At 35.8% G+C, this 121,896-nt stretch overlaps 6 protein-coding genes and 2 pseudogenes across 24 annotated transcripts in view; 3 read left to right on the top strand and 5 right to left on the bottom strand.

Annotated features, from left to right (window-relative positions):
* Window positions 1–4,456: 4,456 nt before the first annotated feature.
* LOC148869986 (uncharacterized) lies at window positions 4,457–28,988 on the bottom strand. Of its 13 annotated transcripts, none has more exons than XR_016107145.1 (9): window positions 28,225–28,866; window positions 28,024–28,106; window positions 27,531–27,683; window positions 27,059–27,400; window positions 26,904–26,980; window positions 25,721–26,399; window positions 25,022–25,254; window positions 20,110–20,209; window positions 4,457–4,932 (listed from the first exon to the last, which is right to left on the bottom strand). XR_016107145.1 is itself a non-coding variant. In XM_088969348.1 (8 exons), the coding sequence occupies exons 3-8, from the start codon at window positions 27,595–27,597 to the stop codon at window positions 4,921–4,923; spliced, it is 1,410 nt and encodes a 469-aa protein (XP_088825474.1). In that variant the 5' UTR covers window positions 27,598–27,683; window positions 28,024–28,106; window positions 28,225–28,364; the 3' UTR covers window positions 4,457–4,920. The 13 variants fall into 13 exon arrangements, 3 of the variants coding, with proteins under 3 accessions (XP_088825474.1, XP_088825473.1, XP_088825472.1); XR_016107146.1 differs by having other exon boundaries at window positions 28,024–28,103; window positions 28,225–28,863; XR_016107142.1 differs by lacking the exon at window positions 20,110–20,209 and adding an exon at window positions 6,875–7,088 and having other exon boundaries at window positions 28,225–28,856.
* Window positions 28,989–40,155: 11,167 nt separating this feature from the next.
* On the top strand, window positions 40,156–45,304 carry LOC148869985 (uncharacterized). Of its 3 annotated transcripts, none has more exons than XM_088971302.1 (6): window positions 40,156–40,441; window positions 40,618–40,665; window positions 41,142–41,212; window positions 43,134–43,183; window positions 44,749–44,894; window positions 45,054–45,304. In XM_088971302.1, exons 2-6 carry the CDS (start codon window positions 40,646–40,648, stop codon window positions 45,121–45,123), a joined length of 357 nt encoding a protein of 118 aa, XP_088827428.1. In that variant the 5' UTR covers window positions 40,156–40,441; window positions 40,618–40,645; the 3' UTR covers window positions 45,124–45,304. The 3 variants fall into 3 exon arrangements, with proteins under 3 accessions (XP_088827428.1, XP_088827427.1, XP_088827426.1); XM_088971301.1 differs by having other exon boundaries at window positions 40,186–40,441; window positions 45,002–45,304; XM_088971300.1 differs by having other exon boundaries at window positions 40,193–40,441; window positions 44,972–45,304.
* Window positions 45,305–51,910: 6,606 nt separating this feature from the next.
* LOC148869984 (uncharacterized) lies at window positions 51,911–65,787 on the bottom strand. 4 transcript variants are annotated; one of them, XM_088971107.1, is made up of 9 exons: window positions 65,647–65,787; window positions 65,326–65,405; window positions 58,277–58,326; window positions 58,086–58,188; window positions 56,378–56,496; window positions 54,322–54,458; window positions 52,896–53,043; window positions 52,635–52,794; window positions 51,911–52,200 (listed from the first exon to the last, which is right to left on the bottom strand). In XM_088971107.1, exons 4-9 carry the CDS (start codon window positions 58,096–58,098, stop codon window positions 52,109–52,111), a joined length of 669 nt encoding a protein of 222 aa, XP_088827233.1. In that variant the 5' UTR covers window positions 58,099–58,188; window positions 58,277–58,326; window positions 65,326–65,405; window positions 65,647–65,787; the 3' UTR covers window positions 51,911–52,108. The 4 variants fall into 4 exon arrangements, with proteins under 4 accessions (XP_088827233.1, XP_088827232.1, XP_088827234.1 ...); XM_088971106.1 differs by having other exon boundaries at window positions 58,086–58,171; XM_088971108.1 differs by lacking the exon at window positions 58,277–58,326.
* Window positions 65,788–75,415: 9,628 nt separating this feature from the next.
* LOC148869983 (UPF0481 protein At3g47200-like) lies at window positions 75,416–86,694 on the top strand. The gene is made up of 2 exons (XM_088973052.1): window positions 75,416–75,573; window positions 85,027–86,694. Exon 2 carries the CDS (start codon window positions 85,048–85,050, stop codon window positions 86,416–86,418), a length of 1,371 nt encoding a protein of 456 aa, XP_088829178.1. The 5' UTR covers window positions 75,416–75,573; window positions 85,027–85,047; the 3' UTR covers window positions 86,419–86,694.
* A 972-nt stretch (window positions 86,695–87,666) lies between these two features.
* Window positions 87,667–90,121, bottom strand: LOC148869982 (UPF0481 protein At3g47200-like). The gene is made up of 2 exons (XM_088970766.1): window positions 89,932–90,121; window positions 87,667–89,227 (listed from the first exon to the last, which is right to left on the bottom strand). Exon 2 carries the CDS (start codon window positions 89,197–89,199, stop codon window positions 87,853–87,855), a length of 1,347 nt encoding a protein of 448 aa, XP_088826892.1. The 5' UTR covers window positions 89,200–89,227; window positions 89,932–90,121; the 3' UTR covers window positions 87,667–87,852.
* Window positions 90,122–100,424: 10,303 nt separating this feature from the next.
* On the bottom strand, window positions 100,425–101,905 carry LOC148869981 (xyloglucan endotransglucosylase protein 7 pseudogene; annotated as a pseudogene).
* A 5,784-nt stretch (window positions 101,906–107,689) lies between these two features.
* LOC148869980 (putative xyloglucan endotransglucosylase/hydrolase protein 23 pseudogene) lies at window positions 107,690–108,915 on the top strand (annotated as a pseudogene). Its single transcript, XR_016107428.1, has one exon. The product of XR_016107428.1 is annotated as a putative xyloglucan endotransglucosylase/hydrolase protein 23 pseudogene (transcript).
* Window positions 108,916–112,121: 3,206 nt separating this feature from the next.
* The window catches only part of LOC148869979 (small ribosomal subunit protein uS8my-like), a 16,988-nt gene continuing 7,213 nt past the window's right edge, over window positions 112,122–121,896 (bottom strand). The window contains exons 2-3 of the mRNA XM_088970765.1: window positions 113,299–113,459; window positions 112,122–112,379 (exon numbers count right to left, since the gene is read on the bottom strand). Coding sequence (XP_088826891.1) covers window positions 112,281–112,379; window positions 113,299–113,459 — 260 coding nt within the window. The 3' untranslated portion in view covers window positions 112,122–112,280. The remainder of the gene's footprint in view (window positions 112,380–113,298; window positions 113,460–121,896) is intronic.

The following is a 121,896-nucleotide window of genomic DNA, read 5'->3' as shown; positions in this document are numbered from 1 at the left end:
AGGAACTAAATAGGAATAAAGCCCTTGGTTCAAATGAATTCCCATTAGAATTCTCTAGTAAATGTTGGTATTTCTTTAAAGAAGATTTCATGGATATTATGAAGGACTCTTAATATGCTTTTGTTGATTCTGAAGGGATGAGAGATCCATCATATGGATGGCCGAAACCTGCAAGAAGGTTGGGCGAAATTTAAAAAATTTCTTTCTCTCCCATGTGGGAATCACATTCCCTATTTTAAAAAACTACATTTTCAATGATTAATCTTGAACCTAAACCAGACCAGATATGAAACCAAAAGAGAGTGGAGAGATATACCTGATACGAATTAGTAATAATCTCCAATGAAGGTGTTCACGCCCAAGGAAAGATCCAAAGACTGCTTCCACCGAAGATGACATGGTGCAGGATGAAGTAGAATCAGTAGGATGGTTCTTTAGCAAGAATCGAATTCTTCAGCAAGAATCTGATGGAGGGCTAGTGAGCACGATTTCATATTACATTTTCTGCCAAAAGGTAATATCAAGAACTCTTTTTGATCGTTCCCACAAGTGGAGATCGAACTGATAGGGGCGGCAAGAGTAGGAAAGAAAGAGACAGTGCAGTCAAACTGTGTTGTCTCTCTCTGGAAATCAGCAGTCACTCAGATGATTTCTGTTATGTACTGAGGGTTCGCCCTGCTCTCCTATTTATAGCCTTAAAAAGAGGTTCTCCTAATCTCATTAGGAGTTTCCTAATCCAAATCTTGTATTTGGATCTAGACTCTTTTTAAGAGATAAGGATAATCCATTATCTTATCTGCAGATAAAGATCAGCCCTCCTAATCTAATTAAAAGTTTCTTAATCCAAATCTTTATTTGGATATGGACTCTCTGAGTGGATAGGGATAATCTCTTATCCTATCTGCTGATCTAAATCCCAGAACCACCCCCTTTTAATTAATCTCATTAAGCTAGTTCAAATTGGGCTTTAGGCCCATTAAGTCCATCTGCTCACTTAGCCTCCTAACTACTACCCAGTTGGTTATCCTTATATGGCGTGGAACCCAAATATTGATCTACACATCAGCCACATGGGTTCAGCCCAGCTTCTGTTACAAGGCCTGACCAAATTCACTATAGGGGACAGTGAACCCTTGAGTCCATCACCATGGGCTCTTAATGGGCCCAACATTTACACTAAATGGTCTCTGGGTCAAGCCACCTTATAAAAACCCAAGGACTGTGGGCAGATGCAAGATTAGCCCATCAGGTATTATCCTCAATGGTCTTACACTTAACCTCTCAGCCCATAATGATCAAACATTGCCCAACAAGAGAGGACCTCTCATCGACTGCAAGGTACAGTGTTGCACTCTCTACTCACATGGATCCCGGGAATTAAAACCTTTTGCAAACATTTTAAAACCATAATATATATATATATATATATATATTTTGCAAAAAACAAATTTCAACGCTTGAAATCAACTACCGGCAGTTTAGGTTTCAATCAGAGAGAGTGCATCCCCGATCATTCACTTTGTTCGACAAATGGGCTAATCCTGTCACTATGATCACCCACTTAGATGAATTCTCGGACTGTCCCAACATACCCAGATTTTGACCCCCTCTAAGAATCTCACTAATTGGCATATCAAAGACCGCCAAATCCGACACCTAAAGCAATATCATAATCAAGTCTAGGGGTCAGGTGTAACATTCTAGTTTTGCCCATCTATCTCCAAGGTCCAGGGCAATACTGGAATTCTGGTCCGGTTCAGGGTTTCAAGAAAACCCACACTACATGTACTTCAAGTCTCACCCTGATGGCTGAGACAGGCCACCCCAACCAACTTGACATCAGTGTCAGCCTTGGCAGGATAAATCTCCCTAGATCTATCCAATGGTGGTGAAGATTCTAAACTAACACGAGTCTCATATGTGTCAAGTTTAAGGATATTACACAGAAACGCACCATAATAACATGAATCAAATATGTATTTTATTCATTTACATTAAATGTCATAATGTACATCATTCTGATTAGAGCTAAGGGCATACACTATCTAACAGATGCCAACACATTCTGAATAGTCATTTCATTGCAAATGAGTGCATTGACTCAAGGCTAAGGCAAGACATTGCGAGAGTGATTTGTGAGATTGATTTTTGACAAAGCTTATGACCATGTTATTCGGGACTTTGTAGACTACATTTTATGGCACATGGGGTTTGGAGTTGCTTGGAGGAAGTGGGTAGCAGAATGCGTTACCTATCCTTCGTACCCTATCATCATTAATGGCTTTCCAAGGGATTTCTTTCCTAGAAAGAGAGGGTTGAGGCAAGGAGACCCCATTTCAACTTTTCTTTCCGTGTTGGTGGTGGAACCGTTTGTAAGACTTATCTATGAAGCAGTTCAAGGAGATCATTTGGAGAGTTTCAAGGCAGTTCCACAGGCTTCGGTGGTAACTCTACTTCAGTTTGTGGATGATCCTGTTATTTTTTCTAGAGCCAATCATAGATATATTTTCTTCCTTAGGTGCTTGCTAATAATCTGTTTTGAAGAATCCTTGGGATTGAAGATGAACCTCTAGAAGAACGAACTTATCCCTGTGGGGGAGGTTCCCCAAATATTAGAGTTGGCATGACACTGGACTGCCGAGTAGGGTCTCTTCCTACAAAGTAATTAGGTATGACTTTGGGTGCCCCTTATAGATCACAAGCCATTAGGGATCCCATGATAGAGAGGTTTAGAAGGAAGTTGGCAAGGTGGAAGAGATCTGTTTTATCAAAAGGGGGAAAACTTACACTTATTCAAAGCACTCTATCCAACTTACTGTTCTATTTTATGTCATTGTTCACCATGCCGGTTTCAATAGCCAAGACCCTTGATAAATTGCAAAGGGACTTTCTTTGGGATGGGTTTGATGATAAGATGAAAGTTCACTAGGTATCCAAGTGGTAGGTTTGTGAACCTTAGCATTTGGATGGGGAAAGTGTAAGGCATCTTAATTAGGTGAACAAAGCTCTTCTTTGCAAATGGTTATGATAGTTTAGGGAAGAAGATAGTACATGTGTTGGCAAGTGATTGCTGGTAAGTTTGGCTTAGCAAACAATGATTGGGAGACTAGTTAACCCCTCGACTTTTATGGGACAGAGGTCTAGAAGGGCATAATGAAACATAAGGATCTTTTTGCTGGCAAGGTGAAGTTAAATCTAGAAGAGGTGACAGAACTTTCTTTTGGAAGGAAAACCGGTGCTTTAATTAGCCTTTACTTGAGGTATACCCTTCTTTCTTCTCCATTGTAGCTAACAAGAAGGCTTGGGTTTCAGATTTCTATGAATCTTGGGTCTCAAGGGGTGAATGCATCTAGAAACTTGAATGATTGTGAGGTGGAGGGAATTGGTTCTTTGTTTTAAGGTTGAATGAGTTTCGTCTGGCCCTTGCGGATAGTGACAGAAGAGTTTAGGTGATTTAATAGCTCCGGTTGTTTTTCTTCCAAATCAGGCTATGTGATACTTTCATAGTGAATTGAGGGTATTCATTAGGTTTGGATTTGGAAGACCTAGGTACCAGGACACCACCTAAAGTAACTTTCCTTTTATGGATTACTGATAGAGATAAGGCCTTCACCATGGACCATCTTCTGAAGAGAGGATTACTTTTTGAGGATGCATGTAGGCTGTGGAACTCAAGCACCAAATTTGGTCCCAACCTTTTCATCCAATGCACTTTCACTCACTCAATTTGGGTTCATTTCCTCAAACTTTTCAACACAAACTAGGAAACACCACCTGATCCGGTATCATTGCCCGCCCAGGTTTTCTACCAAGGGAATAGTTCTTTGGAAGTTGCTCCCTTTGGCCCTTTGTTGGGGGGGGGGGGGTGTGGAAGGAGAGAAATAGTATAATTTTTTAAAACAAGGCTGCAACTATTGAAGCAGTAATCAACAAAACTGAATGGTTATTCGGTGAGTGAGGATTTTAAAAGCTTTTGAGGATATACCTATTACAACCTTTTACAATAGCTGGAGTTCTTAGTTTTTAATTCTGATTCACAAAATGTAGTGGGCTTTACTTGTAAAGTTTTTTGTACATGCTTTGGGGAGGGGGGGGGGGCAAGCTTGCCCTCCTTTTTTGAATGAATGTAGCATTTCATTTGCTTATCAAACCAAAAAAAAAAAATAAAAAAAACTAAGTGCATAGATACATTGAGCCATTGCTGAGTGTAAATTCCAGTTTACTTCTGCATAAGGTTTTACTTTATCATATTTGTTTGTGAGAAATAAAACGATGTGATCCCCACCTTATATGCAAGAGAATGCAGGTAAGAGGAGGTTTATTTGTTAATGAGATAGGAAGCTAGATGTGGTTGTGGTCCCCACTTTATATGAGATAGAATTGAGGTACAAGGAAGGTGGTGCAAATTTTGCATCAGTTTTCTATATGCAAAATTTGCACTGTCAATAAATGCAAATGAGACAAAAAGTACAAACTTTTTATCAGAAAAGAGTGCAAATCATAATTACAAACAAATGGATACAAAACTGAATCGGATACAAAATTTATACCCATTTCAGATTTGCATCGCAAAGATGCAAACAAACAGAACCTTGTTCATTTAAATTTGATCAAAACAACAGTTGAGTGGAATATATCCTAAAATTACAGACTATGGAACATTTGAAATGTTAGACGTGGATTTGAGTTTCCCCAATCAATCACTGTTGAATCACAAGATTTGTTTTCTAACCCAGGTCACAAATGTTAATATCCAAAAAAATGTAGGCAGCTTCAATAATGTTGTTTACGAGGGTTAATTGTGTACTTGCATCAGGAGTGGCAGATCTGATTGTATAAGCTCTGTATTGAGAAAGGTCATACGAAATTGTCCTCAGGATGCATTATTTCTGGAACTGCAAATTAGACTCGTGGGATGCTCTATTTCTGGAACTGCAAATTAGAAGTGATTATCTCAAAAAATCTGACAGAGTTAAGTCCAAGATAAAAACAGAACAGAGCACATCCCATCCAGTAGACCTTTATTAAGATATCTTCAAGTGGAACCATCAAACATAGATCCTCATTCCTGTGTCTTTGTAATTTAAAATTTGTGAGCAAGGAAGTGTTTGTGTGAGCAAAAGTAGTTGTCTTAAGTTTCTTCAAATCTCAGAGAAACTAAGAAGTTTAGTCTAGTTCCCCAACACTTCTAGTTTACTTTGATGAAAACCTACCTGATTTTCCCAGGTTGAGTTCGACTATGATGATGGAAAGACATGATACCAGAAAAACATATCACCAATCAACCAACATCAGAACTGTGGTAACCAATCAGGTGGGCTTGCATCAGAATTCAAGGGGCTTTTGATTGGTCAAAAGCCTTTCTGTTATCATGTCTTTCTGGCATGGTAGATTTTCCCAGGTTATAAACAATTTTTTGAAAAGTAATAGATATATACTGCCTTACCAGAAACCCAACCTTCTAGAAGTAGAATTCTCAAGATGACAAGTAACAAACTAACAAACTGTTAATGATCATACTAAAAATTTTCTACAAATTTCAGCAAAGAAGATAATCTGCAAAATAAACCAACTTGATAACAATTTTTACTTTGTCAAATATGTTGTTTCCATTTTCCTCACAAGTTAAAGGAATACTTTGAGCAGATACCTAAATAAAAATTCAGCTTTACCAATGACTACAATCCACAGTTTGGTCATATATCACAAGATTTTGGTTTCATTTGGGTGGAAGAAATTGAAACCTTATAATTTTACATAAAAAACTTGTGAAATTTTTAAAAATCCTAGAGATTTTTTTTCTAAAATCAATAAAATAATAGAAAAGAAGTATATATAAACAGGATTGTTTTTTCATATTTTCTAGAATATTTTGAAGTTTGTTTGAAGAACAGGTCAAACATGAATTTGAGTTGCAATAAGATGCAATACAGTAGAAATACAATTAAATAATATGTTAGTATTTTACAGACCAATACTAAACTAATGTCCGAACATTTCATTGGTTCATCCAAATTTTAGATAATTTTATTTCATTGAGGTGGAATGAAATGCCAAATTTCAGGCAATTTGATTTGGGTTGAAGTGCTCTGTTCCATAGGTTACGTAGATGCTGAAGAATTATCTTGAAGTATATAACATGTATTCTCCTAAATAATTGAAAACTGGAGTAGGTACTACTGATAAAGGAGAGAGAATAACATTTTACCAATTTAAAATAATGTAAACTAATTATAGTAAATTTCCTGGTTTAATTGATCATCTTGTTCCTAAGAACAAGTAAATATGTAGCAAGGATGTTACATGAAATAAAAGTACATTACCAAAAGAGGCTCTAAAAGAGAAAGCATAAGACCAAGAGAATATGATGTGAATTAGAAAGAAATAATTTAAGGACTTGAAATTTCACAGAAAACGTCTCATGATAGAACACAATGGTTGAACGGAATTTTTGTAGCTGACCCCCAAAAGTTCAGATCAACACTAAGTCAAGTTAAGGCTCTATTTACAAGTTATGCAAGAGGATAAATTGTAAACCCATACTTTCTAGTTTTTTTTTTCTTTTTTTATTTCTCCTTTACATACAAGAAATCCCCACCTATCCTTCCTAGTAGCTCCCTTTTACTCTGATACTTGCACTTGTCGCTTCCACAGCAAAGCAATGTCTTTCACCAATGTCCACAAAAAAGACTTAGTAGTTCAGAAAAGGGATGTGTATTTAGATATTGTTGTTACGGCCAATAGATAATGTGATGCTTCGGCACAATAATTGATAAGGATTCCTCCCAACATGGTCCCTTCTTCAAATCATGAAATAATTTAACAAAGCTCTTATCCCAAAGGTGGTCAATCCAAACAGAATTATTGAATGTACCTCACAGATAAGCGTTTGAAACATGGCATATTAAGTCATCCAATGCCTTTTGTGTTCATCTTATTTCATACACCAAGTTTCTTTTCTTCCATTTTGGATGCCTCCTCCATGACAATGTCCCTTTACTTGATATGTTCATCATTTCCATAGGGAGACCATGATTCAGTTTCTTAGGAGAGAGAAATGCAACTAAAGTGCAAGGGGTTCCTAGAGCCTGAGACGCAAGCCACAAAGAGAGACAGACAATTGAGAAAAAAGAGGTGCAACTTTTGAAAAAAAAAACAAAAGAAAAACTTGATTAACGAAAATTATGAATTTAATCTAATCCTCCTCAAGTTTCATCAATCAATGCCATGTTCTCACTGAAAAACATACAACATGAACCTGTTGAATATCCTTAGTCAATTCACCCAATGATTAGCATAAAAGAAAATAGGTGCCAAGTGTTGCATCTTGGTGAAGTCCCATTGTGACTAGAAATTTATATATATTTCCCCCCTATTGTGGAGGTGAGGTAATTATATAACCATGTATATGATTTTTTTTAACTTTTGTGTATATGTTGTTGTTAATGGCATTATTTTTCTATTTTTATTGTTAGACTATGAGGTAGGGGTATTGATGTAATTTCAATCTTCTTTTTATTGCCAAGCTGTCATGTATCTATAAATAAGAAAAGGGGCACCACCAGCCCAAATTCCTTTGGCTCCCCAAGCATTCTCCTCTCTCTCCCTCTTTCTTGACTTCTCATTTTCCCCTTCTCTTTTACAGATTTTACGTGAAAACATGGTATCAGAGCAGTGATCTGGGCAGCAGAAGACTGTACGTCGAGTTTTCCTCTTGGAACCTTTTCCTTTTGGACTTTGAGAGAAAACCTTAATCGGACTGATTACATTCCTGTGCCCTCGTTTTTTCTTTTTTTCCTTGGTCGTAGTACCAAGTTCAGTGGATCTCTGTGACAGCCGATGCTGTGAGGAAGGTTTTCCTTGAGGTGTGTGCCTGGTTATGTGCAGTTGTGGATCATAGCGTACTATTTCAGCAAGTATTTTCTGTACCTCTTTACCACATGAGCTCTGTTGCTTGGTAGTGATTAAAGACTGTTGTGTTGGGGCTGTGTAGTTAGTGTATTCAAAGTTACAACAGTTCTCTGGGATTGACTGGGTTTCAAACTTCAATTCTTGATCGGGTGTTGGTAGAACAATCAGGTCTGTGTTTTTTCCTCTGTGTTTGTTAGTACAGGTGATCACTGTAATGAGAACTGATGATTCAGCTTCATCCAGAGTTAGTTCTTCTCAAGGAACTTCTAGTATGGAGATTGACAGCATGGGTTTCCTATGCCTATCACTCATTTGAATGAACTGAACTATCTGGAATGGTCTAAGGGTGTAAAACTCTATGTTACAACCAGGGGGAAAGCTGGTTACATCAATGGTAAAGTGAAAGAATCCAAGTTAGGGGCTGCTAAACATGATAGATGGGACCATGAGAATAGTATGGTTGTGTCCTGTCTCCTTGTTGCTATGGAACCAGAGGTGAGGAAGTCATGTGGGCTGATACAACAAGTGAGACTTGGGAGAGGCAAAATCAACCTATTTAGGGCAAAGACATTATGCTAAGATTTATGACTTACAAGCTGAATCCTCCACCTATAAGCAGGGTGGTTGTAGCTTGTCTGCTTACTATTCAGCCCTCACCTTGGTGTGGAAGGAGTTGGACCACTACCAAACTATTGAATGGAAGAATGATGATGATGCAAAGGCATACATAAAGTTAGTTTCCCAATAACGAATTTTTACTTTCTTGCTAGGCTTAAATCCTGTGTATGAGCCTTTTCATATTCAAATTTTGTGTAGTAGTGGCCTTCCTTTAGTCCAAGAAGTATATGCGTTTATGCAATTTGAGGAAAGTAGACGAAGTGTGATGGTTACAATTGAGGGGGAGCAATAGATTGTTTTAGTAGCAAGGGGTAATAACAATGGTATAAAGAAAGGTGGTTATAAGAAGAGTGAGGATAGGGACAAACTGTGGTGTACCCATTGCCGTTGCCCCAAACACACGCGGGAAACTTGTTGGGTTCTTGTTGGAAAGCCCAAGTGGGCAAGCAAGAACCAGGAACTGAATAAGTGGCAAGGATAGAAGAAGTACAATGCAACAAATTTGGATGCTAATGATTGTTAGTCTGGGAGTGTAGCTACTAGTACCACTCTAGAATTTTATAGTAGGTAATGCAACCACTACTTTCCATCTATCCACTCATGCTCCTGACTCTCCCTGGATTATTGACTTAGGGGCCTCCAATCACATGATTGGTAAGTCAAATTTATTTCAGTCTTATAGCCTCTTGTTTGGGAGAGATAAAGTGAGACTTACAGATGGTTCATTTTGTTCCATTGCAAGTCAGGGATCAATATCCCTTCCCCATGGCCTAGACCTTTCTGATGTGTTACATGTTCCTAAAATTCCTCTTAACTTGCTTTCCATTAGCAATATAACTCACTCTTTAAATTGTAGTGTAACTTTCTTCCCTCATTCTTGTGTCATTTAGGCCCTAACCTCTAGGAAGACGATTGGTAGAGGAAGCATGGTGGATGGTCATTATATTCTTGAAAATAAAGCCGCTATCTCGACATTTGCATCGAGTTTAAGTAGTTAGTTGAGTCAAGTGTTTTGTGGCATAATTGCTTAGGTCATGTCTCTTTTGAGTTGCTAAAGCATTTTTTCCTAGTTTGTTTAAGTCTTGTTCAGTGTCCAACTTTCAATGTCAAACAAGTCGATTTAGTAAACATTGTAAAAATACATTTTCTTCAAATAATAAAAGATTAGATTTTCCCTTCCATAATGTATATTCAAATGTTTGGGGACCTACTACTATACCCTTTGAGGGTGGCTACAAATACTTTATTGGTTTGATTGGTGATTTTTCTTGCTTCACATTATCTAATGAAAAAAAAAATTCCTCTTCACATGGATATTTCCTATGCAAACTAGAGATGAGGTTCCAAAAATTGAAAAGAATTTCAATATATGGTGCTTACACAGTTTCACGTGGAGGATTAGATATTCTAGTCAAGTAATGCAAAAGAATATTTCCATGGTGACCTAAATTAATTTTTTGCATCCCATGGATCCCTTCATTGTTAGCACTTGTGCAAAGACACCACAACAAAAGGGTGTTGCAGAAAGAAAGAACCAACATTTCCTTGAAGTAGCTCATGGCATGATGTTACACATTAATGTACCAAAACATTTTTGGATGGATGTTATGCTTGTTGTTGCTTATGTAATCATCCTTAATCCCTCTAGAGTGCCGAACTACAATGCTCCTCATTAACTCCTATTCCCTTAGTCTCCCTTTCTCTGCATTCCTATGAGAGTCTTTGGGTGTCAGTCATTTGTTTCAATGGATGTTTCCTTCTTTGAGTCTGAGCTTTTTTACTTTGATTCTCCTTAGGGGGAGAGTTGTGCGGAGGAGAAACAAGTTTGGTAGGTTCATCTTCCTTCCATTGTAGATCTTGCATCTTTTTGTGTCTTACTGCGTAAGCGTTGTAGAGATCAATAGAGTTCTAAGGATGTAGAGCTCCTAGATTTAGACTCCTAGAAGGTAATCCCTCAACCAGGTACTCTCATTACCGTTCACTCTTATGCTCTTATTTCTATTGATAATGTAGAGAGACTGGATCGAATGGACCCTAACATTTCTTTTATGTTTAAGTAATGTTATATCTGTTTTATGTGTTAATGGGCCTGATAACCTCTTTTTTAAGTTCTTCTAAGTTTCTGCTTTGCTGGTCGCCCACTTAAAGGGCAGACATGTAATTAGCATGAGTTATTAAATTTAACAAAAGATTAGTGAAGGGAGAGAGAGAACCATCGAACTCTCTTCTTCTTCTCCATCTTCTATTTTGCTGTAATATTTCTTTCTTTCTCACTTTTCCTTATTTCTTTTATCAGTTTTATATCAGATTTTAAGGACAGACTCACATCTTGGTATCAGAGCAGTTCTTCCTCCACTTTTCTTTTTCTTTTTTTCCCCCCTTCAATTAGAAGAGTGTATGGAGAGATAAGTTGCTGATCAGTCAGAGGACTATTTGCCTAGTTGGTAGAGGGCTTGGAGAGTTAGAATCTGGTTGAAAATTGCCAAGAATTGAAGCTATATTTTTTTTGCCCAATACCCTAGCCGACTAGAGAGATTTCAAGTTAAAGGTTAAGTAGAAGGATTGGGTGTAGCACTCAGGGCTTAGGAGGTGTATTTTGATCCCTTGCCTATTATTCTTTTCTTGCCTTTGTTTCTACCCATGTGATTCCAAGGTCTGTACCAGAAGCCTTGTCCAAACCTGAATGGAGGGATGCTATGATGACTGAGTTAGATGCTTTGCATAAGAACCATACCTGAGATATTGTGGACTTGCCTGAAGGGAAGGAACTGGTGGATTGTAAATGGGTATTCACTATCAAATATCATTTTGATGGCACTATTTAGAAGTTTAAGGCTCAATTGATTGCTAAGGGTTACACTCGGATGTATGGTATTGATTACCTTGAGACTTTTGCTCCAGTGACTAAAATGACTTCAGTTCGAGTTTTGTTGTCTCTAGCTTCTACTTTTGATTGGCCCCTTCAGCAATTTGATGTTAAAAATGCCTTCTTGAATGGAGACCCATGTCTTTACATCTAGGGGTGTATGGAAAGGAAATGCAAGGGAAGGTGTGTAAATTGAAGAAATCTCTTTATAGTCTCAAATAGTCCCCTAGAGCTTGGTTTGAGAGATTCAGAGCTGCCCTTGTTTCTTTTGGTTATACGCAGACTCAACTTGACTATATTTTGTTTGTGAAGAGAAGCAACTCTTTGGTGACTTTTCTAATTGTTTATGTTGATGACATTGTGGTTACGGGTAATGACACTCAAGAAGTGATTAAGCTCAAAAGATTTCTTAACACTGAATTTGAGATAAAAGATTTGGGGGATCTCAGATACTTCTTGGGAATTGAAGTTACTAGATCTAAGGATAGTATCTTCATTTCTCAATGCAAGTATGTTCTTGATCTCTTTTCAGAGATTGGTAAACTTGGTGCTAAACCAACTTCTACCCCTATAGACCTAAACAATAACCTTTCTGCTACTGATGGTGAACTGTTGACTGATAGGGGAATGTTCTAGAGACTGCTCAGGAAGTTGTTATTATCTCTACACGATTCGTCTACATTTCCTATGAAGTGTTACTGGTCGGTTTATGCATTCTCCCAGATATACACATTTAGCAGCTGCAGAAAGAGTTTTGTGCTACTTAAAAGGCACTCCAGGGAAAGGTAATCTGTTTGCCAAGCATGGACACATGAAACTAGAGGCATACACTGGTGCTGAATAGGCCAGATGTATTGATGATAGGAGATCCACCTCAGGATATTGTGCTTTGGTGGCAAGGAACATTGTCTCATGGAGAAGTAAGAAACAGTTTGTAGTTTCCAGATCCTCAGCTGAAGCAGAGCATAGGGCAATGGCACATGGAGTGTCAGTATTATTGTGGTTGAGATCACTTTTGGGAGAGTTGGGTACTGACTATGGAAAGCCAATGATGCTCTATTGTGACAACCAGGCAACTATCAACATTGCACATAATCCTATTCAGCATGACAAAACTAAGAATATAGAGGTTGATAGACATTTCATAAGGGAGAAAGTTGCTTTAGGGGAAGTCTGCTTGCCATTTATTGCTTCAAAAGAGCACTTGGGTGATGTTTTGACCAAAAGTATTCCAAAAGGAAAGTTGAAACACTATATAAGCAAGTTGTGCATGATTGACATCTATGCTCAGCTTGAGGGGGAGTGTAGAGAGACTAGGCCTAATGGGCTCTAATATTTATTTTATGTTTAAGTAATGTTTATATTTGTTTTATGTGTTAATGGGCCTTTTCTTAATGGGCCTGTTAACCTCTTTTTAAGTTCTTTTAAGTTATTGCTTTGCTGGCCGCCCACTTAAAGGGCAGACTTGTAATTAACATGATTAATTAAGTTTAATAAACGATTAGTGAAGGGAGATGGAGAACCATCGAACTCTCTTTTTCTTTCTCTTCTTCTCCTCCATCTTCTATTCTGCTGTAACCTTTCTCTCTCTCTCACTTTTCCTTATTTCTTTTATTAGTTTTATATCAGATTTGAAGGACAAACTCACATCTAATAATCATGTGAATGATCTTGACATCCCTATTTCATAGAAACGATGTTAGGTCATGCACTACTAAACACCCCATCACCTACTATGTGTCTTATGATCATGTTTTCTCCACTTGCCATGCCTTCTTGTTTGCCATTAACAATATTTCCATCCCCAAAAGTGTTACAAAGGCCTTGGGAGTTGGTGGATCTTTCAAAGGGGAAAGAACCAATGGGGTGTAAATGGTGTTCTTAGTGAAGCATAAGGCGGATGGAACAGTGGAAAGGTATAAAACAAGGTTGGTGGCAGAAGGCTATACTCAGGTATATGGCATTGATTATGTGGATACTTTTGCTTCAGTAGCAAAGATAAATTCTATTTGTGTTCTTCTATCTTTATAAATCTAGCTTTTAATTTTGACTGGGAATTACATTAGCTTAATATTAAAAATGACTTCCTAAATGGTGACCTAGAGGAAGAAGTGTATATGGTTCAGCCACCTAGGTTCCATGCCAAAGGCAACTAGGACAAAGCATGTAAATTGAAGAAATCTTTGTATGGATTGAAAAAATCCCATAGAGAAGTCAAGGAAAGGTGGCAGTGTTGTTAGTTTATGTAGATAACATTATCATCACTAGTGACTAGAGCTCTGAGATAAAAAAATTTGAAGGAATTTTTTGCCACACCAATTTTAAGTGAAGGATTTAGGACCCCTACAATATTTCCTTAGAATCGAGGTTGCCTGTTTTCAAAAGGGTATATTCATTTCTTAAAAGAAATACATCCTAAATCTCTTTTAGGCCACAAGTAAGCTAGTTGCAAATCCAATTGATACCCCCATTGATGTGAACCATAGATTGGGTGATTGTGATGGTGAACCTTTAAAGGATGTGAAACAATTTCAGAGGTTGGTGGGAAGACTATTGAACTTGTCAATGAAACGTCCTGATATTGCCTATGCTATGAGGGTCCTCAGGTACTTAAAGAAATTTCCAAGGGCTGGATTGTTGTTTAAAAAACATGGTCACCTGAAAGTGGAAGCTTATACAGATGTAGACTAGGTAGGTGTTCTAGATGATAGAAAATCTACCAATGGGTATTACACCTTTATAGGTGGAAACCTTGTGACTTGGAGGAGCAAGATGCAGAGGTCGATTGCTGAAGAAAAATATAGGTTATGGCACATGGGAGTGTAGAAGTACTTTGGATTAAGAACTTGTTGGGGGAATTGAGGTTTGACGTTAACAACCCAATGTCTCTTTATTGCAACAACAAGGCAACCATAAATATTGCATCTAATCCTGTACTTCATGACAAGATGAAACATATTGAGGTGGATAAACATTTTATAAGGGAAAAGGTTGAAAAGGATGAGATGTGTGCTCCTTATGTTAGTTTAGAGGAACAACTAGCTGAGGTACTTACTAAGGGACTTCAATGTTTGTGGCATAATGAACTATGTGACAAGTTGGGCATGATTGATATATACAGCCCAACTTGAGGGGGACTATTGTTAGTGCATTATTTTTCTATTCTTAATTTGTTAAACTATGCCATAAGGGTGTTGATGTAATTTCTCTCTTCTTTTTATTGTCAAGCTGTCACATACCTATAAATAAGAAAGGGGGTGCCACCAGCCCAACGTCCTTTGTCTCCCCAAACATTCCCCTCTCTCCCTCTTTCTTCTCTTCTCATTTTTCCTTTTCTTTTAGAGATTCTAAATGAAAACAAACTTATTACCATTGACATCTAAGCCTCGTCCCAATTATATGGGGTTGGCTGCATGAATTGACAATTAGGATCTATGCCAACTTAACACAACCTTCCTCCTTTATCTAGGCTATATACTTATTATAATTTTGTATGCATTTTTTTTATTAGCAAGGAATTTCATTTTTCATTAGTTAAAATTAAGGAGAGTACAACAGGGTGGAGTATTCCAACAAGATCCAAGAGGCATAATTGATTTCATTAACTTTTTTTATCAGCAACGTAGAATTGATTTCATTAATAAAAAGCAGGCATGAACAAGAGGTTGTGAAAAAAGAAAAAACACAGCTATAGAAAGCTGACTCAACCAAGATATTACAATTGAGCCCAATCTAATTGAGTTCTTTGTACCCCTTACTTAGCTAGACCATCTGCCAATCTATTGGTAGTGCTTCTCACCCACTGAACTTTGATTGCTATGTCCTTTGATAACAATTTAAATCGCCTGAAATCATTCCTCAGGTGCCATGTCACCCCCTCCCCTTTATTCATCCATTTCACAATACTTCTCGAATCAACCTCAATGACTAGCCTATCAATGTCCAACTCCTTTGCCTTCTTGACCCCGTATGCTGCAGCTAACTGTTTTGCTATTGCCACATCGCCCTGTTCAACAGGCCCGAAGTATAAGGCTATAATGTTTCCTTCCTCATCCCTAATTAACCCCCTATGCCTGAGGGACCCTGAGTATAAGGCTATAATTTTTTATGTATGTTAGTACACCACATTTCTTTTTAAATCAAACTAAATGTTTTGTTTGTTATTACATATATTCTTTTTAATATGAATCCTAAATTTTTGAAATTTTACTTTTTTATTTTTCATGCTTGTAACCTTCTTTACCTAAATAAAATAACCCATAAACTTAATTCAAATCCTTCCTAGTATATTCATTTATGTACATCGTTGATTTATATATTTACTTTTTTATTACTTTTATATTTACAGATGACATTTTTTAAACTTTATGTTGTATTTTGTTTTATATTTATAAACTTTTGTACCTAGTTAAAATAATATTTTTCTTGATTTACATATATCCTAGTCTTTTCTTTTAATTATAAACTAATTTATAATTTTTAAATGAATATTTTTCATCATATTCAAACTTCTTTATTGGAACTAAATGGCTTGTATGTAAGACTGTAAGAGTGGATAAGGAGTTTGAACTTTTATTTTTACTGTTTTAATAAATTTCTATTATATTTACTTTTATTTTTTTATTTAAAGAAATCATAACTATCATGGCGGGTCCAATTGTCACATGCCATTGAACATAAGAATGAAGATGCTATTCTCACATGAGGTGCATTGAAACAGAGTAGCAAATTAATATTTTTATATTTAGTTAGTAAGAGAAAAATCATAGAATTTTTTTTAAGGCTAGGAGAGATACTATGAGAGATTTTTGAGTGTAACCAACTAAAAAATCAAGTCTTATTGACTGTTGGATAATATTAAAGATTATGATGTTTTCAATATTTTAGTTTATTTTTTATTTTTATTTTATTTTTCCATTCATAAAAGGTGAGGTAAGGCCTTTTAACTCTACTATGTCTCAATGAATACACCTCACTGCCTTTTAAAACCATGTACTAACAGTCTGACATTGGTTGTTTAACCATCATAATTGTCCTTAATTAGATACACATACCTATTTGCTACTCAATTCTTTTCCAAAACTAACCACATTATCTTTCAAGGGATTCTATTATATGCTTTCTCTAGATTAATGGATACTTTATGAAGATCCATCTTCTCCCTTAACCTTTCAATTAGATGTCTCAGTAGTTTCCATAACAAAAGAAAAATTCAGGAATTAGAACAATGCATCAATACCCAAAATTTTCTCAGATTCAACATAGAGAACTCCCTCCAAGCTCTAGTATAGAAATCAATGTCATTGGTTGTGATATTGATTATGGCATGGGTGTGACACCTTATGTTAGTTGACACCCTAAGAGATATTTTTATTAAAAGGTAAAATGACAAATCTGCCCTTAATGTACAAAATAAAGAGAGTACAAACAATAGTTATACAACAATGAAGAGTAAAAGTACAAAAATATCCATGGAGCTAGATTTCACAGTCTCTACACTCCCTCTAAAATTGATGCCTAGGAATAAGCATCGGTTTGTCCATAAGAAGTAGATGCTGATCCCGAGTCATTGCTTTAGTCAACAGGTCTGCTAATTGGAGCCCGGAGGAGACATGAGGAAGGGATATGATACCCTTAAGAAGGCGGATGAAGTGGAAATCAACTTCTATGTGTTTGGTGTGCTCCTAGAAGACGGGGTTGGAAGCAATTTTAATTGCACTGATATTGTTTGCATAGAGAAGGACAGACGATGATGGCTCATAAAGTATTTCAAATAGATGAGCCTGAAGCCATATGATCTCACTACACATGGAAGACATAGCCCTGTATTCAGCTTCAGTGGAAGATTTGGACACAATAGCTTGTTTCTTGCACTTCCATGAGATGAGAGAGTTGCCTAAGAAAACACACCAGCCAGTAGTGGACCGTCGGGTATCAAGGCATCTAGCCCAATTAGCATTCGCATAGGCCATAAGATTAATGGAGGATGAGGAAGAGAAGAATATCCCGCGTGACAGGGTGCCTTGCACATATCTAATTGATCTGACAAACTACAGATAAATGTGGTTGTCTTGGAGAAGACATGAACTGGCTTACTATCTAAACTGCATAAGATATATCTGGCCGAGTCATGGTGAGATAGATTAAATTGCCCACTAGCTAACGATAAAGGGTAGGATCTTCAAGAAGAGAACCATCATCTTTGTTGAGTTTCAGGTTCAGTTCTAGTGGGGTGTCCACAATCTTAGAGTCACTAAGATTTGCCAATTTAACAAGATCAATCGCATACTTTTGTTGATTAACAAAGTAGCCCCGAAAGTTTCTGCTCAATTCAAGTCCTAAGAAATATGTCAAAGGCCCCAAGTCCTTCATCTTAAAGGACTCATTGAGTTATTGTTGTAGCCTAACAATTCCTTTTATGTCATCCCCTGTAATGAGTATATCATCAACATAAAGGAGTAATATCGTTACTCCCTGCTTCTACCTTAAGATGAGTAAGGAATAATTCGAAGAACTCTAGATAAAGCCAACATCAATGATGATGGATCTGAACTTCACAAACCAGGCTCTAGGTGCTTGCTTCGGGCCATAAAGTGACTTCTTCAGACGACAAACAAGTTGTGGGTCTATACAATATCCTGGAGGGGGCTTCATATAGACTGTCTCTTTCAACTCCCCATGGAGAAAAGCATTCTTGACATCTATCTGATTGATTTTCATTGTTTGACTATAGATACAACCATTAGAAGTCGTACAAAAGTCATTTTAGCTACAGGAGCAAAGGTCTCCTCATAGTCTATCCCATATTCTTGTTTGTAGCCTTGTGCAACAAGCCTAGCTTTGTATTTGTCTAGGCTTCCACCAAATTTTAGCTTCACAGAATAGACCCATCGACTTCCTATGAGAGATGTCTCAGGTGGAGCTTTGACCAAGTTCCAAGTGTCATTCTCAAAAAGGGCTCGAATCTCAGAATCCATGGCATCTTTCTAGTGTGGTTTTGCTACAGCTTGTTGGTAAGATTTAAAAATGTCTATGGTAGATAAAATAGCGAAAAAGGAGCTATTGTTTGGTAAAAAACCATGACGGTTAGGTGGACGAGAAATTCTACAAGAATGGCGTAAAGAAGGAGCAATGGGTTCAGGAGGAAGGTCAGGTACTCTTACTGAGGCAGTTGGAGTGACCAGATCAGCAACTGGAGGTGGAGCAGAGGGGGGATGGAGACTGAAGAAGGTCGTTGCTTCCTGAAATAGATCTAAAGTTGTTGTAGAGGTGACAGTGGAATTTCTGAGGTACTTGTAGAATCAAAACTGTGCAATAAGGAAATATAAGGAGTTGGGAATTTCACAATATGTTCAAAAAAAGACACATTTTCAAGAAAAGCTACATTATGAGAGATTCTAAGACGACGAACCAAAGGATCATAACAAAGGAACCCTTTATGTTCAGAACTGTACCCCATAAAAGCACACAAAGATGCTTGTGTAGTTAACTTTGTGCGTTCATGAGGTGGAAGGTGGACAAAACAAGCACAACAAAAAACCCTGAGCATGGATAGGTCTGGGGTTTGTGAATGAGAGATTGAAAAGGAGAAGAGTTATTCAAAATAGATGACGAAAGACGATTTATGAGATACATAGCAATGTTGGTCGCCTCCACCCAAAACTAAGAGGGTACATAGGAATCTTGTAGAAGTGTTCTAACTACACTCAAGATATGCCCATTCTTCCATTCTACTACCCTGTTTTGTTGTGGGGTGCTTGGACAAGACTTTTGGGGTTGAATTTCATATTATTTTAAGTAATTTTGGAAATCCCCATCAATATACTCCCCCTAAATCCGATTGTAGCACACAAATTCGAGCATCAAATTGGGTAGTAACATAGGTGTGAAAGTGTTTAAATACAGTGTACACTTCGGATTTCTTTCGAAGAAAATAAGCCCAAGTGAAACGAGTGCAATCATCAATAAAGGTTACAAAGTACTTGTATCCCAGCTAGGGGTGATCATTTCAGCCCAGCTTGGGCTTAATACTTCAAGCCTGGCTCAGCCCGCATATATTTAAATTTACACATTTTGTGTAAAATGTATACATATGTATACATGTTATTTTACATTATATTATATATTTTATATATAAATATTATAACATATGTATAATTTATATTATATGTAATATTTTATATTATATAATATATAAAATAAAAGTTTATATGCATGTTATGTCATTTAATATAAAATATTATAAATATGTAATGTTTTATATATGCAAGACATTGGCCCAGAATCAGGCCCGGCCTGGCCTAGGCCCGTGTAGACCTGGGCTAGGGCTTAATTTACAGGCCCGGAACCTCGGGCCAGACCGGGCCCGGGCCTAAGCTATAGCCCTTATCATAAGTGCAAAGCCCGGCCTGGCCCATGATCACCCCTAATCCCAGCCGTGAGACAACTGGAAACGACCAGACATCACTATGTATTAAATAAAAAGGAATTGTTGCATGCTCAGAATGAGAAGGGTAAAATATGACTCTTACACAAATCACAAGTGATGCAATCTTCATTCACATTCTTAAAAGAAACAGTAGAAATAGGTAAACTACTAGAAGCAAATTACTGATCAAGTTTCTTAGAAAATGGATGGCCAAGATGTTTATGCCACAAATGCCAATCATTATTATAATTAAGAGATCCAAAGCTAGAAGTAGTAGAAAGCAAACATGAAGTAGAAGCAGGAGTAGTTTTATTCTTCTCAAATTCCAAAGCAAATAGTCTTCCCAGTCTACGCCTCTTCCCCTTTACCTCCCCAGTTTGTCAGTCCTGTATCAAACAACCATTAGAAGTGAATGAGACATTGTTACTTTCTTCTACAAGTTAGCCAACAGAAATCAAATTGGTGATTAGCTTAGGTACAAATAAAGTTTTGGATAAATGAAAAAGAGATGATTTAGAAGTAGATAAGTACAAATCATCACAGCCAAGTATGTCAAGTTTTTCACCGTTTGCAGTGATAATATGTCTATTGGGAAGATGGGGTTTGGGATACTGACCGAGAGTTGCCCCTGTCATATGGGTAGAGGCTCCTGAGTCAATATACCAGAGATGGTTCGGTGAAGAGCAATAGGTCGGAAACTAACAAGGCAGAGCAATAGTAGAGAATGATGAAGAGATGACCGAGGACATGAGCTGTCAAATTCGTTCTTCAAACATGCTGTCGAAGGTGTCATTTTGACCAACTACAGAAGTAATAGAGGAGGCATCTGAACTGTCTACAATAGTCTAATAGGCCTTGTAGTTTCCTTTCTTCTGATTTGATCCACACTACCTTTTTTATGCCAGGTTGGACATTCAATGATAATGTGGCCAACCTGCTTACAATAGGTGCATGTGTTCTTCTTCTTACAATGGGAAACAATGTGCCCATACTCCTTACATTCATAACATCGTATCTTAGAGAAATCTTTCTTCCCTTTTGGTTTGGTTACCAAGAAGACAACATCAATGTTGGAATCTTTCCTTCCATCCAATGCAGTTTGTGTAGTCAATCTGGTTTCCACTCTCAAGATCTCTCCCAGGATAGTATCTAAGTTAGGAAGTGTTCCTCGGCTTAGGATATTAGATCGAACAACTTCAAACTCAAGCCTTAGATACACTAGGAAATGCATAATTTTCCTCTTGTCAAAGTGTTTCTTCATGTACTTCACGCAATAGTTTGAAGGATCCTTTCCCAAGTGAACTAACTCATATTTTGTCCAAAGGCTGATGAATCCGACATAATATTCATGGACTTTTCTGTCTCCCTGATAGTACGAAAAGATGTCAACCTCTATCTGATACTATCTATAGGTGTTCGATTGCTGATAAACTTTCTCAAGATATTGATACATCTCATAGGTTGTCCTGTACCCTCTCATAGGGATAACAATATTAGTTTCGACTGAGCCTAGAATCCATGACGCAACTTTTGCATTGTCGATCTTCCACTGATTAAGTCCGTTAATGCCAGAGTCATCAGGTTTAGATACGGATCCATCTAGATATCCCCAAAGACCCTTAGCTTCGACATGGAACTAAAAGTTGAACTTCCATAATGCGTAGTCCGTACCATTGAACTTAATAGGAAGAACCTCCATCCTTTCTGATGCCATTGGAAGACAAAAGGCAATAACACACTTCCAGAAACCAAAAAGATTCAAACCAGAGAAAGAAAAGGAGAATACCTTTCAGTTGATGTCCAAAAAAGGCAACTGTATAGTTCTTCTGAACTGAAGAGTGGATCAAAACCCCTCAAAAACAAAACCGATCCAAACCAAACCAAAGGAATTCAGTAGATCTGCTTTGGGCGACACCAGATCTAAAATTTCAGGCTGATCCAATGTTTCTTCAAGGAGATCTAAGAAGAAGGTGAATCCGATGGCACAACAGTCCAGGAAACAAATCGGTAAAGTTCAGATCTGTAGCCGATCTAGGAAGAAGATTAAAAGGCACTCAAGAACTTCTCAAATACTGATAGAGAGTTCTTGAAGCAGTAGTAGTCGAGATGTTCAATTCAACGAGATATTATGTGAAGATCAGGTCATAACCTGCTCTGATACCATGTCAGAGTCAAGTTGAGAGTTCAGGAAGAGAGAAAGAAAGAGACAACAGATTTGGTGGGTGTGACACCTTATGTTGGTCGACACCCTAAAAGATACATTTATATTAAAAGGTAAAAGGACAAATCTGCCCTTAATGTACAAAAATAAAGAGAGTACAAAGAATAGTTATACAACAAAGAAGAGTAAAAGTACAAAAATAGCCCCACAGCTAGATTTCAGTCTCTACAAGGTTGACTTTCAAGTTGAGATATCTCATAGTTGGTGTGCTTCATATTCGGTCCCAACCCTGTAACCCCTGCAATTGTTCCATACCCTGATATTTAGCTAATAGGAATAACCAAAAAATAAAGATGAACTAATAGTGCCACAATCAGCACTTGTTTTGTAATCTATTGCTCTTATACTCTAGATCTAGGAAAGTTTGGATTTTCAAGAATGGCTCCTTTGGGTGCTTAATCTGGATTCATACATAACCACATATTTATTATGTAGTACTTCACCTATTTTATCTACATAGTTGGCCCCACCAAGGCGAAAAGTTTTATTTAAAAAAGAGAAGGATAAACCAAAGAATGGGTTTGGTGGCCCAAAAGAAAAAAAAAAAGAAAAAAAAAACGGAAAGAAACTCATCAATCTTGTTTCACCATTCTGTTGACAAATTTTCAAAATATGTTTTCATGCTCTGAAACAGAATATCCATCATTTTCTTCTGTTCAAAATGTCTACATTCAGCCAATGTGTTCACCCTTCTGGATTTTAAATGATAACTATATTCTCCTGTTCCATCTGCTACGCAACTAGCTCAGTCAAGAGTGAGCTCTATCATATAATCATTTTGGTCAATGTATTTCAATAGCTGATAGGCTAATGTGTTAAACACATTATGCTAGTATATTTACGGTTTGTAAACAAAGTGCATGATTGGGAAGTTCTGCTTGAATTGGATTTTGGATCCAAAGAACTTGGATAAATTGTTGAGAGCATAAGCATCATACATTGAAGTTGGGACATCATATCTAGGGCCTACTTTGATTTCTGAAATATGCCAGTATCTATAACTTGGTTTAAAGAAATGGGTCATGCTTGGTACTTAGGCTTAGCCAAAGTTTTGGTGGATCCCAAATTTATTGCCTAGCAGAGTAGCAAATACCAGATTGCTTTTATATCAATATAAGAGAGCTCTGACAAGATCCAATTACGATCATTGCCATTGGTTCCTTTCCCCCGTGTTCTTTTACATCTCTACTGTAGACATAAGGTTCAACATTGGAAGTGAAAAGTTAAATAAATAAAATCAATCCTATATCGAGAAATAGTAATTAAAGAGGGAACTTCTGCTTTCCACATTCAACAGCCCGGGCTGTTAACCTAGCAACGCATCCAGCATGGACACTATTACAAGAAGATTGTATGAACTAACATGTCATGTAGGGAAAGCCTTGTTGACAGTCCAGGCTGTTGAATTTAGACAGACAAATTTTCTCCATAATTAAAATGATGAGTCAGTGTCTCAGTGTAACATGAAAAGGGCCATGTTGGGTACAATTGCTTCGGTAAGAAGCTTTTTCTCTGAACTTGTTTGTTTCATATTTGCATGGGTGTCCCCTCAAAAATATAACCAGTTTAAGCTTCACAAGAGTGAAGAAAATAAGTTTATTTAAGGAACTGAGAACCTAGCTAATTGGGTTCTTCATAAAGAGTTCACTGATAATTATGCTGAGCAAAGTGGACAACTCTAAGAAATACTCAAACTTGAACCCATACATTAAAGATACTTAATATAAGCCTGTAAGGTTATACTTTTTCTATATAGGAACCAGAAAGACATGAGTTTAACACCCACAGCATTATATAAAATGGTAATGTTTTTTATTCAGCTAACACTCATATTTTACAACTAAAACGTCAGGGCTCACACGTTGGCTATTAATTTCCAACAACTAGATCAGATAAAACAATATTAAATAAGTCAATGGTCAATATTATACAAGGACTGTCAATGGTACCCAATTTATCCAAGTTTGGGATTGAAATCTGATCCAGTTAAACCAGATTTGGATCTCAAATACAAGAACTGTTTATTATTGGATCGAATCTGGGTCTACCCATATTAAGATCAGAGTCAATGATATTGGTAGTATGTGCATATAGGCTATTAATAAGTTTCATAGAATTTATTTCTCATTCAATGTGTAAATAATATAATATCTAAGTCATTCCTAATTCACTTTATTAATAACATATAGTATTTTTCCATTTTTAGTTTAATTTATTAATGACATAAAAATCTGACAGGGAATATTCAATTCAGGCTCAAATATAGTAAGATTGGATTCAGATTTAGGTAGATCTAATTCAAACCTGACCTGTTTATTTTCCTATTTATAAGGAAGCAAAGGAAAACTTTTGATACATTAAGATGATTTGCAACATTGTAAAATCTTCTGTAACCCATAATAAGATGAAATGATCTTAAAGTCAAAAAATGCAACCGTCCAACTTCAAACATTTTATAAGAGAATGGATGGTTAACTAATATAAACATGGGAAATTTTTTTATTGTTGTACAGACAAAACACACAAAACATCACATACTAAATTGCATGGTTCCAAAACAAAATATCTTAGATTAATGTAGATTAATGTAGGTTGTGTTTGGTACCATTGTTCTTTCTACCCGAAACGCTTTGGGTTGATCAATAGAAGTGTGTGAGTGAGAAATATGTGTTGTCACATCACATATGAGAGAACCACTTTAACTAGAAAAATGTATGTGTAGGACTGACCATTGATCATTGACATTTCGGTATTGATCAACCAAAAACATTTCAGGTAGAAACAGCAATGGTACCAAACACAACTGTAGTATAAGCATTCTCACTTCACCAGGACTTGTGTACTCCAATTGAAAATATAAAGATAAAATATTCAAAAGAAAATAAAGTTGCATGTTTTTCAAAATGGAAAAAAAAAAGCAACAAGCTTTTAGTACTCTATAGTCTGTATAACTGACTAAATAAAGCTAAGGCTATACCTGTTTGATTGCTGCACTAAGGTCCTCGTCTTTGGAGCTACAACTACTGGGGTGGAAAATACTGTCTGTTTCAAGGCAATCTGGACAAAGGTGCATAGATGTTGCATGATCACCTAGAAGAAAGTTATCCATGTTGGGACATTGCATCTCCATTGGAGCTCCTGTCATTTTTCTTACAAATTCAATATCCTCAGCTGCATTACAAGCAGTGAAATTTCCAGCCTTACTTTGCCCTACAAAGTCAACAACATGCTTGAGATCAAGGGAATTGAAGTTAAATCCAACATGTTGACTTACTTCAGTTTTAAAAGAATATTAACTTAAATCTAATCTTACATCTTCTTGAAAAACTGAGAAAATATATGAAGAAACTATAGTCTGTGCTCCTTAATTAGAACAATGCATTATGGATTATGATGCCCACAATATGATCCGCATCATTATTTTGAATAACAGCTACTAATTATAGTAATACATATAACAAATGGTCCAAAAAAGACAGTATATCAAGCTAAGTGGATATTAACCTAGAAAATTTTTTACATGTTGGGAATTGGGGATGCACAGGAAAACCCATCCCAAAAATGCTGCATGAAAGTCAATTTCTGAAGAAAAGCAAGGTAGATGGCAGCTTATGTCTTAACTGTTCCAACATAACTACTCAAAAATAGAAACAATTTTTTTCATATAAATAAATACCTGGAAGCAGAGTTTGAGCTTGTCCAATTGATGAATTGTGTTGAAAAATCACACTCTGCTCAGTAGAAGCACCTGCCAGTATTGGGCATGGGGAACCAGAAACTCCAAAGAAGACACTATTAGGATGTGAATTGGAAGTGCATCCAGGTAAAGAAAGACCAATTTGATTAAGTTCATTGCAAGAACCAAAACTGGGGATCTGGGATGAAATGTCCATGTGATCATTCAACATTTTTGGCTTTGGAGAAAATGGTTTGTAGTTCAAACTACCAAAAGCAGTCAGATGATGCATGTCCATCTTCATTGAATTTGATTGGACACCTTGAAGTCCACTCATATGAATTCTTTTCTGCATTTGATTCCTGGATACAGGATCGTCTGGGTACTGATGAAGAAAAGTGCCTTGCTGTTTCAGAGGGAGGGATAGGGGCTTTGGATTTACAAGGGAAGTGCTGAAGGTATCAGTATTTTGAGATCCATGACCAAACTGAATCATCCCAGAATTTATATTGCTATTGAAACCAGAATTCTCAAAGCAACTGACATTATTCTGATCTTGGCCATTGAAAGATAAAATTGTAGTATTTGATGAGTTCCCGCCAATTCCATCTGAATCCATGCCGTCGTTGCTTGTCTGGCTCACTCTAGAACTATTCTTCTTCAGAGCATTTCTGAATTTCTACCTCAAAGGCAAGAAAACGCAAGTGGGGATATCAAATTAGTTCCAGAACATAAACATGCAACTACAATATTGTTTTTGTCTGAAATAATATGAACAATCAACCAATCACATGAATTGCTATTCTATAAGCATTTACTTGAGGAAAATCGCATCCTCCCTGCTTAAAATTCGTTCAGTGAACTGTCTAATTCATCTGGGCTCAGAAAGAAGAAAATTGAACATATTGGATCGTCCTATTTCTGCAGTTAACAATCTTTTCTATTTACAATTTTTCTTTGATATTTGTTATCTGAATCCTCCAAAATAGTATTGATTTCTTTATTTAGTAAAACTCACAGGTTATGACTCACGTAAAACTCAATTTGTTACATGATCAAGACAAGACAGTGTAGTGGCTTTTACTTGTATATAATAAAGTGTGCATAATTGAATATAATGCATCACTATGACCAAAATCTCCTCTAACATACAATGTCAGAGATCATTGAAGATTGATCTAACCTGAAGATGACTGGCAACATTTTCTCGGGAAAGACCAGGTTCATTCATAACTTCAAGTATCTTCTTTGGAACTGCCTCTGATTTGGAAAAAAGAATTACCATTGTAAGAACTAAGCCATTATGAGCATAAGAAGTCATGGTTTGTCATTACTTACTTTCGACTCCTAGCCCATGGATAGCAGCAATAAATTTTTTATGGAGCTCTGGAGTCCAAATAACCCTTTGCTTCTTCTGCGACGAATAATCTTCTTCAGAGTTATTGCTGGTTGCATCTTCTTTATCCTTGCTTTGATCCCTCTGTCTCTTTATAGGCTTTGAGTCCTGATCAGATCCTCCTTCCACAACAATTGATTCATTTGCTTGAGATAAGCTCTTCCTCAACACATGCTGCCATATGTTCTGTATCTCCTCCTTCCTAATGGGTTTCAATAGGTAATCTCGGGCACCATGCTTTATACCTTTCATAACAGTATTCTTGTCATCATTTGACGACATCACTGCGAAGTAATATTACAGTATCAAACAGCCATTCTAATCAAAGCATGATCATTTGATCAATAATCTTTTACCAAAAGAAAACATGATCAATAATCAAAAGCAACCTTTATGACATGGGTTCTGACTTACTGATTACTGGCACATCCATCTCAAGACTAATAATCTCCAACAGCCTGAACCCATCCATGTCATCCATGTGAACATCTGTAATCACTATATCAAAGCCATTTTTGTTCTCCCTTAAGAGCCTAAGAGCTTCGGAAGCTTCTGTTGTTACTGTAACTGCAAACAATTGAAACACATCACCAAAAGAGAAAATCAAATCAGAACTTATGTTGTTACTGTAACCGCAGAGAATTGAATTACAATACCAAAAAGCAAATGAAATTATTGGAACACTGAAACAGAACTACAAAATGGGGCAGTCTTCAATGGCACTTTAACCAAGGAAAAATACAGAAAAAAGGATATCAACATTACACAATCAATTTATATAAAAAAAATGATATTTAAGCTGAACAGGACAAGTTCTTCCACAAAACAACATATCAAACAAGACAGATTGAATAAAATATAACCAAACGTATAAAGGGGGTATAATCCCAATTTAAAACCAAGTAACCTTGTCTTAATGACGTACAAGCTCGATCAGATTACCATCTCAAACTTATTCCACTTTTTGATTTCTTTTTCCCTTCAAACCTTCTTTTCAAAAAAACGACAAGATAAACATCAAAATCATCGAACAACTCGCCATTTAACAATTCAAATCAGGATTTCAAGGAAGGAGAGAGAGAGAGAGAGAGAGAGAGAGAGAGCAAACCATTGTAGCGACACTGACGAAGAAAAGCTTCAATAACTCTTAGACAAACTCTGTCGTCATCAACGGCCAGAACTCGCATTCCTTCCGGAAAAGCCGCCTTGTCACCGTTCTCCGGCGCCGGCAACTGGCCCAATTGGCCACAGTTCTCTGACGCCATATACTCTATAAAGCCCCAGAAAAACTCTAAAAAGTCTCTGTCAAGATCACTGTTGTGATTCTTTCTCCTTCGTCAAACTACAATCATTGCACTCCAAAAATTAAACAAGCTAACACTTATGAATGGACTGACTGTATTATTCTTACTATTTTATAATTGGAAAACAAAGAAAGAAAAGTAAATGCATTAAAGTTCTCATTTCTATATAAGCAAACTCATAGAAAGAAACCTAATGGTTTCCTTAAATGGAAAATTTGCAGACAGATTCTCTTTCTTTTTTTTTTTTTCGTTTTTTTCTTTAAAATAGAATGACCCATGTGGAGCGGAAGTGCAAAAAAAGGGTAGGGAGTGGGACACGCTAACGATACGGAAGACGCCATTGGCAAGAGTGCAAGACTGTAGGGAGTGAGTAAAGCTGTAAAGCGTGGATGGATCCGAGAGTGTTCTGTCTTTGGGTTTGGTCTGTCTGTTGTGTTCCATCCCTGCGATCTCGTTGCACGGGTGTGGAATCTTTGATTCTATAAGATTACGCGTTGAAGTTTGGGGCTTGTGTGACCCAGTTCAATTATGTAGGTTGCTGGTTACGCCTTGGTTTTTCTGGATGAATAGGGTTAAGAAGAAATTGGGTTCGACTATAATATGGCTCAAAAACACCAGTCAACTTGAAGTCAATTTAGGGGTTCTTTATCAAAATTCATGTGTGGGTTCGGCTGTTGGGGCCAGTAGTAGAGTTTTTGGGCCGGGCACGTCCTGGGCAATTCACTCCATGCCCATGCTTTAGTTTTTAGTAAAAAATAAATTAATATGTAATTATTACCCATTGTCATGGTAACGGAGACTATATCTGCCCCTCACACTTGGCACCTCACACACATATCCTATAAATACCCATAATCAGTTGAACTCACATCTACAGCATATCCCAATCAGGGCTGCAAGTCGGGCTGGGTTAGGTCGGGTTGGGGGCAACCCTAGCCCAACCCTAAGTTCTAAACCCCCAACCTGACCTTCAACTAGACCTACTCAGCCCTAACCCTAACTAAATTCCTTCAACCCTAACCCAACCCAACTTTCTTCTTGTCCCTTGTAATCTTGTAGAACTTCTTAACTTAACTCAACTTTCACTACATATGTTAATCCTATGTTTTATTAGTATTTATTTGTTGATGTTTTTATTGATTCTTTAAGTACAAAATTCAGAAAAAAAAAGTGTTTGAAATGACTATAGTTTATTATGTGTTATGACTTATAATAGATCTTTTATGGGCAGCAAGTTATAGGTGTTAAAAACATAAAATATGTTATTAAGGTTTTAGTATTTTGTAATTAGGATTAAGTGAAGTGATTATCTTAAAAGAAATAAATGATAGTATGTGGTGGGGGCTATACAATTATCATGCACATAAACAAATCAATATATCATATATATAATATATTTATATATGATATGTATTATAGAGTCGGGTTCGGGTTGGATCAGGTTTTCTGAGGGATTAACCCTAACCCAATCCTAAGTAAAATCGGGTTCATAAATTTCAATCCTAACCCTAACCTAACCCGAGCATCAATCCGACCCAACCCAACCCAACTTTTTCGGGTTGGGTTTGAGCCAACACGGCCCAAGTTGCAGCCTTAATTCCAATCATGTATTGGCAATCATCTACGGCTCACATTTGTACATGTGGGATGTTTGTGGGGTACAGATGTGATCTCTAAATCAGACTCTGAATCTCCTGCCTAAAAAATTTTGCCTATGTCTATCCACAACACTACTTCCGTGCATTGAGAACATTTCCCCGTAGATAATAATATATAATATCTAGGAGAATGAGATGTTCCCCACATTTGGCTGCCATGTTATATAGGTAGACTGGGTTGTGTGCAGGAGATCCAGAATCCTCTAATCAGCTACAACTTTTGAAAAGAAATCCAAGTGGGCCGTCTAATTCTAGATAACTTGAACCTAGTTGCATGAGCAAGTGGGTGGGAAATGTTATTTTATTAGTCCAGTTGTAAGATCAACTCCTTGTGATAGGTGATTCAGAGCATGTGATTAACAAGGTCTCTTGCGGAGGAGTCAACGGAGAAGATAATCTTGTTAACGGGATCTACTTCTATAAAATTATTTAACAACCAATTAGATTGTGGTCCCACCCTTCACTTGATGGCCTTTGATGTGTGTTATAGTACTTAGTCCTTGCCCTGACCCAATGTAGACCAGATTAGGAACAGAGACGATTCGGATCCAAAATCTATTAAAAGTTGGACCAAATTAATATTGAGTCGTTGACATAAATTCTCAAAAGGAGAACCTGGTTGAAACCATTACTATATTGGGCTTTAAATGTGGCCACTGCAGGCCCATTTTTTGGGACCTGTCTACTATGGTCCTAAGCTTCTGTCTATCCAACATGTGGCAGAAAGACTTTGACTAATCAACCCTCCTAAATTTTGATGAAAATCCACTTAATTGGTTATGAGCTGATTGATTGGTATCATATTTCAACTCTTTCATTTTACTTAATATATATATATATATATATATATATATATATTTCCTTTTATTTGAACCTATGCAAACAAAATTGCACTGCGAACAATTTAAACTCCTTTTATAGCTTAAAAAGAAAAGCACAAACACCATCCTAGCATCCTCCATTGGATCCGGACTTAGAAGTCGAACTCATAGTGGGCCAATTAGAACCGGTTTCATACCCAAATGTGCTAAAACTTAATTACCATGCTGAAATGGTTCCATATCCAACCCATTTACCGTTCAAAAAAAAGTGCTATTTTTTAATACTCAAGTGGGAATTTTGAAAACAAAATCATTCATGTTGTACAACACCCCTAAGTTAGGGAAAAATTTTCAGTATTTTATTGAGAAAAATAATCAAATAGGATGAATCAACTAACTTGGACATAAGATCATATTGGGGGGATCAATAAAACAAGGATACACTCTTCATAAATAGATTACTTTTTGCTTTGTCTCCAAGATCTCCAACATGGCTGCATTAATTGCATAGTTCAGATAAACGAATTTTACTTATTGTCCAGTTTATTTAAACTATGCATCTTCTAGTTTATAATAGAAAGAGATTCAAAATATTTTCTTCTCTATCTCAATTGCAGAGCGAGAGGGACGTTGTAGATTAGGACAAAACATCAACTTGATCAAATGACTTCTGACCATCTAACAAATATAATAATTTTCTAATCTGCTCGTATTTTTCCTACTTTGCAACTCTGACCAATTTTTGGGGAATCCGGATCTTCTCCAATTAAAATCTCTGCAAACACATCTTTCGCATTATAAGAGTGTGACACGTATCTTTTCTATGTGCAAGTCACTAACGGCCAACGGGACCTTAGGCTGTCCATCCCTTAGTTTTCTGATCTCTCAACCCCTTCAAAACCCAAGGTTGTGTTTGGTAAAGAAAAAATAGGGAAAAGAAAGGAAAGGTAAGGAAATCTATACAAGGTTTGTAAAGATTTCATTTCCTTTTCCTACCATTTCCTTCAAACCAAACATAGCCCCCCCCAAAAAAAATATTGGTCTCACCTCAAAATCAAAAAAGAATATCTTCCCTCTCCTCTTTTAGGGATGGCAATTTTTTCTGTTTCTTTGGTCCCCATAGAGACTTGCCTTAGATGGGGGTGGGGATGGAGATGGAAAAATTTTCATCCCGTTTAGAGTACTCCTCCATTGGGCCTTTGATTCCTGCCCCATGGGGATCATGGTTTATATATGTTAATATTTTTTAAAATATGACTGAATATGTTTGAATATATTGAGATCTATTTTAATAGGATTCTAAAATATAACTATTTTATTTTAATAGGATTGTAAATGAAATAATTTTGACATCATAAAAAATCATGTGGAATAAGAATCCCCATGATCCCTATAGATACAAGGATGGGGGTAACTTTGTCCCAGTTGGCAGGGAGGGGAACGGGGATGGGGATTGGCTCCCCATTTCTGCCCCACCCTATTTGTCATTCCTGTTCTCCTCCCGTCTCTTACCTACCTTTCTTTAGTTTTGAACCCTAACCTTTGTTCTTTGCACAACCTATATTACACCAGAGTTGGAGTAAAAAAAATACCAAAGGTCGGCTTTCTCTATGCAACATCCCACAAGTGGCTTTTGCAAAGAAAAAGTTTCTTTGCTTTTCTCTACATAGTGGTTAACACACTAGATTTGGAGTCACCAGTGTTTTTTGCACAAAAATATATACCTAGGGAAATCTATAGTACCAAAAAGGCATGGTATTGAAGAGTTTTGACCAATTAAAATCCTTTCATGAATTCTGATAAATACCATTTGATTGGTTAACATGTTTATGATAGTGGTTAATTGGTTACAAAATTTTCAAATATCATGTCTTTCCAGTATCGTATTCGAGCCCATATACAAGAGGCCATATTAATGAACGTCACAACAATGTCTAAGCATTTCATTTATTTAGGGTCCTTTTGGTTTGTAGTTTGAATTGGAATCAAAATCAAAATCGAAATCAAAATGCTTTAGAATTGGAATTGAAATGGTCTATTCCCATAGTTTGTTTGGTTTGGATAGGAATTGGAATGGAAATTAGAATCAGTCGGAACGGGATTTCATTCCCAAGGGAGGGGGAAGGAATGGCTATTCCCTCAAAATGGAGGAATGTCATTCCACTAGGAATGGGAATGAGATTCCAATTTTGCCTAACCAAATAGTTGAAATCATAATGGCCCATTCCAATTTCAATTCCAGAACCCTATTCTCACAAATAAAACAAGCCCTTATTTGAACATGTTATGTAGCAAAAAAAAGAAAATACCGAAGCCGTCATAAATTTGATTTTAATGTCTAACCTATGTAAGGATGGTTATTTTATTTTATTCAGTAATAAGATTATAGTTAAGTTGAATAACAAATTACTTGCTTATGGAGAACTCGAGAATAGTCTTTATGTACTCCACCATTCTCTAGAAACGAATGTGACTGAAACAACCTTGGAACACATCTCCACGAAAAGAACACGAGAAACTATTAAGCATATAACGAATCACAAGATTGGTGAAGGATGATTCTCTAGATTTTCTCATAATAAAAGATCTACCAATTTGTGAGCATTGCCTTCAAGGCAAGATAATAAAGAGACCGTTTATAGGTAAGCTTGAAAGAAGTACAAGTACACTTGACTTTATACATATGGACGTGTGTGGTCCCCTGAATGTTAGAACACACAATCAACATTCTTACTTTATAACTTTTGCCGATGATTATTCTCGGTTTGGTTGTGTGTACCTAATGAGACATAAGTTTGAATCCTTTAAAAAATTCAAAGAATTCAAAATGAAGTCGAGAAATAGTTGGGGAGACAAATCAAAACCCTTCAATCAGATTGAGGAGGTGGATATGTTTCCATCGAATTTAGGGACTACCTAAAAAACAATGAGATTATATCATAGTTGCCCCCTCCTGTTACACCATAATTAAATGGCATATTAGAGATAAGAAATCATGCTTTATTAGATATGGTCTAATCATTCATTGTCCACTTAGAGTTATATGTATCCTTTTAGGGACACGCATTAGAAACTGTGATTTATGTGCTGAATTGAGTTTCAATTAAATCAATTTCTAAGATTATATATGAGTTATAGACTAGTAAGAAACCAAGTATTAGACACTTTCAAGTATGAGGTTGTCCAACACATGTCAAAAAGACAAGTGTGGAGGACTATATCATAAACAATCATCATCAGGAAGCTATTCTTGATGAAGATGACTTTGAGGTAGTGGGAGATAATTTGCAAGTTTCAGATATTGATACCCAACCTAGAAGATCTACTCAATTATCTAAGCTCCCTATATGTTTCGGCTATGGTCAAGAAAATTACTTGATACAAGTCATAGACTTTGAGGAAGATCCATTGACTTATATGGAAACTATGCTAAACATAGATTCTTTGAAGTGGATAGATGCCATGAAAGCCAAGGTGGATTCAATGATTACCAACATAGTTTGGACACTTATAAACCTGCCATTGGGATAAAAGTAATCAGTTGCAAGTGAATCTATAAGAGGAAGAAGGGCCTTGATGGAAAGGTTGAGACCTATAAAGCTTGACTCATGGCGAAAGGTTAAACTTAGAAAGAATGAGTCAATTATGAGGAAACATTCTTATCCATAACCATGCTTAAATCCATCAAGATACTATTGGCCATAGTTGCACACTACATTTATGAAATCTGACAAATGGATGTCAAATTTGTATTCTTGATTGAAGATCTTACTGAAGATATCTACATGCAACAACCATATGGTTTTGTTGCCAATGATTAAGAACACATGGTGTGTAAGCTCAATAGATCCATATACGGATTAAAGCAAGCTTCTAGAAGTTAGAAGATCCATTTTGACTCAATAGTCAAATAATTTGATTTTGAGCAAAAATTGGATGAACCTTGTATTTATAGAAAGACATTGAAAGACAAGATTGCATTCTTGATCCTATATGTAGATGTCATTATGCTAATTGGGAATGATGTATGAATGTTAATAATGGTGAAGGTATTGCTTTCGTAATAATTTTTCATAAAAGATCTTAGAGAAGCTTCTTACATATTGGGGGCTTCAAGTCTACAAAGATATATCAAAGAAGTTAATTGGATTGTCCTAATCTACTTACATTGACAATATTGTCATAATATTCAATATGCTCCAAGAAGATATTTATTACTTTTAGACATTGAGTCACTCTCCAAAAGAATGTCACCTAAGATGCTTAAGGAAATAGAGGACATGAGAAATGAGAAAAAGTTCTTTATGCCTTTGTTGTAAGAAACACCATGCATGCTATGTTGTGCATTCAACGTGAAATTGCTTAGGTCGTTAGTGTTATGAGGAGATATTAATTCAACATAGGACAAGAAAACTAGACAAGTGTGAACATCATACTAAAATACTATGAAGGATCAAAGATTATTGTCTTGTCTTCAGTGGTAATTCACTACAAATGATTGATTATATAGATGCCGACTTCCAATCTAATCCAGATGGTAGAAAGTCTACATCGGGATACATCTTTATGGATAAGTAACAAACAAGAGTTCACAATAGATTTCATGACTGAGGTTGAATACATTGCTGCATGTAAGGTTACCAAAGAAATAATATGGATGAAAATTTTAATTCAAGAATTAGAAGTTGTACTATCCAATATATCACCCATTCCATCATTGTGTGACAATACTGTAGTCATTTCTCAAGCTAAGAAGCTAAGAGCCTACTCGAAGTCAAAGCACATCGAAACAACGTATCACATTCTATGGGAGATTATTAGCAGAGAAAATATCTAGACTTAGAAACTAACATCAATGAAAAATGTAGTAGATCTACTAACTATGCCATCGACAAAGAAAGTGTTTGAAGGACATGTGGATAGTATAAGACTACCTGATTGGACCTAAGTTCAAGTGGGAGCTGTTAAACAGTATATGCCCTTAGCTCCAATTAGATTAATGTATATAGATACTTATCAGTAAATGAATAAAGTACAATATTGTTTCGTGTTCTTATTGATATATTTTCTATGAATTATTCCTTAAACCAAACACTTATGAGACTCATGTTAATTTAGAATGTTATTAGCCATTAGATAGATTTTGAAAGTTTATCCTAACAAAGCTGACACTGGTGTGCTGTTGAACTGGTGGAGTAGCATGTCTCAACCGCTAGAGTTAGACCCCAAGGACAACTAGTCGGTGTTTATAATACTGCACTAAATATGCCCTAGACCTTGGAGATAGATTGGCAAAATTGGAAAATTGCACTTAACCCCAACTTAGTTATAATACTGTAGTAGGTATTAGACTGAACTACTTTTTATGTACAAACTAGTGAGATTCATCAATGGTCAAATACCTAAGCATGTTGAAGCAGTTTGGGACATTAAAGATATTCAATTCTCTCATTAAATCCAACATTTAAGTTATTAACGTGCATTCATGTTCATTTAATCATATATTTAAGTTATTTTTGTTTCTTCTCATCATTAAGTTCTATTAATTAAATCTATGCTCAATAAATTAATAATTTCAATAACCTAAAAGCTTATACTTTTAAAATCTACCTAGCAAAAAATAGTATTTTCATCTAGGTGGTGGTAAGAAATTAACTCATATTGGGTCAAATGGGTTAATCCATGTTGTCATGACTAAATAATAAAATTAAAAAATAGATAATAAATAAATAAAATTAAAAAAATTGAGAACATTTTTAACATATATATTAAACAATAATAAGTAATAAATAAGAAATCTTTTTATTAATGATGGAAATGGAATGTAAAATTTAAAACCAATTGGAAATAAAAATATTTTCCTATTCCCTCTCATTAAATTCTATATTTAAGATAATTTTTTTCATCATTAATTTATTGTAATTAAATCCATAATATTAATTTTAATAGTATAAAAATTAATATTTTGAAAAGTAATTTAAAAACAAAACCATTTTCTTCCCTCCTAGTGGTGGGCAAGAAATTCAACCATTTGTGGTCAAATGGATTAATAAATAATACCATAATTAAATAATAAAAAATCAAAATAATATAACTATGCAATGTAAGAAGTATTTTTATTAATTATAAAAATGGAATGCCAAATTCAAAATCTACCTAGAAATTAAAAGATGTCATAGTCAAATAATATAATTTTTAATAATAGAAAATACAAAGTAACACAAAAATAAAAAATTTTGGGCATATATGTAATGTTATAATTATAAAAAATAAAATATTGGGTACATCTCTAATATTGTGCATTTATTATATTAAACAAAAATAAGTGTTATACATAAAAAATAATTTTATCAATGATGGAAATGTAATACAAAATTTAATGTCAACTTAGAAATCAAACAATTTTTAATTTTAGATAGTGGGTTAGTGGTTTGAGTCAAATGATACCATGGAGAAACAAAAATTAAGTGTGAAATGTAAAAAACTCTCTCTCTCTCTCTCTCTCTCTCTCTCTTTTATATATATATATATATATATATATATATATATTATATTAAAACAAAGCGGTCAAGAAATTTTCTCATTTTTTGTTTTTTATTCTATGTCATTTTTGAAACAACCAATGAAATGCACTTTCCTGATAACCTAAATAATCTATTCTCCTAAAATTTATCCTAAACTACCTCCTCCACTTTCTCATAATTATCTCTAATTCTTATTTACCTTCTAAATTATCTCTAATTCCTATTTATTTCCACAATTCTCTCTAATTTAGTAGAGAGTTTATCTTCTAAATTATCTTTAATCCCTATTTATCCTCTCCCTACTTTTTATCTATATCTATCTAAGGTAAGTTTGGATTAAAAAATTTAAGAATTATTTAAATATTCTAACAAAATTATATAATAACTTTAAAATATTTATTAAAAACACAAAAAAGTTATATTTTTACAAAATATATCATGAAATTATGTACTAACAATTTAGATTATGTTTTTTCAGATTATCAATTTAAATGCTTTTCAAAGATTTAATAATATGTAATAACTTTAAATAAATATAATTCAAATAACAAAAAAATTTAAATATTTTATAGATCATTTAAATATTTATCACAACTATAACTTAAATAGTTAAAATAACAAAATTATCTAATAAGTAATTTTATATTTTTACAAAATATATAACGAAATTATGTACTAAAAATTTAAATTATGTTTTTCCGGAACACCTATTTAAATGTTTTTCAAATATTTAATAATAGGTAATAACTTTGAATAAATAAAATTCAAATAAAAAAATTAAATATTTTATAGATAATTTAAATATTTAAATAACTAGATTTTAAATAGTTAAAATAACAAAATTATGTAATAAATTAAAAAAATCCTTAAAGTAGAAAAACACTCATAACATAATATTGAAATCAATAATAGTTTAATATATTAAAAAATTAATAATGAAATTATGTAATAATAGTATAAATTATGATTTTATGGATAATTAAATTCCATAAATAACTAATATTTTAAAATTTAAATATTTTACATACTATTTAAGTATTTAAATAGCTAGGAATTTTAAATAAAAAATATTTAACATAACTAGATTTTAAATAGTTAAAATAAATAAATTATGTAATAATTTTAAAAAATTTCTGAAATTAGAAAAATAATTATAACATAATATTGAGATTAATAATAATTTAATATTTTCACATAATATTGTAAATAACTAATTTCACTTATATCAAGTAATAATTCAAGAAAATAACTTTCAGAAACATTAATATTATTAATAATAGTTTTAAACTCTTAATCTTTATTTATTATATAATTATATATGCTAAAATTAATATCTATTGTATTTCAATAATTATTTATTGTTTTTGTGATAAATGTTTTTTCAATGATTATGCATAAATTTATTTTGTTTTGTTATTTAATAGAAACCTTTCAATAATTATTAAAGACTAAACTATTATTTGTGAAATTTTTAAATTTAATTTATTGTACTTATTGTATTTTTTTATTATAACTTGTTGATTAATATTTTGTAGAGATTAAACTATTATTTGAGATTATACTTTTTATTGACTAAGTTAATATATTTTTAGTACTTATTGTATTTTTGTAATTATTGTATTTTTTCATTGCCAATATATATTCAATAATTGTGTATTTTTGCTATAAAATTTCAATATTTATTGGAGATTAAACTGTTGTTATTTATGAGAGATGAGACTATTAATTTAGCTGAAATTATGAGTATTCATGAGTTGGTTCAATTTGGTCGTAGACTATTTGGCCAATCAAATTGACCTGGTCAAGTTAGGGAGTTGGTCAACTGAAACCGACTGACCTTTTGTGAAAACCGACTAACTCAAGTTGTATAGGTTTTGGTTGATTTTTTTTTCAAAAGATTTAATTAAAAATTATAGTGTAATTATTAAAATATAAATTTAAAAATTAGATTTATGATATAAAACATTTTTTACTAAGAAATATGAGAAATTTCTCACATTTTCATATTAAAAACTATATTTAAAAGACAAAATATTAATATATATCCATAGTTAGGTCATTCTATTTTAGTTGGTTTACAAATGGCCAAAGTGAAATTGATCCAACTTGGTTGAATTGGGAAATTTTTGAACCAAAGTCGACTAAAAATACTAGAAAATCGACCAACTCAGGTCGAGTTGATAGGGTTGATCGGTTTCATCAATTTGATGAATAAAACTAACTGAAATTAATTATTGTTATTTTTTTATTATGAAAAATTTATTAATCCTACCTTATAGTTTTCACACATGAAAACCGAAACCGAACTGACTTATATATATATATATATATATATATTATATTTATTTTAGAAATATACATATTATATATAAAATTTCAGTTTTAATCCATCAAATCATTTTTAATTTCCAGGCATCCAGCCTTTGTTTTCTTAGACTTGAATCTTTTACCATTTACACCGAGAGAATCATTCACAAAATCGATCCAAACCAATTCAAACCGACCAAGCCGATTTTGATTTCATTTCTAGGTAAACCAACTAGTCAGTTGGAAAAACTCCAATAAACCGACCTAACCCGATCCATGAACAACCCTACCATTGACCAACTTTCCCATACATATTTACCTGCAAAGGAACGAGGCCTAAAAACTAATAGGTATATATGCACGAAAAATATTTTCTATCGGATCGGATTCGGATATATACCCCGATTCAAATCCGATCTGATCCGTTTTCATCGTAGTCGTGGTCGTGGACGACTGGACGGTGGACCTGTATGTTTTTTTTTTAACTCGCTCAAACGAACCCTAATTCTAAACCTTCACAACTTTTCACTGATATATTCTCATTTTAATCAGTAATTTCTCACTCTCTTCGTTGATCTTCAAGAAAGCACAACTGGTACCTGAGAAACGGAACCGCTCGACTCTCGCCGGCCGCAGATCTGACGAATGAAAGAGGGCTGAGATTATCCGAGCAAAGGAGACCCTCTTCGTAGTTCGAAGCTTTCATCTTAGGTACGCCAAACGCCTTCTTATTCTTCGCACAAGTTATTTGGCAAATAAATAAACAAATGAAAGGAAAGAAAAAAAAGGTCACTTTAGTCTACTTGTTGAACACATGGACCGGCGGCTGAGACATGCCTTTTTCTATTTATGAATGTCCATTGATTCTGATAGTTCCTTGTTTGCAGTTTCAGGGTTTGAAAGGCTGATGCTATAATGGGATTGACTGGGTTGAGGTAAAAAGCTTCTGCGGTAGAAAATCACCCTTGTAGTTTGATTATTCCAATACTTGCTATATATGCTTGCAAGATGTTTTTGAAACTATGCTATAGTTAGACAGGATCATTAATAATTGAAATGTGTCAATTTGGATTTTGATGTTCAGAATCATTCATGTACTATAACTTAAACGAGAGAGGTTTCAAGACCCTCAATACAAGCCTCTGAATTCTCTGTAAAATGAACTCTTCCCCAGAGATAGAATACCAACCTAGATTGTACTCATGCAGACACACTATATATTTATGGTACTGGGAATATAAGATTAAATGGAGAAGTATGTAGGTTTATATATTCATCATTAAGAAATCAGAATATAGTATTATACCTATGATCTTTCCTCTTTTTTGTTTATGAATTGTAAACATGCCTTCTTGGATTCATTAGTTCATAATAATTTTTTTGATGTGTAGTTAATAATTATTTGTTTCAGGTCTACTTCTTCAGAGGGGGAATCTTCCAGAAAAAATAGCAAATTCGAAAAGAAGCTTCGGTTTTATGCTAGTAAGTAGCCAAAATGTCTGTGAACTGTTTGTACTTTGTACCATTGACATTTTAGTGGAATGAAACCATAGAAAAGAAAATCTCTCTAAACTAACATCATATAAACATTAAACCTATAATTTGTGAGACATTGAAATGTGGTACTACGGTACTACCATAGTTGGTTGACCCTGAAAGCTAAGAAAAAGGGAATAACAAAGTAATCTTTTCCTTTTTGGTGTGTTTCAAGCTTCTAACATGTTCGTCTAAGTAATTTTTTTAGTTCGCTTTTCTTTGAATTTTTAATTTCACATAAAAATATTTGTTTTAGTTACTGAACTGTCTGACTATTTTGAAGAGGAAGATTGAGGGTTGAAGTTTTGAGATCCTATAGGAGTCAGGGGTAGGAGGTTAGAATGAAGTTGCTAAGCTGGACAGTAAGAGGTTTGTGGGAAGGAAGAAGAAGGGCATTGGTAAGAAATTTGATCAGAAAACACAAAACCAGAGGTGGTTTTACTGCAGGAAGCAAAAATAGAAAAAACTTGACTTAATAACAGTGATTTAAAAGGTGCACCTAGGTTCTCAGGCGAGGCATATTTTAAGGTATGCGCTTCACCTAGGCATTAGGCACAGCATTTTCAAAAGGTGTGCCCTTGGTGTGCCTTGCGCTTCAGCCCAGGTGTGCGCATTTTTATTTTTTGTGGTTTTTGTTCTTTTTTTGAACCTAAATGGCTGGGCTGGGGGCTAAGCTCCTTGAGGTAAGCCCAAACAAGTTGACGTTAGGTTCTTAAATTCTTGATCCTTGTACAAAAGAAAAAAAAGATTTTATATTTTAATTACCTTTTAAGAAGATATTTTATTAGCATGAATGAACAACATTAGCAAATAGGGGGGCTCGTGGAATTAGGATAAAAAACAATATCTTCTTAGAAGGCAATTAAAATTATAAAATCATTTTTTTTGTATAAGGATAAAAATTTAAGACCCTAACATGGACTTGTTTGGGCTTATTACCTCAAGGGGCCTGGTACAAAGGTGACTCATAGAATCAGGAATGTAAGATGTTTTACATCACATTAGCTTTTAAAGTAATGCAATTGAGGATAAAATGCTTTACATGCTATTTTTATGTATTTTGATTTCAGATAATAGGTTTTTTAAAACATTTATTTTAAAACACAAGTCTATATTTTTTATTAATATTATGTTTAATGTTTTTACATTATTTGAAAATTTTTGGCTTCTTTTTTTGTGTTTTTGCACCTTGCTTCAAAAATGTGCGTGCCTCATCTTGTGCCTTTATGCCTCAGGCACAAATTGCTCCCTGCGCTTTTAAAACAAAGATGTTGTAGGGGTCTTTAGAAATAAAGATGGGCAAATTGTTGCTTTTCTCAGGTCCAGCAGGTTTGGGAGATTCAATCAGAGTTGAACTTTTGGCAGTAATACAAGGCCTACAGTTAGCAATAGAGTTGGATTTTATCAGGCTAATTGTGGAAGGAGACTCCAAAATAGTAGTGGGATGGCTACAAAATCCAGAGACTGTTATTTGTGAATTTAGGGATAAGTTTAAAAAGATCAAATGGCTTATCAGCAATTTAACAGTGACATTTCAATGGAAGAGGAGATCGGCCAATGGAATGGCTGATTCTCTAGCCACGCGGGCGTTAGTAGGGATCACTTATTCTGGGCTCAAATGTAACTTGTACCTTTCTCTTATTTGTATTTTCTATGTTTTTGGATGAGATGAATCTCTCACCTCTCCCTGGGAAGTTTGTACTGATAATTTTCTGATACTAATAAAATTACTTACAAAAAAAAAAAAGAAAAAGATTTCTTACCCATGATAGACTTGAGGAACTATTTCATTTATATTGAACTCATAGTCTTATATTAATCTATTGGTGGCTATATGCATCTAAGTTTTCTTTTACATATACTGCAGAGGTTAAAGATACTATTACTTCCTTACATGCAAAAAAGACAATTAGCAAGGTGAGATACTTAAATTTAAGATATGATCTCTTTAGTTCATTTTTTTTTTTGTTGTTGTTCTTATTATTATTGTTGTTGTTGTTGTTATTTTGGCTTATGAGTTACCTGTTTAAGACTAAGTATTTCCTGTAAGAGGTCATTGAGGATGGTTGTGTTTGCACCTATGTTTGGAGATTACCGTTTTCATCCATGTGTCTGTACTCTCAGATACTACAAGAGCTAGGTGTGTTGAGGCTCAAATTGATATTGGGTTAATCACAGAATTATGAATTAAACTAAAATCAAAATTGCCGACTGTCATTAGCGTGCTCTCTGTGTCCATTTTTTTTCTTCCTGTGGCAAGAACGTCTCAAATTATTATTCTCTCCTTGTAGAAACTCAGCCAGTTATTACCTATCAAAAAAAAAAAAAAAAAACAAAAACTTCAGTCAGTTAATTTTGATCCCTGTCCATTCCAAATCTGTCTGATTTATTGTGATCCCTCTCTACAGCTTTTGGCTTTCACTGTTTAAATCATATCTGGGATTAAACTATAAAAAGTCATATTTGGATCACAAACAGGTCACTGTCAGCAGTTGAAATCCAAATACTGATAATATGAAAATGAGAGGAAATATACAGTTTGCGGATGCTTTCTTCTTCAATTACTCTTGATTGAAATATTAATCTCCCTTGTAATCTTAGAAGTTCATTGGGCAACTGAGGGCCTTGGATATAGAAATGTTTTTAGGGAGGGAGAGTTGTAGGTTCACACAAGATCTGTAAGAGGAGACTCTTTGTGAGGTTATCTCCTTAGTGCTTGGCTTGAAACTGGGGTTTTATGGTGGAAGGAAGCTATGGGTTGTAGTAGGTTCAGTGTTATGTCCCACTGGAACGCTCACTGCATCACCTCATTAGAGAAGTGAGATAATTGGCTTCTTTAATGGCTTGTTCAGGTTGATCCCATGATCAGAAAATGCTATGGCTGGTGGCTTAGCTAAAGAGGGGCTGGGGAGGATAGAGATGCATTGGGGGATTTAAGCCCAGGTTAGAGTGTAATAGGCCTCACTTTCTTGTTGTGGAAGTGTAGTCTGTGTTATATGCCATTGTCCTCTCATTTGAGACTTCCAAAGGAAGGAGGTATACTATTTTCTCTTTTGTTTTTTCCCCAAGGTAAATGGTTTTCTAATTGTGTCAAGAAGGGAACCTTCGTAGACAACCCAATTTTTTTTTGAAGGATCATGAGAAGAAAAAATTATAGATAGAAAAGGAAAAAAATACTGCAATTTTTTGTTTTCTTTGAATTTGAGGGAGATGTTTTTCGGGGGCTTTTAATTAAGTTGTAGGGAGGACCGGAGGAGTCATCTTAATAAGAGAATACCAGTTTTACAAACCTCAAACAAGAACCAATAAGCTTTACAAATCCCCTTTGGCCATTCACCATTGTGTGCTTTAAAATGATCTAGCATATCATGTTTGTTTATTTGTAATGTTAATCTAAGCTGTCCTTTCTCATAATGAGCTTCTAGTGATGTATGCTATTGGTTCATTTCTTCTAAATCCTTAATTCTAATCTTATATATCAGAAGAAAAGAATAAGAGGCCGTCAGAAGAAACTGAAAGCATATGATCTCTCCTCCCTCACCGAATTCCTTCCTGAGTTGAAGGAACCTCGTCATCCAGCTCCAGAAACTAACTTCAAGCTGAATAGCAAGTCCAGACAGAAGCTAGTGTAAGTATTTCAATTGTTTCGAGTTGAACTTTTGACTAGTTTTCTTGTTCCTTCTGTATTCCTTTGGCCTGAAACAGTTTGAGTTATGTGGGGGTTTGTTTCAACAGTAAGAAGGAAGGAGAACAATTGATGAAAGTCCTTAATCATCCTGCATTTCAGATGGATCCGCTGTCAGCAATTCATCAACATCTGCAGAACACACAACCTGTTCCAATTGAGAATCCAGTAAAAAGCTCAAAGAAAAGTACAAGGAAGACAAAAAGGAAACGGTCAAAGGCTTCATCTGGGGCCAAATCTATGGATATCTGATGCAATGATGGATCTTAGGAAACTTGTACAAGTGTCTACTCGCTACGAAGGCAGCTAAAATATTAATATAGAAAGCTAAGTTTTTAGTTTCAATGCTTTAATCGGGAAGCGTTTCTTTCCTACTCTTGATAGTTTTTCCCCTTGGTTGTGTTCTGTTTCTGTGTGCCAAGTTTGAAAATTGCAGTTAAATACGCCACCAGAGCCAGAGGCCAAGGGCACATCCGCACATTCAAACGTGATGTCGATGCCATGTAAGATTGTAAGAGGTTAGGCCAATTTTTTTGGTAACAAAAAGTCTCCTCCATGCCTGAAACACTTTAATCAATCAAGATCTCAGGTGAGTTTAGAAGAAAATATCCTCTCCTTGATTGTGATAAAGGCGTAATGGAATACCTCAGACTGAATGGAAGTGCAGGATGAGTGCAATATAAAGATACAGGACTTGGACATCATCTCTTTCTCAATCAACATGTACGTATATATACGTTAGGATAAATAACATGTCAACATCAACAAAAAGGGAATTTGACGCTGCCAAGTGCCAACTGAACTGACTGGCTCCGTTGCTAAGGTCTCTGCCTGGTCGCAGATTAGGATCAAACCCAGACGTCACTAGGGTTGGGGGATGGGCTACCTCTATTTTGCAGCCCCATGAAGAAAAATAAAGGGGGTGTGGGGGTATTACAATTGCTTTAATCTCCACGAATTTCAATCTCACCAAAAACCTCCCTCCACATTTTGGATAAATTATAAAAATTGACCCTTTAGTTTGGACGGATCGGTGTAACTCTTAATTTACAAAGTTACCCTTATATCCCCATTTAGATAATGATAATTATAATATCGATATCCATGAAAAAACAAATATAATTAGAGATTTGGTAAGAGGGAGAGCAGCGAAGGGTTTTGTTCGAATAGATTTTCTCTTTATTGTATTTCTTTTTTGTGCTTTCTCTATCAATGGATTTTTCAGTATTTTTATCCTTGGGAAAAATCAGATTTTCTTTATGTTTAATTTCATGAAATCATATTTTTCTGTTGACATCTCAATGTCAAACCAATGGAAGGGGCCATTTTTGTATTACTTCTTTGAAATATAGGGGGAGGATTTTGAGGGTGGTTAAAGCAGTTAGAAATCATAGGTGATGTTTAAGTAATTTCGCTGGGGGGGGGGGGTGGTGGTGGCGGGGTTTCTTTAGGATCCAATCTAATTCAGATCGGGTTTCGACGGTCTGCTATAATTATTGGATTAGGCTAATCTAAAATAAATTGGTCCTTTTTCTTATCGGTCTGGATTGGGTGTAAACCAAATTCCTAATAATTTGATCATGAGGTTAAACCCTTGTTCAATTTGAAACCGATTAAGACTGAAGCTGGTATAAAAATACTTTTATGAAAGTACTTCAATAAAAGTAATTTTATGAAAAGTATTTTTATGAAAGAACTTTTATAAAAATACTTTTATGAAAGCACTTTAATAGAATCACTTTTACGAAAACACTTTAATAGAAGCACATTTACAAAAGCACTCTCATAAAAAATACTTCTATAAAAGTATTTTTACCAAAACAGTTTTATGAAATCACTTTTATAAAGCACTTTCAAGAAAATGAACAGATGCTCCGATTTACATTTTATTTGGACTGGATTGGACTTAGTTTGTATGGAATTGGGCTGAATTTGGTCCAGCCCATTTGTAAATGAAACAATATTGGATTGGACCAAATATAGTCCAATTGACAGCCCTATTCGCTATCTCAGCCCTCGCACTAGAATTTGAGATATTGGACCAAATCTAGTCCAATTGGCAGCCCTATTCGCTATCTCAACCCTCGCACTAGAATTTGAGAAAGATCCATTGAAATTAAGGTTTAATCCATCATAACTGCTTCCCCAACATGATGGTTGTAAAGCTGAATTCTTCTTCCTCAGCAATCGAAGTGAAGCAGATGCTTTTCTGAAATCTCTCAATCTCGTTGCTTTTCTTTAGCTTCATCACTTTCTAATTGAGGGAGATGCATAAGTGATTGTTAATGCTCTGTTGGGGGAAGTTTCCTTTCTTTTGTGTATATATATATAATAAATTTATGATATACTTAGTTTGGAAAGAGTATAAATGCAAATATGTACAGTACAAATTATATGCAAAATTTTTTACTCCTTACAATAAAAGTATACACATACGTTACAAAATTTTACATATTGTGTTTCTAATCCTTGCATTCTCACTGCATACATTTGTATTTGTACTCTTTATAAGCTAAAGAAGGCTGTGACCTGTGAGGAATTTACCATGGAAAAAGAATAACAGACCTGGCCCTCGTTCCTACGGACTCGTGGTTATATGCATCAGCAAACTAGAGCCTAAAAGTAAACTGAGTAATGACTATGCCAATCAACACAGGTCTCTTGGAGAAATAAGGTTAATTGATGAAGACAATTGGCATAAAAGGATGGAGTATCCTCTAAGAATTGGGTGGAATTGGATTTTTTAGGTAGGGTTATGGAGAAAATGGATTTGGACCCGCTTAGAGAAATTGAGCTAGGCAATGCATTTCTACCATTTCCTTTTTGGGTTCTCATTAATGGTTCTCCAAATAGAGTTATCCATCGATTCCATGGATTTAGGGAAGTGACCCTCTCTTCAGCTTAAAATATTAAGAAAATATTAATAGGAGATTTTAAGTCATTTGCCATCTTTTATTTCCTGATGATAGCTAATCTTCTTAAAGTGAAATCTTAAAAGCGGTGAGAAATTTTAAGAAAATTCTCAAAAATCATGAAAAGGCATCTGGTGAAAGCTGCAAATGGAATCCGATTCTGATTCCAAATTCGAATCCGACACATTTATAATTGGACCAAATATGGATCAACCCCTATCCGATTCAATTCAATATATATATATATATATATATATTCATATATACTTAAAAATTATATTATATCTATCTTTAAAGTTTGTCTTAATGTTGTATTTTTCACTAAATTGTCATATGTTCATATTTTACACAAGTAATTTTCAATTCATTTTATTCATAAAGTATATCAATAAAGCCATTTTTAATTAATCTTATTAATAGTATATAATATTTTAGTTATTCTTAGTCTAATATTATTTAATATCTGATGATGCGCGATCTGAAAGCTCATAGCTGGAAGGATGCCTGGACGTTGTTCGCGTAGCGAGTTGGACCAAGTTACAAAACAGAGATAAGAGAGATCGGGGTAGATGACTCGGGGAGGTCGCTCCGATGCTTAAGTTAGTGTCTTTGTTGTGGTTGTGAGCTAAAAGCTTGAATGTTAGATAACTTGTATGCAAATAATTGCACGTACCTGGGCCCTAGAGGGGTTGATGCCCTTATATAGTTGAGCTATCGTGGGTCTCACGAAATGATTCTAGGATCTTCAGCCTTAGTACATGAGATCCGTTTCTAATTTAGATAGGAAGTAACGTATTAGTCAATAAAGTTTATCGCTACCGCCCGATCCGGTCAAGGAGGGATAAGGCCTGCCGTTACGCGACGTGATCCCAAGAGATTCAGAGTCCGCTGAGAGGCTTATGGAATTGATTACGTGTCACTTCAGTTCTTGGGCCTCGAACTGGCTTAGGTGTCGAAGTGGCTTTATACCGAGGTGCCCAAACTCTCCAGATCTCAAAACTGCTGAATAGGCTCCTATTGCCAAGTTGTCATCTTGCTGGCAGATCGCGTCCACGTGACCTTTACTTACTAGGTCATGCCAAATTATCCCTCATCAATATCCGATTATAATCCAATTTGAATTGAATCCGCTATATATTCTATATATACTATCTGATTCAGATTCGAATGTTAATAAATCAAATTTGGATATGCCTATATCCAATTCAATCTGATCCGTTTGCAGCCCTAAAAGAAATAATTTGGCTAAGCCGGGAGTATGTTTTAGTAAAGACACCCTAAACTCCAAAGGTCTATTTCTAGAGCCCTTACAATAAGAAGAGTGAACAAGACAAGCTGAGGGAAGCTTTTGGTTTTATTCTAGATAAGGTTGCCAACATAAGCCCCCAAGGCCAGAAAGAGAAATTCTTATTCGAGGAAGGAGGTCTTAATCAAACCAGACCTTGAGATGCTCCCTATACATGCCATGTCATGATTTTTATTTACTCAATCCACTTGCAATCAAATCTTCAAATTGCAGAGACAGTTCTAGTGAGGTACATCCAATCAGGGTCTTGAGCCAAGTTGGGAGTAATTGGGCTACTTTATGTATAAGAAAATTGGAACGGGGCCTTGGTTTTGAAGACACAACTTGTTTCAATAACACCTGTTTAGCCGAACAAACAGGTGTTGGGAGACCTATTAAGAACCTTGCTGTTGGGTAAAATCATAACCAACTACTGCTCTCATTTGGATGTCCTACCTGTAATTGTGAGTATTGATGCTTCTAGTTGCTCGATACCAATTTTTGTAACATTGAGCATAATTGATACTTCGAATGTAGCATTGACTCATATATTAATTCTTAGAGCAAATTTTTTAAATTACCCTTATGATTTACTTGTACCTATTGTCTTAAAATATTTTTACTGTCTCTGATTATTGTCGAAAACCTCTTTTGCCGTTAATTCTTCATCAAGCTTTATTTACATGTGATATCACGTGCTTAATAAATAAATATATATATATATATATATATATATTAATTTTTAAAATACCATTCCTATGAACTGTTTGTCATCCCCGAGACGAAGAGCAAAGCGACGATGACAAGAACCCCTTCTCCTTCTGATTTCTTTATGTCTTCAAACTGTCTCCATCCCCATGGAGTAGCGTGTACCCCACTGACGATTTTGGGCAGTAGCACCGGTGAGGAGTCAGGAACTGAAGGGACTTCTCCCGCCATGAAACAGATGGCAGCACGGAGGAACCCATTCTCTCTTGACCGGAGACCGGGCTGCCTCGATAACATGTTGAGGCAACTCCGTTGACTTCTCCCCCAAGAGATTAGAGAAGCATTGCCGTCCCATTGAACATGTCATGATGGAGACCAAAACCCCACAAGAAGGGTTTGAAGCAACTAATCAAATCATGTGACGAAAGCCCAAAACCAAGGACAGATCACATGTTGCTATGTAATTTTGTTGTACAACTTTTTAAAGGGTAATGCAAATGAGTCTGATGTGCTTTTCATCACCGTTCAACTGCTTTTCAGGCTACCATTTCTCGCGTACCAGGGCGAGGGTACATTGACTGGACCGCTACTTACTAATCACAACTCCAATGAACCGATCGCAGACTATTACGCTACAGTACATAGGAAAGCCACCACGACAATTTGAAAAGCGAATTATTATGTAAACAGTAATCCATAGCCATGGTTTATTTTGAAAATTTAAAGAACAGTGGAGGGTAAATTTAACATTTTATTTTTGTAAATTATCAAAAACAATAAGGGTTCCTTATGACAATATGTAAACAATAAGCACAGAGTTACTCAATTAGTTAAATCATAAGAGTAGTTTAAGAAATTTACCCTAATTCTTATTCTCTCTTATTAATTCCCATATTAAGTAATTAATTCAAATTCAAATTTATTTATCTAATTTACACCCATAATCTCTCATAAACTCACACAATCAATTCTCTCCTCTCAATAATTCTATTAAATTTCCTAGATTAATTCTATGCTATGCCTAATAAATTTAATACTTAAAAGTTATAAGGGGATATAAATTCAAGTATTTAAATGGAATATTGGTAAGAGGTATCGACTATCCCCCCCTAAAAAAAGAAAAGAAAAGAAAAAACGAACTACAACTAGTCATTTGGGTTGAGAGACAACAAATCTACCACCTAGTCATGCTTCAACCATTTGTTATAATTATGAGCTCAAAATTTTAACTTATATTTTCTCTTATTACATGCCTATCAACAAATTTTTAGAAACAATTGACTTTTAATATTTATATATTTATAAAAGTTAACAGTAGTTTTCTAAGAATTAAGTACATCTTGGTTATTTTATCATTTTTCAACATTTTCCAATTGTTTTCCGGTCCCTACTTCACTCACATAAACTATTAAAGTATGAAATTTTTTATGTTTATATACCTCTTTTATAACAATTTAAGACTAGATTTGATATCATTGATGTAATTTATGCGATTTACGGCCAATGCTCATCAAAATTTCAAAAAGCAACAAAAGTCATAAAGAACCGGAGATGGATTTCGTCCTCACAAAAATGGTCTTCACACCATCTCACCAGATTTGCAGTCATGCATTGGAAAAATCTCCGTACTTGTATGTTTTTTCATGGAAGATGTTCCCAATGCACAGCTGTGAAATGTTGTGTAGATGGTGTGAAGACGAAATCCATAAACGACTATTAGCATGCCCAATAACTACCATTAATAAGCCCTGAAACAGATGGAACAGCACTAAAACTAGGTTATTTCATCCATGCCGGGATACTTCATTATATGCTTATATCTACCAAAAAAATGCGTGTATGAAATTCCATCAAATGACACATCATCTAACATGTTGCCAATCCTCGTCAACCTATATAACCCACCCAAAAAATTAAATACAGCCGATTGTTCTGGTAAACTACCAATTAACTGGCTTGATATCCAATGCTGTAAAGAGAGAGCAGCCAAAAATGAATACATACAAACATACCAAGTTTGCAAGATAAAGAAAGGGGAAGAGAGAGAGAACACATTCAATGCTGAATACTTCTCTTTGTCTTATTTAACAAACCGCAAATCAGAACACACTCAAATTGATCTTCAGGAATTGGAGAGTGGTCAAGGGACACAAGGCCTTTGGATTCCCATCTGCTTCTTTGGCTTATAAATGGAACTGTTGCATCCCAATCTACAGTTGAAAATATAGAAAAGGTACAATTCCTACAGGCACTTACATGAAATCATAATCATCTAGGGCATCATAAGTATCAACTATAACATCATCATCTTGCTTCTCAACATGAAGCTGTTTCTTCTTGGCACCTGAAACAGAAGGCAAAAGACATATTAAAGACATCTCTAAAGCGGGAAAAAGAAAACCACTTCTGGCAAGAACCAAGGAAATTAAGATACTTGGATAAATCCCACAACCCATGCTGGTCCATCAGTGACGGACAAAATCCATGTATGACATACGCAACATAACTGGGCCCAACTAATGCATCTCTTTATATTAGATATAAGATTACCATAAACACAAATTATTGAAACACAAATCATAAAAGACATGGCTATGAGCATTCAGCTCAGTCAATTTGGTCTCAGAAATTGTCCTATGTGGGGGAAGTGGATTGGGAATTAATATGATCCAATTTCTGAACACAGATACAGCACAGGGAGAAAGTTCTTTCTATATAACGGTACCTTAATTTTTAATCAAAATATAGAAAAAAAAGAGGCACGTCCAAAATACTTACCTGTCTTCTTTTTACCCGCATTAGCTTCTTTCTCTGCCTTAAGCTTTTCATTTGCAATCGCTGTGATTGATGATGCAACTTCCTTTGCATCTGCTGCTTTCAGAGCAGTCATTGAGAGTCTCATTACCGTTTTGAGTAGGGTTATGTAATGGAAGCTCTTCTGCAAATAGAAGTAAAACATGGATAATTTGTGCATCTTTTATGGCCTTGGTTCATCAAATAGCATAATAAAAAAAAAAAAAAAATGCAAATTCTACCCACCTCATATGGTTGGAGTTTATATGAAACAAGCTCTGCATACTCTAAAAAGTCACTCTCAGATTTAGGAATGAAATTATCAAGTGTCTTCTCATCACCTCTCTTTGCAAAAAGTTCTGTAGTGGATTTATAGTCTGCTTCTTCAACAAGTCTGTAAGGGAGGAATCGAACATTATGAATCACTTAGGCATGAAGAAAATTACCAACTTGCACACCATATAAGTACCACAATTAACTTATTACTCTAGTGCTTACCAAAGACAAGAACCTCCTGTTTTTCATTCTTAGATGTTATCTGCAGACACAAAAGTAGTGCTTTTCGAGCCATCTTAACAAATGGCTTCTCAAGGAACAGAGAACTTTTGATTTCTCACATCAAAACTGTACAAATGCCAAAAGGAGGCCATCTTAACGAGTTGCTTTTAGCACCGTAAAATGAATGTGGACACAAATGTGAACACAGTGTCAGTGGGCTGATTTGTTTACAAAAGGGTTGAGTCAGGGAAAAGTGGATTATACATGTAACAAGTTGGGATTATATGATATATACACCAGTTTGAGGGGGAGTGTTAGAGTCAAAAGTCCAGGGGTATTTGAGTCATTTCATAGTGCTTTACTTAAAAGTTGTTTTGTCTATTGAGTCTGAGGTTGAGTAGTGTCCCATAAATAAAGAGGGGCACAACGGTCTTTGTACTTAATAGTAGAAATCTATATTATATTGATTCTAGTCGGCTGGGAGACTAATTTTTTTCTCCTCTGGAGACCAACCAGACCATCTCTTCATCTACTCTTCTTCTTTCTCCCTTTTTTTTTTCTTCAGGAAGTAAATCAGATCTGACCGAACCACTAACAAAGTTATGGTTCATTAAGTAAAGTAATTAAAGAAATTAAGTAAATTAATTTAATTAAGCAAATTGAGTTACTAAGTTAGCTAAGTAAACTATGTGATTGTTAGTTTACTATTAGTTAAGCTAATTAAGTTAGTGTTTAAATAATAATTTACTCTTAATTATTGTTAATTATTAACTGTTAAAATAATAATTATTAATTTAACGACTCTAATTTGATAAAATTCTTAATGTAATTTACTTCAAGGCTAATAGCTTTTTAACTAAGAGATTATTTTACATATAAAGTGGCCTGTAATTTCCCAAATTTTTTGACTTAAGAAGCACCACATAAGCTTACTTTATTATTTTATAATTGTCAAATGGATCTTTCAATAATGTCTCTAACATTGTTTGTTTTTGCCTTAAGTGGCCTTTCCATTATAGACTGCGGGCGAAAAATGGCCCTTTTAATTCTTTAGGGTCTAAATACTTCTTTTTCTGACAGCTGATCTCCATATCTGAACCACCAAATACAAGTAAAATCCATGAGCTGAATGTCCAGAGGAGAACATTAATGGCAAGTTAACAACTTAATTTACCTTTGTTGGCGAAGCTTTTCAGCAACAGGATCCAGGGCCTCTTGGACTTTTACTTCTGTAGTTTTTCCCTTTTTTTCACTGACTTTAGCTGTTGGTTTGTTTGGGATCTTATTTGCAGGAGGTTCTGGAGCAGGTGCCTGACCAGAACAGAAAACAAGTATATGAAAACAATGACTACAGCACCCATACAAATAGGTGATCTGTTACAAGTAGAAAGGGACAGAATAGCTAAGAGCAGACCACAGAGGACATGGGTTGTAGTGAGAAATTATTTAAGGGTTCATAATTTAACAATGGGTATGACACTGAACAGAATGGAATGGTGAAACAGGATTCATGTAGCCAATCCCATATAGCTTGAACAAGGCTTAGATGATGATGGCGATGATCCATGAATAAAATCTTAAATTACAAACAGATGTTGTTACTCCACTGTAGATCTACAACATTGTAGACTGTAGTCCAACTTACTACCAGAATCAAACAACATTGGTGGCCAACTGCAATTATAACAAAATGCTGCCAAACCAATGTGGCAGCTCAGAACACTATCCAATTTATAATACCCCAGTATATACAATTTATTTAACAAGAATACAAGATTGGTAAGAGTTCCAACACCATGCACATGTTGGATAAATATGTCAATCAACTTCAGATGTACATGAGTCCATCGAAATTGCTTGGGCTCAAGTGCAAGTGTCAGGTATACATGCATTTTGAAAGAGAGAATCCATCCAATCCAAGAATCTTATTCTAGGGATTCAACTACTTTGCCTTCCATGTTCACTGCCCAATGTTATTTCCAATATTAAAGTTCCCTGAATCAGAACATTTATGTAAACATATAAAACCTTTACCATTAAACTTTCTAGATGGGTGATTGAATGCTCATAAATCCACTGATCAGCCAATTATTCTCTATCTATTTTTGCTGCCTATACAATGTAGTCAAGAGTCTTATTTAGTAGAACCATCACTCCCCAACTCATTAAAAAAAGTAGAACCGCCCTCCAATATGTAACCCTTAACCCATAAGATGTTCTACAGTAAAACAAACTAATGCTATATTGTGTTGTGCCCCAGAAAAGTTAAGGCACCATGTCCAAACAATTGTTGTATGCCCAAATGATAAAAAATGATGGCTGAACTATAGGATCAAAATTTTGGATCCAGCATGGATCCTGTACCCTAAAATGAAACGGCAGACAACCAACACCATATAGTTGGGATAATGTTTTCTTGAGTAGAGTTCAGTTATGCTGAGCATGGATCCTGTACCCACATGACTGCAGTGTTATATCAGTATGAAACTATGAATAACAAAAAAGAAGAGACTGGATACTAGAAAGCATAGCTTTTTCTAATCAATAACAAGAGTTTACCAATTAGAATCAAGGAAGAAGTGTTTCTTTGGAGAAGTATGTATTCCATTTCTCTTAAGAAAAGTACATCAGCCCATGCACATCAAGGCACTATACAGTGAGAACATACAAGAACAAAGACGTACATGTGAGAAATAAAGACAAATTTTACACCAAAACCAAGCACGAAAACCATGGGAGATGGGACAAAACTCTGGACATGAGGCTCTACATCTTTTCTGATTTAGCAATATGAAGTTTCTAAGACTGAATGAAACATAAAATTGTTTTATGATTTCTCCTAAATTTACTAGGATTTTCTTTTCTACGCAAATAAGCTAGACGACATGTTGTGAAGGTTAGATTCAACCCTAGGTCATCTGGGAAATTTAGTTTTCTAAATCATATAGCCCCCTTACTTTCCTAAGTATATTTCAACTAATGTACAACGCAAGCCTCCTTGTTTCACAATTCTTGTAAGGGAAAAGAGAAGACGATATATAGTAAAGCTTGGAACCTAAGAGTCTAAGACATATATTCCAGCAGAAATAGGAAACTAAGAATAAAGAAAGTTAGTACTGCATCCTTGCATAACTGCTGTGTAAGAATAGGTAAATAATTCTACATATTTAATTTTCCTAGAGAGAGGAATAGACAAATATTAAGAAGACTATAACAATGAAGAGTTGTACCGGTGTGGGCTCATCTTCATCCTCCCAAGAATCCTTCACATCACTGTCATCTACATCTTCATCATCCCATAAGTTCTTAGGTTGCTCCTTTCTGAGAACAGGTGGAACTGGCTCATCCTCTGTTAAAATTCAGCCATCATTATAAAATATACTAACAGGCTGAAGCCATTTAAAATATACAATGTAAGAAGAATAATTGTAAGGGGGAAATTTTCCATGACTCACTATTTGGAAAATGTATAACTGTGTGATAGAAAATTTAGTAAAACAGTTTTCAATTCCGTTCAACTCCCCCGTAAATGTAAGTTAGGTACTTTGTTCATTTCAAACCCCAAGTACACAAGGCAAGGAGATCATAAGGAAATGTTGGTCTTCCTATATCTTGAAAGTAACTTGCACGTAGTTGCTACTATAATATATACAATGGCTGGAGCTGAAGCAAGTAATCTTCCATATGAACTCATCAATTTATTCAAAATTAATGCACTCATTATGTTATAAACTTATGATGATTCTATGGCAGAAAACACCCTTATTTTTTCAGTTTCTTTTATTTGTTAATGTACTGGTCAAACATTCAACCTGTCACCATCCATAATACTGGTTTGGTTTACCCCCAACCCGTCCTTCCTAAACCTAATCTGATCCAAAGGCTGCAGTGTTATAAGACTGATCTAAGGGCTATTATTGTTTTAACAGATTGACCCATTCAGCCTGTACAGTCAAACCAGTGACTCATCACCTGGACAGAAAACCGGGTCGACCTCTGGTTCAGTTCTTAAAACACTGGTAAAGATATGTTTACTGACATTTGAGGATCCAATGGCAGAACCCATCCTTAATCAAAATTCCTTTTTTCTTCTGTTTTAAGGTAACAAAGAATTTATAGGAAATAAAGGATGTTATATTTGAAGTTGCAACCTACTTCATTTAGAACAACACTCCTTCCATAGTGCTGGTATCAACAACTTTACTATAATTAGTAATTATGAGAATTACTATGAATAGTAAATCCAAAAGTTACAATAAATAGTAATTTCAATTTTTGTTAAGTAAATAAAATATTTAGAAGAATAGAACTTAACAATATTCTTAAGACACCAACAAACTAAAAAAATAATTACAAAAGAGATTCAAAAATAATAAATTCAAATCATCAAAAAATTAGAAAACTAACATTGGATGAAGAATTGGGAGAAAACCCTTAAAATGAACTTTCAACTTAGTTCAAAATATTTTCCACCTTGTAATGTTGAGCAAAAACAAATTCAAAATTTTCCATATCATTTTTCTTTGTCATAAAAATCCAATCAAAACCAAGCACAGCTGAGAACCACATGTTTGAAGAACTGTTTCAATTACATCCTTAAAAAATTTTCTATATAAACTCTGTTTTTCATACCCAACTATCAGTAGCTCATGAATCCAGCAAAACCTAGTTATGCAGGCCTTCTTTTGTGTCAAACATTACCTAAAGCAGCCAAAGAAAACCAGAAATTATGACAAAATTGTTTTTTAGAGAAAAAAAAAAACAAAAGAAGGCTTGCATTAGAGTAATTACACCACTGCAATCTGACAACAAATATGAAAGATAAATACGTAGGTTGATGGCAAAGATGAACATGTCAGATGGTATTCTCATTAAATAATTTAAAAAATAAGGAAAAAGGAAAAAAAAGAAATATATTCAGTAGAAAAAAAACATTACCCCAGTCCTCCATCTTGCTTGCACTCTTAAGTTATTCAATGCACTGAACTATTGCCTAAATGTCTGAATAAAACAAGTTATGGTTCCTGCACGGGCCATATATCTGAAATTTAAGGATTGATGGACAAATTAAATTACAGTTACAGCACAGACATCAAGGTGGATAGGCGAGGAAGGTTATAAAGTAGCACCTTGTTGCCTAGGCAATAACTTTTGGTAATGACAACATAGAAAATAGGATCTACATCAAATAAACCAAACAGCAATTTTTAAATGAAGAAAATGTAGACAAAAGAGAATCTACAGCTAAGATAGATTGCAAAGGAGGAAAACAATCACAAAATAACCTCAAACACAAATTAACCTAAAAATGTGAGTGAGTGAGAGAGAGAGAGAGAGAGAGAGAGAGAGAGAGAGAGAGAGAGAGGAGTGACGAATGCAACTAAAGTTCCTACAGGAAACCTAATGAAACACTAGATAACCAGATCAAACCAACAGTGAACCTAAAACCTTAGAACAATCAATTTCAATTAGTAGAAAATAAATCAAAAAGTATATGTGACACAAAAAGGATATCATCATCATCATCATCCATGCCTTATCCCAACTATGGATCGGCTACATGAATCCTGTTTCACCAATCTGTTCAATTTAACGCTATATCCATTGTTAAATTATTAGCGCTTAAATCATTTCTTACTACCAGTCCTTTTTGGTCTACTCCTAGTTCTTCTAGCCCCTACCACTTGTAACAAATCACTTCTTCTTACTAGAGTTGTGGTCTTCTTTGCACATGACCAAACCATTTTAGTCTACTCTCTCATTTTATCACCTATTGGAGTTGCTCCTAGGTTCCTATGGATGATTTTATTCCTGAACCTATCATTTCTAGTTTTTCCACTCATCCATCTTAGCATTCACATTTCTGCCATATTCATTTTCTGGAAATATTGTTTGTTGACTGCCCAACACTCTTCTCCATACAACATAGGTGGCATTACAACCGTTTTATAGAACTTTCCTTTTAATCTAAGTGGTATCATAGAGGTTGATTGCACCCCTCCATTTTGCCCAACCTACTCTAATTCTTTGGGTGACATCCTCCTCAATCTCTTTCTTGTTATCAATTATTGAACCAATGTACCAGAAATGGTTACATTGAGTTATCTCTTGGTATCCAATCCTAAGTGTATCCTGATTTACACTTCTATCATTACTTAATTTACATGTCACATACTCTGTTTTAGTCCTACTTATTTTAAAACCTCTTGTTTCTAAGGCATTTGTCCATAAGCTTAATTTTGCATTAACCCTTCATTAGTTTCATCAATTAAAATAATGTTACCCGCAAACAACATGCACCAAGGAACTTCTTCCCGAATATGTTTAGTTAATTCATTTATGGTTTAGTGCAAATAGATAAGGGTTAAGTGCTGAACCTTGGTGAAGACCCATTGTAACTGTAAAATCTAAAGTCTCTCCTACTGGTGTTATAATATTGGTTGTTGCCACCTCATACATATCCTTCACTAGGTTCATATACCTATTTTGAACTCCTTCTCTAGGAACTCTATCATAAGCCTTTTCTAGATCAATGAACATCATATGAAGATCTTTCTTCTTCTCTGTGAACCTTTTTATCAATCATCTCAAAAGAAATATAGCTTCCATGGTTGATTTCTCTGCATTAAAGCCAAATTGGTTCTCTGATACACTTGTTTCAAGCTGTAATCTTTGTTCAATTATTCTCTCCCAAAATTTCATAGTGTCAAAAAGATATAATTTTCTTATTTCAAAAATAGATAAATGGAGGCATGATGAGCAAAGGAATAATGTACATTGCTAGAAGAATGCTCAAGAAATGAGCTTGAATATGTATATTGTGCAAATCAAGGTTCGGTGTAGCCAAAGCTTCATTAGATAGCTGTTTTACACTCCTTTTTTTATAAGTAAACAAAGTATTTGTTAAATATCAAAGAGAATAAGTAAACAAAGTATTTGTTACCTCTTACACAGACTTTACAGAAAGAAGATAATATCAAAACAATTACAACTGAGCCCAATAAAAACTGTCCCTATTGACCCCTTGTTTAACTAACCCATCTGCCATAGCATTAACCGTTTTGCACTCCATGCAACACAGGAGCTTCTACAGGGAAAGCAGTTAAGGGGAAGCCTTGGAATGTTCACCTAGATAATAACATAAAAAAGAAAACATACAACAAGGAGTGAGAACCATGTAAATAGCAAATTTGAAACTAATTCTGCTAGAACTCCACAGAGTCTATGATGTCCAGATAGGGTGGGTTGGCTGGGGTTAAATGTGGGTTGAAGAACAACCCACCCATTAGACACCCAAATTCGTTTATGATCCATTTAAAAGGTACATAGGTGGGTTGTAGTCCAAGTCAATCCATCCATTCTAACCCAACCATTGGAAGTGAGAAAGGGTGGATCAAGAACAAGAGAATTGAACAAGATAGAAGAGAATGTGGGAAGACGGTGAGTTAGATTACAAAACTTGTCAGGAATGGCATGGATCAATTTGTAACAATTCGTTTGTTTCTTTTGTTCTTGTCAGGAATGAGACCCACATTTATTACCCACATATTAAAAAGAAGCTAGAGTAGGAGGCAATCTATTCTCATAGGCTGCAGTGACTAAAATCATTTAGGGGGTGTTTGAGAACATGGTTGGTTATGTTTTCAAAAACAAAAACAACTGACATGTCACCAAAAACATTATAACTTTGCTGATGTGGCAGTTGTTTTTTGTTTTCAAAAACAAAACCAACCATGTTGTCAAACACTCCCTTATTGACTTATTGGAGGCATGATAGGTGACATCAGTTACAGGAAGTGCCTATTGTGTGCTGACCATGATCATCTGTACATTGTGAATCCATGTGACACATGAATTTGAAGTTCGCTATCACTTACAAAAACCAGATAATATGGCTAAAAAAATTCAAATCGGGTTGACCTCCTCAAACCCAGTAAAAACCATTGGATCAGAACAGATCACGGTATCTGATTTGTTGGCTTTTAGATCCAAGTAGCCCTAAAGTTTTCACATCTTTTGGACATTGTAAGTAGGGGTGAGCATTCGGTTTATTTAGTTAAAAACCGAACCAAACTGAATAAACCAAAATTTTTAAAACCGAAATAGAAAAATGAAAACTGAACCGAAACTGAATTACAATAAAACCAAAATAACCGAACCAAAATTTTTGGTTCAGTTTTTGGTTATTTCGGTTAAAAACCAAATTTAATTAATATTATATATTATATATTATAACCTATAATATATATTATGAAATTTAATTTCATTATAATTCATTATATATAATGTATTAATATATAAATATATAGCATATTATATATTATATATTATATAATAAATTTTAGTTAATTTGTTTTTTTGGTTAACCGAATTTCTAAATCTGAAAACCGAAAACCGAAATTGCTAAAAACTGAATTAACTGAACCGAATTACCCAAAAACCAAAAAACCAAACAAAAAAAACCGAAACCGAAATTTTTGGTTCGGTAATTTGGTTTTAACCGAATAATGCTCACCCCTAATTATAAGATACAACACACTTGATCATCTTTAGGTAAAATGTGAGAGTCGAAATAACAACTTTCCAAATTGAGATAGTTTCCATCAAGTTAATTAAGAGTCATGATGGAGATGTCCTGAAAATATGTATGAACAACTAGCAATTCATGGTGATGGTTAACCATTACCCTACGTAACCCATCCATCCAAATTCAACCCAAACGAGTTTCTAATTCAATATACAACCCAGAAAAAGAATGGGTGGGTTTGGATGGGTTACAAGTGGGCCGGTCAGGAGGGTTAAGTGGATCAGGTCAAAAATTGCCACCCCTAGACAGATATATATACCAACATGGACAAATAAATGGGGATACAACTTTCCATTTCCTAAGATCCTGGATAGTGGATATTAATATGCCCATTGTTTATGTTATGCTTCTACATCTTTGAAGCTAATGCAGAGGAGTGAAAATAGGTTGAGTGAAAAATCTGTGTTTGCTTTTAATTTATATTTGAATTTGTCTTGTTTGTTTCTGAGAAGTAAAATGATGTGATCCTCACTTTATGTGAAAGAAAATGGAGACAATGGAAGGTTTCCTGTTGAGAGGAGTAAGGTAGGAGGCAAAATAATGTGCTCCCCACTTTATATGAGAGAGAATTAAGATAGAAGGTGGTAAAAATTTTCAACAGTTTTTCAAAATGCAACTTTTGCAGCAGGTAGAAGTACAAACCATAGTTACAAACAAATTGATGCAAAGCTGAACTGAGTATAAAATTTTAACCAGTTCAGATACACACTGCAAACAAAAGGAGACTAAGTGTCATTTCTAAAACTAATAATCATCAATATCATCACCATCCAAGCCTTAACCCAACCATACGGGGTTGGCTACATGAATCTTGTTTAACCATTCTGTTTTGTTTAACGCCATATCCATTGTTTAGTTAGCACTTAACTCATTTCTTACTATTTCTACCAATGTCTTTTTTGTTCTACCCCTAGCCCTTCTAGCCCCTTCAACATGTAACATATCAATTGTTTACTTAGTGTTAACTCATTTCTTACTACTTCTACCAATGTTTTTTTTGTTCTACCCCTTGCCCTTCTAGCCCTTTCAACATGTAACAAATCACCTCTTCTTATGGGTGGGTGCTGTTGATGGTCTTTTATGAATGTGACTAAACCATCTTAGTCTGCATAGAGAAGGTATCAGAAGTAAGATGCTCCCCATCCCATATATTATTCCAAAATTGAATACAGGATCTGTGCCAAAAGCAATGAACTTGTTGAAGTCAATCAGAACCTTTTTTGATAAGTAAGTCAACCAGAACTTTGGTAGACATTTCACAATCCAAACCCAGTCCTAACCCAATTAGAGGCATATAAAAACCCATCCCAATAGAGGCAAGGAATGGCAGTTGATCCAATTAACCTATCCAATTGTCATCCCTAAAGATACTTCTCAAGTCAATTATATACCACTAGAGATAACTGAACCACTTACAAATGCAACAAATTTCAGAGAAAAATGTCACTGCCTTGAGTACGATGCTTATAATAATTAACAATAATTGATAGCACCCTGTTCTTATAACCAAAATCAGAGCCATTTATCCCCATTTTGGATTTAAACCTTCAATAATTCCTGGCATTTGCTTTCTTTTGTGGATAAACTTTGTATTTTTATATCCTTTTTTCAGCAACTATGCCCTTATTGACACCATGAAACTCCTCTCCTCACCATGGATAGGACCCACTTCCTCTTGAGTATCAACCTCTTTAATTTGGGATGGTATCTTTTCCTTTCTTAGGAGAATGGATCTCAACTTTGTTTTTCCATCTCTTGAATCTTGATGTGCTCCTTAAGGGGAGTGTTGCATGGAAACACAGGAGTCAGAATGCTACACATGTCCATGAGTCTGAACAGTAAGATGAGAAAACATGGACTTGTGTACATTTATGGAAAAGCATATATTATTAAAACAATTCATTTTTTGAATGCTATGTTGTCTTTGTTATTAAGTGGTGTTTGATATGAAAAATGAATTCATTTTGTAGATTAATTGTTTATGTATTTTGTCAAATAAGCTAGGAGAGTCCATGCAACACTAATAAGGACCCTTATTTCCTCCAAAAAGAAAGGTAATGTCTTACATGACATGCGAAGCCCCCAACTGCTACTCCAACTTTCTCATGAAGCCTAAAACCTTGGATGACATGGTCTCAAAGAAAAAGGTGATAGCATGCAATGTATTCCTCTGACATTCAGAAGTACCAGGGAATTATCAGAAGCTGGTCTAGGAAGGACCACCTGTACCATTGTTGGGTTTTTCTTCCCATTAGATGATGACCAGAAATTATCTAATAAGCGTCCTTATTCCCATGGGTACGACATTAAACAAAATGGAATGACAAAACAGGATTCATGTAGCCAATCCCATATAGTTGGGAAAAGGCTTAGTTGATGATGAGTGCTCTTATCATAATATTTAATTTTCACAATTTAGGTTTCTCATTGTAAGTTGTCCAGGTGAATATAACTCCACAGAAATACAAGTCTATGAAGGACATCCTATCAATAGAAGCTCCAAAATCTAACGATTTCTACAAAGATTATAGGTCCTCTATTTTCTCAAGCATAAAATGGATTAAGCTAATGACCGATGGAACCTCCCAGAGCCCCACATGGAAAGAACCCCTGAAACCGCTACCACTTGGTCCATAACTCCTGAAGGAGCCCAAGTAACTAATAATCCTCATTCTTACATGGTATAGAAGCAGAGAATAAGTAGACATTGAACTCCTCCATTACAGACTTGCTCTATAGAACCAAGATACCACTAGAAGACCCTATAGGTAAGAGGGCAATGCCTTGATAACTGCAAGTTATGGTATGAAGTATGTAGATAAACCTTGTAGTATGCATTTAGCAGTTAACTCACCTTTAATTACAATCTGGACTGAGTATGAACAGTTGAGCCATTAAACATGGAATCTAATAAGGTTCTCTAAGTAATGAGATTCCAAATGGCCATCGTAGGGCCAGCAAACTCAGCATCAGTCGTGTGGAGTTATTGAATTGAGCATACACGGCCATCCCCAAACAACTACCACTCGACAGGTGCAAATAAAAGGGATAAAAAAGAAACAGGTCATCAGGACCACAAGTATATGGGGTCTGATCTCCTACAGTTGTCATCAATTGTTCTGGGCACCTTGCATTAGGAAATCCCATCTCTCAATTATTCATCTATTGTTTTATGCTTTTTGCTTTATCATTCTCCTTTACCAAATGCAGGCTAATTGCTTATTTCGGCCCATCAAAACCTTTAGCTATTGATACCAAAAAAGATACCTCTTACTTATTAAGAAAAGTAGACATTAGATATTAACAACAACGACAACAGAAATAATAAGTTCACAGTCTAATTTGCAGATTTTATGGATCCTAATCATATCAGGTAATAACTGAATCATAAAAGAGTTCATCAATCCTTACAATTTGCGTCTTTAGAATCGATTAACAATCTACCCAATAACAACTAATCAAATCAACCATACTAAATTACTAAGAATTCGGCGCAAAAAGACCGAAAGAAAAATAAAAGAAAACAGTTAGAAAACAAAGTTGAGGAATCGAAAAGAAAAAAAAAGTACTCTTAAGAATTGAAGTACTGACAGCTGAATATTGTAAATGTGAAATGGAAAAGCCAAGAATTCTCCACCAGTGCACCTCAAATCCCAGAAAATCGACTGAAACTGAAAATCATCAAAACAAATGTTATTAGACTCACGGGCCTAGAAGCAAAATCCTTTTCTTTAAATCAATTAGTTAGGCAAAAAAGCCATTAAATTACAAACAATGCTCTTAAAAGAAATTCGATTGATATGACAACAGGAAACAATTTATCTTCAAACTCCATTAGGAATCGGAAGAAATAACAAAACAGAATCGAATCTGATTCGTGATAACAAGACTCTAGAGAGAGAGAGAGAGTACCCAAAGAAGGCTGAAGGAGACACTGCTTAGGTAGATGTGTTCGTAAGCGGATTTCGTCAGGCGTGGGCTGAGAATCTAAACGAACTGAATAGACACGGTCAGCTATATATATGGGCTGGGATTTTAGACTTTGAGCAGGATTTTCAAGTCGGGCCGTGTTGGGTCGGTTAGGCTGTGTTTGGTTTGATAGAAATTAAGAGAGAGAAATTTTTTCGTGTAAATAAGAGAAGTAAAATACTTTTTTTTGGTAACTATAGAAATAGAAGGTTGATGAAAAGTTATTTTAAAGAAATTCACAAAATTCTTAATGACTTTCCCTCAACCTTCTGTTATTTTTTAAATTTTTATCCAATTAAATATAGCCTTTTATATATATATATATATTAAATAAATAAGGGTAAATCATTTGAACCTCCCCTTGTAGTTTCTGACAACTGTTTTAACCTTCTATTTTGACATAAGATTGCCATTAAAATAAAGAAAAAAAATTAAATTAATTATACTTTAACTTATATATAAATATAGAATGTTATATATAATATCTATAAATATGCATTACATATAACCAGGTTTAGATTTTCATTCGATTGGGTAGGGTCAAATCAGAATGTGATCCGAGTTTAATGTTTTGGATGTTGGATTGAATTTTGATTTAATCGATATCGATGCCTCTCTATTGCTATTAAAATGATGATTATTTATATAATGTTATAAACATATGATATCTATATTTATACTATATAAAATGAATAATTGCCTTGGTTTTGGTTCAGGTCATAAAATTTAAATATGATTATATACTCTTTACTTAGCACATGTGTGTATATATATATATATATATATATATTGGAATGTGTGATGTCTTTCACTCTCTCCTTTCGAATAGAAATGTTCTCTACATTGTTCGTTTTGACATCTCAAAATTAATTTAGGGATTATTGGCTTGCCTCAAATATGTTCTTCTAGCAACTTGAACACAAAGACGATGAACGGGATGACATGGTGACTACTATAATTGTTAGGTATGCTCAATAGTCGAAATACTATTCATCTTCATCCTCTACCAGTGGTGATCAAAATACCACCACCAAACTAGAGTCAAAGATACAAATCCCACCCTCATTATCTGCGATAAGCACAGTAACACCGGCGACTGTAGGAGACATGGCCTCTATTGATCAAGACCTCTGGTTTGTTTATCGGCCTATTCTTCGTGATTGGGTTTCTTCTGTTCATGGTTGCATTTGTTAAGGACAGTTCCAAAGCTTATTCGCCAAGGCCTAAGGGATGCATGCTTCTTCATATCTTCGTGAATTTTTCGATGGTCTACTTTGAGAGGAGACTCAAAGATTTGCTCACGATTGGCCGAGGCAGGCCATTTGGGACATTATATATGCTGGCACTTTCCTTGGATTTTCTTCCTTGTGTATTTGTGGAGAGAGAAATATGATTAATTCGATAATTTCCAGTGAATTGCATTGCTGATCAAAGCAATAGGTTGTTGCAATTGCTACTTAATTTTGTTGTAGATGATGAAAGAGGGTTTAGAATGGAGTAGAAATACAGTTTTCTTTAAGTGAATCTCTCCTCTTTATATCATAAAATCGATGGGTTGGGAGATGAATCTTACGCATAGAGGGCACAAATTGAATTTGGGTCACTATATTTGCTTGAACTTATTTAGGGTCTTGGATGTTTTTATTCTTTTGTAAATTTTCTTTGGCATTAATAATAATAAAGATATTTGACATGGTGAATAGACATTATATTATCTAATAAGTGGGAGATATGGTCATTTGCATTACTATGTGTGAATGTTCGAAAAAACCGGTTGTTGTTCACTTCATGGCCAAACAGATAGAGTCACCGCTAGGGGTGCTCACAGTTCGGTTAACTAAATCATGGGGTATTTTTTCAAACCAAATTGATCTGATCGGTTTTTTAAATATGCAAACCGAAACCGAACCGATGCAACTGATTAACCAATGGATCGGTTAACCACGGTTCAGTTTTTTTATTTTTTATACACTTAAAAAAAACTAAAACTAGTACCGGACTGTTGGTGCCGTTGGTTGTTGTCGGTGCTGGTGGTTGCCGATGAGTGTTGCCTGAATGAGAGCTTGAGAGGTGGTGTGGTTGGCGCCTGGTGGAGGCACAGAGAAGAGAAGTGAGAGAGTGAGAGAGTTGATGCTTGCTTGCCAAACTAGTTGGACCGTTGGTGCTTGCTTGCCGGTGAGGTAGCGACCGTCATTGTCGTGTTGGTGGTTGGCGCAGGCCATACGGCCTCTGGAGTGGAAGAGAGTTGAGAGAGCAAGAGAAGAAAAAACTGAGAGAGAGAGCTAAGAAAAAGAGTTGGCAGTTTGGGAAAAGACAAAAGAGGACTGGCACTCTGGCACTCTGGCAGAGGTAGACTCCCAAACTTTCAATTGAAACTTGAAAGGTTCAAGTTTCAAAAAAAATTGAAATTTGAACCTTAAGACTGAAAGTCTCTTAGACTCATACATTGTAGCTAATAAATCGGTACAGTAGGCGACTAGGCACCGAATAAATGGAAACCTTTTATTCGATTTTGATAAAAAACTAAAAAATATAATATAATATATATATATAACATGATATATTTATATAAATATATATTAATTGCCGGTTTTTTGAATGGTTAACCGAAATCGAACCAAAACTATCGGTTTTTTAAGAATATCGAACAGAAACCGAATCGACCAATTCAATTAACCAATTTTTTGGTTCAATTTCAGTTAGTTTTTTTGGTCGGTTCAGTTTTTCAGTTTTTTTTTGCTCACCCATAGTCATCACCCATCAAGATAGGTAACTAGGAGTGATGGGCCTCCCAATTTTGCATTTTAACTTTTTAAATGCAAACCTAGGTAAGTTGAGAGAGAGAGAGAGAGAGAGAGAGAGAGAGAGAGAGAGAGAGAGAGAGAGGAGTGGTTAGGCACCCTTTCTCTTGTCAATGTGAATGCTAGTTTTCCTTTCTAACTTTTTAAATAATGAAATATTTTTGAACTTAGTTTGAGAGCTATGCTCTCTAGCAACTTGGAAGGATATTGAGAGTGCTTCTTTCTCCTCTTCTGGACCAACATCATTTTGGACGTAGGGGCTTGAGCAAAAGGGTGGGAAACACCACCCCTTTTCTATCAGGACCATACCCCTACTTTCAAACTCAGTTGGTTGGTCTCAAGAGTCAAAAGAGTATATCGATTCCCCCAAATGCAAGAAAATGCGACAACTCTCACACTCATAAAAATGAGATATGAACAACATAGAGAAACCTAAAGGAAAAGAAGGAACAAAAAAAGTAAAGGAGGCTAATAAAAGAAAAACTAAATGAACTAAACCAATAGCTATCTAGAAAGAACACAAAATTTGAATCAAAATGACAGAGTGTGAGGTAAGGACATTACCTCGATGTAGCCTTCGAGTAGGGAATGAACACTACTGATATTGTTGAAGTAGGATCCAGATTTATGGGAAATTGGTCGCTTGAGAATAACTATATCGAACTACACATTCTAGGTTGATTTGGTGATGCCAGAGGGGAAACTATTCTGATTGGTGCTACTTTGGAACACCTAAGCTATTGTTGGTTGGATTCAAACCTATCGTGAGAGAGGGGCTTAGAGTGTGGTTTATGGTTGAGCACCCACCATATTAGTTCCCCCCTTCTCAAAATCGACTCTCCTATGTATAATGGGAATGAGGGGGTGTTTCGAAACTTCTTAAAATGAAGGGGGTTTGGTGTGTTGGAATTTGGAAGGGGTGTTTTGACAAGCTAGGAGTTTGGGCTTGAGAGGGTGGGATCCTTACTACTGATCCCAAGTTCTAATGATAATTCGACAAATGATTGGTGGCCTAGTGCTTTGAGAAACCAAGATTCTATTAGCGAACAATTTGTTAAAGAAAAGTTGGCAGTGTTGCTGTGGTTTATTTGGAAGAATAGAAATGACAAGTGCTTTAACAATAAATCTACTCATCCCCAAATTATTGTAGACAGGACTCTTGCTTATTGGGGAGAAATCAAATCTTGTTTTTCTTCTGGTCCCAATGAGGTTTATAAAGAATGGAATTTTATAAGATGGTGTAATCCCAATCCCGGGACTATCAAAGTTAATTTTGATGCTTCCTATAGATCGGATAGTTGGTGCTCCATAGGGTGCATTGCTAGGGACCATATGGGTTTTACTCTAGACCTCAAAGCCTATTATATTGGGGTCTCTTCAATAAATCAGGCTAAGACCTGAGCTGCTTGGGAGGTCATCAACATTGCTTTGAATTTTAAGGATTCCCCTATCATTATTGAAGGAGACTCGAAGCTCGTGGTTGACTACCTCAAGGAAAGAGTTAAGCCCTCATGGAGACTGGAAAGCATCACCAGTGAGTGTCTCTTCCTCAAGTCTAAGTTTAGTTCAAGCATTTCCTTCCAACATACATATCGTGAAGCATACCAGGCGGCTGATTGGCTAGCTCGCAATGCCCCGTCCTATCGTCCAACTAGTTTAGGTTCAGTCCCAAAGGATCTCAGTCAAATTTGTTTTTTTTTATTCCTGGGGAAGGGCTACCCCCGTCTTGTGTAGCCCCCAAGTTTTTCCCTATCAAACACACACACACACACACACACACACACAAAATTACATTTACATTGGATTTACTAATCTCCCTCGTTATCTCTCACACTAACATTTTTTTAACCCCAAATTTTACTCTTAGTGGAGGGGTGACCATCATAGATTTTATTAAATAAATCAGAAGTGGAAACACCTAGAAGGAGGACATAAAAACCTTACCCTTAAAGAAGCTATACAAAGGCCATCAGCTCATAGCAAAAGGGTTTGATGCACCCTAAAAATTATCAAACTCTAAGAAAAGGTAAACCAAGGCTGTCCATACTCAACAAGTGCCAAAATCTGAATGGTAATTTTGTTGCACTATCAAAATAAAATTTACCTTTGTGAATTGATCCTTGCCAGCAACCTGGTTAGCTTCCTGATAAATATGCATAATAGATACCTCCATCTCTTCCATTAATAGATATGCCAAAGCTGACATGTCTTCCAACCATATCTGCCCATTGATTATGAACATTGTTCTGAACAATCAACCGATAATTAATGATTTCATGACACCTCTCATTACCCCTAAATTCCATCGCCAAACATCTAAAATAAGTGCATAATTTCTTCATTAAATAGCCGTGAACAAATAAATAATGGACGTTTTCACACTCTTTATCCTTGTAACAAACACAAGTTGAAGCTATTTGGAGGCTAATGTACAAAATATCGATGTATCAACACCCACTCCACCCTGAATCAACTTCCACATAAGAAAATGAAATTTTAGAGGGAATGGTTTTGCTCCAGAGAGCTTTGCTCCAAGGTACTTACAGATTCAATACTTTGATCACATTCTAGGCACTTTTGGAAGTAAATTTCCCATCTGTAGTTGCCAACCAAACTACCTTATCTTCCTTGTTGAAAAGATAGATTCTAGAGTGCATAATCGACTCTATTATATGCTGAGAGAGAATAGGCTTCACTTGAGAAAAATTCCATTCCCCATCTGCAGACAAAACATCATTCAATTGCAACCCAATATTCAAGCTAGAAATTGATATTTCCTTCACCTACAAGCCATTTTGAAGCTGCCACCAAAGTTTCATCTGATTCTTCCATCTGACCAACGCAACACACAATCATCCAAAATATATTTTTTTTCTTGTCTAAAACCTTCCAAATCATTAATACAATAGAGTTTCTTATCTGACAGGAAACTCCCTTCCTTCGTTGTTTACAGATCAAATTGCCCTTGGCTTAGCCTAGAGTAGTCCTAATCCCACCTAGAAATTCAACTTTTGATCTTGAATCTTCTATAGCAGTCTCTTGGCAAATATCATTGTCATCTAGCATCAAATCTAGACCTAAACCATGGGTGCAATCATGCAACCTTCTAGTAGTTTGAAATACCTACTGAACTTATGACTTGGAAGCTTTTTTGGGATTAGTTTTCATTGGTTCCTGTTTAGATTTATCCTCTTTTTTTTCCTACTTGAACTTTTTCTTTCTATTTATCACCTTTTTTCTTCTTCAGCTTGTAGTCTGATTCTTCATGCCCATGCTTGAAGCAAAACGAAAAATGAGTAGTAGAGAGGAAGATTTTCATATAATATCTCCTATTGAAACCCTTTCCTACTGAGTCCAACCCAAACCTTACACGGATGATCCTTTATGAGATTGACCTCTATACAAACCCTAGTCGTCGTGGTTCGGGTTAACCTTGCGGTTGCTTGATCCACTTTCAACACCCTATCAGCTATCTGTGCAATAGATTGCGAACATTATAAAAATTAATTGGGAGTTTCAATAAAGATATCCACACTGGCACAACCGAAGGCTCCCACCCCAACTCCATTCCTAGAGTCCACTTTAGAAACTGAAAAAGATATTCTTTAATTCTTATTACCTCTCGAAGCCAAACCCTTAAGAATTTTGCTTCACAAAACGAATAAGAGAGTAATCACAACCATTGCCTTCTTTAGATGAAAAGTTCCCACCAAGAATTCCCTTATCTTTGCCAAGAAATGTCGACCATGCACACTTTTCCCCACTAGGGCAAACTGAAGAGGATTTAGAGATTTCTTAATCTCTTCATTAGTGAAAAGAACAATCGGTTCTCCCCATTTGATGGAAGGAACCTTAATTAGAATGTCTATAACTGGAGGATCTAAAAACACCAGAAAAGGAGTAGAATTCAATGTGAGAACAACAACAAAACTAGGGTTTTTAGGGGGCTTCCCCGTGGGGGTGTCAATTGAACTGTATTTGGTCTAATCTAGTCCAGTCCAATGTGAGTCCATTACAAATGATACAAAAGGGGGAGAAATTATGGATTAAACGAAAAATGATTGTTGAAAAATATGTGGGAAAAGATGCCAATGAAGTGAATGAATCTACCCAAATAGAAAGGGGGAGTTTCATCTCCCAAGTGAAAATGGAGGAATCAACTTTACCTCCTATATATGTAAGGTTAATGTATCACTATATCACTAACTAAATTCATTTTTAAGTTTCAAGGGTGAATATCTCTATTTATCCTCATCTTTGTCATCAATTTAAAAGGAAAAGACACGATTAATTATTTGTATCTAATGTTTAAGGTTCATTAATTTTAAACTTTAGAAGCTCATAAATTATTAATCAAGGATTCGTTTTGAAATAGGTTAGTATTTTCTATTTGAACCATCGCTGATTTTAGTTAGGGTTAATTACTTAAATATACTTTCTAGTTTCCACCTTACTAAAATATTTTATTATAAAGATTGATGAAAAGACATAAAAGGAAAAAAATGCCCTTGATTGTTCTTTAAATTTCAAAATATGCGCTTAACTTTCTTTCAAAAATCAACTTTAGTTTTCATGGAAGACTACCTTGACCTTACCTTCTCCACAACTTCAAGAGACTCAAGCCCTAGCTTTTGCCACTCTTTATATATAGTGACATCTAAATTTCAGGTTCCTCCTATTGAAAGGATGTAGTTTTGGAAAACCTATAATGGAATTAATGAGAAAAATTGTGTGTATTTTACTTTTCATTTTCTTCTTTCTTTTCCTTTTCTCTCTCTCTCCTTTTCTTCTCAGGAAGCAATCATATTTCACTCTCTTAATAGTATTCAAAACCCTAAGAAGACTAGAGGAGAAGATGCAAAGAGTTATAGGGAGGAGACTTATGTTTCTATACTTGCATCCCAACTAGATTTCATTGACGAAGACTAGAGGACAAGATGCAAAGAGTTGTAGGGAGGAGACTTTTATCTCATATTGGCATCCCAATCAGACCACATTGGTAAAGACTAGAGGAGAAGATACTGAAAGTTGTAGGGAGGAGACTTTCATCTTTGTATTGGTGTCCCAATTAGATCAAGTTGGCGAAAACCAGAGGAGAAGATACTAAGGCCCCGTTCGCTTTTCGGTAAGTTAATTACTTACTCGAGTAAGTGCATTTACCCATGTTCTTTTATTTTTTAAGTAAATAAGATAATGACCATTTTACCCATAAAAATTTCATTATCAAAAGGGGCATTTTTGTCCCATCCAAGTGTTGGCAACTTTCCCAAGATGGAAAAGTTAATTTACCCACCCAGGAAATGGTTATCACTTACTCAAAAAATAAACTTTTAATCCCATTGACCAACTTTCCCCCTCTCAAAATCCAAAAAGCGAACGCCCCCTAAGAGTTGTAGGGAGGAAGACTTTCATCTTTGTATTAGTGTCCCAATCAGATCATGTTGAGAAAAACCATAAGAGAAGATACTGAGTTGTAGGGAGGGGACTTTCATCTTTGTATGGGCATCCCATCCAAACCATCTCAGAACCTCATAGCTACTTCCAATAATCCCACATCATTGAACTACTCTCACCATGGATTCCCTTCCACATCATTCTTCCCTGATTCAACCAAAGGTTAATCTCCTTTTTTCTTTTATTTGTGGTGTCATTTGATTTTGACCTTCAAAGGACACTACAGACGCACATTGGGAATATCTCCCTTGTTATTCGTGGGGAGATGTACCTAATACATGGCGGTAGTGTCTTGTGGGTATGGACATGGGAAAATGTTCGTAGGTAGGAGATTTGGTGTGCTAATAATATAGGAATTCACATCTTGACCCCACAAATACCCCACAATATATCCCAACCATGTATTGGGAACATCTCCCAATGACAAGTATGGAAGATGTTTTCAATGCACATTGAGATGTGCACGTGGGGCACACTTTGTGCAACGCAATGTGAACTCATAATAGAGGGTAGGGGTGGGCAAGAAAAACTGAACCAAACCGAAAATCCGATTAATTGAACCGATCGATTTGATATTTTTAAAAAACCAAAGGTATCGGTTTGATTTCAATTAACCAATATAGAAAATCGACGGTTAACTGAACCGACCGGTATACATATATTTTTATGTATTTTACGTATATTTAAGTATATTATATATATATATATATATTATAAATTAATAAATATGCATATATATAATATATTATTTATTATTTAATATATAATATTATACATATTTCTAGTTTTTATTATATTTATACAATTTTTTATAATATACATTATAAATATAAAAAAAAAACTGAAAACCGACAAATCAAATGATCAACCGATTAACTGATCGACTTCAATTCAATTTCGATTACTGATTTTCCAAAAATCTATTACTCCGATTAGGTTTCAAAAGCAGCTAGGCCCATGGACTGTGAGCACCCGTAAAGAGGGCCTATTTGTGTCAAGTAGGGCCATCCCACAAATTATACTGAAATAATTTTTATAAAAACCACATGTAATTTTAAGTAGTTTAGACAAGCCACATGATATATTTAATTAATAAAGAACATGCTTCGTCGAAGGAATATACAGTTAGGTGAGACGTAAAGAAAACCAACTTTGAACTGTTGAGACAATGCGAAAGTCGTTCTCTCGTTCCATCATTGGTGATTACTTTGTGATATTCGTTTCTAAAATATGAAGTCAAAACCTGAGCGTTATGATATTCATAAAAATCCGAAAAGTCCAAGAGGTGCTTCTGATGACAGAGAAAAGAAACAATAAAATAAATTATCAAGTCAATGCTTACAGATCGACATAACAACGATAACTTCAGACTTTTCAACCCTTTTTCGTTTCTTTTAATTTTCCTTGACACTTTCCGAGTTCCTGCCTTCATATTGCCTTTCCCAACAAGGAACTTGAGAGAGCTTTCTTCCTGACTAGATTATATTGCTTGAAATATCATCGGAAGAAATACGGAAAAGCTCTAGCTAGCTTTCTTTTTAAGCGTTTAGGATCAAGTAATAATTCTCCATGAACGTTGTTGCTACGACAAGAAAGTGATCGAATTTTGAGTAAGGTAAGCTTCAGCTTTTGTTCCTGTTATCTGGATATATATCTTTCTGCTATGCATGTTTAGATGGGTGCTTTGTAGAATTCTCAGCTCTTTGTCGCATTTGGTCTGGTATTCATAAAACTCTGCCATGAAATTGCTGTCGCTGTTTCTTTTTCTTTCATTGATACCCTTTTCATGCCATTTCTAATTAATCCCCAAATCAAATTCGTGATGACACAGGGATTGATGCATTAATAATGGTAGATTTTTTGAATTCTGATTTAGTGAAAAGAGGGAGTCCAAATTCTATACGGTTCATAATTACAGAACTGGATGATATTGCGACAATCATGCTATACCACATCAGCCTGTATGTGGGATCCTTGTTTATAGAGCTGTTGTGATGGATCGTGGTGGACCTAGTCTTACGAGAACCGTATAGAAATTTGTACTGTTGGGTTTGGTTGAAACACTGTCACATAGTGCCACTTAGGCGTTTTAAGTTTAATGTTTAATTTTGTGTTTGGTTTGAAACTGTTAGAGTTGAAACAATCATAAAAGATTTACTTGAAAGATAAACCAGAGGATTTTCAAGAAACATCAATTAAAGTGGTGTTGAGTGTTGACTGATTATGATGGCATGAATGGAAAAACACAAACTTCGAACTAAGTAGAGATTAACGGCATTTCAACTCAAAATTGTCTAGAAACACCAATGGTACCAAACACAACCTAATTAGTAAAACCTAGCTAGATTTTGATGAAGTGGGCTATAGAGGCAAAGACACCCTGTTAATTTTTCTCACTCAAAATGTATTTACACATGGCATCTTTTGTCCTAGTGCAATGAGTCAGTAGAGATCACTAATTGCATATTTAGTCGAGTTTCTTGTGAAGGAAAGAGGGGGAAGATGAAGATTTCAGTAGTAGAGAAGAAAGGAGAAGAAGAAGAGAGTAGGAAGTCAACCGGGATTGTGAAAATTAACCCTAGCCACCCCCTCTCATTATATTTATACTTAACTTAAAAAGATGAGATATTACAAAGATGCCCTTAGTAGGGCGACTACTAAAAGCTGAACAGTCACAACTTAAAAAAACATAAACTAATGGGCCTAAAGCCCAACAACTTCCTAACTAAATAAAAACAATCCGGACCAACTCAACACTCCCCCTCAAGTTGGGAGTAAATGTCACACATTCCCAACTTGCGTATATCATGCTCCGACTTGTTCTTTGCAACGCCTTTTGTGAGAACATCAATGAACTGCAGATCAGAAGCAATGTATGGAAGACAAACTTCTCCAGAAGTTATCCTTTTTCTGATAAAATGTCTATCCACTTCAATGTGCTTAGTTCGGTCATGCTGGACTGGGTTATGGGCAATGTTAATTGCAGCCTGGTTATCACAGTATAGCATCATAGGTTCTTCTACCTGTACACAAATTTCTTCTAATAGGGAACGAATCTAGAGAAGTTCTAAAACTCCATGTGCCATGGCCTTGTATTCGGCTTCAACACTTGATCTTGCCACCACTATTTGTTTCTTACTCTTCCATGAGATAAGGTTACCCCCAACTAGGGTGCACACTCTTGAAGTTGACCTCCTGTCATCAAGGCATCCTGCCCAATCTGCATCTGTATAAGCCTCTAGTTTCAACTGTCCATGATCAATAAACAATATGCCTTTGCTTGGATGTCCTTTCAGATAAGAAAGAATCCTATCAACTGCCTCCCAATGCTAAACTCGTGGAGCATGCATGTATCGACTTACTACACTTACTGCATAGGAGATGTCTGCTCTTGTCATACACAAGTATAGTAGCTGACTCACAAGTCTTTGATATCTCCCAATGTTCTTTACTGGTTCACCTTCTGATGCATTGATTTTATGGTTCTGATCAATAGGGGTGCTGATTGCCTTTGTTCCAATCTTTCATGTCTCTTGAAGAAGATCCAAGACATACTTCATTTGTGAGATAAAAGTTCTATGTTTTGATCTTGCAACTTCAATGCTTAAAAAGTATCTCAGTTCTCTAAAATCCTTAACTTCAAATTCTTTATGTAGGTTTTTTTTTTTTTTTTTTTTTTTTTTTTTTCTGACCATCAATCACACTCAGTTCATTCTCGATGACAACAATATCATCCACATACACAATTAGGACTGACACCAAAGATCCCCTTCGCTTCACAAACAAGGTTTGATCGGATTGAGTTTGAGTGTAGCCAAAAGCAATCAAAGCCTATCTGAATCTGTCAAACCATGCTTTGGGAGATTGTTTCAAGCCATAAAGTGACTTCTTAAGCCTGCATACCTTTCCCTTTTCAGTATCATTGTAAAAACCAGCAGGAAGATCCATATACACTTCTTGCAGATCCCCATTTAGGAAAGCATTATTCACATCAAGTTGAAACAAGGGCCAAGAGTATGAGGCAACAAGAGAAAGAAGTATCCAAACGGAGGTCATCTTTGCAACTGGCACAAAGTTCTCTAAGTAGTCAATGTCATAGGTCTGTGTGTACCCTTTTGCAACAAGTCTTGCCTTGTACCTTTCTATACTTCCATCTGCCTTATATTTTATTGTGTAAACCCATCATCATCCAATTGTCTCATTGCCTTATGGTAGATCCGCAATGTCCCATGTCTGATTCTTAATCAAAGTTGTCATCTCTTCCTGCATAGTTGTCTTCCACTCAGGTTTGGAGAGAGCCTCACTAACACCCTTGGGTATAGATACTGAATCAAGAGAGGAGAGAAAAGCACAATAGGAAGGAGAAAGTCCACTGTAGGATAAGTACTGTGAAATACAACGACCAATACACTTTCTCTTCCCTTTTTTGAGAGCAATAGGGAGATCAAGGTTATCTGTAACAGAGTTAGTAGGATCAATGGGAACTAAAATAGTAGCGGGACCAAGAGGAATACCTAAATCCATGGCAGTTGAATCTGGAGTCTCCAAGGAATCAATAGGAAATGATGTAAGTTCTGTTGTCGTGGAATCAACCTCCTTGTGAAGTCTCTGTCGTAAGTAATGCTGAGAAGCACAATGCAAAGGAGGTGGCAAGGTAGGTGCCACAGGGTGGTGGTCAAGCACAGGAGTAGACACAAGGACTGGAATTGGGAGAGCAATAGATTGCTGACTCACTTCCCCAAAACACTCTCCCTGAGAAGGATTCTTTGAGAAGAAGTACGTGGATTCAAAAAATGTGACATTCATGGTAACATACCGGCTCCCATAGACTGGATCATAGCAGTAGTACCCTTGTTGAATCCCTACATATCCAAAGAAGACACGCTTCTTTTCCTTGGGATCAAGCTTCGAGCGATGAGGACCAAGGATATGTGCAAAGCATACACACCCAAACACCCTGAGAGGAATATGAAACATCTCCCCCTAAGGAAAAAGAAGACTGAATGGGGTGCTGAATCCAAGTATACGAGAAGGCACCCTGTTAATCAGATATACTGCTGTGAGAACTGCATCACCCCAAAACCGAACTGGAACTGTAGATGTGATCATCATGCTTCTTGCAGTCTCAACAATGTGTCTGTTCTTCCTTTCTGCAACACCATTTTGCTGTGGATTGTAGGGGCAACTGCTCTGATGGACAACACCATATTCTAACAGATATGAGGCAAGATGTCTTTCAAAATATTCCCTGGCATTATTAGATCTGAACACCTTTATTCTTGTTCCAAACTGTATTAGTACGATCTGATGAAATTGCCTCACCAAGGATGGTACCTCATCACGGGATCTCATCAGGTAAATCCAAGAGTATCGTGAGAAATCATCCAAAAATAAGAGAAAATAGTGATAGCCTCCCATAGAAGGAACATGGTAAGGGCCCCACACATCTGAATGAATAACATCAAAAGAAGAATAACATTTTTTATTACTAGGTTTAAATGAATGTCTACAATGCTTTCCAAGTTGACAACCTTCACACTCTAGACTTGACAAACTAACAGAATAAAAAAGTTTTGGAAACAAAAAACTCAAAGAAGAAAATGGTAAATGACTCAAATGATTATGCCAAAGCATAATTTGACTCATAGACCTTGACTCACTATCCCTGCTGACATGATGACTTTGATAAGAAGGAAGTACATCCAAGAGGTAGATTCCATTCACTTCACGACCACTCCCAATCATCATCTTTAAATCCAAATACTACAAAATACAATGACCAAGAGAAAAGAATTACTGAGCAGTCCAGGTTCTTAGTCACTACTAACAGATAACAAATTAGTGCTCAATCTGGGAACATGAAGGACAGAGGGTAGAGAAATAGAATCACTAATCTTGACAAATCCCTTCCCAGCAATAGGAACATGGGATCCATCAGCTGTGGAGACCCTATCTCTGCTAGAATAGAGCTGGTAAGTTGAAAAAATAGTAGAACTCTAGGTCATGTGCTCTAAGGCTCCAGAATCTATAATCCAAGGAGGTCCCTCCTTACCTAAAGTGGAAACATAATTTGTAGTGACATGTGAACTACCTGTGTGAGCAAAGGAAGTAGAGTGGACTCCACCAGTGCCACCTGTACCTTGCTATCTGCTTGTGGCTGAACTAGAACTGACTGTATCCCGCTGGTTTAGAAGTAGCCCATACCTCTCAAGTCCGGCCCTTACTGCAGCAGCTGCAACAGAATCCAGAGCAGCTGTAGTAGGAGGGGCCGGAATGTCACTAGTAGCTGCCTCTTAAATCATCATGCAGTCGACCGATCTAGGGTTGCATAAGAGAACAACTTCAAAGAACCTTCGGCCTGCTCTGATACCAAGTAGAGATCAGTAATTGCAGATTTAGTCAAGTTTCTTGTGAAGGAAAGAGGGGGAAGATGAAATATTTATACTTAACTTAAAAAAGATGAGATATTACAAGGATGCCCTTAGTAGGGCAGCTACTAAAAGCTGAACAATCACAACTTAAAAAAACATAAACTAATGGGCCTAAATCCCAACAACTTCCTAACTAAATAAAAACAAACCGGACCAACTCAATAGAGTCCAAATATACAGATAACCTCTTCTATTCCTACTCGTGTGATATCACTCCTGTGTGTGCTACCTTCACCATCTTCATTAAATATCCCACCACCATTAATTCAACCTTCCATTTGTTTCTTTCTTCTACTTTGTCCTCAGCTATGGGTGTCACTGCTTTCATTAGGAATGTAAACAGTTGGATTTGAATCAGGCTATATTGGAATCTGATTCGATAGAAAATGCATATGATATGAATTCAAATTTGAATCCATCGGATGTTCTAATGCCTGATTTGAGTTCAATTTGGATCATTTTATCAGATATCCGATAAGGATTTGTTTCAATTCAATATATGCAATATCTATCTATCTATCTATCTATCTATCTATCTATCTATATGTCTATATCTATATCTATATCTAAGCATGAACAATAGGAACAAGTAATAAGTGAACTAAGCATTTAAAAGTTACCTATATTGTAGATAATTCTTGTTTTAAATTTGCTTATAAAATGAACTTATAAGATTTTGTATGCTAAACTTACCTAAGAAACAACAATTTCAACCCATATAAGATGACAATTTTCCCCATCCCCATCGGATACCCGATTTCCCCGACCTGATGGGGTTGGGGATGGGGATTGCTTTGGAGGGGCAGGGATGGGGATGGGAAATGAAGTCCCCACCCCGCCCTGACCTCGTATATATATATATTAAAAATTATTTATATTAAATATATATTATTTTATTTATTTATTTATATTGTATATATCAAAATAAATCTAAAATATCATTTATATTTTAAAATTTTCCTTTATTTTAAGTAAATTTATTTCTAAAAATATTATTAATTAACAAAAATTGGGGATTTGGGTCCCCATAGGGAACCCATCTTTGTTGGGGATTGAGGATGGAAGAAACCTTTTACCCCCATCTTGAAAGGGGATTTATTTCAAAATTGGGGTCAAGGACAAGGAATATGAACCTGCCCCATTGACATTCCTATACCTATATGCAAACCAGAGCAAACAAATTGTGGTAATTAACAATAACAACAAACACTTGAAAATACTTTGCTCCTACCTAGGTAGAGTTTAAGGTTTAGGGGTTTAGCGTTTAGATAGGAAAATTAAAGGTGATCGGGCGTTTTTGTCCAATATGGTAGGATCCAAGTATTGCCCCTTGGACCCAAATTCAATAAATTGTATTGTCAACAATTATAAAAAAATCTTGGAGAAGACGGTATACCATAAGCATATATAGAAATAAAGGGCTCATGATACGAGAAAATTAATCAACCAATATCATAAAATTGGTAACCAATTGATTAGGTTGTAGAAATCAATCACTAGCTTGACCCAAAGCAAACCCTTCTAAATTTTGGAGCTAAAAATGGGAATCCAAAGAGTCAATTTATCTTACAAATGGAGGATTCTTATCACTAATGGAGGATTCTTATCACTAAAAAGGAATACTCAAAACATATATTTATAACTAGAGATAGGCATCAGGTAGGATACCCACGAAAATTTCCCTTCACACCCCAAACCCATCTAAGAATCGTTGATCCCAAACCCATTTAATTTATTTCCCCAATTTCCCAAACCTGTTAAACCCATCCGGTCCCAAACCTGTCATCACATAAGTGAAATGTGATGTCCCACTTAAGATATATTTATTAGGGTGCTTTTCCATGGGGAATGATTTAAATTCTGAGCCCTTTTTATTATATATTATTTCTTAAACATATAAGATATATTTATTAGGGTTTAACTATGATAGCAGAAAAACTTATTGTTGGAAGGGTTAGAATCCAAATTATGGATGGCCGAATTTCAAAAAAGTTTCTAACCCTATCAGGGAACCAATTTCCCTGAGATTTTGAAATTCAAAAATTTTGAATCGATCTTACATTGAACCAAACCAGATTTGAAAGCGAAAATAAACCAATTGTACTTGATACGGAGTCCAAAAATAGTATCTCCCAAAGTGGTAGTACATGCCCAAAAACTGGCCACCAACCGAATATGGCACAGTGAATAAGAAGCCAGTTCAGTAACACTATTTTCTACAAAACTACTATCCAACTACCTTGGATTAATTGAGATGTGTGAGCCTAATTTCCCCAAAGTTTTTCTTGCAAAAACATAGTGGGGAAAATGATAAAAATCAGTTCTTTTAATGGCTAGGTCATGATAGGGTTTTTGAGAGAGAAGAGAGAAGATGAGAGAGCAAGAGAGTGAAGAGAAGAAGTTCTATTCGCCCTCTTCCTCCTAACCCCCTTATATGGAGCACTCTCCTAACCTAATTAGGAGACTATCCAAATTTGATTTGGATTTGTACTCTTTTAATAGATAAGCATTACCCTCTTAAGAGGACAAGTGCTCCATACAACTAAACTAATCTCATTAGTAATGGGTCTTTGGCCCATTTTCTTTACTGGCTCACGTTCCTAGGTGTTGCATGGTCACTTTAGGCCTGATATTGTATGGCATGTGACCCCACAAAGGTCTCACATAAGTCCACAAGGGTTCGACTCCACTTCTAAAAGAGGTTAGGCCAAATTCACTGCTCAGTTCAATGAATTTCTAAGCCAGCAATCATCATGGTCTCAGTTTATGCCCAACATTTACACCTAAATGATCATTGGACTTAGCTACCCTATGAAGAACCAAGGATAATGGACTTATGTGAGATAAAGACCATTAAGTAATGAGCTCTGTAATGGTCTCTTACACTTAACATCTTGGCCCATAATCATCAGAACACTGTTTATAGGGAATGACCTCTCCCCTAACTGTAAGATACAGTGTTACACTTTCTGCTTGAATGGATACCAGGATTAAAACCTTTTGAAAACATTTTTCATAAAATAATAGTATAATAATGTATAAATATATTTTGTAAAACCAAATTTCAAACATAGATGAAATCCACTGCTGGTAGTTTAGGTTTCCATCAGTTTAAGTCTAGGGCATAACTAGAAATTGGTTAGGGTTCAATTTTTTTTCCAAACACGCACTGCCTGTGCTTGGGGTCAAACCCTAGCAACTGAGACAAGCTACTCCAATTGCTTGATAGTATATGAATGCCAGCCTTGTCAACATAAACTCCCAAAGTCTATCAAATGGTTGAAAACATTCTAAACTAACACGTGTTTTATAAGTGTCCAATTTAAGGAGTAATACACAGAAAACATACTTTTATCAACATGAAACAATAATGTACTTTATTCATTTATAGATAAATGTTCATGCACATCAACCTGATTGGAGCTATGGGCATACACTATCTAACACTTTTAACCAACCAACTGGTCTCATGAAAGTAGTAACGAATCAAATACTTTTAATTATTAAAATTCATGGGGCTTTTGATTGGTGAATGAAACTGTTCCAATATTATGTATATGTCTATGTAGCACCATAGATTTTACCACATGCATGCATGCATACATATATGCATAGAGTATGTATAAATCAGGTTTGGGTCGTGCAAGGTACCCTAAAAACAAAACCCAAACCCTATAGAATTTTGATAAATGGGTCCTATTTATCACCGTTTTCCTTGAATAACAAGAAAACCTTAAGAAATGTGGTAATACAAATTCTTACCTTGAAATTCAAGGCATAATCTAAAACTCTGTTTTCCCTATTAGGAAACAAAGCAAATTCACCTAAAACAAATACATCAACTTCAATATGAAACTCAATTGAGTTTCAGACTAGTAAAAAAAAGGGTTTCAGACAATTGGATAATCGTAAAACAATTATTGGATTATTCAGAAAATTAGTAAATCAAGTAAACCCTTCCATAATTATCCAATTATTAGATTTCTTTGCCAAATGGATACATGAAAGACCATGAATAGACTTGAACAATTTGATCTCCTAGTGTGCTTTTCCATGGGTTCCTCTATGCCTCTATGTGAAATTTCAAAGTTGCATAAACTCATAGTTTTACTGTATTCTTCTTCATCTTGTCGTTACGATATACCCAATTTATAAAATATCCCATGTGCCAAAAAAGAGAAATTTCACTTAAAATTGTCTGAAACTCTGAATATATCATTTACTGGGAAAATCTATGGTGCCGGAAAGACATGGTAATTCTACCTGATTGGTTGACACCCGTTGATTGGTCACAAATTCTTTTGGATGTCAAGTCTTTCCGGTATCATAATCGAATCCACCAGTTACCTGAAAATGAAAGCTCGACTCTTCAATTTATTTCCAATGACATCCTTATCTACAATTTTTGTTTCTCCAATTTTTATTCAGTCCCCACCATTTTCATCCCCTTCAAGTCCAGATTTGCCCTTAAATCCCTATACCATGAAATCCATCAAACATCCATGTACCCAATGGATTCTTTAATTTCCAGTTTCCAGTTAATTTCCCACTATAATTTCCATATTATAGTGAAGAAAACTAGAAAAGAAAATTTGCAAACTGTTTGACTAAAATGGGATGTATTTTGATCTTGCCAGTGGCCTAGCTAGCTGTTTGAGATGGGTGATTGTAATCACATTCACATTTTGGAGCCAACAAATGAAAGACAATACCATATTTCCTTAGTGGTGGCTGATATCGAAAAAAAGTTGAAGGGTCCAGAGAGTGAACAACAATCCTCTGAACTTTGCATCTTCAGAGTCCCTAAGAACCTACGTAGGCTAAAAGAAGTAGCTTGTACTCCTAAGTTGATCTCAATTGGTCCCTTCTTTCATGAAGATGAAAGCTTAAAAGCCTCGGAAGAACATAAGCTGAGGTATCTTAAAGGTTTTCTAGGTCGAAGCACTAAAGGGATTAAAGACTGTGTAGAAACAATTGCAGAGCTGGAAGATAGAGCCCGAAAGTGTTATGCAGAAGAGATCCCCTTAGATGGCGAGAAATTTGTAAAGATGATGGTACTTGATGGCTGTTTCATCGTTGAGTTCCTTCTCAGATATCAAATTGTTGATCACAGACAGGAAGACGACCCCATCTTGAATACCATCTGGATGATTGATATAATGTCTGACTTGCTTCTACTTGAAAACCAACTTCCATTTTTTGTTCTTGACAAGATATTTGAACTACTAGAAGACGACGATGAAGAAAAGAAAGATGATAAGTTACCGTTTCTCGATTTGGCCGTCAATGCATTTGGATATCTTTGGCGAAATGTAGTACCGCGTAAGAAAGAGAAATGTGAAGTGAAGCATCTGCTGGACTTGGTTCGGCAATTCTTTGTGTTGTCGTCCACTGACAGAAGCAGATCAAACTCACATCTAGATAAACAGCTTCAACGTTTCCCAAGTGCAAGAAAGCTCTTTGATGCTGGAATTGCTCTGAAGAGTGTTAGAAACAAGCGTTGGCTGAGCATAAGCTTTGCTAATGGAGTCCTGAGAATTCCACGTATAACCATTGACGACATGACCAAATCTCTTCTGCAAAATCTAATCGCTTTCGAGAAGTATCATAGAAATTCCTTTCAAATGCACATAGCAGACTATGTAATGCTGATGGATCGACTCATTGTGACCTCCAAGGATGTGGAACTACTCGAGAACTGTGGCATCATCAGAAACATGACAGGAGACAATCGCAGCATAGTAAACTTTTTTAACGCAATTGGCAAAGAAGTGAATTCGTTCTGCATGGGCTTGCATTTTCAGGATCTCTGTCGGGATGTAAACGAATACTATTGGAGGAGCCAGTGCAAATATGTAGCGCTTGCCTACTATCAGACTCACTTGCAGAGATGGATATTGATCTTGAAGAGAGAATATTTCAACAGTCCGTGGGCGTTCGTTTCATTCTTAGCTGCAGTAATGCTCCTCGTTCTTACATTCATACAAACTATATACACCATGAAACCTAATTCCAATAAGGGAAACTGACATTCTCTTGATACATATTGACTTGTGGTACATCATTAATTGTCTCTACTCTCTAGAAGAAGTATGTATTTTCCATAAATAAAAACAGTCATCATCATCAAGCAGTGTTGATATAGGTTCTATTAATTTGTTTGCATTTGCACTGATGCAAATGTGAAGAGTACAAATGTAAAAAGTGTAAATTCCGGTTCACCTTTTGGCTCAGATTTTATTTTTGCTTTTATATTTATTTAAAAAAAAAGTAAAATGATGTGGTCTCACTTCATATGAGACAAAATGAAGATAAAGGAATGCTTATACATGCAGCCAATAATTCAAATTAGGATATGTAACTGAGGATATATTGGGTTTATATTCTGATCTGACACGAATTGATGGGGTAGATGTGGGTCATATTAAATTAAATTGCATCTGATATAGATTCTGTTTGTTTCATCAGTCAAATGTGGATCCAAATCTATATTCAGGATAAAAAATTTTTGGGCCTAGGTTTAAATTAGCTGGATCTGCCCTATATCCAACATATACATCACCCATGCGCAAATACGTGAAAAGATGCAAACTTTACCCCAATTAGAGGTGACATACTTGGCTAGCACAACTCTTCTGTCTTACATCTCCTATATTAATCTTCCCCAAACAAGATTCACAAGAAAAAAAGAAAATTCTTTGTAATAAGGAGCATAGGAATCTAGGTATTCGATCCAGGCCAGAAAAGCCCAATCATGAATATCATTACACACAAAAGCCTGAAAAAAAAAAAAAAGAGCTGGTAGAGAACTTAACTGTGGCCTAAATAACCCATATTTTATGGTTAGCTAGGGTGCTAAACATCATCTACAAAGGACAATAGTCGGGAGAGTTCATGGTACTCAAACTCGCAAAGAGGTCTACATCCATGAAGAATCCAATGAGCTACAGGCCTATTTCCCCACCAAATGTCAAACCAAAATTTCATATGATTTCCTAGACGAGTGAATTCTGTTGCTCACTGTTTCTCATTTTGCACTTTAATTTCTTGTATTAGGACTGTAACTTAGTTCTCTTCCCCTCATTTTCTTGATAATGATATCAGCATTATGAAAGGAAAAAAAAAATAAAGAAAAGAAAACCAACATTAATTAGTAATCACATATCACCTGATCTTGATTTTTGCTTTAAAAGCAGAAACACATAATATGTGGACAATTAAGTAAACCGTTGGGGGATTGAGAATATGGAAGTACAGGAAGGTATATGGCGTAAAAATGGTTTAGGGGGTTAATTAGAACACCCCTCCCCTAAAGTACTGGGGGTATATGTAATTAATAGAACCTATATTAACAGTACCAATTCAGTGTTATTGATGGAAAATACATCTTCAACAGAGACAATTTTGATCCTCCACAAGTCAATATATCAAGAGAAACGTCGGTTGCCCTTGTTGGAATTATATTAGTTCATGGTGTACACAGTTTGTAAGAATGCAAGAACGAGGAGCATTCCGGCAGCCAAGAACGAAATGAACGCCCACGGAGTGTTGAAATATTCTCTCCTCAAGATCGATATCCATTTCTGCAAGTGAGTCTGATGGTAAGCAAGCGCAACGTATTTGCACCGGCTTCTCCAATTGTATTCGTTTACATCTCGACAGAGATCCTGAAAATGCAAGCCCATGCAGAATGAGTTCACTTCTTTGCCAATTGCGTTAAAAAAGCTGACTATACTGCGACTGTCTCCTTCCGTGTTTCTGATGATGCCAAAGTTCTCGAGCACTTGAACATCCTCAGGGGACACAATCAGTCGATCCATCAGCATTACATAGTCTGCTATGTGCGTCTGAAAAGAATCCCCGTGATAGTACTTCTCAAAGGCGACAAGACTTTGGATAAGAGATTTGGTCGTGTCATCAATGGTTATGCGTGGGATTCTCAGGACTCCATTATCAAAGCTTATACTCAACCAACGCTTGTTTCTAACACTCCTTAATGCAATTCCTGCATCAAAGAGCTTTCTTGCACTCGGAAAACGCTGAAGCTGTTTATCTAAATGTGAGTTTGATTTGCTTCTGTCTGTTGACGACAGCACAAAGAATTCCCGCACCAAGTCGAGCAGATGCTTTACTTCGCATCTCTCTTTCTTACGCGGTACTACGTTTGGCCAAAGACGGCTAAATGCACTGATGGCTAAGTCAAGAAACTGTAACTGATCAGCAGGAACATCTTCTAGTAGTTCAAATATCTTGTCCAGAACAAAGAATGGAAGTTGGTTTTCAAGTAGAACCATGTCAGACATTATATCAAGCATCCAGATGGTATTCAAAATGGGGTCGTCTTCCTGCCTGTATCGAACATATCCATATCTGAGAAGGAACTCAACGATGAAGCAGCCATCAAGCAGCATCATCTTTACAAATTTCTCCCTATCTAAGGGGATGCCTTCTGCATAACACCACCGGGCTCTATCTTCCAGCTCTGCAATGGCCTCCACGCAGTCTTTAATCCCTTTAGTTTTAGTGCTTCGACCTAAAAAATCTTTAAGATACCTCAGCTTATGCTCTTCTGAGCCTTTCAAGCTTTCATCTTCATAAAAGAAGGGACCAATTGAGACTAACTTAGGAGTACAAGCTACTTCTTTTAGCCTGCGTAGGTTCTTAGGAACTCTGAAGATGCAGCGTTCGGAGGAAAATTGATGCTGTTCACTCTCTGGACCCCTTAACATTCGTTCAATATCTGCCACCACTAAGGAAATATGGTGTTGCTTCACATTGGTTGCCTCTGGGGTGTGGTTACAATCAGCCATCTCAATTCTCAAACAGCTAACAAGCCCACTGACAAGATAAAGATATCCCGTTTTAGGCCAACAATTAGCAAATTTCTTTTTATTCACTATTACTAACAGAAGGAGCACGTACCATATACAGTTGTAATTTCAGAACATGGATAGAAATTAATTAGATAAACAATAATAGATATAAGGATGTCAATGGAAATAAAATGAAGAGTTTAACCATTCAGGTGAAGGATAGATTCAGACAAGATAAAGAGGAATGCAGTAAACATTGAGTTTGCCAGTGTATATAGATATCAAAATGACAAGACAAATAGGGGACAATTAGTGCCTTCATCTATGGGTATACAGAAATTATTTTCCATCATTTTACATGCTGTGAATAGTTTGTTGTTCCCTTCATTTGTGCTCAAAGTCAGATTTTCCTGAGATGGGTATCACATACAGCTTCTGGTTGTATCCAAATGGATGCTGAAGGCGGTGGTTAGCAAAAAGTATAAAAGAAAGAAACAGAAAAGATGGAGGTAAAAAACATCAATATCTGTATCGTCAGGAATTGATTTGGGGATTAATATTTATAGACATGACAAGAAGAAGATTTCCATAAAAAAAGATGCAACAATTATATTCCATGGCAGAGTTTTACGAATATCAGACTAAATCAACATCTACCGATCAATCACCCTTTAATCATAACAGAAATTAAAGATATCCAAATTAACAGAAACAAAAATTGAAGCGCACCTTGTCAAGTCAACTTGTTCTTATTTGCTGCGCCAACAATTTACGATCACTCTCTTGTCGAAACAACAAAGAACTGGTCATAAAAGAGAACACAAATTAAGAAAGCTCTTCAATTCCCTAGTTCTATTTCTGAAGATACTCGAGGCAATATAATAATCCAGCAAGAAAGCTTTCTGCATTCCTTTAATGAAGGTACTTCAGGCAATATAAAAATCTAGCAAGAAAGCTCTTCCGTGTTTATTTTGGGAATGTGAAGGTACAAGGCAATACGAAGGTAAGAACTCAGAAAGTCTTACGAAGGAAAAAGAATTGGGTAAAGGATTGAGAAATCAGAAGTCTTCTTGGTCGTTTTGTTGATTTTTATTCATTTATTTCTACAGGTCCTTGTTGACTTGGTTTATTTTATTTATTGAATTGTTCTTTTTTCCGATTATTAGATGCATCTCTATATCACAGGCGTCGGCTTAATTTGAATGGTCATAACGAATAAATTTATATTTCAGAAACGAAAGATCTCCATCAGTTTAGAGTTGTTATTATTATTTACTAGAAGACCCAGTATACTTTGCAACCTATTTACTTCATCGATTTTTCATTCATCTAGATTAAGTGGAAAATGTTCAAGGGTATGGGCCCGTGATTGTTTATTCCAAAAATATTCCTAACATTTTTTCTTATAGAAAATAAAATTGACCAAACAGAGTGGTTGCTTGTATCTTGTTAGATGCAAAAATTGTATTTTTATTTTTATTTTCTTTTGATTAAATTTATTCAAATGGATATTAAGGTCAAAACTGTCATTTTCTAATGTCATCTAATACAAAGTTGATTTAGCAATCTCTTTTCTGAAATTGATTTATTTTTCAAATCTGCCTTTCATATCAATCGCTCAAAATAGCAATCTCTATTTTTGGACATTTTATGCCCCTTTTTTTAGAAGATTCTAAAAGAGGGATCTACTTGCAACATTGTAAAAAAATTTAGGGAGGTGATTGCAATTACCAAACTTCAATGAATGTTTCGGCAATAGCCAAAAACTTAATGGAAGGTTTAATCAATTTACCCTTATTAATATTATTAAAGTTTTTAAGCAAACACTAATTGAGTGACACATGCAAACTATCTGTCATCCAGGTCAGCATTCATAGTTGCTTAAACATAGACCTGGCAAAAAGTTGACCCTACCCGCAAACCCGACCCAACCCAACCCGAAAAATCAGGGCTAGGGTTTCATATTTAGCTACCCAAATGTGAAAATGACTCGACCCGACCCAACCCCAAAAAAACTGGGTTGGGTCATGGGTCAACCCGCTGACTCAATTGTCAAGTCTAATTGGGATTATTTATGCATTATTAGAATTTTCCACTCTTTAATTTTTTCAATTTAGTCTTTACTTTTTATTGTTTACTCTTTAAATTGTTAAATGTTCAAGTTTTTTATTTTATATTCGAAATTTTGAGGTTAATTCTTTTCATTTTGACATTTTTCATGTAATTTTTTTTATTTTTTTTAAATTTCAATTATTTATTGGATGATCCGAATTGACCCATGGGTCAACCCTAACATGAACATTTAGGGTTAGGGTCTAGCATTTAACAACCCAACCTGAAGTATCTTGACCCAACCCGAACCTGACCCACCCAACCCAATTGCCAGGTCTACTTAAACACAACACTATCTCTCATCCTCAATTATAGGGATGCAAATGACTCAAATCATTTTTTAATCAGGGTTTATTTGAATCCAATCCAATACTATTCATGGCCTATCCGTTCTGATCAGATCTAATAGGCAAGGATCTGAATTCAAATTTGATAGGGAAGTCGAATCTTTGGATCTGATCTGATCCGGTTTGTTTTCTTTAAAAATTAAGAATTGATTAAAAGAAAAAAATAAAATATACTAATTTAAATAAAGAAAAATAAAAAATAGAAGTATTTTTTAATTATTTTCATTATATATATGTTTTTTATAAAAAATAAATAATATAACAAATTAACAAAAAATATATAAATAATATATTTATAAATAAATAAATAGCATATATTTATATAAATAAATGTATAATATATATTGGATTGAATAGAGGTGATCCAAATCCAATATGATTTCTGATTGGATCCTATTAATTGATCCGATCCAAAGACCTGAACAAGATGATCCGAATTCGACCAAATCGGATAGGGCACCCCTACTCAATTATAGCATGGACTACTTAAATTAAGAAAGATAATTAATGTTTAAGGATTTACATTTGTTAAGCCATTTAAGGATTTACATTAGCATAACGTTGGATTCCCTTGTTGAATGAACTTCAATTCCAATGAACTAAGAATCCTATGAGACCTAAGCATCTAAGGGGGAAAGTTCGTAAGATTAATCCAATAGAAGTTGATGAAATCCCTGATACACGGAGTTTTAATTGGATTTGGCATATGGTGAATTTATATTTAGAAGCGACTCATGGAGAGAAGAGCTCAATTCAGTGTTGTTCAATGGACTTTGGAGAGAAGAAAAACTGAAAAAAGAGTGAAAAGGAGAAGAAAACAATAAGAACAATGTTTCATTGTGCATAGGATCTGAACTGAATGACTCATTGCTTTGTCTTGGATAAAGTAATTAGGAAAATAAATAAACATTTGACGGAATTCAGCTTCAGACATTGTGGAACTATCAAAACAATAAGAACAACTGCTGCGTTGCTTCTCAAGCTACTCGGTTTATCACATTTTTAGAAGAGCTAGCATGGCTGCACAAAAATTGGCTAACTTTGCTATTACTTTTACAAAACTTGGTCTCAAGCTCCTGATTTCCTCATCAATTCCATTGTACAAGAGATGTAAACCGAGCTTATTGATGAATGAAGACCTTCTTAAAAAAAAATTCAACCACTTAGCCATTATCAGATGACGCTTAGGAGTGTCATGAGTTTTTTTTTTTACTGAGATATCTAAAGACTGAGAATGAATTTTCCGTAAGACCGCTTTCATCTAAAACAGAAAAAAACACACACACATATATATATATATATATATATATATTGTTTGAAGGTTAGAGGAAAAGTTTTATTTAAAGGAAAATATGAATAGAAAATAAGAGAAGGCAGCAGGGCAGGGGGCAGGGGCAGAGGCGGATTTAGCTTAATACCATACCCCCACCAGTACTTGTATGAATTGTAGAATCTCAAAACCCAAAAGAAATTGCCATTCCTAAGGATACACCAAATCCAAAACCCACTAGCCACCTACAACCAAATGCTACACATGGCAAAAACAAACTGACACACCACAAAACTAAATGAATATCAAGGATGAAAGCTAAACCAAGTACACAATGCATTATGTGGGAGGAGTAAGGGTGAGCAAATGAGTCAATTCTACCCAAAACTTTGGCCTCAAACCCACTTTACCCAATATGTTACTAGGTAGGGTCTAATTCTACTCTTGGAAATGACCCCACCTAGGTTGGTTCCAAGGTTTGGGGGCTTACCTTTCATGAGCATGTTAGATTGATCACATTGATGGCCATGTTGTTGGAAATTAAAACACACTTATTGGACTATAAGATAATCGAAGATATTTGTAGTGGCATCAAATTCTTTGATGGATAGACCTTTTGATTACCTCAAAAACATCTATAAATAGAGACAGTCACCACTCGGTGCAGTTGTTTCTCAGCCATTAATTTGTTTCCCATCACCTCGGTGGTTTAGAGTCAAGTGGAGAATCGTTGAAGAAAGATGAGACAAACTAAGCGAAGTTTGCAAGTTCACAACCAAGTGAAAGGTCTGTGCCTAGTTTTTTATTTAAATTCATTAAATACTAGCTAAGAACATTTGGTGGGCCAATTTCCAGTTATATTCTTCAAAACCAGTATTAGAACATGGTTCTGAAATGTTTAAAAAACACAGTTTGTGTTTTTCGGCGACTTGGCCAGATTCTGGTAAAATATCAGTTGAGGATTTCCAAGTGATCACCAACCATCTTTTACCACTTCCATCCACCAGTCGGCTTCCAATAGATCGAACTAAAATTGGCCAAATGATTTGGGTTGCACTAAACCTGATTCTGAAACTAGGGCGAAGAAGACGATCTATTCGGGTCGAATTTGACCCGTTTTCAGTGAACTTGTACCATTATTTTAAAAGGCCCTCAAGGCGAGCCCAAAGCCCTAAGCCTCGAGGCGAGGCTAAGAAAAAGGGCCTGGCCTCAATAGTCTTAGACCTCACGAAAGCCTTGAGTTGTTTAAGGCTTACACCTTCAGGCCTTTGGCCTCAAAATTTTTAAGGCTTGGGCCTCAATTATTGGCATGCTAATGTTGAATATGAAGGCTTATATAAGGGTAAAACAGAAATTTAAGACAAAAAAAGAATGCCTTATTTTGTATATATTGGCGTATTGAACAAATAAATAAACATACAAAAAAAAGAATGCCTTGTGTGTGTAAAAGAATATTGTTTATACTTTATTCTATTCTACTTGCCCAATTACCCCATATTTGATAATCTATTTCTTGTAAAGCATATGCCTCAATGAAATAAGAATGCCTTGCTCTTAAAATACTATTATTGTTTCATATCCTTGAATATTAGAGTTCAATTTATATGCTTTTATTCTTTTTAGATTTTAGGGAAGAAAACTACTTTGGTAAGATTCTAACCCATGCAAGGTTCAAAATATTGATACAATACGCCCCACATCAAGCCTACTATATTGTATCTTTGGGTATTGCTACCCCTTTTTAAGGAATTTTAGAAAAAACACCTTTTAATAATTAAATAACATAATACCTAACCTTGTTGTAAAATTAAAAAAAGAAAAAAAAAACTAGAAGAAAAGATAATGCATGGTTCAATACTCGCTATACCCCTTTCAACGTACTGGGGTGCATCGAAATTTGAACCATGAAACCATGTCTAATATATCAAACAAACCATATAAAAGCTTAATTTTATGTTCTTCATGTCTTTATTGTTTATGGATTATATCATATTTTGCTCAAGGCTTACACCTCAAAATGCCTTATTGCTTAGGCCTCACCCCTATGAGACCCAACCACCTTGACCCGCCTTTAGCCTTTTAAAACATTGACATATACCATATATGGTGGGTTGTGGCCAACACAATTCCATATCCAACATGGTACCCGTTCCGGATCGGTACCGTGTGAACTAAATGGTTCAGAGGTAGTTTGATCATTTTAATCTAGCCTGTGCGAGATAGACTGGTTTAGAACAAATCAAAACAACTTTTGGGCTGATTCAACTCATTTTAGACCTGTTCAAGCCATTTTTAGGCAATTAAAACCCATTCAAACATATTTTTAACTATTTTATTCAAGTTAAATTGCCTTTTGGCCCTTATTCTTGTAACAAAATGCCTAATTCAGTTTTCTTTTGCATTCTATTTGATAATTAGGGGTATTTTATTCCATTTTAATTGCATGAAGAATAATTTTAGGGTCAAATATCCTTACTCTTTTTATTTTAACCTTAAGATTAGATTGATTTTTGTTTGACATTATAAATTACCATTATTTATCAATTATATGTCATGTTCCATGAATGGTTGAAAATAAAAAATGTGCAATATAAGACATTTATTGAATTATTGGTCATTTACTTTTGTTCTTGGCTACATGGAAGGTGCATTTGAGAACCAAAACCTAAAGCAATTGGGTCTCAAATTGGTATTCAGTGCTTCTTAATCCTAGCTATTGGTTTTTCATTCCATTGAAGCCATAAGTGACTTATCCAAAGTTAAGATCGTTTATTGTGATTTAATTAAAGTGATCAAGGGAACTATACGTGTGTGTATTCATTATTAATTGGTTGAATCCAAAGATTTAAGTGATTAATAGTCAAGTATATACATGCGTAGTTTGTCTTGTTGTATGATTAAATTCACTTGGTTATTATGGAATCATTCTTAAACCCAAAGGAGAGAGAGGGTAAGACCATATATAACTTGGTCATTTGATAATCATGCTTGATTACTTAGATGCATGTTTTGTAATTTATTCATTTTGCTCCTAATGTATAAATTAAAATTGGTACTTATATTTTCATGGCAACCCTAAAAACTAAAAACCTTTCTACTCAATTTCAATCATTCTCTATTGAACTTTTGACTACAACCAATTAAAAGAAATGGATAAGTCAGGTTGACACAGTCTTAGGGGCCTATGGATATGACAATTTGCCTCACATAAGTCAAACCTTTACAACCTCGACAAATGTGACTAGTCAAGCTCACAATAGATATAACAATTGACAACATGCCAATAAAATGGCTCTTCTCATCATTTAAAGTCAAAATTTTCAGCCATTGAAACTTAGCACTCCCATATTTGATATTGCTAGGAAAATTCTTGACATTATCAAAAGTCAGTTTCTAGGATCCACAAAGGCTATGATTATGAGGTTTCTTTTCCAGCTTTTTGCTACAAAATTTGAACAACCTAGGAGTATTAGAGAGTTTATCAATAAGGTGTCAAGGATTGTTTATCAACTTCAACATTCGAAGATGAACCTGGATGATGATTTCCTTGTTTATGTTGTGTTATCTTCTTTGCCCAAGACTTTTAAAACTTTTGTGGTTAATTACAACACTAGTTTTCACAAATAGAGTGTGAATGAGCTAAAAAATCAATGTTTCCTAGAAGAGGTAAGATAGAAGAAGGGCAGAATTGAATCTACGTATGTTGCAACTTCGAGACTGAGGAAATAGTTTAAGAAGAATGGAAAAAAAAAATAGAAATATAACCCCAAAGAGAAAATTTCCACTAAGGCTGAGTAGAGGAAGGCAGAAGGAATACCTGTTTGTAATTATTGCAAGAAACTAGGACATTGCAAATCTAATTGTTGGAAGTTGAAGGAAAAGGAAAACAAGCAAGGTAACTTTTAGTCTTAGTGTGTATAGAATTAAATATTGTGGATATACCCTCAAATACATGGTGGGTTGATTCTAGGTGTATTGTTCACATTTCCAATGCCTTATAGGGATTTTTGAACGCAAGGAAGGTTGACTTAGAGATCATTTACATCTATATGGGGAGTGCAAAGTGTGTTGGAGTACTAGAAAATTTGGAGTCACATTAGATCTTATCGACACTTATTATGTTCCATCTATTAGAAAAAACTTAATTTTAGTAGGTATTCACTTTATATTTCTGAAGGAACTCTTGCTATTAGTTATGGTTTAAACAAAATTGGTTCTGCACTTGTTTAGATGGGCTTTATAAACTGAATCTTGATCAATCATATGAAAAATCTTTATTACCTATGAATGTTGAATCTTGTCATATTGATAATTTGTTACTTAAAAGAAAAGAGATGAAATCCTCATCCATGCTTTTGCATTAAAGGTTAGGACACATATCCAAAGACCATCTTAATAAACTGGTCAAAAATAGGATTCTTTTAGGTGTAAATTTTGATGATCTTGGTAATTTTTTTCAAATGCTTTAAGGGAAAAATGACTAAAAAACCCTTTTTCCAAGATTGGTAGGTGTTTATAGCTCCTCTAGATTGTCATTTATAGTCTCTTTAAAGTCCTTGCTTGAAGTGAACATAGATATTTTATTACATTCATTGATGATTATTCTAGATTTGGTTATCTTTATCTAATTGAGAATAAATCAGATGCCTTACAAACATTCAAAGCTTACAAGGCTAAGGTGGAAAATCAGCTAGATAATAAAAAAAAAAATCAAAATTGCAAGGTTTGGTAGAGGTGGTAAGTTTGAAACATTTTATACTTTTCTCCAAGAGTCATCAAACTTTTACAGTCTATACACATAAATCTTTCATTATCGAATCTAAGGATGTAAAGTTTCTTATCCTTCTTCTTGCATTGCCCTCCGGTTACCAGTATTTGGATGCACTGTTTTTAGCTATTTTGTAGAGTTTGAGTGATCCCTAGGGGTTTAGCAAAGCTAATCTCAATTTGGTCTACCTTGGAGCTAAGAAGGAAGGGTAACATCCTCTGGAAATTGTATCCTTTTTGTTGGTCTATTTGGATGGAGAGGTAATGGTAGAATATTTGATAGGGAAATAAATCCAAGAGACAAAATCATAGCAATGATGAGAGACTCCTTATTCAATGGCCTTTTATTCTAAAAGGAATTGAAGAGCAGCACATCCTACATTGAAGCTACAGAAAATTGGGTGCAAATTGTATTCAACCTAAGCTATGCTAGTTGATTGTCTTATCCCTTTGTATTTATCTCTCTATAGAATATAGTTCCTTGTACAGTTTTGAGGAAACCTCTTCCCCCTTTATTTTATATAAATTCAAATACCATTTACCATTTATAAAAAAAAGGGGGGTCATTACCTGATGTTCTTTAGGGAAAGAGGTAGGATTTCCTTAATAGCTTTCCATGGGTACATCAATGTTACATTTGAAGCAAATCCCCAATTCCAACTCCCCAACATATGTACTGATATTTCCTTTTTTTTTATGAATTGAATTAATAATTTGAATATATTATCTTTTTTCCGAGGTGATTATGAACTTTACTCTTGAGATATTCTTAATTGTGTTATTTTGTGTCGAACAATGGCTATTAGTTGATATTGAACTTTCCCTCTATCAGGTTGGTTTTGTTGATTTCATTTTTGGCCATTTTGTCAATATTGTCTCGTACGTGTGTACGTTGGTTCCTTAAGCTAATGTCTATCGTCGCAGGTGCAGTTTCTATTAAATGACAGAGCTATTGGAAAATGATTCCAGTCTTATATTCTGTTATGTTGAAGTGCGTACATCTTATCATGATTTTGACTCGTCTTATTTGTGCAGATAAATGAACTTTATGAATTGGTTTCAGTTGCCTTTTGTTTAATTGTTGCTTGGTTTTGTCTCTCTTCTGAGGACTTGGACTTATTTGCATTTCTTGTATAGCTTTGATGTTCTTTGATGTGGACTCCCATTGTGCTTGTAGCAAAATGAGCTCTAAGAATTTGAGAGGATACAAATCTAGAGGCGGAAGAGGCAAAGGAACGGCCTCCCAAGCTCCCAATCAACTAGATGATTCAGGTCACTAGTCTTGTGACCATTGCACATATGCCAATGATAAGTTTGCAAACACTTGCCAAATGTAGAGCAGAGTTAGAGTTCTTCAGGATGAGGAATCAACCTTTCATGAGCTATTTATCATTTTGAATGAATTAGCTGCCGTGGTTATGTAGTGGAAGGCACAACTCCAAATATGTGGATGGAGACATTGGATCAAATTTTATGTTAATTGTATTATGCATTAGATCAAAGTTTTTCTTAATTGTATTATTAATATGATATGAATTTGGAAATTGTAATATACTTTTGACATAGTTGCATATGAATTATAGTTGGAATGCAATTTTTATCTTTATAATATCAATGGGCTCACATATTGACATTTTACATGCATATTTTATTTAGATGATTGACAATAATTATTATAATATTTGCAACAATTTATTAAATTAAATATCAACAATTAAAATGATAATTAGAAATAGTTAAGGTAACAATTGCTTTATTATTGCTACTTTAACAATAGTTTGGAAAAACTGATGCCATAAATAAGCATAAAAAACAATTGTTCAGTTGTTACCAATTTATGTGATTGTTGTATATGAAATTTTGGGGCAACAATTGCTTGATTTTTGCCTATTCAACAAAAGGGTTGTTGCCTAAGATGTTAATTAGAGATAAATTTTAACTGTTGCAAATTTATAATTAACATCAGCTAGTTTGATTGTCGTCGAAGGTACCACTGAGCAACATTTACTAAAAATTTATATGGACAACGATTTTTATTAATTGTTGCTAAAACAAAATATTTGGCAACAATTCCATTTGGTCGTGGTAAAACACTATTGCTGCAACAGTTGGTCCAACTGTTGTGAATAGTATATTTTGCAAAAATTGATTGTTAAAAACCTTTAACAACGGCTTCACTAGCCACAACTTGTTCAGTTGTAACTAAAACATTAGGTAACAGTTTTTTCTATATTGGGAACAATTTTTTACTGTTGCTAAAGGTCAATTTTCTTGTAGTGGTTTTGAACTATATTATTATTATTGTTGTTATTGTTAATGAAAATCAAGTTTAAATCAATAATATATTGATAGTAAACATTATCAATGATACAATATGTGGTTATGACTATGTAATTAGTCACAATTATAGTTCTTAAAGTTAAAAAAGTATTAAACTAAACTCAACAACATCATAGCTATTTAATTTGATTGTTAATGTTATGGAATTCTTTTGTTTTCTTTAAGAAACAGGTTTCATGGGTAGACCCTAGAACCACGAAGGCAAGAACCGACCTTGGAACAACTGATCTTGACAGGATAGGTTCTAGTTCTAAAAACCTAAAACCAACCCCTACAGGGTAGGTTCTTGAAGGTTCTGCCTTGGAACCGAACCAAACTAGTCCATGCTCAAGAGAGAAACTTGGGATTCAATTATGTATTTAACATGAGAGAGGAGTGTATAGGGATTTTAGCACGAAAAGACATACAACTTTTTTATTCATATATTGGAAAATGAATAGATAGGGGAGTTCTCACGTACAACTTTTCTTTACACTCCTAGCTAGGAAAGTTGGTACATAATTAGGAAAAAGAAAATAAGAAAAAAAAACAAAAAAAAAAAAAAGAAAATCTATAGGGGGTAAGGGAGAGAGACGATCGGCTTCAGTGCTCACAAGATTGATCCTCATAAAAATGAAGGGATGCTGACATGGACAAGAGCACTTAGATGAATCATATATAGAAATGAAGGGATTGATTCTCACAAAAATAAGCTCTAAGACATATTGGTATCGGAGCATTCTGGAGGAAGGCCTTGAGGGAAGCGCTTTATATCTGTGCAGTAATTGTAGATCATATAGTTCTTCTGGACCCATCTCATTCTCTCTTGGCCCTTGGAGTCCAGCTCTTCTGAGAGCCACCAGGCGTTGGTGTTGGAGGTAGAAGAGGGAGATTTTGAGTCACAAGAAGAGGTACTGGAGGACCAAATACAGGCATCAGCCTTGAAGTTTCTGTAGGAGGCCGTGAAAGGTGCTTGTGTCCAGTCGGTCTTCACAAGGCCACCCCTTGTGGCCCAGTCATCTGCGTTCCAGAGGCTGGAGTAAATCCTCATGGGTTGGCTCTTGGGGAATGGAACACCAATGGATTCTGAATTTTTGAACTCTCTGATTGGCGTTCCATCAACAGAGAAGACAATGTTTTGGGGATTCCACAAGATAGAGTAAGTATGAAAATCAGCAGTTGGGTCGAACCAAAGGTAGAACTGCTGCTCTGTTACCCTTGCCTTGGCTGAAGACGTTAGTATGGAGGATGTAGGGGTCACCACTGAGATTGCCAAGGAATTCGAAGTCGATCTCATCATGGGTTGGTCCCTGAGATGACAAGTAGTAGGCAGTAATGGTGCCAGCAGAGTTTCCAGGGACGAGCTTGAGCTGCATATCAATCTTCCCGAACAGATACTCATTCTTGGACTGAAAACCAGAACCAGAGGCTTTGTCTAGGGAGAGAGTGAGAAGTTGTCCATTGTTCAGTATCTTTGCTCGACCGTCGTTCCATGTGACATCAAAATCTTGGAAGAAATTATTAGCCAAAGAAGGAATGGCTATCAAAGAGTAGCTGATGATAAAAACAGGTAGGCAAGACAGAAAATTGAACCAATTGCAAGCTCTATTAGAAACCATATTTGAAGGAATTGTAAGGTATTGTCGACTGAAGAGATTTGATGGATTAACAGGACTACAGGAGAGAGTGGAATTGGTTTATCTGTGAGTGAAGAGAAACCGGTTGATGGCCGCCCTTTATATAGCTGGTGTTGATCAGTACTGGTTGAATTAAACCTGAAGGACAAAGGCTGGTGGAGGAGGGTTAATTAATTGGTCCACTTTCTCAAGTAATAAGACTACGAGTTAGACTTGGCCAATTTTGTCTTGAACCACTAGAAGTTGAAGCGTGCATCTGGAACAACAGGTGATGGATGATATTACTAAAAATAATGAAGTGAAGTGTGACGCGTTTTAGTGTTGATGAAGGTATACTCAACTCAAGAGCATTCTGTCTCCTTTGGCCGCTTCTCTCCAGGCTCCAGCTGCCAGCCCATATGCAGCTAGCTCAAGCTGCTCCATCTCCATTCTCCACTCCTTTAATTGCATCAAGAGGCGCCCACACGAAATTGTCTCCTGTTTCAATTTGCTGTTTGAGGAGGGTTTGTGGCTCTCTGCGTCTCTTTCTTTACAAAAAGTAGAGCAATGTTGCTGACCAAGCAAAATCATTTCTTCTATTAAGTTATTACATATAAAAAAGGGAACAACATCATAAGCCACAGTTGAAATGTTGTTTCTCCTAACGCCATGTCCCCACACGTAAAATCAACGCTGGTGGGGAAGAAAAATCTTTGATGCAATAATTGTGATGTATAAAAGTAAGTCAGAAACATATGATTATATAAGATGGTGATTCATGATTGGTGATGGGATTTGTTTCAGGTGGAGAGCTTGGGGCTGAAGTTGCCTCCCGTGTGGAACCCACCATTAATTTTTATTAATTTTATTTATTTCAGGTGGAGAGCACAAGTGCACAACCTTTTGGTTGCCACACGTGTGAAGCCCACACTGATATTGTATTTGTACGTGATGAGTTGCAAGTAAGCATCCAACTCCTCTAAAAAACCAAGTGAAAATCGATTTTTATCAAGGCTCTTTTGATTATAATGATATATATATATATCGCAGAATGGTGGAAAACAATTTCCATGAAAATATCATTTTCTGGACTTTAGTGGCATGGAAAATCCTATTAGAAGCAAAGATTTTCAAAAAGTGAGTAATTGTTGTGGAAAAGTGTCATTAATTCCACTATGTTATGCCAATCGTATAATTAATCTTCATGATTAATTCATTTTTCAGTTGAACTACCAAGCAGGAAAATTAGGGAAAACAATTTGTTTTCCAATTAAATATCTTTTTTGTGAGTAGTATCTTGCGCTTATATATTTTTGAAGAGTAAAGGCATTAATTGTCCAAGTAAAAGAAAAAGAAGTTTTGATGGCATACATACACATACATAGAGAAAAAATTGGTTCCATGGTATATAACTAATAGGGTAATTTATAGATTATTACCCTTTACTTTGGGAGTAGTGGCAATTACCCCACTGAATTTTCAGATTCCAACAAAGACCATCCTCTATTAGTATTTCGTCAGTTGACTTTGAAAAGGATTTTTATGTGATTGTTTAAAATTTCTATATTACCAAATTACCCTTTTCCAATTATTTTTTATTTCCATTTTTTACTGGTTTAGTTTATATTAAGTGCATGTCGTGTTTATTGCAGTTTTAGGTTTTCATAGAGGTTTCTTGGTTTTTAATTGCACTTTCCATTTTATACAAGTTTTCTAGTGACTGATATTTTTTGTATATCATTTAAATTAGAATTTATTTATATATATTTTTTTATCTTTTTCTGAAAGGTCAACTTGTAATCTATGTTCTGCAAATAGAAATTATATAAGATAAACAAAAGAGTGATAAAACCCATCTTTCCTATACACTTTATAGGGCATCTAGCTCAAGTAAAATGCTATTGGTGTAAATTGAAGATGATCTAGAATTCTTTTGATTTTTGGCAATCATATACTAACATGAAATGTTGGGAGAAGTAATTGATGTTGTTATGTATATTATGTATATTATGGGTAATTATGTTGTTATGCATATGTCATGAATTTCTCTGGATCTCCAACTAGAGGGATGATTGTAATTTAGGAAATATGGGTAGGTAGTTGCCATTGCTGGAACGATGTGGATTATACAAGTGGCTTCCAGAAAATCTACAACAGGGTATGTGTTCACTCTATTAAATGATAATGCTTTAAATTACTCTAGATCGATTAATCATTATATAAGGGGGCTCCAGATAATGTTTTTAGTGGTTCCTTTCTTCTTTGATTTGAAATCAGTCCTCACAAGATAGTTTTTTACAATGTTTTTGATATTATCATCGGGAGATATTTTCAATATATAGTAAGGATGTGTTGTAGGACATTGTGAAAAAGTATCTTATAGGGGCTGATTTGAACTCTTCTTCTTTTGCCAAAACAAAACATGGAGAAAATTCATGCCAAAGACAATGCAACTAACGCATTGACAAAACTAGTCACCCATAGAAAATTTTCAAGCACTTTTGAACTTAATCGATTTCCTCAGGGTGTTGAAGATTGGGCACCTTGTGTGGTTGGTGTAGGACGAAGGTGACCTGAGATTTTTAAGCTGATTATAAAAAGAAGCCAAGTTAATTGGAGATAATTGAGTTTGTCATGTTTTATATATTTATGACCATTGGATATGATTGATCTAAATTTAGTGGTTTATGGGTTCTATTTAAGAGTCCAAAACTGATGCAGTGCGGGAGGTATACGGTATACCTTGTCAGAGTTGGTATCGGGTTCCAACAACCGGTCTGAACAACCATTACAGCTGTAAATCAGCAACATTTTGCAACCGAGTTAAAATCAGCCCCCCCCCTCCCCCCAACAACGTCTCACGGTACATCCCGCCATGTATTGAAAACATCTCCCGATGATAATACTTAAAATAATGATGCTCTCAATACATAGCGTGGATGTACTGTAGGCAGTTTTATGGGGGTTTGATTCAGTCTCTTTGCAACCATACCTATAAATTTTTCTTTTTTTCAAAACAGAAGAAGAGAGAGAGAGAGAGAGAGAGGGGGGGGGGGTGGGATTTTTAAATAAAATATACATCCAAGAATCCGAACAAACAAATGAAATCACTGTTTTCAAAATCAGACTGGACGGTTGGACCAAAAAAACTCGATCGGTTCCGTTCTCCTCCAAAACCACTTTTTCCTTCAAAACCGTTGATTTTGGTCAGCAAACCATTGAATCGGCTGGTTAATCGATCGAACAATTTTGACCGTTTTCCAATTTTTTAAATTTTTTTATTTTTTTATTAGGATGGGCCGATCATTCGAATCGAACAATCAGACCGTTCGAACCAATAACCAAACCCCTGACCGATTTGATTACCGGTTGCTTTTTAAAAACCATGAATGAAATTATTTTCATCTCATGCCTTTATTGTCGTATATAGTGAAAACTGGCCTATTCAAGGATCTCACGTGATAACTTTTAGATTGACTGGCTCATTGAAATAAGTAATAGAGCTTGTTTGAGCAAGTGAGTATTTAAACCCTATTGCCCCATTATAATTAATTAAATTTCAATACAAGGTATGAATATGTATATGGGTACCCACACTTAAAAGCCCAATAGGCTTTAGCATGAAGGGGCATGTCAAAGAATAAAAGCCCATTTAAGAATCTCACCTAACAGCTTACCTTTTACCTTTTAGATTGAATGGTAAAAGGAACTGATTTGTTTCATTTCTATAATTCCTTCGTACATATGGATAATGCATATGTACTGATTTGTTTCATTTCTATAATTCCCTCATACATATGATAATCCATATGAATCAACTCCACCCCAATTCCAACCAGCTGCATCAAAATTAATTCAGTAATATTTTAAATGCAAAAATTATCTAAAATCCCTATTAACTTTATTAATAGTCTTAAATTTATCCATACTTATATTACTAAAATGGAGTAGTGGTACAGTATGACAAGGTCACCTATCATAATACTAATTTCATCTAAGCACACCTGGAATTCTGATGGGATCCTATGCATCATGTATGATTTTATCCAACTTATACCTCCAAAGATCCTCCATTATACAAATCCCTTCAAACCTGAATAAAATGTGGTAAAATTATTACTCTACCCATTATCCATTATGTACCCTCTCTACATGTATGTTTCAATCAGTCCCAATCAACATAAATCTTTGTTTTTGGGCAAATATAGGCAGAAGGATAAATGTGTGCTTTTCTGCGATTCAGACTTTATGACAGGGAGTTTTTTTTAGGCATTTTCACTAAAGTAGGCGGGTTTTAAATAATTTTTTGTTTAAATATATGTGTACATAGAATTAAGAAAAAATTCCATACACCCCCTATATTATTGACTCTGTTTCATTTAACTACTTAGTTAAAGTTCATTTTTATGATAGACTCCCCCCCTGAACTGTGATAAGTTAAACAAATAGACACCTTTGTTATCATTCAATCAGAAAATTGGATGGAAAATGACCTTGTGCACATTACTTGATGTATTTGTCATTATATACATGCTAAAATTACCCTTTTGACCAATCTTCCCTTGCCTTCTGCATTTTGTGCTTCTTGTTGCCAAAACAAATTTGGCAAGATTATTTATTTGTCCTGTTCGATGAAAAAAAAGGCCCTTTTTCATCTTAAATATGAAAATAAAGGCAAAATCATTCAAAAGGGTATTTTAGACATTTTGAAAATGCAGAATTTTCCATCCATTTTCCTGCTGCAATGCTAATAGAGATGTTTATTTGCTTAGGTTCCATTTGAGAGGAGTGCAAATACAAGTATATTCAATACAAAACTTTGTATACGGTATTTTTAAATCTTGTATTTATATTGTACATATTTTATATTTACACTCTTCCCAAACTGAGTCTTAACTTGAGATAGTTCTAAGAAAAATCTAACACAAAATAAAGCTTAAAGGAGTTAAGTGAAAGACCCCCAATATTATAGGGAGTATATGGTGCTTACCCCAGAACTAATATGCATTCATCAGTAAAGTTGGTTTGAGATTTGCATTTTACTAAAGATTCATAAAATTCAAATCATATAAATTTATTTTCAACCCATTATATATCATGTCATACAATATCAAATTTATCATTGATTATATATAATATATATTATACACTTAGTATATTTAATTTCCGAATCTGGGTTTGATCTTAATCCAACGGATAAAGGTGGGAAAATGGTTCTAGGTCCATAGTCTTGGACCAATTCAAAGTGATGGGCTTGAAACTATTTGCCATTTGAAAGGTGGAAAAGAAGTTTCCAAAATTTACCAATGATCAACTAATTGAAATAGTCACTTCTCTCTCCCAAAGCGGAGATATTGATCTTTCAGTGGTATGGCCTATGGTTTTTAGTTTTTACTGTACCCTTCACTTGCCCACTAAGCGTGTCCTTACCTACTGACTGATCCACTAACTACAGATTATTCACACAACGATGGAAATCTTAGTCATGTTTCTCAATTTCTTTTTTCAAAATTTCGGAATAATTAATTTTATTATTTGTAAAAATAAGTATTACCATGAAGCTTGTAATATGCTTAACATATTTCTCATTTATTTATGATAATTTACACTGTTCTGTAGACACAATTGATTCATAATCGGTTCATGTTTGCATTTTTTTCAAGACCTCAGAGTCAGAGAGGCCCACAAGAGGAATACATATCTGATCACAAAGCAGAGTTGCTGCACCAACTAGATCTTTTTGGGGTCTCACCAATAAGATCTATCAGGATCTATTGCTGTTGTCCTTATCCATAACCAGGGCCATTCATATATAGATAACAGCTGCCTGTGTTCAATGGCGGTGACAGAGACACGTCTTTTGTCACCTTTTCACCTGCACCAAAACCGCGTCACTCTCGTTTTACCTCCACTGAGAAAAGCCCAAACTGGGTGAAGGTGACAACTGGGAATTGTTCATTTGTTCAACAGTCAAAACGAATGTTATTTCCAGTTTCACTTCAACGTGCCGTAGCCATTAGCTAATATATATAGGACCTTGCATGAAAGAAAGGAACATTGTCCAAACCTTCCTCTCTCTCTCTCTCTCTGCATATCCCACTACCTATAAAAAGGACTCAAGACTTCACTCGGAACTCCCAACCAGTTCCCCATTCAATTCTTTGTGTCCTACTAAGCAAAACTCTGCTCAACAACTAGTAATGGCTTATTCTTCCTCTGCTTCTCCTGGGCTTTCCTTAAAGTTTCTGTCTTGTCTACTGGTTTTGAGCTCTTTGGCTATTGTTGCTTCGGCTAGTAATTTTTACCAAGATTTCGATGTCACATGGGGCGATGGTCGAGCAAAGATACTCAACAATGGGGAGCTTCTCACTCTGTCCCTTGACAAGGCCTCTGGCTCCGGCTTCCAATCCAAGCACGAGTACCTCTTCGGTAAGATAGACATACAGCTCAAGCTTGTCCCCGGCAACTCAGCCGGCACGGTCACGGCCTACTACTTGTCATCTCAGGGGCCGACCCATGATGAGATTGACTTCGAATTCCTCGGCAACCTCAGCGGCGACCCTTATATTCTCCATACTAATGTCTTCAGTCAGGGAAAGGGAAACAGGGAGCAACAATTCTATCTCTGGTTCGATCCTACAGCAGACTTCCACACCTACTCCATCCTTTGGAACCCCCAACGCATAATCTTCTCTGTAGATGGAACACCCATCAGAGAATTCAAGAACTCAGAAACCATTGGAGTTCCATTCCCCAAGAACCAGCCCATGAGGATCTACTCCAGCCTATGGAATGCTGATGACTGGGCCACCAGGGGTGGCCTTGTCAAGACAGATTGGACAAAGGCACCATTTACAGCCTCCTACAGAAATTTCAATGCCAATAACGCGTGCATCTGGTCTTCAGGCTCCTCTTCTTGCGACTCCAAATCTCCCACTTCAACGACGAACAATCCCCATCAGTGGCTTTCGCAAGAGCTGGACTCAGCTGGTCAAGAGAAGATGAAATGGGTGCAAAAGAATTACATGATCTACAATTACTGCACAGATAGAAAGCGCTTCCCTCAGGGCCTCCCTCCCGAATGCTCCAACACCAACATGTCTTAAGAGCAGCTTGTCCCAACATCCTTTTTTTCTTCCGGGCTTCAAAAATTATTTTATTTCTTTTACGTCATGCTTATTCATTTTGGTCGGTCTTCACTTCTTCAAGTATTGTTATGCTTCAGTTAAATATCTATTATTATTAGCTAGGCCTAATGGTTTGATAAAGAGATTAATTTTTATCTTGTGTCTGCCATCTATAGGGCCTCGTAACTAATAAAGAAGTGGAAGGGCCATAAAGACGAGGCCAAATCAGTGCCGTGGGACGTTATGGGGACAATCTTGTGGGGTCTGATTTGAATTCCTTAAAGACCTCTTGCTTGAGATTTTTGGTGGTTATCAGTTTATATACCAAATAGAAGACCACCGACCCATGGACCAATAGCCACAAGGACTTATCTAAGCTCCCAAACCCTCAATACGTGCCCAAACAAGGCTTCGGCATGGTTGTGGGTTCTTCTAGTACTTATCACAAGCCCAATCCACTCTACATTAAGCTCCTTATCTGATAGGGTCATGATTAATGAACCACCACCATAACCCAACAACTGTTACGAAATACAGAGTTCGGACTTCGAATCTATTGACCATCAGCGAAACATCTCCCCATGAATGATCATAATATATAAATATTAGAGATGTTCTTACTTTCTTCTAGCTTTTCTTTTCATGCCTGAACATTTGAAAGCTATATATGATCATGACTATCGGTCTTGTGGTCAAGATTGGCTAAGGTGATGTTAAGTTGCGCTAGTTTTACCTCTGACCTCTAAAAAGTTGACAAGTTTTCAAAGCTCTGAGCATTTGGTAAAAAAATAATATCCCCCTCTTATAAAGGAATAATGGCAACAATGCGGGGCTGGGTTTAGACTGTTTCATACCCAATCCCCAATTCAAATTCCTCACCCCAAATCCCAATGGGACTAAAAATCTTAATCCCATCCTCGTCATTGCCCTCACCCCGCTCCTTGTATTCTTATTAATTTGTTTTTTTATTTTTTTAAATCTATTTAGAACTATTTTATTATTATGTAATATAATATATAATATTATAACATAATATATATTAATAATTATATATATTATATTTTATATATAGTCAGGGTGGGTGGGGCAAGGCCCCACGGGGACAGGTAAAATTGTCATCTCTACCCCCCCCCAACCCACCCACAAAATAGTTGATGAAATTTGCAATTTTATTTTGGTCAAAAATCCTTTCAAACAAATGTTTTAATAAATAACTAATTAACTAACAATCTATACTGCCAGAAAACAGAGACCGGATCTGCTCCTCACACTTGGTGTCTCACACGCCCATCCTACCATACATTGGGAACATCTCCCATACTTATTAGTTATTATTCATGGAAAATGTTCTCAATGCACGATGGATGTGCCTGTGAGGCGCCCATTTGTGAGGAGCAGATCCTGCTTGGTACTGGAAGGGCTTTGACCAATCAAAACCTTGTGAATTTTAGTAAATACAACCTGACATTTTTTTTTGAAATAAAACCTGATTGATTGATATCAGTTGATTGGTTACAAGTTTTTCCAATATATAAATCCTTAATTAACTATTATTTATCTATGTAATTTATTATAATTAATTATTTAATTAAAAGTTAAATATTAATTAATAATTAGTATAAAACTAATGAATATTTCTTAATCAATTTTGTCATAAACCGCACTATTTCTCTTTTTCCAAACACTCCAAATAATACATGCAGCCTTCTCCCGGAGTTCTTTTTTATGAGGACTCGATTCTAGTCTTTTTAACCGATTATTGGTAATGTCCTCATTATCTTTAGGGCCTATGGGAAATTGCTCAACAACTGCCACACTCGTTTTGTCATTCTACATCCAGCAAGCAAATGCACCATGCCCTCAATTTCATGGTTACAAAGAGAGCAGATTAGATCAATCTTCCAACCTTTTGTCCACAAGTTAATTAGCTCTAGTAAGAGTGCGGGACCATTTCTTGAAGTTTTCTTATATTCCCAAGATTGGGTAGCTTGGTCAATGAACTGTTCAGCTTTGATTCTTAGGTCCAAGTTTGAAAGGCCGCTTTGACTCAATTGCTTGTAAAAACGGGCTCACTACCTATCAAGTTATGAGTCCATTTCCTACAGTACTACATTCAGTTCCCTTCATGATTAGATAATTAGATTACACTCAAGGATTCCAGGCTAGGAACATTCCTTTGTTGGCTCTAAATATTTTGCTCTAATTGCATGCACCCATAAATTATAGCCACCACAAAATATAGTGGAACAACAATACAGCCCATGATGTAGTCCTCTTCCAAGCATTTTTCTTCTCTTCAATTTTGATTTGTTCTCTTATTTTTTTCACTAAATAATTAAAATTATCATAAAAGAATTATCCTCCCAACTAAACAATCAGAATTATCTTCCAAGTTACTCGCTTCACATACGGGAGAAATCATAGCTTCCATTAGTTTGACATTAGAACTCAACAGAAAAATGGCATAATGTTTTAAATTCTTCAAAATTTCCAATTTTCCCATGAATGACATTGAAGTGTTGTTTACCGACCAAATAGCCCCAATAGCTTTTTTTTTTTTTTTTGAGGGGGGGGGGGGGCGAATTTTGGTTATTAAACACCCCCAATATTATCAGACATGAGCGAATAGGAATTGTTAAATACTTAAAAGCATGGCATCATTCTCTTAACGTCAAACTATAGTCTATTTGTATAATTTCTCCCATATGTCAGAGGAGCTTGGAGAGGTGAAAGCATGTCACAAGACACAGGAGAGGTTTAAATAATTACCCCACAAAATTTATTGCTGTTAGGATTCTCACTAGAAAGAATATAAAGAAATTTTCATTTTGTTTTTAACTAATAACGTTTTAAGTGAAACAAACTTTAGTTTCTGCTAGATTTAGAATTTGGCATAGCCCCACAAATAAAACCGGTGCAAGGAGCTTACTGCACCATCCTTTGTTGGCACAGCAAATTGAATCATACCTTCTTAGCATATTTCCCCCAAAAGAAAATGGTATTATTCCAATTTTCAGTACCAAGGGCCAAAAGAATGCAAGGATGTTCATCAATTCTGACCCGTCAACTGTCATTTTCATTGGGCAGAGCTTCGGTCAACCTTTCACAATTGACAGCTCGCAACCACTATATGCTTGGAAGGATTTTTAGCCTGCTCAAATCAATGAAAGAGATAAAAATAAATATTTCTACAATAATTTGCAAACTTTGGAACGTAGATTCCACCAGACCTGGTGTAAATTCTGGTTTGGTGATCAAGATCGTGTCTGCCATGTCTATAGCCAACCTAGCCCTCCACATCAAAAGAGAGTGATATTGTCATGCTTTAGTATAAATATCTAACATTGATGTTCAAGAATTATTGGAACAACAAAGAACCGAAGTTTGATATTATCATCAATTGATAAAAGGTGCTGAGCACAACTGGTGAGCAGAGGGAAGCTAACCTCTTATCAGAATAACTAGTCTCTCACACAAAAGACATGAGATATCCTCTCTTTTTGTCCTACCACATAAACATTTAATAAAAATAACCAAGAACTTGACCTCCAACATTCTGTCTGATGGCCTCTTCATGATCCAGAACACCATTTGGAGTTGTAATAACAACATAACCCCACTGCATAAGGAAACAGCAAGTGTAAAGGAGATGAAAAGAAGATAAATGTTTTTTCACGAGTAATACATGCATACATACATAATTCAGGTCAAGTAGCCCACTCTTTGGCCACATGTTCAGTCTCATAGTCCATGTCATACAGATGACCCACCTTGTCTTGGTAGCTTTTACAACCAATATTAACCGTTTACCGTTCAATGTTTACTAAAACACTTGTGCCAAAAGATGAGCATTTCTATGGGCATCACCCCACCCCAGCATATTTGATATTGTATTTTATTAGACAAGAAATGCTAGCAGGCAGATAAGCTACAAATCGACTAATATAAATAGGGTGGCCGATGAAAAATAACCTTAAAAATTTATTTTATCATCATGCCTGTGGTGGGTTGTGCCTTACTGCAGCCACAAGCTTTGAAGATATTATTAATGGAACAAAAAACTGGATTATTCTTTCAAGTGTAATGTGTTTCACTAACAAAAGGGTTGAGCCACCACCATTAAGGTTAAGGATTCAAGATGCACCACATGATACCAAAACTGCTGAAATAAAAATAAAAATGAAAATAACGGCAAGAAAAGAAAGAAAAAGATGTTAAGAATTACTGTATTTGATTTGACAAAAGGGGTAGATGGGTAGTTGACCAAAACCTAATTCCACCAAATGAGCCACACTATCTGCTTAATATAACTTTCTATGGTAGCTTCATTTGCAAAAATGTCAGTGTTCTGGGACAATTTTTTCCATAAATACAGGATGGATAGAGGAACTCAGAGACTCCTGTTAAGATCCAGGGTAATTAATCACGTCATTCTTTCATTATTTATGGAAGCTCACTAAATGCTTAGTACCCTGAATCTGGGATAACAACTAGGTGTTGGATCACTGACCAATTTCCCATAAAAAAAATATACACACCTGTTGTGTTGGAAGTGTGCGTAACCTATACTCTTCAATGTACTTTGCCTTGATGTCTTGTCGATACGTGAGGGCCCGACAGTCATTGACCCTGCCTTGTAATTCAACAGTTATCTTACCCACTCTATGTGGATCAAATACTTGAAAATCTTTAATATATCCTGTAAAACAGATTACCAGGTAATTTAATGCGTCTTGATGGCTGAATTGAAATAGTTGGAAAAAGTCACACATTGACCCTATTTAGCACAACATGGTCAATCAGACTTTTACTCGCTTTGAAGAACAATGTTAAGAGAGAGCGTTTTTTTTTTTTTTGAACATATAAGAGAGCTAATTTCTTTTGTAAAATCACAAAGGTTGCAGGCTGCACTACACAATTTTCATAAACACCTACGAAGGTCAAGTTAAAACCACAGTATGTCTATGTAGTATCTCATAATTTGGATCCAAGATGAAAATCAAGAAAGATTAGGATGGTGAAAATGCAAAGTAGAAACAAGTCATGATTATGGATAACTATCTGTTAAAAAAGCATACCAGAGGTCAGGCCTGTATTCTTTTTGTTCTTCTTCTTCTTTATTTATTTATTTATTTATTTATTTATTTATTTATTATTATTATTTTTTTTTTTGGGGGGGGGGGGGGGGGCGGCTATAAGTTGAATTCCCACAAATGTAGTGATCTATAGACTCAACATACTACTTAAGTATCTCTCTGCAATTCAAAATAGAGGAGGGGGCCTTGTAGATTCACGGTAACAAAAAAAAAAAAAAACAAGCACAAAGGAAAATGGCATGGTAGAAATTGAAAAAAGAGAATAAAGAAATCAATGAGAAGGATAATACTAAGATCTTCCCTTTACCTAGCACAACATCTGCAACTCTCCAATGAGAAAAAAACATAATGTTTCTCAATCTAGTATTGAGTACATTAGGTATTTGGGTTCCTCATATTGTTACAAACATGTCTCTCATCTGATACAAGGTATAAGTTTAAATGCTGATTTTTCCTACCCTCAGGCCATTGAAATGTGAAGAGACTTCATCAGTATGCATGTTTTCTATGATAGGCATGGAAAGACACATGGATCATGTGACAGGATTTGTTTCGGCCCGTCAAACCTGTTTCTCCTTTTTAGTGCCATGTCCTAATGGATTCATGGATTGGGTATGTTCCACTTACTTCAGCATGCATCCAAGATATATTAACTGATGTGGTTAAAACTCAAAATGGGAAAAAGAGAGAATGATGGGCATGAGGAAGCTTAATGGCGGCCTATTTTTATTTATCCATAACAGAGATGGGGCTGAGTGGGCTTTAGAAATCAAAAGATCAAAGACAAGAGAACTTAACCTTCATCTAAGTTGGTGGTTTCTGATGGTAGGGGCAATTGATGAAGATGTGTGGTACGGTTAGGGGTGATGGGCAATCCTCTGCATGCCTGGAGTATACTTACAGTCAAGGTTCAAAATATCAATACAACCCGATATGCCGGTAGGGGCGTATTGGACTGTATCCGGGCTCAATCCCTTTTTTTTTAGTTTTTTTAACCTCGTTCAGAGGGGTCAGTTTAAGGCCTGTTTACCTCCTGAACCAGGTTAAACCCCGAAACACCCCCTGTAGGAGCATATCGGGAAGCCCTCGCTACAATACGTATTGAAATTTCAAACCTTGCTTACAGTTAAAACTGTCAACAGTTTGTATTATAGTGCTGCAACAGCACCATTGTTTTTTTACATTATGTTTTGTTATTGTTGGGTCAGGGTCGCCCTAATATAAATAGAAAGGTTGGCGCCACCAGCTCATTTTTTGACCCTCTAATCTCTATTTCTCTCATCCTCTCCTCTTCTCTCTTCTTCCTTCCTTCCTTCTTCTTTTCTCCTTTTCACTTACCTTTATCAAGAAAACATGGTATCAGAGCGGATATTGTGAGCCTGAAGACAGATTCATCCAAATTTCTTCTTCTTCTTCTTCTTCTTCTTCTTCTTCTTCTTCTTCTTCTTCTTCTTCTTCTTCTTCTTTCTTGCTGATTTCCAGATCAATCTCAAGAAAAGACGCATCAGATTGGTCTGAGAGCAGTTCTGCACTTTTTTCCCTTTTTATTTCTCGGTTGTATGCCAAGATAAGTTTCTTGTTTGTGGTGACTGAATGCTGTGAAGGTTTTTCCAACCTTCCAACACTTGAAGGCTACTAAAGGGGATCTTCATTTCACAAAGGAAATACATCCTATATCTGTTGTAGGATTTAGGAAAGCTAGGAGTGAAATCGGCTCACTCTCCTATTGATCAAAATCACAGATTGGGTGACTGCCATGGTGAGACCGTAGATGTGGAGCAATTCCAAAGACTTGTGGGAAGGCTCTTATATCTATCCATGACCTGACCTGACATTGCTTATGTTGTTGGTGTTTTTAGTCAGTGCATGCATGTCCCTAAGACTCACTTAGAGGCAGCTAAGAGGATCCACAGTTATCTCAAGAGGTTTCTAGGGGAAAGTTTGTTGTTCCAGAAAACATGGGCATTTGGAGGTTGAAGTGTATACAAATGCTGATTGGGTTGGATCAATTGATGACAAAAGATCCACTAGTGGTTACTGTACCTTTGTGGGGGGAACCCTAGTCATGTGGAAAAGCAAGAAATAAAACATGATGACTAGGTCTAGTCCCGAAGCTGAGTGCAGAGCAATGTCCCATGTAGTAGTTAAGATTATGTGGATAAAGAATTTGTTGAGTGAGTTGGGGATTGTAGTTGATAGTCCCATTACCTTGTATCCAGTCCTTCATGATAGAACAAAACTCATTGAAGTGGACAAACACTTTATTAGGGAGAAACTTGTTAGTGGGGAAGTGTGCACTCCCTATGTTAGTTCTAAAGAGAAACTTGCAGATATCTTCACAAAGGTCCTATATCACTTGCGAGACAATGACTTTTGTTTCAAGTTGAGCATGATTGACATCTATGTCTCAACTTGAAGAGTGTTAAAATTGTCAAATAGGTTATATTGTAGTGCCTCAAGGGTGCCATTGTCTTTTTACATTATGTTTTATTATTACTGGGTCACCCTAATATAAATAGAAAGGTTATGGGAAATTTTTAAGGCACAATGACAAGAATATTACTTGGGGTAAGTTGAATACATCAAGAATGCTAGTGGAGATGGAATATGTTTCTAGAATTCCAAACAATATAAAGCTTCAATTTGTAGGGGAATGGTAATGTGGAATGATCACAGAGTAATCTCAGAGGGAGAGGATGGGACTTCCTTGCAAGTGAGTAAAGAAGACGCTAGAAGGGAAACAAATGAGGACAGACGGGGGGGAGAGAGAGAAAGTGGTGGGAAGAATCAGGAAGCTGAAACAGACAAGGGCAGGGAGATGAAGAGCCAACCAAAGTTAAAGACGATGAGGTGGCATGTTCAAAGGGAAACAAAGTAATTTTGGAGGGTTGGAGGCAAAATTGCAAAGACTGAGACACGTGGAGGCGGGGAATACTAAGAGAGTGTAGGTCCAAAGAGTCAAGTGTCAGGGCTTCGAGAGGAGAAGGGGAACAGGCAGTACTCAGTAAGAGGGAGGTGAGAGGTTCAAGTGGGGACCACCGACTACTGCAATAAAAAAGAAATAAAAGATGTTATGAGTCACCAAAGGAAGAAGTAGGGATTTTAAAGGGGAAAGGAAAATGGGAAAAAGGCAAAAAATAAAAAAGGGTGGGGACTTTGACCACTATTCAATTGGGCAACCAAGAAGAAAGGGAGTCCAAAGGATGATTGGGTTTGGGTTATCACAAGATTTGAGAATGAAAGAAAAGAAACAAGAGTGCCAAAGAGGGGGAAGAAGAGGAGGGTTGGTTGATGTGAATCAAGAGAAGAAGACAGTAAAGTGGAGGAAAGGGAAAGTAAAGATCAAGACGTTGTTTTAAGGGATGCCAGGGAGGAGAATCAGTAGGAGGTAGAGGCTTCTAACATGGGCACAAATCCTTCAAAGGCAAACATTCTATATTCTAAGTGCATTAGGGAACCAGTGAACAGCAGTGTTTGTGTTTTGATAAGGGAGGGTTAGGGAGGAAAACCAGGAGACCAACACTTAATGAGCTAAGAACGACTTCAGCTTTGACCATTTAAGACTCAATTTTGATCTCTATTGTCAGCAACTTGAATACGGAAAAAGAAGGAAAATTTCCATTAGGGAAAGGGTTTTAACCAAATCATTTTTTACTATCAATAACACACTACTTTCATTAATCAACTAGAAAAATTAGGTACAAAGAGGGGGGATAAGCTGTTATTGGAAAGTTAGGGGTGGATTTAGGAAGGAAAAGAGAAAATTATGTTAGAAGGGAATGTTAAACCTTTGAGGATTGAGGCTATGTCGAGAAAGGCCAAAATTCCAAACAATGGACAATTAGTTCATGTAACAAAAGTTTTTCATCGATTGAAAGAAGACATTTTTGGGGATGGCCCTTGCAGCAAATTCAAGAGGACATATAAGAGAAGGGTTACAAAGACCAAAAGTAAAGAAAAAAATTCTGCTGGAAGTAGTATCCATGATAAGTCAAAGTTTGAGGTTGAAAAAGAGGTTGTGGGACTTCTCCATAGAGATCAATTAGAAAGACCCTTACAAAGAGAGGCAAGGAAGGGAACAAGAAGCTAGTTTAGGGGAAGACACCATAGACGAAGAGAACAAATTTGAGGAAGAGGAGGAGATCTCAAAGGAAGAAATTCTGATGAGGAGCAAGATGTGGAGGGAGAGTTGTTGGACAAAGTTAGAAAGGTAGAAAAGAGAGTAGATGTGGACAAGTGGAAACTGCAATTCAAGCCAACAAGGCTTTAGGACTTTGGGTGCAAGGAGGGGAAGAAATGACAAGGAAGTTGTTCAAGGACCTGGAGGAGAGATATCCGTTGAATGAAAAAAGGTCTGGAAGGATTCCTGAGGAACATGTTATTGCAAGGACCTTATTGGGTGGACCTATTAAAGGGTTTTTCAGTCTTGATTGGGTTCAGGGTTTTGTTTTGTTCTTTTGGTTTTTGTTGTCATCATTTCTTTTGTAATTAAAAACTACGGTTGAAGGGCTGTACTTTGGTGGGTCTTGGGTGTTATTTTGGGGGTGATATCTTGCCACCTTTTGTTTATCTCCTTCCATTTGAATAAAAGATGTCTTTTTTATTCATTACCAAAAAAGAAAACTCTTATGGTAATGATCTTTTATAGGTACATCAAAACATTGACAATTAAAAAGACCAAATTAAGTATTTACTTAACATGAATATTTTCACTCTAGATTTTTTTTTATAAATGAAAGAATTTGATATTAATAGTGAAACAGTGAGCATACAAACAGCCTAAGAAAAGGCACGAGATGCGACCTCTTCTTTAAAGATGAAAGCACAAAACTCACACTAGACAGAAATCAGTTTACAAAGTTGCCCAGTACAAAGAAACCCTTGAGACCCCTTGTTTAGCAAGAGAATCAGCCAAAACTTTTGCTGATCTGCTAACCCACTGAAAATTAACTGACATGTTTCTTGTAAGCCAATTGACTCTTCTTAGAAAATCCCTATAATCCCAATTAACAGTATTTGGGTTTGCCAACCAACCCACAACCACCTTGGAATCTCCCTCAATTCCCAAATTCTCCATTCCGAGTTGGTTGGCAGCTGTATTCCTTGTACTGCTGCTAGTATCTCAGCCCTTGTAGAGTCTCCAACTCCCACTGGTCCTGAGCATAAGGAAAGAATGTTGCTATCCTTATCTCTCAAAACCCCTCCTATGCCCGAAGGTCCTAGGTTCCCTTGACTACTCCCATCAAAGTTCAATTTCACAGCACCCTCCGGAGGGGGTAGCTAGCTAGTTTGTATTCTAATCTTTTGAGAAGAAGTAGAAGCCACTGCTGCCCATTTTCTCCTGAGATCATCATGGGAGTAATTCTCAAAAAGTGCAGTCGTTTTCAGCCAAAAGGTTGCCCTTGTCAAGATACACTCTTTTACTTCAGCAATACTCCTTTGCTTTCCTTGAAATATTCTGGCATTTTTTTCCTCCCAAATAGTGCATAACAGAGCTGCTCTAGCACATTTCCACATTAATTTCCCCCACTTCGTGGGCCAACCAAAGGTAGACGGATCAAAGAGCAAGTTCACATCGGATGGCAAGTTCCACCTGCACCCAAACAACAAGAAAATCGAATTCCAAATAGCAGCAACAAAGGAGCAAAATATCATTGGTAACAGTCCTCACTTTGCATTTTACAAAGAGCGCACCAGTTTGGGGACAAGCACATAAAAGGTCTCTTTTTTTGCAAGTTGTCCAAAGTATCAATCTTACCATGGTAAACTTTCCAACAGAAAACCGCTATTTTAGGGGGGATGGGCCTAGACCAAATCTCTTTAACAAAAAACACCCAAGGGGAGGAAGTGGAGCTAAGGGACTTGAAGAAAGAGGCACAAGAGAAGGAACCACTTGGAGTTAAGGTCCAAATTCTTCTATCAGGATTAAGAGGGTCTAAACAAACAAAGCCAAGTAAGAGTATCAACTAAGCTATACAAGCAGATTCCTCTTCCCTCAACCCTTTACGGAAGCCAAAATCCCAGTTTTAAGACAACGGGAGAGTTGGGGAGGACAAGAACGTAGAAAACAGCTCCTTTTTAAAGAGGGATATGAAATAAAGGGAGGGAAATAGGTCTTTGAGAGATTGGTTACCCACCCAAGTATCTTCCCAAAAAGGAACAGAGTTACCAGAGCAAACATCATACCTTACAAACCTGAGGAACTTTGGGAGAATGCCAGAGATTGCCTTCTAGGGTGTTGTAAGAGTAGCCCATCGAGATACCCCCAACGTTCCAACCACCTTCAGAACAACCATGGATACTAGCCACCACCTCATGCCACAATCTCTCTCTTTCTAAATGTCATCTCCATAACCATTGTCCTAGTAGAGCTTCATTCTTATAAGCTAGGTTCCCAACCCTAGTCTCCCTTCTTCCTTACTTTGACTAACCACCTCCCACCTAATCAGGTGATCCTTTTTCTCCTCCCCTGGCTCCCACAGGAAATCCCTCATCAATTTTTCTATCTTCTTAGCTTCCCTAGAAGGAATCCTAAAGACAGACAAGAAATAAATCGGCAAATTGGCAAGTGTAGCCCTGATAAAAGTTACTCTGCCCCCTAGATAAACATAATTCTTTTTCCAAGTTGCCAACCTCTTTTCAAACTTTTCTACAACAACGTTCCAAAAACGACTCTCCTTTGGGTTAGCACCTAGGGGAAGACCTAAATAGGTTAAGGGCCACTCTGAGATAAGACATTCTAAGCACTTCACAATAGCTTCCAACTCCCTACCTTCCAAATTTAATCCCACCACGCAACTCTTCTCAAAATTAATCTTCAGGTAAGAGGCATTCCCAAAAAGGATTAAAAGACTCTTCAGATGTCTCACTCTCGTCAGATCACTCCCCTCACAAAAGATTATTATATCATCTACAAACTGGAGGTGGGTGACTGGGACTTGATCTCTTCCCATTCTCCACCCCTTTATTGACCTAATCCTATCTGCCTCTGATAAAAGTCAACTCAGCACATCAGCAACCAGTGTGAACAAGAAAGGAGGGAGTGGGGTCACCTTGTCTTAGGCCCCTGCAAGCCGGGAAGAAGTCATTTACTACTCCATTCACCAAAACTGAGTAATGACAAGAAGGCAACTAGTAATCCAATTACACCACTTGTTCCCAAAACCACACTTCTAAAACCTCTAACAAGAAACTCCAATCCACTAAATCATAAGCCTTCACCAAGTCCAGCTTGCAGACAAAGCCTTGATTGCCTAATCTTCTCATCTCTTCTACACATTCATTCGCTATTAGAATCTGATCAATTATTTGTCAGCCTTGCACAAAGGCACCTTGAGCTTGACTAATAAGGGAGGGGAGGACCTTTTCAATCCTCAAAGACAATACCTTAGCCAAAATCTTGTAGATGCAAGTCACCAAGCTAATTGGTCTAAAGTCTTTAGGGTGTGTAGCCTCTTTCTTCTTTGGAATCAGAACTAGAAAAGTAGCATTAACTCCAGGGCTAACAACATAGTTATTCTTGAATTCTTTAAAAACCTTAAGCAAATCCTTTTTCACTATAATCCAACAATCTTGATAAAAAGCCATAGTAAAGCCATTTGGCCCTGGTGACTTAAGTTTATCCATTGAAAACACCGCATGCTTAATTTCCTCCTCAAAATTCCTTTCCAACCAACTCTTATCCATTTCAGAAAGTCTCGACCAATCCAACCCTTCCAACTCTACTTTGCTTCCTTGTGGCCTCCTTAGGATGGATTTAAAGTGATCTACAACACATCTAGCCATCTCATCGTGAGATTCAACTTCCACACCATCCATTTCCAACTTACTCATCAAGTTTTTTCTCCTTCTCCCGTTACCCATTTCATGGAAAAATTTAGTGTTCCCATCACCTTCTTTGATCCATTTGACCCTAGATTTTTGCCTCGAAGAGATTTCTTCCCACAACAGGACCTCTTCTAATTCCTGCTTTAATCTTCTTCTTGACCCCCTTTCTTGTTCATTCAAGGTATTTTGAGATTCCTTTAAATCTAGTTCCTC

The sequence above is a fragment of the Nelumbo lutea genome, chromosome 2 (genome assembly GCF_056320005.1).
Source record: "Nelumbo lutea isolate HS-2025 chromosome 2, American lotus-T2T, whole genome shotgun sequence".
NCBI classification, from domain to species: Eukaryota; Viridiplantae; Streptophyta; class Magnoliopsida; order Proteales; family Nelumbonaceae; genus Nelumbo; species Nelumbo lutea.
The sequence above is the reverse complement of the archived record's forward strand: the minus strand, read 5'-3'. Positions and strand labels throughout refer to the sequence as shown.

Coding starts and splice junctions, on each gene's coding strand:
- LOC148869983 (XM_088973052.1), top strand. CDS start 85,048: ATGGGTGATTGTAATCACATTCACATTTTGGAGCCAACAAATGAAAGA.
- LOC148869985 (XM_088971300.1), top strand. CDS start 40,646: ATGGGATTGACTGGGTTGAG. Junction 43,184..44,748: donor CAAAAAAGACAATTAGCAAG/GTGAGATACTTA, acceptor CTTATATATCAG/AAGAAAAGAATAAGAGGCCG. Junction 44,895..44,971: donor AAGTCCAGACAGAAGCTAGT/GTAAGTATTTCA, acceptor GGCCTGAAACAG/TTTGAGTTATGTGGGGGTTT.
- LOC148869986 (XM_088969346.1), bottom strand. CDS start 28,381: ATGGCGTCAGAGAACTGTGGCCAATTGGGCCAGTTGCCGGCGCCGGAG. Junction 27,401..27,530: donor GATGGATGTGCCAGTAATCA/GTAAGTCAGAAC, acceptor ATTACTTCGCAG/TGATGTCGTCAAATGATGAC. Junction 26,981..27,058: donor CCATGGGCTAGGAGTCGAAA/GTAAGTAATGAC, acceptor TTTCCAAATCAG/AGGCAGTTCCAAAGAAGATA.
- LOC148869984 (XM_088971107.1), bottom strand. Junction 53,044..54,321: donor GAAAAGCTTCGCCAACAAAG/GTAAATTAAGTT, acceptor CCTCCCTTACAG/ACTTGTTGAAGAAGCAGACT. Junction 52,201..52,634: donor TGCGGGTAAAAAGAAGACAG/GTAAGTATTTTG, acceptor CTTCTGTTTCAG/GTGCCAAGAAGAAACAGCTT.
- LOC148869982 (XM_088970766.1), bottom strand. CDS start 89,199: ATGGCTGATTGTAACCACACCCCAGAGGCAACCAATGTGAAGCAACAC.